General features: G+C 46.3%; 2 protein-coding genes across 2 annotated transcripts; both read right to left on the bottom strand.

The window, feature by feature from the left end:
* Positions 1 to 12987: 12987 nt before the first annotated feature.
* Positions 12988 to 75953, bottom strand: VPS4B (vacuolar protein sorting 4 homolog B). The gene is made up of 11 exons (XM_073550173.1): positions 75679 to 75953; positions 52434 to 52545; positions 41621 to 41774; positions 39547 to 39611; positions 24393 to 24512; positions 23251 to 23407; positions 20568 to 20716; positions 20382 to 20463; positions 18728 to 18947; positions 16874 to 17014; positions 12988 to 14501 (listed from the first exon to the last, which is right to left on the bottom strand). The coding sequence occupies exons 1-11, from the start codon at positions 75700 to 75702 to the stop codon at positions 14400 to 14402; spliced, it is 1326 nt and encodes a 441-aa protein (XP_073406274.1). The 5' UTR covers positions 75703 to 75953; the 3' UTR covers positions 12988 to 14399.
* On the bottom strand, positions 67838 to 75371 carry LOC141052861 (uncharacterized). The gene is made up of 2 exons (XM_073550174.1): positions 70583 to 75371; positions 67838 to 69881 (listed from the first exon to the last, which is right to left on the bottom strand). The coding sequence occupies exons 1-2, from the start codon at positions 71084 to 71086 to the stop codon at positions 69243 to 69245; spliced, it is 1143 nt and encodes a 380-aa protein (XP_073406275.1). The 5' UTR covers positions 71087 to 75371; the 3' UTR covers positions 67838 to 69242.
* Positions 75954 to 123332: the final 47379 nt, after the last annotated feature.

Raw genomic sequence — 123332 nt, 5'->3', positions numbered from 1 at the left:
GACAAAGGACCCTCGGAGCGGACACAGGTGCTGGAAAATTGGGACTGATCACCCCCCACGACAACCACGGTAAGTTGGCAGTTATACTGTTCAGACTGGCCGTTGGTGTGGTTTTCCTGTGCTTGTTGCTGCAAAGAGGATCTGAGGTTTGTCCCCTGGTGGGGTGATTCATGGGTGGAATCATATAGAGGTGTAGTCCCGTTGGGGGCCCAGTGCTCGAACCTTACCTCATAAGGGACGGACACCCCGGATTGACCAGTGATTGTGACTCTCTTTATAGTCAAAATATCCTGAAATTCCCAATCATTATTAGTAATTTGGCATGGTCATGTGATCGAAGATGGGTAGGATACGTAACTCAGGTATATATAGATAGATATATATAACCAGAGGTGTCCGGAGGGATAGTCTGAGACGCCCTCCTCCTTTCACTGATTACCGCGAATTTTGGGCTTCCCAGAGGGGGTTGACCCTGTGGAACAAACGGAGACGGCTGCTCCAGTATTGTGCACAATTTGTCAGGATATTTAGCTCTAAAGGAGAGAATTATGTTTCTGTGGAAGAAAAAGGAAAGTTTGGAATTGTGTGAAGGATCAGATACTGTTAGTCTTATGATTCAAAGACGAGGAAATAAGTGTCTGGAATGCACGAAAAATATTTTCGATTCTGGGATTTCCTAAGGGCGGGAGGTTGCAGCCTTCGCTATGGGATGAAGGAGTTAAAAGGTTGACTGATGATGGATTACTTGAAGGCGCTGAGGTATTCCGTGGCTTGGCACATGAATTGTATAATTAAGGTTATGTGGAAATTGAACAGCAAGTGAATTCTGATTGTTTGTTACTGCTATGTTGAAGAAGGAAAAATTGTCTTATGACAGGGACGGGATGATTTATGGTTCAAGAAAGTGACTGTGGTATGAGAATGTGATTGATTAAAGAAGGAACTAAGTTTGATATTAATGTGTCAGGGAAATAGTTAAAAGTGATGATTTGAAAGAAGAGGTCTCCCTGCTAGATGACAATTGTACAAGGAGACCGAGAGTCGCAGCCCCCACCTTTGCTGAAGACTTTAACCTGCTCTTTTCAGGAGCGAGAGAGAGAAAAAAAAAGCAAGCTAGTAGCTGCAGCTGCTTCAGTACCCCCTCCCATCTTAGCCCACACCATATCCCCCTTCGCCCCCACCGCATCTGCGAGCACCCAGCAAACTCTGCCCCCTCTCAAACTTCAGCTAGTGGGAACTCTGCTCCTCAGCCCCTCCCTGCTAATTCTCGTTACTGCTCAGCTTGTAATCTCTCCCACATGTCCTGTAAATTTACTAGAGGTAGATTCATTATCACAGTTCCGCTCCGGAATACAATTCCAAGATGATGGTGTAGATGGGTTTTTTTTGTTATATAATCCCTATGTAGATGAAGACAGTGAGGAAATCTGTATTTTGCATGCCCTTCCTACAGTTATGATGGCCCTGATAGGCTCAGATCCACCCCCAATATTGCCTGAGGATCAGTGACTCACCCCAAATCTTTCAGAGATACTATCTAAACTCCTGTCAAAAGGGTCAAATGATATAGGGAAAATGCCTGTAGAACCAGTAAAAGTGTTTCTCAAACCTGGTGCCTAATCCACATACTCTTTTGTCCCAAATACCCCAGGATGCTGCTTGGTTTACAGTTATTGATCTTACCAATGCCTTCTTTAGCATTCCGTTACACAATGACTGCCAGTTTCTATTTGCATTCACTCATCAGGGACGACAGTTAACATGGACAGTTATGCCACAAGGGGCCCAAAACAGTCCCAACCAGTTTGCAAAAAAAATATGAGCAGGTGTCTTTTGCCATTGTTAGCCTCCTTAAAGCATCTGGCAGCACTGAACTGTCGGGTTTCGGCCTCGGGACTTCAGTTCTGCCTTGGTCAAGTGATATTCTTGGGTCACTGTCTCCTTCAGGGTGCCAGACACCTCGCAGAAGAATAATAGCTGTCAGCTCCCTTCCTTTCCCAAAAGATGAAACTGAACTCCAGTGTTTTCTTATGCACTTATTGTTGTCAGTGGATACCGGATGCATCCCGCATAATGCAACCCCTTTACAACGCTTTGAAAGACGGTATAATGAACTATAAGGAAAGATGGCAGTGATGAGGATTACCTCCAACATGATTGTTCCCAATTTCTGACTGAAGAAACAGCTACTCCACCAAATGTCAGTGAGAATCCACTCCCAAATCCTGATCTGGTGTTATACACGGATGGTTCAAGATATGCTGACGAGTTTGGTAGATTCCACACTGGATACGCTGTTACCACAGAGGACACTGTAGTGCACGCAGCTGCGCTCCCGCCCTTACAGTCAGCACAAGAAGCAGAACTCCAGGCTCTGTCTACTGCATGTACTTTGGCCAAGAACAGACGGGCTAATATATACACGGACTCACGGTATGCATTTGGCATTGCTCACGATTTTGGGGCTCTATGGGCCAATCGAGGGTTTATTACTACTGCCGGAACCCCAGTGAAAAATGCTGAAGCTGTTAAAACCCTCATGACTCGATCAAATTACCTACTCAGGTGGCTATTATCAAAGTTAAGGCGCACGGTCCTAGGACCAGACCACAGACTGTTGGCAACACATTTGCGGATATGCAAGCAAAAGCCGCCGCTCTCTTATCCGTTGAACCAACCATACCAACTATGGTGACCACACGCTCTCAGCGTAAACAGTTACAAGAAGCACTGACCCTACAAGAACCTGAGGATCTACAACAGACTGAAGTTTTCTGTCGGACCCCGCTTAATGACAATGCAGTGAATGTCTCCAAAGGAAGAGGTGAAGCAATGGAAGACTGATGGGGCACAAATGGATAATGGTCTCTGGAAAAAGGACCAACTCGTGTGTCTCCCTAAGCGGATGTACCCTGCTATTGCCACATGGGCCTACACATCGAGGAAAAAATCAGGCACTGGTGCAAAAATTCTACTGGGCCCCGGTTCTCCATTTGGCCGGAAGCATTCCCTGTTACCAACATGACTGTAAAGACCACATCGAAGAAACTGGTGATGGAAGTTATATGCAGATATGGGGTTCTAGAAGTTGTTGAAAGTGATCAAGGTCCGACCTTTTCTTCTCATGTGTACTAAGAACTTCTGACAATGCTTGGATCAACTGTAGCCCTACATACTCCGTACCACGCACAATCCAGTGGGGAAGTTGAGAGGTTGAATTGCACACTGAAGGGGACAATTGACCAAAATGATGCAGGAGACTACGGCTCCATGGCCAGAGCTCCTACCCATTGTACTATACCATATCCGTACTACCCCTATTGCAAAACATGGCCTGTCCCCATATGACATATTGTTTGGTGCTAGGCCCCCAGTTGCAAATTTCCAGCCTCAGCAGTTATCAGAAGAAACTGACCGTGCTGTTCAATGTGTTATTCAGCTTAGTAAAAATCTTACTAACACCTATGTTCTAGTTTTCTCTTCTTTTCCACATTCAGCAGAAACTGACACCTGTCATAACCTGAAGCCTGGTGATTTGGTAGTCGTGAAGAGGCATGTCAGAAAGCACGGACTAGAACCCTTGTATGACGGTCCCTATCAAGTTCTCCTCATCACCCAACAAGCCAATAGCAAATAAAGGGGCATGATGTTTTGGTTTTTCGCATTTTCCATATTATTATTGGTAGAAGTTAAAGTTAGAAGATATTCAAAGACTCAGAGATCAATATGATAAAGACAATGATCGTACTAAGGACAGTTGGTGGTCAGACACCTTCTCCTTTCTCATTCCAGCCAATTGGTTTAAGGGAATTGGGGGCTGGATAGCTGGGATCTTACAAAGCTTGTTGCACATTGCTGCCTGTATCCTTGTTGTATATGTTCTTTGGAGTATTTCTGTATGTATTAGGAAATTCTGCACTAAGCCAGCTAATGATGATACCAAAGGTGTCGTTGCCCCTGCTCTTCTCTGCACCGATCTCAAAAGGCTACTTGATGAAGATGTTGAAGCCAAGCACATGGCTACCTACAAAAGTTCCCCACCACAGTCATCAAAAATTGTTATTCGTGAACTGCAGTATACATGGGGGACGGGTGCGCCGCGACAGCCATGACTGGTAACACGGCATCAGTCATGTGAAGACCAGTACCCCTCAAGCTGTTAGCTTGGGATAGCACCTCTGATGCTGCATATGTGTTAAAAAAATTTATCTAGGGGGGAATGTGAGGGGTTAATACTAAAATCAGAGCTTAATTTTCACTTCTCCATTTCTTTGTAAGGTTTCGTTTCTCCGTTTTTGTTGTTGTAAGATAAATTTTTATAATTGGCATGGGCTGTCATGAAACCAGACTGTTCCCATCTGTGTAAGATAAGGGAGGTGGGAATGTTAAACTCTGAAGAATATGCCATTATACTACTTTCTATTTGGATACGGACTTATATGTAGTTTCCGGTTTTCTTGCAATATTATTGGCTTATAAAGTGAAATGATGCTATTGGTACTTGAGAACCTTGCATAGTTTAGCAAAAGATTATAAAAGATGTCACTAAAATAAAGGGGCTTCGTGATCTGCCTCGATCCTCCCGTACAGAGACCCCAGTCTCCGTGTGGTCATTTGAGTTGCTAGCAACACTGGAATAATTTGGAAATCACTGGATCAACCGTGAAGGGTTAATTTAGCCCTCCCAAAATAGCTACCTCGACAATACTGTATGGAGGACTCTGGGGAGTGTATTATACTATATGAATGACTATGACGTGCATTATACTGTATGGAGGACTATGGGGAGTGCATTATACTATATGGATGACTGAGGTGCATTATACTGTATGGCATACTATGGGGATCGCATTATACTATATGGATGACTGAAGTGCATTATACTATATAGAGAACTATCGAGAGTGAATTATACTATATGGAGGGCTATGGGGTACATTCTACTGTATGGAGGACTATGTAGAGTGCATTATTCTATAAGGAGGATTATGGGGAGTACATTATACCGAATGGTGGACTTTGGGGTGCAGTATACTATATGGATGATTATGTGGTGCAGTATACTATATGAAGGACTATGGGACCCATTATACCATATTGAGGGCTACGTGAGAGCTATTATATATAATACTAGCTGAAGAGCCCGGCATTGCCTGGGCATAGTAATCAACTGTGGTTAGTTATAACAAATTAACAGTTTTTTTTTTTGGTTGCTGCAAAAATGCAATAACGGGCAATTAAAAGAACATATCTGCACCAGAATGGTATCAATAAAAACATCAGATCGGCACGCCAAAAATAATACCTCACTCAGCCCCAGATCCTGAAAAATGGAGACGCTACGGGTCTCGGAAATGGCAACTTTTTTTTTTTTTTTTTGTTAACAAAAATGTGGAAATTTTTTTCACCACTTAGATAAAAAAAGAACCTAGACATGTTTGGTGTCTATGTACTCGTAATGACCTGGATAATCATACAAACAAAATAGGAAGCACACTGTAGCGCGCCATAGCATGCAATCATGAAATCTGAAAAATGAATTGCATTACTGCATTAAAAATATGAGAAATTGAGAAGGCTTAGTGCATAAAATGGCCAATTTATGTATACCTGGAAGCCACGATAAGGCGTTTCTCGCTTTCCAGGACCCTAACCTTGCCAATCCTCACTTAGACTAGTCTTCATCTGTATGGGAACCTATGTAAATCCTCTCCTTTGATTGAAATCTCTCTCTGTGGAGCGGTGGTGGCCCTGCTGTGATTAAAAACTCCTGCGGCTAAGAGGTGGAGTGCTCAGTCAGAAGGTTAATGAATTCAAATTTAAAAAAAAAAAAAAACTGTCACATCCAAGCATGAACTAAGGGCCCCGTCACACATAGTGACTCACCAGCGATCCCGACAACGATATCAACTTGTCAGGATCGCTGGTGAGTCGCTACATGATCGCTGGTGAGCTGTCAGACAGCTTCACCAGCGATGCCGAGCACTTTAGTTACCAGCACGCTGATGCAGGGAGCTGGTAACTAAGGTACACATCGGGTTTCTAAAGGGCGTGCGTCACGTAGAAACCCGATGTCTACCTTGGTTACCAGCTCCCTGCATCAGCGCGCTGGTAACTATGGTACACATCGGGTTTCTAAGCACCGCCCGATGCTTAGAAACCCTGCGTTTACCTTAGTTACCAGCACGTTGATCGCTGGTCTCCCGCCTGTCACACGCAGCGATGCGTGATGGCTAGCGGGAGACCAGCGATCAAAAAAATGTCCTGGCTATTCCAGGACGATCAGCGATAACCGGCAGGGGGGCTGGTCAGTGTCACACACAGCGATCTCGCTGGTGAGATCGCTGTTGCGTCACAAAACTTGTGACTCAGCAGCGATCTCGCTATGTGTGACGGGGCTTAAGTGTGAACAGGTGCTTAACCTAGTCACCAACTCAAACAAAATAGGAAGCACACTGTAGCGCCATAGCATGCAAATATGAAAAATGAATTTCATTACTGCATTAGAAATATGAAAAATTGAGAAAGCTTAGTGCATAAAATGGGAAATTTATGTGTACCTGGAAGCCTTATATGAGTTGCTGACTCTAGGTTAAGCACCTGTTCACACTTAGATTATGATTGGATGTGACGGTCAGTTTTTTGAAATTTGTATTCATTAACCTTCTGACTGAGCACTCCACCTCTTAGCCGCAGGCGTTTTTATTCACAGCAGGGCCACCACCCCTCCACAGAGATATAGATTTCTGTCTAAGGAGAGGATTTGCATAGGTTCCCATACAGATGAAGACTTTAGCCTAAGTGAGGATTGGCAATAATAATAAATTTTATTTCTGTAGCGCCGACATATTCCGCTGCACTTTACATTTCAGAGGGGATTTGTACAGACAATAGACATTACAGCATAACAATAATCACATAGATTATAACAAATACCAAGAGGAATGAGGGCCCTGCTCGCAAGCTTACAATCTATGAGGAAAGAGGTAGACACGAAAGGTGGGTGGTAACAGTTGCCCTGATTGTATGGACCAACCATAATGTTAAGTGTGTAACAGTACAGGCACAGAGGGCTGATGAATGCATAAAGCATGTGGGAACATGATGCGGGGAACCTGGTTATGGTAAAACTTTTGGCTCTGCCACACAGGGATAGATTAGGTTAATGTGTTGAGGCGATAGGCCAGTCTGAATAAATGCGTTTTCAGGGTTTTTTAAAATTGTGGGGATTGGGGACTAATCGTATTGACCTGGGAAGTGCATTCCAAAGAATTGGCGCAGCACGTATAAAGTCTTGGAGACGGGAGTGGGAGGTTCTGATTATTGAGGATGCTAACCTCAGGTCATCAGCAGAACGGAGGGCGCGGGTAGGGTGGTATACTGAAACACGGGAGGACATGTAGGGTGGTGCTGAGCCATGGAGGGCTTTGTGGGTGAGGGTAATAAGTTTATACTGAATTCTGGCGTGGATGGGTAGCCAGTGTAATGACTGACACAAGGTAGAGGCATCGGTGAGGAATATGATCCTGGCTGCAGCATTCAAGACAGATTGGAGTGGGGAGAGTTTGGTAAGAGGGAGACCGATTAGAAGAGAGTTACAGTAGTCGAGACGAGAATGAATAAGAGAAACAGTAAGAGTTTTTGCAGAGTCAAAAGTAAGAAAAGGTCGAATTCTAGAAATGTTTTTGAGGTGCAGATGACAAGAGCGAGCCAGTGATCGAATGTGGGGGGCAAAGGAAAGCTCGGAGTCAAGTATGACCCCAAGACAGTGGGCATGTTGCTGGGGAGTAATAGTGGAACCACACACAGAAATGGCAATGTCGGGTATAGGTACATTAGTAGAGGGAGGAAACACAAGGAGTTCAGTCTTTGACAGGTTCAGTTTCAGATATAGTGAGGACATGATGTTAGACACAGCGTTTAGACAATCGCTGGTGTTTTCTAGAAAGGCTGGCGTGATGTCAGGAGAAGTGTATAATTGGGTGTCATCAGCATAGAGATGGTACGGGAAACCAAATCTACTGATTGTTTGACCAATAGGTGCAGTGTACAAGGAGAAGAGGAGGGGGCCTAGAACCGATCCTTGAGGAACCCCAACAGAAAGGGGAAGGTGAGAGGAGGAGGAATCGGCAAAAGATACAGTAAAGGAGCGGTCAGAGAGATAGGAGAACCAGGAGAGAACGGTGTCCTTGAGGCCAAAGGAACGGAGCATAGTGAGGAGGAGCTGATGATCCACAGTGTCGAATGCTGCAGAGAGATCTAAGAGAATTAGCTTGGAGTAATGACCATTTGATTTAGCTGTTAGTAGATCACTAGAGACTTTAGTGAGGGCAGTTTCAGTAGAGTGTAAAGAGCGGAAACCGGATTGGAGAAGGTCAAGAAGAGAGTTTTCTGAGAGATAGCGGATAAGACGGGAGTGGACCAGGCATTCCAGGAGTTTAGAGATGAAGGGAAGATTAGAGACAGGTCTATAGTTAGCGGCACAGTTTTGTTCGAGGGATAGTTTTTTAAGTAGTGGATGTATGATGGCATGCTTAAATGAGGAGGGAAAGATACCAGAAGAGAGAGGTTAAATATTTTAGTTAGGTGAGGAGTGACAGCAGGGAAAAGGGACTGGAGGAGATGTGACAGAAATGGGTCACTGGTGCAAGTGGTTGGGCGAGAAGATGCAAGGAGCCGGCTTAGGCTAGTTTCACACTAGCGTTTATGAGCGCGACGGCCTGCGCATGGCCGCCGCTAAGCCCCACCCCCGCCGGTAGCTCCGCCCAACGGCGCATGACGCTGCATGCGCCCTGCGTCCCCTATCTTTATCACTGGGGGCGCAGGCCGTGCGCAGTATGCGTTTGGCGGCACATGCGTCCTTTTGACGGTGCGCCGACCTGCGCCAAACGCAACCTGCTGCAGTTTGGTTGCGTCGGCGCACCGTCAAAAAGGCGCATGCGCCGCCAAACGCATACTGCGCACGGCCTGCGCCCCGTGATAAAGATAGGGGACGCAGGGCGCATGCAGCGTCATGCGCCGGTGGGCGGAGCTACCGGCAGAGGCGCGGCAGGGGGCGGGGCTTAGCGGCGGCCGTGCGCAGGCCGTCGCTGCGCTCATAAACGCTAGTGTGAAACTAGCCTTACTTCTTCCTCTGTGACCGATTCAAAATCAGAGAGTGAGCTAGATGCAGTGGGGGAGGGAGGACAGTGCATGGTATGAGGTGATTGGGAGATAATTTCCTGTCGGATCTGGTCAATTTTTTCTTTGAAGTAATTGGCCAGATAGTCATCTTGGAGCTCCGTGGTTGGGGCCTGTACTCTTGGGTTGAGTAGAGAATGAAAAGTGTCAAAGAGACGTTTTGGGTTATTGGACAGTGAGGTGATGAGGGTGTTGAAATAGGTTTGTTTGGAGAGGTGAAGGGTAGTGTTGTATGTTTGAAGCATAAACTTATAGTGGATGAAATCTTTGTGTAGATTGGATTTTCTCCACAGACGTTCGGCGCACCTGGAGCACCGCTGCAGGAAACGCGTTTGCAGGGTGTGCCAGGGTTGTCGCCGTCTGTGTTGTGGTGTTCTATTTATAGGGGGTGCAAATTCATCCAGGGCACTTTGAAGTGTTTCATTGTAATGCTTCAATGCAGAATCAGGACATGAGAGGGAGGAGATAGGGGCCAAAGAAGACTGCAAGTTCTTCATAAGTTTCTGGGTGTTAATGGCCTGTATGTTTCTATAAGTATGGACAGTGGGGGTGACCTGAGCAGCCTGGCAGCTCTTGATAGAGAATGAAAGAAAAGAAGATTGTGGTCAGAGAGCGGGAGAGGGGAGTTTGCAAAATCATCTACTGCACAAAGCCGAGAGAAGACTGAGCACAAAGCCGAGAAGAAAAGACTGAGTCCAGGGAGTTTCCGTCTTCATGCGTTGGAGAATTAGTAAGCTGTGAAAGGCCAAACGAGGAGGTTAGGCTAGTTTCACACTAGCGTTTATGAGCGCAGCGACGGCCTGCGCACGGCCGCCGCTAAACCACGCCCCCTGCCGCGCCTCCGCCCACCGGCGCTGCATGCGCCCTGCGTCCCCTATCTTTATCACTGGGGGCGCAGGCCGTGCGCAGTATGCATTTGGCGGCGCATGCGTCCTTTTGATGGTGCGCCGACCTGCGCCAAACGCAACCTGCTGCAGTTTGGTTGCGTCGGCGCACCGTCAAAAAGGCGCATGCGCCGCCAAACGCATACTGCGCACGTCCTGCGCCCCCTGTGATAAAGATAGGGGACGCAGGGCGCATGCAGCGTCATGCACCGGTGGGCGGAGCTACCGGCGGAGGCGCGGCAGGGGGCGCGGCTTAGCGGCGGCCGTGCGCAGGCCGTCGCTGCGCTCATAAACGCTAGTGTGAAACTAGCCTTAGAGATAAAAGGTGAGTAGCAGACGGGGAGAGGGGAAGAGCAATGGGGATGTTTAAATCTCCCATGATGAGGGTAGGGATGTCACAGGAGAGAAAATGTGGAAGCCAAGTGGCAAAATGATCCAGGAACTGATGAGAGAGGCCGGGAGGACGATACACCACCGCCACTTGCATGGAGAAGGGGGTGTAGAGAGTCTGACAGCATGGACCTCAAAAGAAGGGAAGACTAGTGAGGGTAGTTGAGGGAAACCTGAAAGGTACATTTGGGTGATAGGAGCAGACCAACGCCTCCACCTGCTCTATTGTCTGATCTTGGGGTATGAGAGAAGTGTAGTCAAGGAGTTTGTATGTTCTCCCCGTATTTGCGTGGGTTTCCTCCGGGCACTCCGGTTTCCTCCCACATTCTAAAGACATACTAATAGGGAATTTAGATTGTGAGCCTCATCGGGGACAGTGATGATGTGTGCAAACTGTAAAGTGCTGCGGAATATGTTAGCGCTATATAAAAATAAAGATTATTATTCTATTATTAGTCCCCCCGTATGAAAGAGCAGCAGCAGCGGTAGTTGACTGCTGGATCCAGGTTTCAGTAAAAGCAAGGAGGTTAAGAGGTTAGGGTCGTGGAAAACGAGAAACACCTTACCGTGGCTTCCAGGTACACATAAATAGGCCATTTTATGCGCTAAGCCTTCTCAATTTTTCATATTTCTAATGCAGTAATGCAATTCATTTTTCATATTTCATGTTTGCATGCTATGGCTCTACAGTGTGCTTCCTATTTTGTTGGAGTGTATACGAGTTGGTGTCTCTAGGTTAAGCACCTGTTCACACTTAGTATATGCTTGGATGTGACGGTCAGTTTTTTGAAATCTGGAGAATGATAATGGTAGGTCAGTTTTAGCATTTAGTGAACCTAGTAAAAAAGCCAAAACAAAACACAGTGTGGTATTGCACACTTGTTTTGCAATTTCACCGCACTTGGAATTTTTTTCCCGTTTTCTACTACATGACATGGTAAAACCAATGGTGTCGTTTAAAAGTACAACTCGTCCCGAAAAAAACCAGCCCTCACATAGCCATTTTGACCAAAAACTAAAAAGTTATGGCTCTGGGAAGAAGGGGAGCAAAAAATGAAAATGCAAAACCAAAAATACCCCTGGTTGTTAAGGGGTTAACAGAAAGTGCACGCTACCCCGCCCTGCGCACCTGGATGACGTCACCAGAAATGCACCACTGGGCATGGTTCACATAAACCGGATTCCTTGGCATGCCGGAGGCAGGCTGCACAGCCAAGAGACCCCACAGGTGGGAAGCGGTTCGTGGACCAGGAGCACCGCTTGAATTGGTTAGGGCTGAGGAATCCTCCTTCATGTTGCATCGGCCACAAACCGCTTGACAGGGGGAAGGAGAAGCTGCGCCCCCTGTGGCAACCTCCGAAGGTAACTCTGAGTCTTCCTCTCGTGCATATCCTCACAGGAACAGGAAATATACTAAAGGGTGAGGATGGGTAGAGCTTTTTAAACTTTCGTGTTTCCTGTCCCTGAAAGGATAAGAACGACCTCCATGGTAGCGTCAGGAGGGATGTCTTGGAAATATTTTTTTTTTTATTTTCACGGCTCTACATTACAAACGTCTTTGAAGCACCTGGGGGTTAGAGGTGTGCCCCACAAATCTAGATAAATTCTTTGAGGGGTCCAATTTCCAAAATGGGGTCATGTGTGGGGGTGTTAACACTCCACTGTTTAGATAAGTCAGAGGCTCTCCAAATGCAACATGGCATTCCGCTCGTTTCCAGTCATTTTTGTGTTTCAAAAGTCAAACCATGCTACTTCCCTTCCTAGCCCTGCCATGCACCCAAACATGAGTTTTCCTCCACATTGGGTATCGGCCTACTCAGGAGAAATTGCACAAGTTTCGGGGTCCATTTTCTCCTGTTAACCTTGTGAAAATAAATAATTTGGGGCTAAAGTGAAGTTTTAGTGAAAAAAAATAAAATGTTAGTTCTTCCCTTCCATATTGCTTTAGTTCCTGTGAAGCACCTGAAGGGTTAGTAAACTTCTTGAATGCGGTTTTGAGTACTGTGGAGGTGTGTAGTTTTTAGAATAGTGTTACTTTTGGGTGTTTTCTGTCATATAGGCCCCCAAAGTCACTTCAAATGTGATGTGGTACCTTAAAAAAAAAAAAATAAAATAAAAATAGATTTTGTTGGAAAAATGAGAAATTTCTAATCAACTTTTAACCCTTTTAACTTCCTAACAAAAAAAATAAAAAATGTGTTTCGAAAATGATGCAGAGGTAAAGTAGACATGTGGTAAATGAACGATAATTTATAATCTATTTTGTGTAACATAACTCTGGTTTAAAAGCATAAGAATTGAAAATTGCAAAGTTTTCAAAAATTTGCGATATATTTACAAATATACTCAAGTCATATGGAACAAATGTTACCACTATTATGAAGTACAGTGTGTGACCAAAAAACACATTTCAGAATCACTGGGATCCGTTGAAGCGTACCACATAGAGTGACTGGTCAGATTTCAAAAATTTAGCCTGGTCGTTAAGGGGTTAACAGCAATTCTGTATACAAATGCAAAATAAATACACATGTCCAGAAAAGAATAGAGTTTTATTGAGTGCACAAGAAGACTCAGCAGCCATATGATTCCACATAAAAGAATGGACACAAAGATAAACAAAAAAAAAAAAAAAAAATCCCACTGCCATGAGTGCCACAAAAGAAAAACACATTAAAAAACGAAAAACAGGAAACATCCATTTGTTAACATGCTTGTTGATAATAGTATTGCAAGAGGAGACTGCTGAAATAAGACAAAGTCAAGGAACGAGCGCTTTGTAATAAATTTGTTTAACCCTTTTACTTACAAGGCACAATGTCATTTAATATTACAAAACTGCCGAATACAGTCATGTTGCAGAATTCATAAGTTTACTGTGTTCTTATTCGTTTTATGTTGAGTATTTAAGCAAGGCATCTACAGTATAGAAAATAGGAATCCCTTTCACCCAACAAAATCCCATCAAGTACCACTATAGGAATTGCAAATAAAAAATTAGACCAGTGCCATTCATTTCCAAATTGGGAAATGAGCGGCACTGATGACATGTCTACAGATATCTACATGTTTATATGCACATGTACCACTCTGATGAGTAGGACAGGTGCAAGATACCTCACGATAGACACCCTTAAATTAACGGGAATGTTCTTATGTCCTGAAATTTTATATGGGGGTGGGGAAGACAATTGTAAAATACATTTTGTAATTAGACAGTGAAACCACAGTAATTATGGCATGTGATTGACTTGAGTATATACTTGGAAATGTAAAAAAAATATATATATACACACACAAACTGTATAACAAGCTAAGCCGCTACTTTTTCAAGACTATAAGAGTAACTTTCACAAAGTATATACATTCATATATTATTGTATTTTCAAAAAAATACAAAAAATTCTGTGATTTGGAGAACTAAAAAGCATTTTTTTTATTTGATAAATCTTAGAAAAAAAATATCCACATTCTACGGAATACTTAAATATTGCAGTTACGGTAGTTGTTAACAAATGGTACTTAAATAATGGAATGAGTGCACAAAATCAAATTTGTCTGCTTTTCAAAACAACAACAAAAAAAAATTAGTAAGTTCAGTAAAATTCAGACTTTAAAAGTGCCAATTGTCTCCACCAGCTGAACGGACAAGATCCTTATTACAGCATAATGCGTTCCAATTATACAAAAGCTGGGCTTGCTATAGAAAGCTGTAAGGTGGACCTATAGTCTGAAGACTACATACAGAAGTCCTAATGTTTGGATATTGTCTGCCATACATAGGGTATAAGATGATTCAGAAGAATACAGAGGATCGGTTCATAGAGTATCACTTGGGAGAACAGTTTTTCTGGCATATCATTCTGTAGTGCCGTAACAAATAGGGATATCTATTAATAGGGAAAGCTATTGAAGGCAACCTTGCATTTCTTTTTTTCAGTTTGCTTAACCTTCCTGTCCGAAGTCTTCTGTAAATTTCTTTAATTTCTCCAAATCCTGATCATTTACAGTCGGTTTGGTGTGAGCTTGTGACCTAAGCATGTCAGGCTGAAAATAAAAACAGGTGTATATTTAGAAAGCGTTCCCTTACCCCACCTGGCCCCAAGGCTGGATTTAGAGATCGGCAAATGTGAAATATAATTTTCTTTTGAACGACAGCAATTAAACTAATAATATTAATATAAGATTCATATTAAAAGAATGATACATTTCACTTTCTCTTATTACTAGTTATATTACATTTGATAAATGGACTAAAGAAATTCTGGTAATCATAATTATTAGATGGCAGGCCAGAAGGGAGACGTTCAGATTCTTGAGACTACATGCAGATTTTGGCGACATTTGCTCAAACTAAAAAGTGTTATTACTAAAGAGGTCAGAATATACATTAAGTAGTTGCTGATGATCGCTAAAGGTGTAGTTCGAAACTAATGTTGATTTTAATTCTAAATGGCTATTTAATATAATAATTAAATCACTTTTCTAATAAACCTTAAAGTCCCTACCATTCCCTCTCTGCCCTAACTAGGTTCATTCTATAAAAACTTCCTGTTTTAGGACATCTCGTTTGAGAACCACCAGTGCATGCTGGGATATTCAAGCAGCATCGGGAGAAGGTGCTGTGATCAGTGCTGCAGCCGCTTTCCCTACCCTGAAATGAAGCAGCAGTGATCTGTTTCAGGGGTTGGGCTAATTACTGCTCTACTGAGCATGCAGTTGTTAATTCCAGCGTATGCTCAGTACGACCTCCCTGCTCACTGTGTGATATTCCTTTTCAATGCACAGTGACCATGAGCGTCGTGACACTGCCAGCGCTAATGAGAAGTGATGAGCACATTGTCCGTGTGCATTGTAAAGGAGATATTGAGGAGACCATGGACTGCAAAGACCAGGCCCATCCCCCAAAACAGTCTGGGGGGTAGGGCTGGTCTCTGCTACTCCTGCTCTTTCCCAATGCTCTTGGCCAGTTCATCACTTATCATAAGAGCCGGTGAGGGAGCGCACCATCACTGAGCATTGAAAAAGGATTATCGCACATGGAACTATTGAGCATCTGAATTGAGAAACAAATGCAAGCTCAGTAGAGCAGAGACTAGGCACAGCCCCTGAAATCGACGTCACTGATGACGCTTTGTTTCAAGGTGGGGAAAGCAGCTGCAGCAGTAAATGTAGTTCCCTTCCCCAATGACATGTCGTTTAAGTATCCTAGCAAGTACTGTGGATTCTTAAATGAAATGCCATCACACCAGAAGTTAAAAAAAAAGAAAGCAGTTGGTGTAGCGAGTGAATGGTAGTGAGTGTTTTTAATTAAAGTATAGTAGAAAAGAAGTTAGATTATGACATTAGACATTTAGGATCAAAATTAACGTGTAGTTTTGGACTAACCCCTTCAACGCCTTGGATATGTACGGCATACATATATGGCAGAACTGTAATCGGAAGGAGGGGGCGCTCAGTAGCTCAATACAGAGTGGGTATATTGGCTTTATAATGTAGCTGGCACACAGGAGAACACGCTGCCATCACAATGGTCAACTGTGACAATGGTTAAAAAGTTGGGAATGTGTGCGGGGAGAAGGAAAAAAAAAAAAAAAAATGGGGAGTAGTTTCCAATGTGCATCCTTCCCCTCCCCCATGGCGTGATCTCTGGATGCTGATGGGTTACTATGCCAGCCAGGGGCTAATAGAGAAGTGTTAAGATATTAAAAGAAACTAAAATTAAAGTGTGAAATTACCCTCCTTTCCCCCAAAATATACATAGCAAGATTAAAAAAATAACAGGAGATAAAAAAAATTCTGGACATCAAATAGTAGCAATAAGAAAAACTACAACTTGACCCTCAAACACAACTCTTAAGCTGAAAAACAAAACAAAAAAAAAAAAAAGTTAGGCATGTCCCTCAGAATATGGTGACCGTGGCTACTTTTTCGTTGGTAGTAAAACAAAAAAAAACAAAAAAACACATTACTGTAAATATTGGACCAACATAACTTTATTCTACTTTTAGTAAGATTTTAAAAAGTTACTTTTACCACATGGTGAATATGGTAAAAACAAATCCTCAAAAACGCAGACATTTTTTTCAATTCGCCCTCACTTGGAATCTTTATCCCATTATCGGTATACTGTATATTAATATGAATAGTGTTATTCAAAACTACAATGCATCATGCAAAAAATAAGCCTTAATATGGCTAGGTCAATTGAAAAATTAGGAGAGGAAATAACTAAAGCAAAAAAATACAAAATATTCTATTGAGAGTGTCTAAAAGCAAGAGTCACTATAGAAAACATTTTGTCAGAGTTGGTTTAAAAAAAAAAAAAAAAAAAAAAATGCAAAAAAAAAATCATCAGCAGAATTTCTTCTGCTACTACTGTAGCTCTACACTTTATATAGGTGCTAAATAGAACTTACCATGCTTACAACTGGCTCCAATAACTTATTTCCAGGAACGTCCACCCATGTCATTTCAATGGCATTAGGATCTCCGGGAGAACATGGAGTAAGTAAATCATTGCAAATTACATTAGGATCGAGTGGGGATTTACCTTGAACCTGTTACGGTTGAAAATAAATAAAAATGAAATCCTACACAAACAAATGCGCACAAAACATACCTGCAGCGATACGCAGAACATGTTTCTTTATTGGACATTAGATCATACTTTGTCCAATGAATCCTTTACTACCGTATATAAGCAGAGATTTTCAGCACTTTTTTTGTGCTAAAACGCCCCTCTCAGATTTATACATGAGTCATACGCCAGAAAGCTAGCGGGGGAGCAGAAGACATCATACTCAGTCCTACTCACCCTCCTGGCGTCTGCATATTAGGCTCTGCTACATCTTAGTCCAGGCGTCTGCATCTCTCTTCCTGTGCAGTCATGTGACCTCGCTCATTAAAGTAATGAATATGGATGCGTCTCGACTCCCATAGGGGTGGAGTGCATATTCATTACTTTAATGAGCGGTGTCACATGACCACACAGGAAGACGACAGGAAGAGAGATGCAGATGCCGTGACTGAGATGTAGCAGAGCCGAATATGCAGACACCAGGAGGGTGAGTAGGACTGGGGGGAGGGTGAGCCATGCCATATTCACCTGTCCCCGTTCCACCACTGCGCTCAGTTTCCCGGGTAAAACTCTGACCCCGTGGGCCAAATCTGTCCCGCAGGGTGAGTATATTTGGTCCACGAAGACAGGCGAGTCACCTACTTGGCATCGCATTTTCCACTATATCGGCATCTTAGAGGCCGACAGAATTTAAAGCGATAATGCATTGCACCTCTGACGTCATTACAACATGCCCGCTGTAACGAGATTGCAGAACATCCGAAGACACCATGAAGAGACTGAAGCAACGAGGGTAAGGGCAGAGGGGAGTATTTATTATTTTCTGTGTGTGGCCTAGTATACTGTATGGAGAACTATGCGGGTCATTATACTGTATGGAGCACTATGTGGGGCCCATTATACTGTATGAAGCACCAAATGGGACCAATATGCTGTAGGGAAGGAAATACAGGGCCCTGATATTCTGTATGGAGAACTAGGTGGTGCCCATTATACTGGATGGGCCACATTTTGTGGCCATTACACTGCATGGAACAATGTGTGGGCTCATACTGTAAGGAAGGCAATGCAGGGCCCAGTTATACTGTATGGAGCACTACGTGCGGCCCCTTATACTGTACGGAGCACTTTTTCAGCCATTATACTATATCGAGGACTGTGCGGGGATTAAAGTTGGAGAATCATACTGTGATGAGGTCACCATTCTTTGCCGGGGGAATGGAGGGAGGGGGTACAGTAGGGTCATCATACTGTGCGTGTGGACGGTACTGTGAGGGTATTATACTGTATTTGGGGGCACTTTTGTTTGCATCATACATATATTTTATGCGATTGTTTTTTATCCTTTGTTTTTACATATTTAAAGTTAGGCCATTGGGCCATATGCTTTTTACTGCTTTTACATAACATTGTCACATAATTAGCTAGCCTAGCTAATGCCTGGAATACAGAGCTGACCAGACATTAAGCACTGTAACCCTGGTGATGGAGTGTTTAATAGGGCAGTGCAAAGATTAATGTGGCATATCTGGTGCCCAGTTGGTTAGAATTGACAGCCCACAACAGTATATACAATCATGAGAAGAAGAAAACTTAGGGAACTCCCTGGAGGGGAGGTTTACAGGGGGGGTAAAAAGCGAGAGGTAGTAATGTATAATAATAGCAATTAATTATAAAATGAACAGAAGCATACCTTTTTAAAGTGGGTAGCGGACTGAACTTTTCTGACCGGTTGCATTAAGGCATCCCGTACAATGATGCTAATGTCTGCACCAGAATACCCATTTGTTCTTTTTCCAAGATCTCTAAAGTCTGCATCCGTAAGACTGTGTGGAGTTGTTCCAAGATGGAGTTTAAACATATCTGTCCGGGCATGTGCTTCTGGTAAAGGAATATAAATTCGCTTTTCAAATCTGTAGAATGATAAACATTATTTAGCAAATTGCGCAAACATAATCAACCAAAATACTTCTTCCTGTCTTCCAATGTGCCCAGTTATTGTACAGTTATCACACTGATTCTTATGTGTTTGGTCAGGTTTAATTTAACCCATCAAGGATTGAAATACCTTTTTAAGCAAAAATTGGCTCAATCTCAGATATTTCGTTCTTAGCCATGAATTACTATGTCTATGCACCAAAAAAGATAGCCAAGCAGGCTGTCCTACAAAAGCGAGTGGAAATTATGCAAACCGCGTATACAATTTGGCTATTTTCAGAGTATCCACCTCTTGTCGCCGGCCCATAGACAAAAAGATATTTTAGTTTCAGCAGTGACTGGAGGTAGGAATAACCTTTTACGACATGGAAAATTTCAGTTTTTCTTTCTTCCTCCCATTCTTCTCAAATCATTAACATTTTTATTTTTTTGTCCATATAGATATTTAAGGGCTTGGTTTTTTTTTTTTTCTTTTTTTTGAATGACAATTTGTTTTACAACATAGTGAACTGGAAAATTGGAAAAAAATTCCAAGTGGGGAGAAACTGTGGGGAAAAAAAAAAAAAAAAAAAGTATTTCTGACATACGGCGATACCAAATACGTTGTTTTGTTTTCACCACTAAAATAATAACCGCCCCCTGAATTTTACCCCCCCCCCCCCAATGGTGGCGTTTATGCCACCACTTTCCAGGATCTGTAACATTTTCATTTTTCGGCCGATGGAACTCAGTGACTGCTTACTTTCTGCGGGGCGAGACGACGCTTTAATTTATTCCATTCCATTTTGGGATAGACATAATGTATTAGATCACTTGTTGCATCATTTTTGTGGTATTACAGTGGCCAAAAAAGTTGATTTTGGCATTCTTGAATTTTTTCCATTTACAGTGTTTGCCGATGGGGTTAATTATTTATTTTATTTTCATAGATTGGACTTTTCTGAGCAATTCCAAAAGTATATGTTTAAAAAAATTGATTTTAATGGTGGAAAAGTGGTGCAATTTGGATTTTTTTTATTTTTACTTGTCACTGTACTTGTTGGTCTCATTTTCAATTATGTGCATATGGTAGCATTTACCGTAATTAATGTGAAATAGTATTGGAGGAGTAATCTGCCATTGTTATTTTCATCTTTCGCTATTTCACTATATCAGGACAAGACGTGTGTGAGGCTACATAAAGCATAGTTTGTAAGTTTTGTAACGGATAAAATTAAATCAATTTTTCAAACAGTTATACCATTAATCATTTTGCTTAACCTTATTGACTGTGAACCTTCTTGATTGCACCCAAAAAATAAGCTCAGCCTTCCTTCCTCCATTCTGTTCTATGGATTAGTAGCTAGCACATAGGCAAACTTGTAGGTAATCAAGTTAAAAATCATTGTTAGAAACAAAAGTTAGCATACCGTCTCCTAATTGCAGAATCCAGCACCCAGGGTATATTAGTGGCTCCAAGTACTAAAATACCTTCATTGTCAACACCAACACCTAAAAAAAAAATAAAAAAAAAAAAAAATAATGAGTAATGAAAATTAGCCATAATTTTTCTCAAATTCCCACTGGAAAACTAACTCTTGATTAGCATCTCTTGCCTTGCATCTGGACCAAGAATTCAGTTTTAATCCTCCGGGCGGCCTCACTTTCATTCTCACTTCTGGAGCCACAAAGTGAATCAATTTCATCAATGAAGATGATTGAAGGCTTGTGTTCCCTGGCAAGCTGAAATAAATTCTTCACTAACCTGTAATACACATCAAGCTCAATAATCAGCAATGTTTAAAGTTTATAAATCCTTTTTAACATGTGACTCTACATTATAAGGATATATCTATACATACAGATTTAAATAAAAACAAGTGTGATTCTCCCTGACCACTCAAAAAACTTGTCAAAAGTGTGCAACTCGTAATATTCTGTGCACGCAAGAGCTGCAGTGTGTTCATGCAATTATTGCATATACAGCTCTGGCAAAAATTAAGAGACCACTGCAAAATTTTCAGTTTGTCCGATTTTTCTCTTTCTAGGTATATTTTTGAGTAAAATGTAAATTGTTCTTTTATTCTATAAACTACTGACAACAGGTCTTCGAATTTCCAAGCACTAAATTTTGCATTTATTTTCAGAAAATGAGAAATGATCAAAAGAACAAAAAAATGCAGTGCTTGCAGACCTCAAATAATGCTAAGAAAACAAGTTCATAATCATTTAGAAACAAGATACTAATGCTTTAACTCAGGAAGAATTCAGAAATCAATATTTTGTGGAAAAAACCATGATTGTTAATCACAGCTTTCATGCGTCTTGGCATGCTTTCTTCCAGTCTTTCACACTGCTTTTGGGTGACCTTATGCCACTCCTGGTACAAAAATGTAAGCAGTTTTTCTGTGTTTGATGGCTTGTGACTATCCATCATCCTCTTGATTACATTCTAGAGGTTTTCAATGGGGTTCAGGTCTGGAGATTGAGCTGGCCATGACAGGGTTTTGATGTGGTGGTCCTTCATCCACACACACTGATTGACCTAGCTGTGTGGTATGGTGCATTGTCCTGCTGGAGAACATTGCCTGAGCAGAAGGAATCAACTGTTTTTCCAGGATAACCTTGTATGCGGCTTGATTCATAAGTCCTTCGCAAAGATTAACCTGGCCAATTCCAGCCTTGCTGAAGCATCCCCAGATAAACACCGATCCTCCATAAAATTTCACGGTGGGTGCAAGACACTGTGGCTTGTATGCCTCTCCAGGTCTCCGTCTAACCATCAGACGACCAGGTGTTGGGCAAAGCTGAAAATTAGACTCAGTGAAGATTACATTACTCCAGTCTCTTTGGCAAACTTCAGCCTGGCTCTCCTTTGCTTCTCATTGATGAAAGGCTTTTTTCTAGCTTTACATGACTTGGGCCCTGCATCTAGGAGCCTGTTACGAACTGTTCTTGCCGTGCACTTCACCCCAGCTGCCATTTGCCATTCCTTTTGTAGGTCACTTGATGTCATCCTGCGGTTGCTGAGTGACATTCGAATAAGATGACGGTCATACCGGTCAGTGGAGAGTTGTTTTCACCCTCTGCCGGTCTGTAGCTTTGTTGTCCCCCAATATCTACCGCTTCACCTTGTTCTAATGGACTGCCATCTTAGATATTTTAAAAATGAAGGCAAAATGATGCTCACTTGTACCTGCTAGTGAAGCTAGAATTCAGCCCTTCTTTTCCTCACTCAAGACTTTTCTTTTCAACTCCTTGGGCATGGTTAAAAGTTATTTTTCCATTCCTGTTACTATATTACTAGCACTTGTTTTGCCATTCAACTTGTCCTATTGCAAAAGGATTGTGAACATCACGGCAGGGGTTTTTTACTTTCCTTCATTAAATAAGATTTGGGTCAGGTGATCACCTAATCAGAAGCACATTAAGTAGAATGAAGTGTACTCTGGTTGGAATTCAACTGACACTGGAATGGAATGGCTGTCACACATGTAGAGAAGCTGCTTTTTATAAAACTGTGCAGTGGTCTCTTACTTTTTTTTTTTTATATACAGCTCTGGCAAAAATTGTTAAAGAAAGTGTTGATGCACTTTAAAGGGTGTTCAGGTTTTATCATGTAATTTGAGATCAGTATAACGTAGGAACAGAGACCATGATTCCAGCGATGTGTCACTTACTAGACTGTGTGTTGTGTCTATAAAATCAGTGTTTTATCAGCAAGAGTTCATTACAGGACTAGGTGTCTTGTGTCTCCTAGTCAATTGCTCTTTGTTACCCCATACCCACCATTGATTATCAGCTTTCTATCAATGTATAGTGTACACAGAAAGCTGCCTATTAAAGGGCACAGCATTCTGATACAGATAGATCTGCAGCATAGAAAACTGATTGTATCAAAAGCAGCCCAGTAAGTGATGTATTGCTGTGATCAGTGTCTCAAGCTCTACATCATACTGCTCTCAGATTACATTGAAAAAACCTAGTGACAGATTCCCTTTAAGCAGTGCAGGTTTCCCACATCAAGGAAAAATACAATGTGTGGCTGCCGCAAATCCATTGCAAAATTTAAAAGCTGATCTTCTAGCTTATGACATGGATTTAGAATCTGAACTGCCTTGTTCAATACACATATTGCTACCCACTGACATGTCAATTAATGAATTCCCTATTTACATCAATAGCAGACAATATGTGGCCCCTTTTTATCTGGGCATACAGATGGAATATATGCTGAAATCCTCATGGAAAAGTGTTAATACATATTTGGAGTACAAGGTGATTATCAGATTTACTCACTTTTCACTTTCTCCCAGCCATTTGGAAACCAGATCTGAGGAAGATATTGAAAAGAATGTGGAGTTGTTTGCCTCTGTAGCCACAGCCTTAGCCAAGTAGGACTTCCCTGTTCCTGGTGGTCCAAAAAGAAGAATTCCTCGCCAGGGAGTTCTCTTGCCTGGAAAAGATGCAAGAACAATTTATCTAGTAGGATCTGAACCTTTTGTTCTTATCAGATGAATTTTTGGCATTTGTGAGTAATTTCAGATTTTTATGTTGCAGCATGTGAAGAATTGAGGACGCTCAATTCTGAATATTTTTCTATATTGCAGCACATAATTACACATTCATATATTGGATTACTTGCCACCCATGGGCCTGTGCACACACTGAATTGAATATTTGTTGCATTTTTAAGCAGATTGGTCACAAAACCTGAGAACCCTGAAGTGTCATGCACATGTTGCTTATTTTTGACTTGCAAACTTAAATCTGCAGCATGTCAATTCTTTCAGTGTTTTTGCTACAGATTTCACTCATACGTCAGTTGGGATACATCTACACCAAAAATGAATATTTTAGGCAGCCTTTTTTCTTCCAACAGATGTAGAAATGGTGGAGAAATTTCTGCACTAATACTTAATGTTTGCACATAGGCAAAGTTCACACGTTGCGTTTTTTTCTGCAGGCAAACCCTGCTCTCTTGGCAGTAAACAAGCTGCTTACAAAAAAAAGCAGATTTTGCATGTTGATAAAGTTTAGTGGCACCCCCAAAAAAGCATGAATTAAAATCCCTAGGTTTTTGCACTAAAACCTGATGACTGCGTTTTTGCACTTACCCATTGTTTCTTTCCCATGGGTGAAAAAAAACACCGCAAATACACTGAAAGAAATTACATGCTGTAGTTTGCAAAAACACTGCAATTTTCCAAATCTGTAAGGGAAAGAAAAAAAAAAACAAAAAAAAACAAAACCTGTGTGTACATGAGACTGCTGAAAACTCAGACTTTGTTGAAAGAACGCAATGTGTGAACATAGTCTAACACTACTAAACAAAGCATCATACATGGAGCCAGTGGGGCTCATATGTGAACCATCTTTGTCGGAGGAGTTTCAACTAAAATGTCATGAAAATGAAATAGTGCTGGCATAAATGTATTTACCTGTAAACAAATGAGGAAATTTGATTGGTAAAATTACAGCTTCTTTCAGTGCCTCTTTGGCACCTTCCAGTCCAGCAACATCATTCCACTTCACATTTGGTTTTTCCATGACAATAGCACCTGCACATAAATGGACACTCGCATTATAACAATTGTAAAATAAACCGGCGAAGGTCAAGAAAAGCAATGAATATACAAATTTTTATGTTCATAAAATTAAAAAAAATAAAAATAAAATGTCAGAAGCACAAACAATACGAATCATGGGAGCACAAGTAAAACAGGATTTTTTGGGTTGCTTACCGTAAAATCTGTTTCTGGGAGCCTTCATTGGGGGACACAGAGACCATGGGTGTATGCTGCTGCCACTAGGAGGATGACACTATGCACAAAAAAAGGTTAGCTCCTCCTCCGCAGTGTACACCCCACCGACCGGCAGGAAGTTCCTCAGTTAGTGAGAAAGCAGTAGGAGAAGTAACAGAATAGATTGAAAACAGAACAAACAACTCAACTGTAACAAACCGACAAACATAAGAACAGGAGTTGTAGAACATGGGAGGGTGCTGTGTCCCCCAATGAAGGCTCCGAGAAACAGATTTTACGGTAAGCAACCCAAAAAATCCTGTTTTCTCGTTCGCCTTATTGGGGGACACAGAGACCATGGGACGTCCCAAAGCAGTCCCTGGGGTGGGAAACAAACTTCCATCAGGCCAGTGGACTCGCCACCGCAGCCTGCAGAATCCTTCTACCTAGGCTGGCGTCCGCCGAAGCGTAGGTGTGGACCCTGTAGAATTTCACAAAGGTGTGAACCGATGACCACGTTGCAGCCTTGCAAAGCTGCAGCGCGGAAGCTCTGTGGCGCACCGCCCAGGAGGCACCCACCGCCCGGGTAGAGTGCGCTCTGATCCCTGGAGGGGCCACTCGATGCTTGACCCGGTATGCCTCCAAAATTGCCGATCTGATCCAGCGCGCAATAGTGGCCTTTGAGGCTGGGTGATGAACAGAGAGTCTGACTTCCGCAAGGAAGTCGTCCAGGCTAGATAGACTCTCAATGCCCTGACTAGGTCCAGCTTGTTCAAAGACCGCTCCCGAGGTTGAGCTGGGCTCGGGCAGAAGGATGGCAGAACAATATCCTCATTGAGGTGAAACGAAGATACCACCTTCGGAAGAAAAGAGGGCGGAGGCCGCAGAACTACCTTGTCCTGATGAAGGACCAAAAAAAGAGAGCGGCAAGAAAGTGCCGCTAATTCCGACACGCGCCGGATGGAGGTAATGGCCACCAGAAAGGCCACTTTCCAAGAAAGGAGGGAAAGGGAAACGTCCCTGAGAGGTTCAAAAGGAGGACCCTGCAGAACCTGAAGAACCAAATTAAGATCCCACGGATCCACGGGAGCTCGGTACGGAGGAACCGTGTGAGCCACACCCTGGAGGAAGGTTTTGACCCGTTTTCTGAAATAAAATGGACAGTGCCGAAACTTGACCCTTCAAGGAACTGAGAGCAAGCCCCGCATCCAGCCCTGCCTGAAGAAACGCCAGAATAGAAGGGAGCGAAAAAAACCAAGGGCGCGATGTCATTGGCCTCACACCAGGAGAAATAGGCTTTCCAAGTACGGTAATAGATCTTCGAAGAAGAAGGCTTTCTGGCGCGGATCATGGTATGAATTACCCGATCAGAGAATCCTGCCTGTCTCAAAACCTCGGTCTCAACAGCCACGCCGTTAAATTGAGCGACCGAGAATTGGGGTGGCAAATCGGGCCTTGAGACAGCAGATCTGCCTGTCGGGAAGCTTCCAGGGGGCGTCCGCGAGAAGGTTGACAATGTCTGCGAATCAAGACCTTCTGGGCCAATTCGGGGTGATGAGGATGACTGGAATCCCCTCTGCTTTGATTTTCTTCAACAACTTGGGAAGAAGAGGCAGAGGAGGGAACAGGTAGGGGAGCACGAACTGTGACCAAGGGACGGCCAGAGCGTCGGCGCCCACTGCCAGAGGGTCCCGAGAACTGGACACGAATTGTGGGACTTTCCTGTTGAGGCGAGATGCCATGAGGTCTACATCCGGGGTTCCCCACCGACGGCAGAGCAGATGAAACACCTCCGGATGTAGGGACCATTCCCCTGCCGCGAGACCCTCGCGGCTGAGGAAATCGGCGGCCCAGTTGTCCACGCCGGGAATGTGAACCTCGGAAATCGTTGGAACAAAGGTCTCTGCCCATTGAAGAATTCTGGACACTTTCGCCAGGGCTGAGACACTCCGTGTCCCCCCTTGGCGGTTGATATACGCCACCGCTGTGGCATTGTCTGTCTGAATCCTGACAGGCAGGCCCTTGAGGCGCCTTTCCCAGTGGACGAGAGCTAGATGGATCGCCCGTATCTCTAGGACATTGATCTGCAGAGCTGATTCCTGAGTCGACCATCAACCCTGAACAGTGATTGCGGAACACTGCACCCCAGCCGATGAGGCTGGCGTCCCTAGTGACAATCTGCCAGTGAACGGGAAGAAAAGACCGCCCCAAGAGAATGAGGGGAGACGTCAACCACCAGTTGAGAGACCGCCTGATCCGGCAGGAAAGGCGAACCGGACGATCCAGTGACAGAGCCGACCTGTTCCACCTGGACAAAATGGCCTGCTGGAGTGGCCTGGCGTGAAATTGGGCAAAGGGAACTGCCTCTATCGCCGCCACCATCTTCCCCAGGACCCTCATGGCTGTCCTGAGGGATGGAAATCGTGTGATCTGTAATGATCGCACGCCCTGCTGCAGGGAAAGAATCTTGTCTTGTGGGAGAAATACCCTTGACCGACGAGTGTCGAACAGAAGGCCCAGAAACACAAGGCGTTGAGTAGGGACCAGACAGGACTTTTCCCGGTTGACGATCCACCCAAAACTGGACAGGGTGTCTAGAACGATCGCCACACTTAGGCGGGCCTGTTGAAAGGAGGGAGCCTTGATCAGGATATCGTCGAGGTACGGAAAAAGAACGAGACCTCTGATCCTCAACAAGGCCATCAACGCTGCCATAATCTTCGTGAAGACTCTGGGAGCGGTGGCGAGCCCGAAAGGAAGCGCGACGAACTGGTAATGTTCGTGAAGAATCGCAAACCGCAGGAACTTCTGATGTCCGGGAAATATGGGCACATGTAGATAGGCATCTTGGATGTCTATGGAACCCATGAATTCCTGCTCCTCCATGGAAGCAATTACCGAGCGATCTGACTCCATCCGGAAGTGGCGAAGGCGAACTCTCTTGTTGAGTAACTTGAGATCCAAGATGGGTCGAACTGTCCCGTCCTTTTTCGGCACCACAAACAGGTTTGAATAAAACCCTGTGAAGCGTTCCGATTCGGGAACGGGCACAATCACCCCGGAACTGAGAAGAGAGGCGATGGCCGAACCGAACCCCGGGACCAAGGCCGGATCCCTCGGCGGACAGGATTGTAAGAAACGATCCCGTGGAAGAGAAATGAACTCTATTTTGTATCCTGTTGATACAACCTCTCTGACCCAAGCGTCCTCTACTGAGGCGAGCCAGACGTCGCTGAAGAGGAGAAGTCGACCTCCCAATTGGAAGGGACCCACGGGAGACCGATGGTAGTCATGCGGACGTAGACCGTCCAGATCTAGATCTGGACGGTCTTCCCTGGGAAGAGTGGGACCGCCAGGACGGAGTGGGCCTGAAGGAAACCTTCTTTCTTTCCTGACGTGCCTGTGGCCTTTGCTGGTTGGAAGGGTTTTCCGCCGTATTGAAACGGCGGAAAGTCCGAAAGGGACGAAACTGACGCCTTGGAGGAGGTCTGCGAGGCTTGGAGGGGAGAAGAGAACTCGTACCTCCGGTAGCGTCCTTAATAATCTGATCCAATTGTGATCCGAAGAGACGCACTCCCTGAAAAGGCAGATTGGTCAGAGACTTTTTAGAGGACAAGTCCGCCTGCCAGGCCTTGTGCCAAATTGTACGTCGGATTGCCACGATGTTACTTGACGCCTGAACTGCGCAAGATGCGGCATCCAAGGAGGCAGAAAGCAGATAATCCCCCGCATGGGAAATCTGATTGGCGAGATCGGCCAAATGCTCTGGTCGTGCCTTATCCAGAATGCCCTGCCGAAGGTCATCTGCCCAAGTGGATATGGCCTTTGCTGCCCAAGAAGAAACAAAGACTGCACATACCGCTGCTGATGCCGCTTCGAAGGCAGATTTTGCTAGAGATTCTATGATCCTATCATTAGAATCTTTTAGTGGCGCCACACCTGACAGCGGAATTACCGTATTATTAGAAAGTCTGGACAAGGGAGGGTCCACCGAGGGAGAAGCGGCCCAGTTGTCCGTGAGCTGTTTAGCAAACGGGTACAGCACGCCGAGACGCTTTCCTCTTTGAAAGCGTCTGGTCGGATCTTCTCTCTCCTTTGTAAAAATCTTTAAAAACTCAGAATGGAAGGGAAACACCCTGGATGGTGTTTCCGCCCGTCTGGACGAAACCTCCTGATCTGAGGATTTCGCAGGGGCGTCAGCGATGTCAAAGGTATGGTGAATCGCGGCAATGAGGTTTTGCACCGTAACCTTCATGTTCGCATCCTGGTCCGAATCCAGCTCTAAGACCCCTTCCGATTCCGAAAGCGCTTTGCTTGACTCGGGGGAGGAGGCCCGAGAGGGAGACTGCTGGGGACTATGGGGTGAGGTAGGACGAGGGGAGGACTCCGCCTGGAGGTCCTGCCTGGACCTCTTGCGACTGCCGCTGGCTGGCTCAGATGGGACGCCCTGAGACGTGCTGGGTCCCGCCGAAGCTCCCAAGGGCAACTTGTCCAGAACGGCTACTAGGGACTGAGACACCTTGGTGAGGTCTGCCACTGACTGTTTTTGAGAGGAGGCCCAACCCGGCATGGGGGGGGGGGGGGTCGCCCCTGGGGCTATGGATGGCTCCTGAGCGGCGTCGGGCTGGATTGGATTGCTACAGTCCAGGCAGAGGGGAGTGGACTGACCTGAGGGAAGTTTGCGATTGCAGGACGAACAGGCAAAGAACTTCACCAGAGTGCTAGGGGGGGCCGCAGAGCGGGTACGATCAGACTTAGCGTTGGACATAGTGAAAAGAGAGGCAGTGCCGGCCGGTTGGGGGAAAGAAGGCAGAGAAGGGTGTCAGTCTGCAGGTGCAGAGCTACTCACGGTCCGGTGTCCCCAAGGGCGACGCTCTCTGATCTGGCTGCAGGATGAGGCCAGGCCAATCCGGCTGAAAAAAGGCCCAGCGACCGAAATCCGGCAGGGAATGAGGTCCGGCTGGCAGGCTGAGAAGATGGCGACCACCAGGGAAAGGACGCGCTGCCAGAGGGAGAAGAAGGGTGGAGCTCGCCGCAGAGATCCCCTTAGCACCGCCCGCTGTCCAATAGCAGGCTGGTGTGAGGCAAGGGGGCTGGGAAGGCCTAGGACGGGCGGGAGAGAAGCCCGCTTAGAAGAAAGGGGCAGGGGGCGTGGCCGCGACGCAGCGGTAGGCCCGAGATGAAGCCGGGGCCTAAATTAATAGCGCCGGCCGCCTGTTAGCAGGGGGTCGGCGCGGAAGACGCGCCGCAACACCGGGCCGCAACCCCGGGCCGCGCCCCTGCTTCCCACAGCCCGACCCCTGTATACCCCTGCCGGGATGAAGAAAAAACGGGGGGGGGGGGGGGGGGGGGGCGCAGAACAAGGCCCGAAAGAACAGGGGCCTTCATGGATGCGGCGACCGTGGGGAGAAGCGGGCGCGCAGGCCCTACTGTGGTCCCCTGGCGACCGCCTTAGGATGAAAACGCCGGGGGACCGCTAGACCGCATACTCACCCAGGCCGGGGGCCACAATAAAGGTACCTGAGAATCCCACGCTGTCTGTCGTCTTTATGGAATCCACGCCTCGTTCAACCGTCAGGCTCTGGTAGGCGAGATGGTGGGAGGCGGGGGGCAAGGACCGTCCGTATAGCTGGCACGCACCTGTGCGAGGCTCCTGGTCCTGCCGCGGAGACCTATGAGGATACGGGGTGGCAATACACGCCGTACTCAGTCTCTTTGTGGGAGTACGGATGTGACTGTTCACTCCGTATCCCTCCGAAACCTGTAAAGGAACGACGCACGACGAGGTAGATAGGGGTCTAATAAAAGACCCCTGTCCACCTCCTACTGACACTAAGCTAAACTGAGGAACTTCCTGCCGGTCGGTGGGGTGTACACTGCGGAGGAGGAGCTAACCTTTTTTTGTGCATAGTGTCAGCCTCCTAGTGGCAGCAGCATACACCCATGGTCTCTGTGTCCCCCAATAAGGCGAACGAGAAATCAGGTTTAGTCAGGCGTTGTTCAAGGGCACCCATTTCATAAACTTGGTTAATTTGCTTGTTTAAAATGGAAGGATATTTTTGAATAGTATAGAAATCAACTGAGCTTTATCCATAAAATGGACGTAATATGCGGTCCATGTGCAACCCAACAAAAAAACAGGGATCGCACTCAGACCAATGCTATTCTATGGGGATGTGCGTGTCTGATTTTTTCCTCTGACCAAGAAAAAGAAAATGCATCATACCAGAGTTGGATTCAATCAGACCATGCAAGTCAATGTGTCCATAGAAAAAAAAAATTAGACTACACTTGGATGACATCCGAGTGCAGTTTGATTTTCAGGGACTGACAGAAAGGAGAAGATGGAGAATTTTTTTTACCCATCATCGCCTCATAGAATCATAGAATGTTAGAGTAGGTAGGAAACTCCAGGGTCATCACGTTCAACCCCTGTTCAATTCAGGAGTCACTAAACCATCTTAGACAGATGTCTGCCCAGCTTCTGTCTGAAGACTTCCATTGAAGGAGAACTCACCACCTCTCGTGGCAGCCTGTTTCACTCATTGATCACCCTCACTGTCAAAAAGGTTTTTTTCTAATATATAATCTGTGTCTTCTCCCTTTCAGTTTCTTTCCATTGCATCTCGTGTTTCCAGGTGCAAATGAGAATAAGGATGGTCCTTCTACACTGTGACAACCCTTCCCATTTGTAGACAGCTATTAAAGGGAACCTATCACCAGGATTGTGCTCAGTAACCTACAGACACTGTCAGATCGGCGTCGTTATACTGAATAAAATGATACCAGAGGTGATGAAATCAGTCTTATGGTTGTTTCTTAATCTTCATTTTCAGTTCCGTGTTAATGAGATTCTTGTGTCCTAAGGCGGGGTTGGTGTATGTGGTGCTCCGATTAGGTATTCATAATGTAGACTGCTGACAGGTCACTGATCCCTCACTGACCTGCCCCCTAGTTTACATAATGAATATCTGTATATAATAAAAAAAAAAAAAAAGAAAGATCCGATAGCTGCTATTGCGCAGGAGGCGTCATCTTGCTGGGGAATATAAAAAAAAAAAAAAAAAAAAATAAAAAATAAAAAAAAAAAAATAGGGAATTTTGTGTACTCACCGTAAAATCCTTTTCTCCGAGCCAATCATTGGGAGACACAGACAGTGGGTGTTAGTGTCCTCCTAGTGGAAAGCGGCATAAGTGAACACAGAAGAAAGTTAACTCCTCCCCTGCAGTATACACCCTCTCACTGGCTGAGATTTCTCGAGTTTGGTAAAAAAGCAGTAGGAGCATTAAACAAATAACAATAACCATAACTATGTCAAAACCTAAGAATGCTACAGTGAGCCAATAGGGTAAAATAGGGTGGGTGCTGTGTCCCCCAATGATTGGCTTGGAGAAAAGGATTTTACGGTGAGTACACAAAAATCCCTATTTCTCCTACGCCTCATTGGGGGACACAGACAGTGGGACGTCCTAAAGCAGTCCCTGGGTGGGGAGCATTCAACTGCTAATACCCCATGTACCACTGACTCAACACTGTGGTACTGCCGATTGCAGGATGCGTCTGCCAAGAGCTGCATCCGCAGAGGCCTGAGAATGGACTTGGTAATGTTTTGTAAAGGTATGCAGACTGGACCAAGTCGCAGCCTTGCAGACCTGTTCTGCCTAGGCCTGGTGCCGAAAGGCCCAAGAGGCGCCCACTGAGCGGGTAGCGTGCACCCTAATCCCTGCTGGGACAGGCGCGTTCCTGACATGGTTGGATTCCTGAATAGCCAAGCGAATCCACCTGGCTAGCGTTGCTTTTGAAGCGGCTAGACCCTTCCTATACCCCTCTGGAAGTATGAACAGGACAACGGAATTGTGGAAGGGAGTCCGCGAGATGTACCGTCTCAAAGCCCTAACCACATCCAGGGTGTGGAGGGCCTTCTCAATGCGATGGACTGGTGCTGGACTGAAGGAAGGTAAAACAATTTCCTCATTGTGATGGAAAGAGGATACGACTTTGGGCAGGAAAGATGGGGACGTCCTGAGAACTACCTTGTCCTGATGAAAATTCAGGAACGGAGGACGGCAGGACAGGGCTGCCAATTCCAAAACTCGTCTGATTGAGATGTAATTGCCACTGGAAAGACCACCTTCCAAGAGAGAACAGTTAGTTGTACGTCCTGCAGCGGTTCGAAAGGAGCCTCCTGTAAGGCTCCAAGAACCAAGTTAAGGTCCCATGATACCAATGGCCTCTTATAGGGAGGCACCACATGGGAAACTCCCTGAATGAACGTCTTGACCTGAAGTTTGGTGGCAATTTTGCGTTGGAATAGCACTGACAAGGCTGAAATTTGGCCCTCGAGCGAGCTAAGCGCGAGGCCTGACTTTAATCCGGACTGAAGGAATTCCAATATGGCAGGAATGGAAAACACTAGAGGGGATCGACCATGATCCTTGCACCACGAAAAGAAGGTTTTCCAGGTGCGGTGATAAATGCGCATGGACACGGGCTTCCTAGCACTAATCATGGTGGAAATCACGTCGTGAGAGAACCCAGCCTGTGCTAAAATCCAGGATTCAACGGCCACGCCATCAAAGACAGGGTCCCAAAATTCTGGTGGTAAATCGGGCCCGAGAGAGTAGATCCATGCGATCTGGAAGTCGCCAGGGGACGTCGGCGACTAGTTGTACTAGTTCTGCGTACCAAGCCCGGCACGGCCAATCTGGCGCGACTAGGATGACCAGTACTCCCTCTGTTCTGATTTTCTTGATGACCCTCAGGAGCAAGGGGGAAAAATATACACGAGCCGGAATCGGTGCCACGGCAGTACTAGGGCGTCCGCTCCGATGGCGAAAGGATCGCGCGATCAGGCAATGAATCGTGGAACTTTGTTGTTGTTTAATCTTGAGGCCATGAGATCCATATCCGGAGTCCCCCAACGGTGGCAAATCTGCTGAAAGACTTCCGGATGAAGAGACCACTCTCCTGAGGCAAGGCCTTGGCGACTGAGAAAATCTGCCGCCCAATTTTCTACGCCCGGGATGTGGATCGCTGAGATGGGCGAATGGTTGGTCTCGGCCCAATGGAGAATGCGAATCACTTCGTGCATGGCCATCCTGCTCCGAGTACCCCCCTGACGGTTGATATACGCTACAGCCGTGGCGTTGTCGGATTGGATCCTGATGGGGTGACCTGTGAGGAGATGGTGGAAACTCAGTAGGGCTAATCGATTGCTCGTATCTCCAAAATGTTGAAGGGGAGACGTGACTCCCGAATTGACCAACGATCCTGAGCTGTGTGGTGACGAAACGCCGCACCCCATCCCAGAAGACTTGCATCGGTGGTCACTACCAACCATTGTACTGGGAGAAAAGACCTTCCTTGACTCAGGGAGGATTTCAGTGTCCACCACTTGAGAGCTTGTCTGACCCGCAGGGGCAGAAGGAACTGACGGTCCAGGGAGAACGGGTTCTTGTCCCAAGTCAACAGCAAGGCTTGTTGCAAAGGGCAGAGATGGAATTGTGCGAATGGTACCGCTTCCATTGCTGCCACCATCTTTCCGAGAACTCTCATGCTGAAACTAATAGAATGAGAAACCGGACCGGGAAAGAGTCCGCGCCGCCTGTTGCAAAGCTCGGGCCTTTTCTGGAGGGAGAATGACCAACCCGTGGGAAGTGTCCAAGACCAATCCCAAAAAGGAAATCTGCTGGGCCGGTGTTGGGGAAGACTTTTCGAAGTTTATCTTCCAACCCAGGCGAGAGAGTATTTACGGTGATATCTACGGATTCCTCGCAGGATGGAAAGGATGGACTCTTGATCAGCAGACCGTCCAGATACGGGAGCACCACCACTCCCCGAGCGTGAAGAATGGCCATGACCTTGGTAAAGACCCTGGGGGCGGTGGCGAGTCCGAATGGCCAGGCAACGAACTGGAAGTATTCCTCGCGAATTGCAAAGCGCAGGAACTGCTGGTGGGATGGGCAAATCGGGATGTGAAGGCAAGAATCTTTGATGTCGATGAATGCTAGGAACTCTCCTTTTTCCATGGAGGCGACAACTGATTGGAGGGATTCCATTCGAAATCGCCGTACCCTGCCAAGCTGATTTAACAGCTTGAGGTCCACTATGGGCCGCATCGTTCCGTCCTTCTTTGGAACCACAAAAAGGTTTGAATAAAAACCCCTGAACCTTTCGTCTTGAGGGACCGGAATGATGACTCCGTCCCTTTGCAGCGCATGTACGGCCCGAAGGAAGGCTGTTGTCTTTTCCTTGGGGGGAGAGGACCGGAAGAAACGTGTTGGAGGGAGAGAAACAAACTATTTTTTATCCGGAGGACACCAGCTCCCTGACCCACTCGTCGTGAACGACCGCGAGCCAGGTCTGAGTGAATGAAAGTAGACGACCGCCTACTTTGTGGCTGTCCGCCGGATACCGCAACAAGTCATTGTGTAGAGGATCTATGGGATCTGGCTCCTCTAGATCCAGATGCCCTTGGCTTCCAAAATCGGTTAGGTCTGTATGAGACCTGGTGTCCTCTGTCTCCACACGGGGTCCGACTTGGTCCGGAAGAGAAGGTTGAGGAGGACCAACTGGAATTGTTGCGAAAAGGTTAAACACGAGTCGGCTGTTGATTCCGAAACAGCCGGACAGCCTTTTGTTGGAGAAGGAATTTACTTTTTCTCCCGGTAGAGTCTGAAATAAGCTGGTCCAGTTTCTCTCCAAATAAACACGCTTGATAGGGCAGGGAAGTCAATGATTTTTTGGAAGTGGAGTCTGCCCGCCAGTCGCGGAACCATAAGGCTCTTCTAATGGAGACTGCGTTAGCTGCTGCCTGAGCAGCGCAATTGGCGGCATCTAAAGAAGCGTCCACCACAAAGTCCCCTGCGTGAATTATCTGCCTGGCGACACTGGTTGCCTCCAGAGGAAGATTACTACCCTGGAAGGCAGTAAAGACTTCTGACCAATCGGCCATTGCCTCAGCCTTCCAAGTCGCCGCGAAGGATGGAAAAAGTGCCGCTCCTGAAGCTTCAAAAACTGAGCGAGCGAGGTAGTCAATTTGACGATCGGAGGGGTTTCTGACAGAAGAGCCCTCAGAAACGGATAGCAGCGTTTTAGAAGCAAGACGCGAAACAGGAGCATCCACCGAGGGGGACTGTAACCAATCCTTCATTAGATCTGGAGCAAAAGGGCATTTAGCCTCGGTAGGCTTTTGACCTGTAATCCACTTTTGTGGTCGGTCCCTATGTCTTTGGACAATGTCCTTAAACATTAGCTGGCAACCTGCGCACGTTTAGTCCTCTTAAAGGAGATGGTGTGTTCCGGAGCGGGAATATTTTCCTCATCCTACTTCAGAATCCTGTTGACTGACTCTATAAGAGAATCAAGCGACTCTTGCTCATTTGGAGGATTCTGAGGGACTGACGTGTCAGACTCGAATTCAGAGTCATGTTCGCTGCGAACGTCAGGAGAGGGAGAGCGAGAGACAGAACTCGCCGATGCTTAAACACAAGCGTGACTAGGGGACGCGTCATGGGTCCGCTTTCTAGAGACCTGATCATCCCTTGTACGAGTACGGCCCCTGCTGGTGGACGGTTTCCGGCTGTCGCCAGAGCCCTGCTCGGGCGGTAAAGACGCGTTCTGACTTAAAGAGAATTCCCAGAGGGAGTCTATAGCCTTGGTCAGGGATTCCACAGACCGTGACAAGGACGCAGCCCACTCAGGGGGACTAAACGCAAGGAGCTCTGTCGCAGCAGCGGCGGGTGGCGTTTGAGCACTAGCTGGGTCACAATCCGTGAAAAACGGATTAGTCTGGGCACAGGGTAAGGCAGCCTTGCAAGTGGTACAGGCGGTAAAGAATGCAGTGTGCTTCTTAGGCTAGTTTCAGACTAGCGTTCTTGGGCGCAGTGCAGGGCCGCCGCTAAGCCCTGCACATCCAAGTGAGTTCCTCCTCTGATCACGAGGCTGCATGCGATCAGCGTATCCTATTTTTAGCGTTTGATACGCTGATCGTGCGCTGGTCTGAATTTGCTGGCTCTGCGCGCTTTTGGCGCTGCGCCCAGAGCACAAAAATGCAACACAGCACGTTTTTGTGCGCTGGACGCAGCGCCAAAGGGGCGCAGCACCAGCAAAATCAGACCAGCGCACGGTCAGCGCACAATCAGCGTATCCAACGCTAAATATAGGATACGCTGATCGCATGCAGCCTCATGCGATCAGAGGAGGAACTGACCGGAGGGGGCACTAGCCTTAGTAGCCCTTTTAGCTTCCTTAGATTGAGACATAGCGCCCCTGAAAGAGTTAAAGGCAGGGCCTAGGCTGCAGCTGCAGGGAATGTGCAGAGAAGGGGTTAAGCTTTAATCTTAGGGCAGATGCATCTTACCCACGGTCCTGTACTGTGTCCCCGGGAGGAATAACGATGGCCCTGTGTGACACCAGGTGCTGTCCGTCAGTGTGCGCGCTTTGCAGCAGTCCCAGATCAGGCGGAGGTAAAAACATGGCCCCCGAGACTAGCAGGGCACCTCTCGCACAGAAAGAGAAGCGCCTGGGAAGTGCGCGGCGCTATGCAAATTCCGGCCTAGTAGGCCTAAAAGCCGGGGACAAAACTTCTGGCCTCCCCGCAGTAACCACCGGGCGGGGGTCCACGACCGGGCGCCAGTGTACCGCTGCTGGCACAAGGACCCGACTCCATACCTCCACTCCAGTGCTCAGGCAGGCCGCGGTGTCCGTGGCCTTCCAGCTGCAGGTCTCTCATCCTCCGGGCGATGTAGCAGACCTGGAGGAGTTCTAAAGGGGTATCGCTCAATCGATCCTCCCTATGGGCAGGGGATAGAGAGCTCTGGGGCTGATTCAGGGCATCGAAAGAGCACTTCTGAAATCTTCTCCGTGCGCTCGCCCTCATATCCGTGTGGGGAGACCGAACCATAAAAGGAACCATCGCCCAGAAGAATCAGGTATGCCCCGTCGTCGCAGGAAAGTGTACGGGGAGATATACTCAGTGTGCTCGCCTGTTGGTGGTTCGGGGGAGAGCGGGCCGTTGAAAGGAACAGTCACCCCCTTCACTCCGTTAATTAAAAAATAAAAATTTACAGAAAATTCAAAATGAAAATAAAAAACGGTGGGGTCTGAAGCCAGACCCAAGTGCCTCCTACAGACACTAAGCAAGAACTGGAGAAATCTCAGCCAGTGAGACGGTGTATACTGCAGGGGAGGAGTTAACCTTTTTCTGTGTTCATTTAGTGTCCTCCTAGTGGCAAGCAGTATAACACCGACTGTCTGTGTCCCCCCAATGAGGCGTAGGAGAAGAGTTCTCCAAGATGGCGCCGCCACCCTTGTGCAGCAGCAGCTCTCGGAGATCACAGATAGCTGCTATTACGCAGGCGCCATCTTGGAGGAGAAATCTTTTTTTTTTTTTTTTCCATCCACGGCAAGATCGTGCTGCCGGCACCTGTGCAATAGCAGCAATCGGATCTCTATATTTTTTTTCTCCAAGCTGAATAACATGAATAAAATGTATTCCTGTCACAGTAAACATGCAATTATGCTGCACAGCGGGTGTCATGGCTGGCAACTGCCCGCAGAAGCGTTTTTATTTTTTATTTTAATTATATACAGATATTCTTTATGCAAAACTAGGGGGCAGGTCGCTGAGGGATCAATGACCTGTCAGCAGGCTGTTGTATGAATACCAATCAGAGCACCACAACCAGCCCCGCATTAGGGCACGAGAATCTCATTAACACAAAACTGAAAATAAAGATTAAGAAAACAACCACAAGACGGGTTTCATCAACCAAGGTATCATTTTATTCAGTACAATGGTGCCGATCTGAAAACGTGTGTAGGTTACTATGCACAATCCTGCTGACCGGTTCCCTTTAAGTCTCCTCAACCCTCTTTTTTGCAGACTAAACATTCCCAGATCCTTTATCCATTCCTCATAGGACTTAATTTGCAGTTCTCTCACCCATCCTGGTAGCTCTTCTCTAAACTTGCTCCAGTTTTTCATTTTCTATTTTTTTTTTAAAGTGTGGTACCCAGAACTGGACACAGTATTCCAGATGACGCCTGACCAATGAGTAGTAGAAGGGAATAATTACTTTGTGTGATCTAGACTCTATGCTTCTCCTAATACATCTTAGAACGGTGTTTGCCTTTTTTGCTGCTGCATCACATTGTTGTACACAATCTGTGATCTATTAGTATACCAAAGTCTTTCACACATGCTGTTGCTTTGTTCTATTCCTCCCATTCTGTAGATGTAATTTTTGTTTTTCTTACCAAGATGTAGAATCTTGCATATCTCCCTGTTAAATACCATTCTATTAGTCGCTGCCCATTGTTCAAGCTTATCTAGATCCTTCTGAATCTTTCTCTGTCTCCTCTAGTGCTATCCCTCCTAGCTTTCCATCTCCTGCAAACTTGATTAGTTTACCTTCAGTTCCCTTATCTAGATCATTTATAAAAATGTTGAACAACACTGGGGCCATTTGAGAAAATCAAACTAATTTGTTTATTTTAAATAATTTATTTATTTTACTCATTTATACAGTGCCATTAATTCCATAGCACTTTACAGACATTATTGGCACGGTTTCCGATGGGGCTAACAATCTAGATTCACTATTAGTTTCTTTTTGGAGTGTGGGAGCAAACTACAGAACCTGGAGGAAACCCATGCAAACACGGGGAGAATATACCAATTCCTTGCATATGAGGTCCATGGTGGGATTCAAACCCAGAACCCCAGTGATTTAAAGCTGCAGTGCTAACCACTGTGCTGCCCTATAATCAGACCGATTCTCTCAGATGAGATAAAATGCAGTACTTTAATCCAAGCCTACGTCTGACAATGAAAGAGCCTATACTTACCTTGGAGTTGGCTCTGCATTTTCTTTTTTTCTGGGTCCTCTGAATCTCCATCATCACTTTCATTTCTAAATAAATGAGACATGTATAATATAATTAAACTGTAAATACCGTATATTACTATAAGATACATTTTTTCCAACAAAAAAACTCATGTTAAAAAGTTTGTGCATCTTACAGTCCAGAGGCAGCTTCATGTGATGGAGAAAATTGCTGACACAGCGTCCTTCCAGATCACAGAAAGAACTGCCCTCTCTCCTCCTGTATGACAGGGAGTAATGTAATCGGTGCAGAACAGGAGAGGAGGCTACCAAGGAACTGAATGGAGGCTCCAAAAGCTGAGCAACTGAAGGAACTTCCCAACACGAGCAATTGGATCTTGCAGGTCCCGATCAAAAACTTTAAGAAGCGGTAGTGAGTGCGTGTAAATGTTTATTTAGCAGAGCGGCGTGTGTGTCTATAATGTTGAGAAGGGAAGGAGGGAATAGGTATGTGAATAAAATAGAATTTTTATTATGTATAAAATGAATATTTGTGTTAACTTTTTTTCGCTTACAATTATTAAAATTAATATTAAGGCACCATAAACTCAGTACATAGACTGGATGTATATTGGATTACTCTTGCACGCTGATCAATTTTATTATAGTGCTTTGAAGAAAGCACTATCATGTAATCCGAACGCTGCTAACTTATTATTTGCTATGCAACTGTGAGCCACTGAAGTCCCAGTGAATAGGTAACAGGGTATTAAATAGCTCATGTAAACTCTAGCCAAGGTCCCTTATATCATAATTGGCCAGAGGTAGGGGATATTATTATTGACTGCTGTAATAGACAGGCAGTAGTTGCTGTAGTGAACGTCATTAGACAGCGCTGATTATCTTGATCATACACTGTAACCCGCTCACTGTATAACTCGCTGAAAAGAGACAATAATGGATTTATTACCTCCCTATTCTACCCTAGTACATTAAAATGAGTAATAATGACCACTCCACTTTACAGCAACAGGAAGTTTCCATCAATAGAATTTTCTGTTGACTAAACCTGAGGTGTGTCTTATGTTAAGGTGCATCTTTTAGTCCAAAAATACATACTATGACACTGGCAACAATCAGACCTAAGGAGCCAATAAATGTTATTTTAATGTTTTATGTGGTTCCATTTTATTTAGATTCATGCAAATTTTTAGTAATGCTGCAGTTTTTAGCAGTACTTTTCAATGAAGAAGACACAGCACACCCATGGCTTATGTACTAAGCTTTATACAGCATAAGGTTTCCACAACATTTGGATGGGTCACCGAACCCTTATCTTTCCCAACATCATTTGTGCTCTAAAAGATAACCTGCTCTCCAACCTGTATGGGAGCTACTTTCTCCGCTCTTCTTGATGAAAACACATGAGCCATATATATGGGAAGATTGGGAGAGAGATGCTGTCAGTTAAACAAGCATTTGAATGACAGATGTCATATGTATGGCTATCAATGGAATGTAGCACTAACGTATTGAAAACAGAGGAATACGATACAGTATATCAGACCAATGTCACAGGTAATATAGACATTGGAAAAAAGCACGCAGATGGGACATGCCACCTTACCACTAGTTCTTCATATCTATCTACTATAAGGAGGAAGACCCTAATAGCGCACCACTGACTTGGAGTGCCAATATCTACTTGCAAGTAAACATTCTGATATCAGACCCTGCCAATCATACAGACATATATGTGGCTACAAAAGACACTGCTCAGTTCCTCCAGGGGAGATCCTTGTCCTGTAACAACCACTAATATTCTGTACATAGTGCTTCTTCTCTAAAGTTGTTCTCCAGAAACTGCAGTATTCAACACAGTTCTGGGTCATTGTTGCTACAAATATAAATACATGCTACAGACTTTTTATGGATAGACAGGAACTTCACATCAATCAATAGCGGATAAAAAGCTCTCATTCATAAATGGTGGCATTCAAAACTACAACTAAGCTAAAAAAAAATATAACTACTAGCAACATCTGTGTTCTAATGTCAAATTGTAGACATCTTAAGGAAATATTTAAAACACAAACCCTTTCTCTTCAGCTCGAGGAGCTCCTTCCTTTACCGGTTTTGGGGGTGCCTTCTCATTTTTCTTCAGGTAGGCTTTCAACTGTTCTGCTCGGTCAAGATATTCTATGCACTTTGACCTGATGCTCTGTTTTGCCTTTTCACCTTGTGATTCATCTAGAAAACAGTTATTAGTCACACACAAAAATATTAAAAATTCCTCTACGCAAGGTAAAACAATGTATCTCAATCAAATTTACAATCAAGCCGTCATTCTGTAGGACAAAGAAAATTAGAATTACGGTAGATCTAGGCAATGTACAAGAAAACTTACACAGGCAGAATGGAAGGATATACCGTATATATTTAACACACTTAGCTGTTTTTTTTTATTATAACTTTAGAATATCATAGGAAACAATGTACATGGATGTTATATACAGGAAATTGGGAAGTCTCCCTAACATCCAAATTAAGAACAGCACAAACATTTTATTGGGTACCCTTTCAAGTGGAATGTAACATTTTACTGCATGTAATGGTACTGCCAGCTTCACCAGCCTGTACCATCATATATAAATACTGCTGATTAATATCTACCTTTAAGAGAAAGAGGGAAGGCGATAACTAACAGGAGGGCCCCTCTGTTATCCTACTGGGATAACACCTTTAGTTTTCATGTTGTAACCTGGAGTGGGAAACTGCAAGTTGGACTGGTTGCTAATAGATTCACCTGTTAATCCGTTTGTTCCATTGCATTTTTTTTTTTTTTTTTTTAACAATTAGTCCTATGGTACTTTACGTCATAGTTCATCAAAATACTATTCGTACTAGATTACCATATATGCATTATAAGTCATGTCTAATGGGACATAATTTTATTGTTCATGCTTACTGCCCCTATCAGCTCAAAACTTTAGAGGGGTGCATTTTAGGTTATGTGCACACCACATTTTGCTATAAAGCTGAGGTATACACTCGTTGCCTATAAAAGTTTGATCTCTGCCACCGGCTACTATAGTCACACACACTCCCTTTGAAAAAGCACATCCACAAAACGCGCGTTGGGGACTTTGTGGTACTGTGGACGGGCTTATACTGAAATATGGGTAGGTCTTGATCTCATTAACTATATGGTAGTCCTGTATGGCTTTAATATTCTGCGCTACATGCACTTTATTTTTTAGCCTGGCACTTTTTGTCTTCAGGATAGGAATGTTTGGTATATTTATTACATACCCATAGCCTGGGTATTCCACTCCACCACTCTTATCTTGCTTATTTTTCTCTCCCTTAGGCCTGTTTCAGGCTATGTGCCCACGTTGCGTGTTAAAACGCACACTGAAAACCGGACTCCTTCCCAGAAATCGCGCGTTTTTTCAGCGCGATTTCACCGCGATTCTGTTCGCGATTTTCTCAAGCACTTTCCAAGCGATTTGAAGCATCGCTTGGAAAGTGATTGACAGGTTGGTCACACTCGTCAAACATAGTGTTTGACAAGTGTGAGCAGCTTTTTACTATTGAAGCCGCCTATGCGGCATCAATAGTAAAAGATAAAATGTTAAAAATGATAAAAAAATTAAAAAAAAAATTAAAAAAAAAAATCGGGGTATATTTACCTTCCGACGTCCCGCGCTGCCATCCCGGGCCTCAGCATTCCCAGTGATGACGTTGGTCTCGCGTTACTATAGTGATCTCGCGAGACTGCTAGAGTCACGCGAGACTATGTCATCACAGGACCTTGCCGCAAGGCATTACTGGGAACGCTTAGGCCGGGAATGCAGAGCGGGATGTCGGAAGGTAAATATACCCCGATTTTTTATTCTTTTTTTTACAGGGGTATGGTACCCAGGGCTTGGAGGACAGTCTCCTCTCCTCCACACCGTGGGTACCAACCGCACATGAGACGCTTAACTTCCCGCATGGTGGCCATAGTCACATGCGGGAAGTAAGCGATTCTCATGCATTCCTATGGGTGCGGAATTGCGGCAATTCTTTGCGATTCCGCACAAAAGAATGATCATGCTGCGATTTTTTCTGCGATGCGATTCCGCCACAGAAAAGAGCGCAGCATTAGCACAGCATGTGCGGAATGCCATAGGAATGCATGGGGTGCGTTCTGTACACGATTTTTAAACGTTTTCGAGCAGCAAAAACGAAAAAAAAAAAAAAAAAAAAAAAAAAAAAAAAAAATCGCATCGTGGGCACACAACCTCACACTTCCATTTTTGACCATCAGTCAAAATCCGCCGTTTTTGCAAAAAAAATGGATCCGCCATTTTTTTTGGCGGGTCCGATTTTTTCCCCATTGACTTGCATTACCGGCGGATCTTGACAGATGGCCAGCCGCTGGATCCGTTTCTTTGTGGATCCGTCAATTTTTTTGCGTCCGCCAAGATGCCTAGACGGACCATGTAACGTTTTTTCTACTGCAGGATCCGTATTTTTCTACAGCGCATGCCTGGAGGAATGAAATCAGGAGGAAATTTAACCCTGAAATCATCTCTCTCCCTCTCTTCCCGGGCAGCGGTTCCTTTAAAATTTTTCATTCGGCGGATCCGTCAAAAAAACGGATCCGGTGGCATCCGTTCACATCAGTTAGGAAAGGATCCGCTTCTCCGCCTTTTTGGCGGATTTTAACTGACACAAAAAACTGAAGTGTGAAACAGGCCTTACATGTTACATATTACTTTTGATTCATATTTTATTATGTGTACTAAAAATATTGTTTTATATAAAATTACAATTTTTTAATACACCATACCTCTCTTCAGTGGTGTGTTTGGATACTTTGTATCCATTTTATAGGCTGCATGTATTTCTAATGCACCCAATTTTCTTACTGTAATGGGATTAAAAAATTTTTTTACCTGAAGATCCCTGTATATACTTGATATGTTTATGGACTTTTTTGTAGTTACAGTTAAATAACAATAGAAAAACAAAAATCCAACAAAACAGCACTTGTTTGGATTCAGTTTTTGACCAAATACAATAATTCTGGATGGACGGTACATTTTCTATCTTTTTTTTACCCCTTAATAGAATTAAATGTTAACAGGATCCAATTGGTAGCAGTATACGCTCTTTTTCAATTAGCTGTAGAAACCATGCTTTGTTTTTCTGTGTGCATTGCTCTTTGTAATTAAAAGTAGAATAGAACCGAAAAGGGAAGAGAACCAGAGTATTCGACCATACTTCCCAGTCTTTGTTGGGAATGATGCAGCTAATAAACCTCAACCAAGGCAAAAACCTGCTCTCTTGGCCGTAATGAAGCTGCTTACAAAAAGCAGGTTTTGCAGCATTTTTCTCAGATACATTTGTCTCTTGGGCATGCTGCTAAAGTTTAGTGTCCCAGAAAGAACATGAAGCAATTTCCGGAGTTTTTTTGCACCTGATACCTGTGTTTTTTTTTTAACTTCCCCATTCCTTTCTATGGGTGAAAATAAACACTGCAAAAATGCTAATAGGGAGATTCTGTAGTTTTAAAAAAAAAAAAAAAATGCAGCAATTTTACAATTTAGTAAGAAAAAAAAAATTGCATGAGATTTCTGAAATCCCATAGCTTTTGCTGGTACTGTAAAATATCGCTTAATTTGCATAAAAAAAATGCAGCAAAAACTAATGTAGCCTAAGGCTACCTTGGCAGACACTTCGTCAGCTTTTCACCCAAAAACGTTAAAAACTTGCAGGTTTTTTTTTCTTCTATTAAGTCATGTGCATATTAAGCACTAAATTATTTTATGCGTTTAACCCCTTAGGGACAGCCAATTTGGTACTTAATGACCAAGCCAATTATTACAATTCTGACCACTTTCAAGTTATGAGGTTATAGCTCTGGAACGCTTCAACATATCCCCTTGATTCGGTGTGTGTTTTTTCGTGACATATTGTACTTCATGTTAGTGGCAAAATTTCGCCGATATAACTTGCGTTTATTTATGAAAAAAAACCGAAATTTGGCAAAAAATTTGAAAATTTTGCAATTTTAAAACTTTTAATTTTGTACACTTAAAGGGGTTGTCCACTACTTTTTATTAATCCCCCCATTGTATCCCCCCGGGGCCCCGAATGATTTCTGTAGCTACCTTGCTCTGCCAATTCTGCCTCTGACCGGCGCTATGCCGGCGGCTGAGTCCGGGTCACGTGACCCCCAGGCTGCAGCCGCCACTAACATCCGCTGATGTCACGCCAATTTCCTGACTCTGGATACTGACGTGACGTCGTCAGCAGGCGTGCTCTAGCATCTGCACACTGCTGTCACTCATCCTGAGTGACCGGGCAGTGGGCGGTGCTACACCGCACGTCACAGCCCCGTCGCTCTGCAGCATGTCTCTTCTCCCATCAAGAGTGACGGGTCTGTGCGTGCTGTCTGTGGATGTGTGAGGGGGATGGGGTCTGTGCGTGTGTGTGTCTGTATGCAGGCATTGTCCGATGGGACTACAAGTCCCATCGGGCTATGCCTGCTACACAGTGAGTGACACATTAGCCAATGATGGGACAGTAGTAGTCCAATCATCTGGCTAATGTGTCGAATGTAAAAAAAAATAAATAAAAACATACAGAACATACAGCATACAGAACATACAGCACAACATAGAGTGGGTACTCACCGCACACACACCTAATTCCCCGAAGCCATCAATCACCTGTGATAAAAATAAAATAAACCAACCTATACTTACCTTTCCGCCGTAGTCCAATTAATAACCAGGATCCCATGACGATCTCCCGTGGAAAGCTGCCACATCAGCTGATGTGACCGCTCTCTAGAGGCTCCAGCAATGAAATGATAGGCAGAGGATTAGCTGTGCATCCCTCCGCCGCTGTGAAAGAGGTTCTGTAACCCTAAGGCTGCTTTCACACATCCGGCTTTTTGAATCCGGCACGATGCGGCGAAAAGTGTGAAAACCGGATCCGGAATTGGATCCGGTTTTGGCACATAGAATTTAATGATCGCCGCATCGTGTTGGAAGGACATGCGGCGCCTCCGTTTTAAGCCGGAAACGGCAAACCTGCGCCGTCCAGCGTCAGCAAAAACGTTGCCTGCAACTTTTTTTGCAGCGCCGGAACGGCTTTTTCTACAGAGCATGTGCGGACACTGAGGTTTAACCCACAAGTGCCCGGCGCGCGCGTATCTCTCCCTCCCCCCACATACCGCCGCCTCTCTCGTCCCCGGTGTGGCTCCTTTAAATGCTTTCCAAGCCGGATCAGGCGCCGCATCTGCATCCGGTGTCACCGCTGCAGGCCTGATCCGGCGGTCCGGCTTTCCACCGCACGCTGCCGGAACAAAACCAACGGATGTGTGAAAGCAGCCTTACCCTAATTCTCACGCAGCAGTGCTGTAAAGTGAGACTCTGAACTCAGGTAATCTCGGTGATGGACTGCAGGAGGCATTGTCTCCAGTCAGTTCATCACTGGGAGGCTATAGAGCAGTGACATCACCCGATGTCACTGTTGTATAGAGGAAATCGTTGTGGGACCCTCGTTATTAATTGGATTGCGTCGGACAGGGAGTATACGGTTGGTTTATAATTTAACTTTTTATTCTAGGAGACCGAGGGCGTCGTTTAGATCTGGGCGAGCAATAAAATATGAAAACTGTCGTGTTTTATTTCATTAAAAAACTTTATTCTGTGTTTTTTTGTTTTTTTTTTAACCCTTTCAAAAGATTAATAATGGATCAGTGTCTTATTGACACCTCTCCATTATTAACCGGGCTTAATGTCACCTTCCAATAGCAAGGTGACATTAACCCCTTATTACCCCATATCCCACCGCTACACGGGAGTGGGAAGAGAGGGGCTAAGTGCCAGAATTGGAACATCTTATAGATGCGCCATTTCTGGGGCGGCTGTGGGCTGGTATTTGTAGCCGGGGGGGGGGGCAATATCCGTGGCCCCTTCCTAGGCTATGAATATCAGCCTGCAGTTGTCTGCGTAGCCTTTCTGGCTATAAAATATAGGGGGACCCCACGTCATTTCTTTTTTGGGGTCCCCCTATTTTAATAGCCAGTAAAGGCTATGCAGACAGCTGCAGGCTGATAGTCATAGCCTGGGAAGGGGCCATAGGTATTACCCCCTTCCAGGCTACAAATATTGGCCCCCCCGGCTTTCCCCCCTCTGGCGCAGAAAATTGCACGGGAGCCCTCACCATTTTTTTTTTTTTTTTTTTTTTAATATATATGGCCATATATCTATGGAAATAGCTATGGACATATCTATAGGTCAGACGAGTTTGCTGGCCAATCAAGCACAGTGACAGGTACCAAGTCCTGCTGGAGAATTAAACTTCCACCTCCAAAAAGCTTGTCGGCAGAGGGAAGCATGAAGTGCTGTAAAATTCCCTGTTAGACGGCTGTGCTGACTTTGGTCTTGATAAAACACAGTGAACCTACACCAGCAGATGACATGGCCCCCCAAACCATCACTGATTGTGGAAACTTCACACTAGACCTCAAGCGCTTTGGATTGTGGGCCTCTCCACTCTTCCTCCAGACTCTGGGACCTGGATTTCCAAATGAAATGCAAAAATTACTTTTATCTGAAAACAACACCTTGGACTACTGAGCAATAGTCCAGTTCTTTTTATCCTTGGCCCAGGTAAGATGTCTCTGGAGTTGTCTATTGGTCATGAGTGGCTTGACACAAGGAATGCAACACTTGTAGCCAGGGCTGTGGAGTCGGTAAGCCACAGTTGCGACTCCGACTCCTGGATTTTATCAGGCTCCGGCTCCTTCATAAATGGCCAATTCATAACAACAAATTTACTGTTGTAAAATATTAAACATCGTGCTTATTCAGTTTCTCACCATCATATAAGTAATCAGACCACTTAGAGCAAAAACTACATTTATTAGAATACAATTAGAATATAGCAAATAACTTTTATAAACTTTTCTAAACTGTAAGTAAATATGCAATAAACACTTATGCAGTTAATAAGAAGAAATCTATAAATTTGTCCTCAGAAAAAGTATTGCCTCTGTCAGATCCTCCTTCATGGATGCCCTCAAATCTGATCTAATTATTTTGAGAGCAGAGAACAACCTCTCTACACCAACTTGTGTTGGTGGCAAAGCAGTAACCACTCGGGCAACATCTCTGACAATGTCAGGATACAGAGGAATCGCTTGTTGCACTGTTATTTTTGATGAACGGTCAAATTTCTCAATTTCTTTTAGTGCACATGAAAAATTCTGCTGAAATGTACTGGCTGTGTTCCTTGATGGGGATGACTCTTCTTCTATGCGCGAACGCTTTGCACGGTCCTTGTGATCCAAATATTTTTCGAAATTAAATTATTCATCAGTTGATGATGAGGGTGAAGATGTGGCAGGACGACCAAATTCTTCTTGTTCCTCCTGACTGTTCTGCAACCCTTTCATCCTTACTGCTATTTCAAACAGAGCTTCTTTTCCTTTACTTAGCTGTTGATCATCTAGAAGAATCCGATGCATTGGGTCTACATAAACAGCTGCCAAAAGAATGTTATTTTGTAATACTAGCTCCTCTCTCCGTTTCATTGATGTAGCAATGCCACTTGCAATTAACCCTCCTCTTTGGGACAGGCGAAACATCAGGTTCTTCCACTCCTTTAAGAAAATACCTGGAGTTAAGTCCTCTGCTTGTAATTTTTTAGTCACTGTAAATGGGTGCTGTAGCAATTTTTCCAGCTCAGTCACCTGATTCCACTGACTTTTATTTAGCGTCAGTTGAGGGTTAGCCATGTCTACAAGAAAGGTTTTCAGTTCAACCAAGCGCTGAATCATTAAGTAAGTACTGCCCCATCGTGTGGCTTGATCAATAATTGCCCCTTTTCCAGCACGTCTCTTCAAAATTGAGTCAACTTTAGGGGTTCTGGCAACAGTAGCCAATTTTCTCACCTTGCCAATCAGTGCAGCAGCATGTCCTTCTTGCAGACTGTCTTATAGCCAGCTGTAGCGTATGCACAACACAGCGCATGTGATGAATGAAAGAACATATTGACACAGTTTCAAGAAGATCATCTAAACTATCATGTTGCTGTTCATCTGAAGCAACTTCTGTTTGCTCCTCAGTTACAATACTGTGTTCCTCTATTTCAAACATTTCTGTGTCTGTGGACCCAGAATGTTCTTCTAGATGCTGGTCACCATCATTACTCTCATTCATTAGCTTAATAGTACTTATCATATTTGAAGCATTGTCAGTTACGACAGAAAGAACTTGCTCTTTTTTAAGTTCATAGTCTTGCAGAACCTTTTCCACCAAGACCTGGAGAAACTCACTGGTGTGATGAGCTTTGGTGTCTTTTACTGCCAATGTCTTGGTAACTATTTCATTTTTGTCACAAACAAATCGGACATTGATGGCAAAATAGTTCACTCTGTGACGTGTGCAGGCATCCATTTTAAGAAACAGAAAGCGTCCCTTGAGAGTTTTTTTAAGTTCTTCCTTTTGTTTAAAAGCTTCTTCGATTACTAATTTTCTAATACTCTCTCTCTCCAGAGAAACACCAAGCTTGCGGGCCATTTCCCCATTCAGACACATAAAAGCTGGTCGTGAAAATAATGAAATAGGCACACTATCCTTTACAACAAGCTCTATGATCTGTTTTTTAAATGTATCTACTGTCATTGTCACAGTAACTTTGTCACTGACAAAATATCTTGCAACTGATGGCTGCAAAGTTCTCTGCTCCTTTGTTTGGCTGGAAGAGCTGGGCACTGGTTCATTGGTTTGGATGCAGTCTTTCTCATCCACTGCTTTCAGTACTTCTGGATGAAAGCGCTGTAAATGTCTCTTTAGATTAGAAGCTCTGGTAGGAGCATTTTTATCTTTGCCTGAATATGCACTCATCTTGGCTTCACAGCATTTGTTTTCGTCTGGATCATTTGTCATACACTGACAGACATAATGTTTTCTATCTTGAGTGATGGTGAAATGTTCAAATACAGCTGATTTAATGTGATGCTTCTTTGACATTCTCAGGTTTTTAATTCTGCATTCACAATCCAAATGACAATTGTTTTTCCTAAAAACAATTGTACAAAATTATTGCCAGGTCGTACAACTGATATAGTGGTCAGTAATACTGTTATTATTCCTCATGTACTCACAGTTAACTGATGCAAAGTTTGTTGAAAGGATAATACTTCTTACAGTCTTCCTCTTCTGAGTAGCAGGCAGCTGTGAGATGCTTGGAAGACGCACACCTAGTATGATCTAGTCTAGAGGAGGAGCTTTACTACTAAGAATTTGCAACACATTTTCACTTTCAGTTTCATACATTGTAAGTAGGGGGGTTGGGGCAGCATGAGGTTAACCAAGTATAAGATTAGATAAGGGCAGTGGAGAACAGTGACACACAAGAAGTAAGAAATGTCTATCTCCAGCAGAACTGCTTATCACTGTTGTTCATAGTTTGATAGAACATATATACTTGAGTAACATTTATAAAATTCATATGAAAGTTCAATTATGAAATATTAATACATTTTTTTTTTTTTAAAGCTGGAGTCGGAACATTTCTACCGACTCCAACCAAAACTAACTCCGACTCCACAGCCCTGCTTGTAGCCCATGTCCTGGATATGTCTGTGTGTGGTGGCTTTTGAAGCAATCACTCCAGCAGCAGTCCATTCCTTGTAAATCTCCCCCAAATTTTTGAATGGACTTTTCTTAATCATTTCAAGGCTGCAGTTATCCCAGTTGCTTGTGCACTTTTTTCTACCACAATTTTTCCTTCCACTCAACTTTCCATTAATATGCTTGGATACATCACTCTGAACAGCCAGCCTCTTTAGCCATGACCTTTTGTAGCTTATCCTCCTTGTGGAGTGTGTCAATGACTGCCTTCTGGACATCTGTCCAGTCAGCAGTCTTCCCCATGATTGAAGTGCATACTGAAACAGACTAAGGAACCTTTTTAAACAATTAGGAAGCCTTTGCAAATTTTTTTGTTAATAATTCTAATTTACTGAGATAATGACTTTTGGGTTTTGGCTATAAGCCATAATCATCAACATTAACAGAAATAAACACATGAAATAGATCACTCTGTAATGACTCGATATAACATGAGATTCATTCCCTATCCTTCTTTAACTTCACCACTTGCTTTTCTCCCCCCCCCCCCACTTCCCTTTGATGAAACCTTGTTAGAATCCCTGTGCATGGTCACTGCTGTAGCCTCTGCCCCTCCGCTGAAACAAGCGTCATCAATGATGCTCACTTTAGGGGCTGGGCTTGCCCCTGCGTGATGTGCACAATGACCGTGCCCTCTCTGTTGCCGACTCAGATCACTAGTAATGAGCCGGCAACACAGCACATTGTCAGAATTCCTGGTGAGCAGAGACCAGCGATATCACTTGCGGGGGCGGTGCTCTCTGTATGCCAGGTACTTTGACAATTGTTGTCAGCTGTTACTGCTGATCTGAGTTGGCAAGAGAGCGTGCTATCATTGTGCAAATCGTGCTGGGACTAGCCCAGCCCCTGAAACAAGCATCACTAATGACACTGATTCAGGGAGGGGGCAGATGCTGCGGCAGTGACTAGCAAGCACTGGGACCCTCAAGCAAAGCATCATAAAAAAGGTACTGGGGGGCGCGAAGCAGTTACATAGTGTAGTTAGGGAACGATAGAGAATTTTTAGTTCAATATTACAAAATTGTTTAGGTTATGGCGCTAAATAGTAGGGATTTAGTATGAAAATTTGAACTTTGGACCACCCCTTTAACACTTTAGGCATTTAATGGTTATAGTCACAAATTAAATAGCAGCACTTTGCTATGCCAAAAGAATAGAGAACAGAAAACAGTGTAAAACATACATTACAACTCTTCCATACACTTACATTTTACCACATGAAGAAAATACTGGACAGCAGCTTGATATAATCGAAGAGCTTCCTCGTAGTTTCCTGCTTTGTCTTCCTGAGAAGCTTTGCTTGCCAGATCAATAGCTTTCTGTTATAAAAAGAGATAAAATAAATTGTAAAATGATAAACCAATAGTATAATTCTATAGGGCTCTATAGTTCATTTTCGGCTCCAATTACTAACGAAGACGTAATGTATCTCCTTGTGGAGAGTGACGAGCCGGCATAAGGAGACTTATATGCCATGCAATGCAGCATGCAAGTGGTCTCTTCAGAGGGGAAGAGGTCTTGAATTGAATTCTAGTGCAACCTATTGGGGGAAGCAACCATAAAATTCAATTCTGGCCTTTTAAACAAAACCTTGCCACGTGACTTGGGATAAAAGTAAATCCAGACACTATAATAATAATAATAATAATAATAAATTTTATTTTTATAGCGCCGACATATTCCGCAGCACTTTACATTTCAGAGGGGATTTGTACAGACAATAGACATTACAGCATAACAATAATCACATACAGTAGATTATAACAAATACCAAGAGGAGTGAGGGCCCTGCTCGCAAGCTTACAGTCTATGAGGAAAGAGGTAGACACGAAAGGTGGGTGGTAACAGTTGCCCTGATTGTATGGACCAGCCATAATGTTAAGTGTGTAACAGTACAGACACAGAGGGCTAATGGATGCATAAAGCATGTGGGAACATGATGCTGGGAACCTGGTTATGGTAAAATTTTTGGCTCTGCCACACAGGGATAGGTTAGGTTAATGTGTTGAGGCGATAGGCCAGTCTGAATAAATGCGTTTTCAGGACACGCTTAAAATTGTGGGGACTGGGGACTAATCGTATTGACCTGGGAAGTGCATTCCAAAGAATTGGCGCGGCACGTGTAAAGTCTTGGAGACGGGAGTGGGAGGTTCTGACTATTGAGGATACTAACCTCAGGTCATCAGCAGAACGGAGGGCGCGGGTAGGGTGGTATACTGAAACAAGGGAGGAGATGTAGGGTGGTGCTGAGCCATGGAGGGCTTTGTGGGTGAGGGTAATAAGTTTATACTGAATTCTGGAGTGGATGGGTAGCCAGTGTAATGACTGGCACAAGGTAGAGGCATCGGTGTAACGATTGGTGAGGAATATGATCCTGGCTGCAGCATTCAAGACAGATTGGAGAGGGGAGAGTTTTGTAAGAGGGAGACCGATTAGAAGAGAGTTACAATAGTCGAGACGAGAATGAATAAGAGAAACAGTAAGAGTTTTTGCAGAGTCAAAAGTAAGAAAAGGTCGAATTCTAGAAATGTTTTTGAGGTGCAGATGACAAGAGCGAGCCAGTGATCGAATGTGGGGGGCAAAGGAAAGTTCGGAATCAAGTATGACCCCAAGACAGCGGGCATGTTGCTGGGGAGTAATAGTGGAACCACAGACGGAAATGGCAATGTCGGGTGTAGGTACATTAGTAGCGGGAGGAAACACAAGGAGTTCAGTCTTTGATAGGTTCAGTTTCAGATATAGTGAGGACATGATATTAGACACAGCGTTTAGACAATCGCCAGTGTTTTCTAGAAAGGCTGGCGTGATGTCAGGAGAAGAAGCGTATAATTGGGTGTCATCAGCATAGAGATGGTACTGGAAACCAAATCTACTGATTGTTTGACCAATAGGGGCAGTGTACAAGGAGAAGAGGAGGGGGCCTAGAACCGATCCTTGAGGAACCCCAACAGTAAGAGGAAGGTGAGAGGAGGAGGAACCGGCAAAAGAAACAGTAAAGGAGCGGTCGGAGAGATAGGAGGAGAACCAGGAGAGAACGGTGTCCTTGAGGCCAATGGAACGGAGCATAGTGAGGAGGAGCTGATGATCCACAGTGTCGAATGCTGCAGAGAGATCCAAGAGAATTAGCATGGAGTAATGACCATTTGATTTAGCTGTTAGCAGATCATTAGAGACTTTAGTGAGGGCAGTTTCAGTGGAGTGTAAAGAGCGGAAACCGGATTGGAGAGGGTCGAGAACAGAGTTTTCTGAGAGATAGCGGATAAGACGGGAGTGGACCAGGCGTTCCAGGAGTTTAGAGATGAAGGGAAGATTAGAGACAGGTCTATAGTTAGCGGCACAATTTTGGTCGAGGGATGGTTTTTTAAGTAGTGGATGTATGATGGCATGCTTAAATGAGGAGGGAAAAATACCAGAAGAGAGAGAGAGGTTAAATATTTTAGTTAGGTGAGGGGTGACAGCAGGGGAAAGGGACTGGAGGAGATGTGACGGAAATGGGTCACTGGTGCAAGTAGTTGGGCGAGAAGATGCAAGGAGCCTGCTTACTTCTTCTTCTGTGACTGGTTCAAAATCAGAGAGTGAGTTAGATGCAGTGGGGGAGGGAGGACAGTGCATGGTATGAGGGGATTACACTATTTGCAGTCTTAGGTTTCAGGGTTTTTGCATCTCCTAAATGTAAAGCAAGAGGTTGGACATGGCTGTATGAGAGGCCTCTGACAGGGATTTAAGGGGTAACATCTCTCCTTGTGGAGAGTGCCAAGCCAGCGTAAGGAGACTTACAGGCCATGCAATGTTCCTCTGGGAAATTTGATATACAAATTAGATAAATAAGACTCAAAGAGTTGAAATTTACTATTAGGATTGCTCAAATTAGTAACGCCACAAGAACACTAAACATTGCTGATGAGAGATCTGACTTTCAGGACTTTCCCAAACAATGCCTTGCTGCACATCTCATCACAGAGGTGGTAGAAGTACCCAATGGCACTTGGGTCCTTTCTACTTCCTAACTTCCGCAGAGAAATTCTCATATACATGGACCTTATCATTCTAAAGTGATTATATGAATGCAAGTCGCATCAGAGGCATGTATAATGCAGAATAGGGATGGTGTCAGCCATAAAGTGCTTAATTTGCCATTTCCTGCTACTCCATCAATTACTGTATACAATGGTTAGTTCCATGTCATTATAACCTGAAACCAGATACATAGTGAACATTTAGCACCAGCACAACTGACGTGAATGCACTGGTTGGCTATTTAGTAGCGACTCTCTACAGTGAACTGCGCATCCTATACTACACTTATTCTGGAATGACTTGCTCCTTTGGACACCATATGAAGGAGGTTCAACGTTATTTTTCTGGTACATTGTGTGCACCTTACAGGACTGGTAAAGAACCATCAACTCAGAAAATTACTTCCAGCAGCTATTTCTGACTTTATATGGAAGGACTTGGTTTATCAATACTAGGCACTTGCTTATTTCTGTTTAATTGTCATTACTTTAAATTTACAAAAACAACAACACTGTACGAAGAGGAATTTCTGTATCTACGACATTCACAGTACTAAGTCCTATGTCTCTAGGTAAAGTGCTGTAAAAACATGTGAATGCCTGTTGTACAAGTCACTGTTTATGAAACACCTGTAGTCACGAGGAAAGCATTAATAATGATGCAAGAGATGACTAAGCGAACAGAAGAATCAATACACATACCTCAACAACCACAGAAACCTTACTGGAATATCTCAGTGTGTCCAGGTGCAGGCAGTCCATGGGATACAAACTAGATGTGTTCTAGAACTTTATTCCCAAATACTCACCTCTCGTATCCACGCTGCTCACCGCCCTCAGTTCAGTCTTCTTTCCACCATGCCATGCAGTCTCTTGATTACAGACCAGGACTTTCAGCCCCATCCCAGCCTCGGCGGTTACAGCATTTCGCAACCTTACGAAGCAAAGTGACCTGGACATGGTCACAAATCTTTTACCCAAGAGTACAGGCCCCTACCACGTAGCTTCAAGCTGACGATTTGGCCAATTACTTCAAAGAAAAAATTGACCAGATCCGACAGGAAATTATCTCCCAATCACCTCATACCATGCACTGTCCTACCTCCCCCACTGCATCTAGCTCACTCTCTGACTTTGAACCAGTCACAGAAGAAGAAGTAAGCAGGCACCTTGCATCTTCCCGCCCAACCACTTGCACCAGTGACCCATTTCCGTCACATCTACTCCAGACCCTTTCCCCTGCTGTCACCCCTCACCTAACTAAAATATTTAACCTCTCTCTTCTGGTATCTTTCCCTCCTCATTTAAGCATGCCATCATACATCCACTACTTAAAAAACCATCCCTCGACCAAAACTGTGCCGCTAACTATAGACCTGTCTCTAATCTTCCCTTCATCTCTAAACTCCTGGAACGCCTGGTCCATTCCCGTCTTATCCGCTAGCTCTCAGAAAACTATCTTCTCGACCGTCTCCAATCCGGTTTCCGCTCTTTACATTCTACTGAAACTGCCCTCACTAAAGTCTCTAATGATCTACTAACAGCCAAATCAAATGGTCATTACTCCATTCTAATTCTCTTAGATCTCTCTGCAGCATTCGACACTGTGGATCATCAGCTCCTCCTCACTATGCTCCGTTCCATTGGCCTCAAGGACACCATTCTCTCCTGGTTCTCCTCCTATCTCTCTGACCGCTCCTTTACTGTATCTTTTGCCGGTTCCTCCTCCTCCTCTCACCTTCCCCTTTCTGTTGGGGTTCCTCAAGGATCGGTTCTAGGCCCCCTCCTCTTCTCCTTGTACACTGCCCCTACTGGTCAAACAATCAGTAGATTTGGTTTCCAGTACCATCTCTATGCTGACGACACCCAATTATACGCTTCTTCTCCTGACATCACGCCAGCCTTTCTAGAAAACACCAGCGATTGTCTAAACGCTGTGTCTAACATCATGTCCTCACTATATCTGAAACTGAACCTGTCAAAGACTGAACTCCTTGTGTTTCCTCCCGCTACTAATGTACCTATACCCGACATTGCCATTTCCGTGTGTGGTTCTACTATTACTCCCCAGCAACATGCCCGCTGTCTTGGGGGTCATACTTGACTGAGCTTTCCTTTGTCCCCCACATCCAATCATTGGCTCGCACTTGTTATCTGCACCTCAAAAACATTTCTAGAATTCAACCTTTTCTTACTTTTGATTTTGCAAAAACTCTGACGGTTTCTCTTATTCATTCTCATCTCGACTATTGTAACTCCCTTCTAATCGGTCTCCCTCTTACCAAACTCTCCCCCCTCCAATCTGTCTTTAATGCAGCTGCCAGGATCATATTCCTTGCCAATCGTTACACCGATGCCTCTACCTTGTGCCAGTCATTACACTGGCTACCCATCCACTCCAGAATCCAGTACAAACTTATTACCCTCACCCACAAAGCTCTTCATTGCTCAGCACCACCCTACATCTCCTCCCTTGTTTCAGTATACCATCCTACCCGCACCCTCAGTTCTGCTGATGACCTGAGGTTAGCATCCTCAATAATCAGAACCTCCCACTCCCGTCTTCAAGACTACACACGTGCTGTGCCAATTCTTTGGAATGCACTTCCCAGGTCAATACGATTAGTCCCCAATCCCCACAATTTTAAGCGTGCCCTGAAAACGCATTTATTCAGACTGGCCTACCGCCTCAACACATTAACCTAATCTATCCCTATGTGGCACAGCCAAAAGTTTTTTACCATAACCAGGTTCCCCGCATCCCACATACTTTATGCATCCATTAGCCCTCTGCATCCGTACTGTTACATACTTAACATTATGGCTGGTCCATACAATCAGGGCAACTGTTACCACCCACCTTTCGTGTCTCCCCTTTTTTCCTCATAGATTTAAGCTTGCGAGCAGGGCCCTCATTCCTCTTTGTATTTGTTATGATCTATGTGATTATTGTTATGCTGTAATGTATATTGTCTGTACAAGTCCCCTCTGAAATGTAAAGTGCTGCGGAATATGTCAGCGCTATAGAAATAAAATTTATTATTATTATTATTATTATTATTATTATTATTATATGTGTTGCACGACAGCAGAAAGAAAAAAAGGAGGACCGGATGGAAAACATCAGTTTTTTTTTTTCTTAGCCTATACTCATCTTTACAGCTGGCCCACTGCTTTCCATCTCAGCCTTTTTCACTATAGGTCAGGACTTCAAGTAGCGTCCAACCAGAGCTCATTGCACGCCATAAGGTTGAGATGACAACACGACCTTATGATGATCAGTGAGTGATGACGTGACTAGAAGGCTTTGCCTGTAGTGAAGAGTCTGGAAATGCAGTGAGTGACAGCAGAAAGAAGAGGTCTGGATGACTGCCTGAGATTTCAGTACTGAGGTATTAGTTTTTTTTGGTACACCCAACGTTCGTAACTAGGGGTTGTACGCAAGTCTGACGTAAGTTGGGGACTGCCTATAAATTAGAGCAGACCAAATGTAATTTCTGATGGTGCCTTTTCTTTCTAGCTATAGTCTACTTAGATCTTAGCATATTCTGATTGTGAGGCCAGTCCCATTGCATCAAATGAATCAACGACCAGAACTATTCTGATACAATTGTGCAAAACTTCCGCCCAGTTTAAATGCATAGGACCTGTTGAAGCGCAGACAGCGTAAAGTGGCCGTTGTCCCATGAAGTGTCCTCTCCGTTTTCTTCCTGCAACATTTTAACCCCTTAATGTCCAATGACGGACACAGTCCGTCATTAGACATATCCCCTGCTTTGATGAGGGCTCCGGCGGTGAGCCCGCATCAAAGCCGGGTCATGTCAGCTGTTATGAGCCCGCAATAGGCGCGAGCGGAATCGCCGTCCGCCCGCGCCTATTAGCTAGTTAAATCCCGCTGTCAAAGCTGACAGCGGGCATTTAAATAGCATTACCGTCCGCCGGGCCGGAAATGACCTCATCGCCGATCCCAGTCATGTGATCGGGGGTCAGCGTCATGTTGCCTGGACAACCAGAGGTCTCTATGAGACCTCTATGGTTGTTCCAGGCATATGGCTTTCAGCGCCACCCGGTGGTCGGCGTTGAAAGCACAGGAGTAAATTTGCTACATATGGGCGATCTGCTCATCGCCTATATGTAGCAGAGCCGATCGGGTTGCGCATGCTTCTAGCCTCCTATGGAGGCTATTGAAGCATGACAAAAGTAAAAAAAAAAAAAAAAAGTTTAAAAATAAATTTTTTTTTTAAAAAAACCTAAAAGTTCAAATCACCCCCCTTTCGCCCCAATCAAAATAAAACAGTAAAAAAAATTAATCCCACATACACATATTAGGTATCGCCGCGTTCAGAATCGCCTGATCTATCAATAAAAAAAGCATTAACCCGATCGCTAAACGGCGTAGTGAAAAAAAAAATCAAAACGCCAGAATTACGTTTTTTTGGTCGCCAAGTAATTGCATTAAAATGCAATAATGGGCGATCAAAAGAACGTATCTGCACAAAAATAGTATCATTAAAAACATCAGCCCGGCACGGAAAAAATAAGCCGTCACCCGACCCCAGATCATGAAAAATGGAGACGCTACAGGTCTAGGAAAATTGCGCAATTTTTTTTTTCTTAGCAAACTTTGGAATTTTTTTTCACCACTTAGATAAAAGAGGACATAGACATGTTTGGTGTCTATGAACTCGTAATGACCTGGAGAATCATAATGGCAGGTCAGATTTAGTATCTAGTGAACCTAGCAAAAAAGCCAAGCAAAAAACAAGTGTGGGATTCCACTTTTTTTTTGCAATTTCACCACACTTGGAATTGTTTTCCTGTTTTCGAGTACACGACATGGTAAAACCAATGGTGTCATTTAAAAGTACAACTCGTCCCACAAAAAATAAGCCCTCACATGGCCATATAGACGGAAAAATAAAAAAAAAAGTTATGGCTCTGGAAAGAAGTGGAGCGAAAAACGAATGCGAAAAAGGCTCTGGTCATTAAGGGGTTAAAGAAACGAAATAAAGATATTTCATACAGATGGTAAGTGCCACCTTTTTTTTCCCTCTTTCTGGACATTTGATTAACATTTTTTCCGGTGCGCACCTGAATTCCGTTTTTTTAACTGTCTTAGGCTGGTTTCACATTCGCGCTTTTTAAGCGCACGCACGGCCGGGGGTAGCTCCGCCCCCGAGCCGGCTCTCTGCCCGGCGTGCCCGCCCCTTCCTTGTAGCGCCGCCTCCTAGCGGACAGCGGCGCCTGCGATCGGCGCACCCTATCTTTAGCATAGGGTGCGCAGATCGTGCGCTAGTTGCGCTTTAACCTGCGCTGCGCACCTTTGACGGTGCGCCGTGCGCGCCAAAATCAAACTTTTCGGATTTTGGCGCGCACGGCGCACCGTCAAAAGTGCGCAGCACAGGTCAAAGCGCAACTAGCGCACGGCCTGCGCACGATCTGCGCACCCTATGCTAAAGATAGGGTGCGCCGATCGCAGGCGCCGCTGTCCGCTAGTAGGCGGCGCTACAAGCAAGGGGCGGGCACGCCGGGCAGAGAGTCGGCTCGGGGGCGGAGCTACCCCCGGCCGTGCGCGCGCTGAAAATGCGCTAATGTGAAACCAGCCTTAGTGCTGTGTCATGGGGCATAACTAATTGACCGTGTTTGAAGCATTTGGTGCTTTTTTTTCCTCTCTCCTCTTTCATTTTCTCCATCCTACAACAAGACTGATACATCTTCCCCATTGTTTCCTGGACTGGATCCAAAGATAAAAGTAATCTGACCATCCATGAAGTAAATGATCCAAGACATGGTCACATTTACCAGGAATATGACCTTCCCATAAAGTCAGTCTACTAAAAATTAGAGACATAGCCTGTAAAAGGAAAAGTCAGTGACAATGCAGTAATATAAAATGTCCAGTAATTGTGCTACTCCATGTACACACAAAACCTTAATCTTTTATAATAAAAAAAAAAAAAAGTTCCCCACCTCTGCACTAGTCTATAAATCAAACCAGACTAGTATATGCTAAAATAAACTTTTCATTTTACCATGGACTTGGACCACCGATGAGGCCCATGTGCCACCATCCTCTGGCTAGGAAGGCTGGAAGGTTAAATGCATGTGTTAATTATTCCAGAACGGATACCCCTACATAAAACAAGATTTGTCACCTGCAGTGTGTTGGCTACAAGAATTCAGCATTTGTCAAGTGTTGATGTAAGTCGATATTATGTCTACAATTCTCAGTCAACATGGAACTACTATGACAAGTGCTCTCATGCAACTCAGCTCCCCCCCTTCCTAGTTGTAGCAGCTATACATATTACAAGGATTTTGCTGTCTAAAGCAGTACCCTGTAAGCTTTGCTCATTAATTTGTTTTCGCTGTATAGAAGTAAAGAGCTAGCTCCTTATGTTTCAGAAGTTTATGTTTAACTTAGTGTCACTCTCGGGATGATTTAACCGTTCCTGACATGAGAATATAATATACCGTAATAGATATATATATATCTATCTATCACACATGTCAGGTATGGGTGAATGAAGCACACTGAAGAATTGAGACTGCTCTATTTCAAGTAGGTGACAGTAATGTTATACAGCCAACACCTGCCTCTAATAGTCGCATTTGGTACTAGCTCTAATCAATTCTGTTTAACCATTTAAATGCCACTCAATCTCTGACAGCAACATTTAATTATTGTGACCTAGGTGGCCGTTTCAGTGCCCATGATACTGTTGTGAGCTGCCAATGGGTCATCATGGTAGCCGAACACGCAGGCTGGAATTTTAGAAATCCTCTTCATTTAAAAAACAAGTAAAAATATTAAGCCTATTTAGCATTGCCAAGTATGTAAAGGTGGGATCTATTAAAATATACAATCACTCAACCCATACCATTGATGCAAAAAAAAAAAAAAAAAACCGCCAGCCTTCTGGTCATTTAACTTCCACAACAAATGCATTTAAAAAAAAAAAAAAAAAAAAAAAAAAAGAAATATTGTAATTACATAAAAATGGCCCCAATAAATAGAACAGCTTGCCATTCAAAAACAAACCTTTACACAGGTCCGTCCATAGAAACATAAAAAGAAAACTATGAGACACAAAAAAACATTTTTTGTATCAAAGTCCAAATGGTTACAAATCATGATAACACAAAAGAACTATACAAGTCTGGTATTGCTGTAATCGTACTGGCCTCAAGGATCATGTTGTCAGGTCAATATTACGGCACACTGAATTTGTTAAAAATGAAACCTTAAAAGGGGTTGTCTTATGAATCCCCCCCAGCGTCCACAATGTCGCTGCAAAAATTTGCCAGTATCTGTGCCGTGACTGGTGGGTACATATGCATTATGCATACTCCTGGCCAGAGCCCATCTAGTGGGCACGGCCTCGCTCAATACACGTGTACGGAGCAAGGCCACGTCCACTAGACTGCTCCTGCATAACTAATACACATCACCGCTAATTCCGGCTCAAAAACAGTGAATCCTCGCAGCGCAGGGATTTACAAGTTGTTGCAAATCTATGCAGTATATAGCAAAAATTATGGACCACTATGCAGCCCAGCCGCAGGCTAGGATTAATCAGAGCACCATCATGGCAGGTAAGACCCCAGGCTGCCATAGCAACCAAGTGGCACTTACAATCATAACAAAGAGATGGGTACATAATATAGGGATCCTCGGAGCCATACACTGTAAAGGCCACTGACATGGCAACAGCATTTAGGAAGGGTAACAGCAGCAGGTGGAGCCTGCCTGCACACGCTGCTGTTAGAGGCAGGTGATGGCTGAAAAACAGTCATCAACTGCCAGAAATTGGGCATGCTCAGCCACTGCGCTCACACCGTACACCTTCTCCGAATTAGAGAGGTATTGCATTTTTGGTCCTGCATAGCTCTGGCCCCTCTTTACCTATATATAAAGGCCACTATTCAGTTTTCATCAGAATTCTTGTTTAAAGCTGTTTTATCAGTTGCAAAAGTTTTACGCAACTCATAGTTGTTAGGGCTGGCGGAACGCACCAAATAATAAAATAATGGTAAGGTGCATTCGCAGCCCGGGGTCCACCGTGCAGGGGTGGTAAACTGCTGCTTAGTAATGGCGGAAGTATAAAGCGTTATACAAGAGGTCACATGTGGGTTAACGTCACCCAGAGTGAACAGAAGCGAACTCTGTTACGACACAGAGCCGCGCCACCGCTGGACATAAATGCCGGAGCCTGTTAAAATCACAGCACTCGGCAAGAGAGCGCACAGTATGAGGTCACAGAACTTCGCCCCAAGGACACGAGGTCCGAGTCCCTCTAGACCAGGGGTCTCAAACTCGGCAGAGTAAATGGGCCGCACATAAAAATTTGAGCGGCGGGCTACATTCCTTTCAATCAAAGCCTCCTCATAGAGTATAATGTAGCCCCCTCATAGGGTATGATGCAATCACCCCTCATAAAATAAAATATAATACAGCCCCCCATAGAATATAATGTAGCTTGCTGCCATGGTGACTGTTACCAAGGAGATGTAGCTCTATAGACCTCAGTGGACCCATATGAGGCGACAGTGGGATTTTACATTGAGGGGGGGGGGGGTCTGTACTTGGCATGAAGGTCGCACATACACAGTGCCAGCAGCCTGTACCGCAGACACAGGAGTGGGCAGGCTCCATAGACTTGTCTACAGCTGCATCTGGCGCTAACTCTTGAGGTAAAACTCCCTCCACACTCAGAGCGCCGGCACATAACCGCCGCGCCCACTACATAGAGTCTACAGATAACGTGTATTATTATTTATATAGCACTATTGATTCCATGGTGCTGTACATGAGAAGGGGGTTACATACAAATTACAGATATCACTTACAGTAAGCAAACTAACAATGATAGACTGATACAGAGTGGAGAGAGGACCCTGCCCTTTCGGACTTACATGCTACAGGATGGTGGGGAAGGAGACAGTAGGTTGGTGGGTTGCAGCAGTTCCGGTGTTGGTTGAGGTGATATCACCGGTAGTGGTGAGAGAGAAGGAGGTAGCGGGGTCATTGCAGGCTTTCTTGAAGAGGTGGGTTTTCAGGTTCCGTCTGAAGGATCCAAATGTGGTTGATAGTCGGACTTGTTGGGGCAAAGAATTCCAGAGAATAGGGGCTATTCGGGAGAAGTCATGGAGGCGGTTGGGTGAGGAGCGAATAAGTGTGGAGGAGAGAAGGAGGTCTTGGGAGGACCGGAGATTACGTGAGGGAAGGTATCGGGAGATTAGTTCAGAGACATATGGGGGAGACAGGTTATAGATGGCCTTGTAGGTCAGAATTAGTAATTTGAACTGGATACGCTGAGGGAATGGGAGCCAGTGAAGAGATTTGCAGAGGGGAGAAGCGGAGGAGTAGCGAGGAGAGAGATGAATTAGTCGAGCGGCAGAGTTAAGGATGGACTGGAGAGGTGCGAGGGTGTTAGCAGGGAGACCACAGAAAAGGATGTTGCAGTAGTCGAGGCGGGAGATGATGAGGGCATGCACAAGCATTTTAGTAGATTGAGGGTTGAGGAAAGGACGGATTCTGGAAATATTTTTGATCTGGAGGCGACAGGAGGTTGAAAGAGCTTGGATGTGCGGTTTGAAGGACAGGGCAGAGGGTTACTCCGAGGCAGCGGACTTCTGGTACTGGGGAAAGTGTGATGTCATTAATTGTTGTAGCTAGGTCGGGTAAAGAAGATCTGCGAGATGGAGGAAAGATGATGAGTTCAGATTTGTCTACATTGAGTTTGAGGAAGCGAGAGGAGAAGAAGTAGGATATGGTTGATAGACACTCTGGGATTCTGGACAGCAGAGAGGTGACGTCTGGGCCAGAGAGGTAGATCTGAGCGTCATCAGCATAAAGGTGGTAGTGGAATCTGTGAGACTTTATGAGTTGCCCCAGACCAAGTGTATAGATTGAGAAGAGTAGGTGTCCTAAAACAGAGCCTTGAGGGACTCCAACAGAGAGAGTGGGATGAGGAGGTGGTGTGGGAGTGGGAGACGCTGAATGTGCGCTTGGAAAGGTATGAGGAGATCCAGGATAGGGCAAGGCCTTTGATGCCGAAGGAGGAGAGGATCTGTAGTAGGAGGCAGTGGTCAACTGTGTCAAATGCAGTGGACAGGTCTAGAAGCAGGAGTATAGAGTAATGTCCATTTGATTTGGCTGTAAGTAGGTCGTTAGTAATTTTGGTCAGGGCTGTCTCAGTGGAGTGATGGGGGCAGAAACCAGATTGTAGATTGTCAAAGAGCAAGTTAGATGATAGGTGGGAGGAAAGTTCAGCGTGGACATGCTGTTCCAGGAGTTTGGAAGCGAATGGAAGCACTAGCGTATGGCCTGGCACTACTTGTATCATGTGCGTCACCCAGTGCAGCACTGCATCCACCATCACCTGTTCCTGCAGCAGCAGCTCCAGCAACGCTGCCATTCCTTGCCTCGTGCGCCATGCACTGACGTCACGCACAGGGCGGAGTTAGGCACACGTGTATAGAGACGGGAATGGGCAGACTCAATGTGGTGCACTGGTCACATGTGGGCATGGCTTTCTGTAGAGCTTTCTCTATCTGTACTGATCAGAGCAGTTGAATGGGACGCAGGGGAGGACATGTGGTGCACCGCGGGCCGCAGATGCCTGCCTCAGGGGCCGCATGCGGCCCGCGTGTTTGAGACCTCTGCTCTAGACCTACTAAGCGCTCGGCGTCGCACCACTATAGCTGCTGACTAAGGTGGAGTGTCGAGCACGTGCACCGTGGCGTGCAGAGCCACCAGTGGACACTGATGTTAGTCTCAGACTCTGCCTCTACCTACACCTAAGCCTGGGCGCTTAACAGGCTAGGCTGCACAACACATGCGTACAAAGGGTAGGGGTTTCAAATGAGTCAGTCACCAGAGACCTTCATACTTGCATACAACACTCACTCCTCATAGTCTGGTAATGCAGTCTATACAAGCGCATGGCCGAGCGGCCATGCGAACCTTTTATAGCCGCGTCCTTCCGGGACATTCCTGACCTTTCTGATGGTCCAATCCGAGCAGGAGAAGGACCCGAGCATGTGACCTCCAATCTCCAATGAGAGATCGTCCCACGGGCATGCTCAGTGGACCGAAAGGAGGACTTAATCCCAGGAGTAGCTCGCTGCTGACCAGCATGCATTGCTATAGCTGGACCAGAGGTGGCAGCAGCAACCAAACCCACGGAGCTAATCTGGGCAGAGCGCCAGGACCAACGAGTCTGCTGAGCAACCTCCTCTGCGGCTGGAGAGGAATGAGAGACTGCTGGAAGCAAGGCTCGGGATTCCCGCTGTGCAGCGACAGGAACCCGACACCGAACAATAGTTATGCTAAAACGTTGCAACTTTTGGCATTTTTACACTTGTTCCGGGCAGCTTTGTGAAAAATGTTCAGATTTTCAGGAAGGGATGGGAACTGACGCGTACCGCCAACAAATTCATCATAATAACGTACACCATAACGATGGCGTAAATTAAAACTTTTTTGCAGTGGTACACTATAGCTGAAAGGTGCATCAAAATAAGAGACACAGGAGTTCAAATGAAAATGACGCATTTTTCTCTAGTGCATCGTTAATCAAAACTGGTATACAAAATGCCAGTCTTCATGAATCCAGGGCCATTCACACTTGGGTAAAATTAACAGAACAACACAAAGGGAAGAAGGTGCCATAACTGAGGAATGGAGAGGCGGAGAACAAAAAATACAAACATTGCCAAACTCAGGAGAACAGCTGTGACATCGGCGGCCGTGCCCGCCGATGCCCCATCAGCAGCGGCACCCGCCGCAGCCACTCCTCACCTGCGCTCCTCCATCCGCGCGCCCTCCTGCCCGGTCTTCCATCCTGCTGCGGCCACGTGCCCCGGCCTTAGGTCGCGGGCGCGCATCCGGCCACTCTCTTCATCTTGCGGCGGGCGTCACTGAAGGGCAGGGCTTGGGACGCACTTCCTGGCAGTAAGGTATTTCAGGCGTCCTCCCTATGGGGAAGACGCCTGGTGATTGTGTGGCACCACCGCGCTGTTCTGACCCGTATAGTTCATCTATAACGCTCTGATCTGGTGTCAGTCCTTGTTTCTGTTCTCTCGCCGTCCTCCCTGTCTGCCTCAGCCTCCTCCTGTCTGTACTTGCCACTCTGTGTTCTCCCTGCCTACCGTCTGGTGTACGTGTCCCCTGGTCCGTCTCCTTCCTCTCCTGGGGTTCCGGTCCTCTGCCCGTCCTTTGTTACATTTCCCCCTGGGGTTCCTCGTCTACACTCTCACCCTTCTCCTGCTGCCCCTACGGGTATTGCTGCCTGGTTCCTTCCTCCTCTGATACCCTCTGCTCTGGTACCCTTGACGCTGTCCTTTATCCCTGTCCTGCCTTTTGCCTAGCTTGTCCTTCGAGCCGTCCCTCTTGGTACCGGCTGTCGCGGTTCTGACCTCTGTGGTCTTGCCCCTAACGATCCCTGTACAGGGGTCGGTCATCACCTGGCACGCTCGGCCCAGGGGCTCCAGATCCACGACCCAGAGGGTCCACTCTCAGACGTTGCCGGCTCCTAAGCGTCACAACAGCGGCATTTACACCGGGGAAAAACCGGATTACTTACCGGTAATACTCTTTTGTAGAGTCCACGACAGCACCCACTGAGAGAGGGGATCCGCCCCCGGAACAGGAAACCTACAGAGAGATAAATGGGGCGGTCCCCCTCGCTCCCTCAGTTTGTGTTACCGAGAACAACGGAGGAACCGCCATACATGTTTTAGTCAAACTGTTTGGGCGATTCATCTATCTTACCCCTATGCAGTTTTAAGCTTACTAAGTTTAATCACCTATTTAACTTAACTCATAATCTCCACCACCAAGGAGACCCATGTGTGAAAAAATCTTTACGGGAGGGAAGTGAGCGGGTGCTGTCGTGGACTCTACAAAAGAGTATTACCGGTAAGTAATCCGGTTTTTCCTCTTCGCCACGACAGCACCCACTGAGAGATTTCCAGAGATAATCACTTGGGAGGGCACACCGTGTTAAGGACTGATCTACCAAAAGTCAAATCCTCGGTAGAGGATAAATCTAGTCTATAGTGACTATAAAAGGTAGACGGAGAAGACCAGGTTGCAGCCTTACATATTTGTTCAATTGGGACGTTCGCTCTCTCGGCCCAGGAGGATGATATGGCTCTAGTAGAGTGCGCCTTAATCCCCAGTGGAGGGTCTTCTCCCTTTGCCAAATATGCCATCGTGATCGCATCTCTTATCCACCTGGATATCGTGCCCGTTGTAACTGCAGACCCCTTTCTGCTGCCCTGGAAGGAGACAAAAAGAGACCTACTCTGCCTCCAGGGACTGGTCCTATCTAGATAGGCTAGCACAGCTCTCTTCACATCTAAGGTGTGATATTTCTCCTCGTCCTGTGTTGACGGGTTCTCATAGAATGAAGGTAGGCATATCTCCTGAGATCTATGAAATTTAGTTGCCCGTTTTGGAAGGTAGGACGGGTCTGTCTTTAAAATCAGACTGTCTCGTGTTATTGACAGGAACGGAGGGTCTACTGATAGAGCGTGAAGATCACTCACTCTTCTAGCCGATACTAAGGCTACTAGCGTAGCAGTTTTTAAAGAGAGGCACTTCATTGACGCTGAGCTTATAGGCTCAAATGGTGCCTGAGTGAAAGCATCCAAAACTAGAGTAAGGTTCCATGCTGGTAGCTGAGGAATATGCACCGGCTGTGAGCGTTGACAAGCTGAGATGAAACGGGTCACCCATCTATTTGCTGCCACGTTATAGTTAAATAGGGCTCCTAGAGCTGACACGTGGACCTTTAGAGTGCTTACCGAGATCTTTAATTCTCGGCCTCTTTGCAGAAATTCTAGAATGGCCGTAATGGGTACTTCACCAGTTAGTTTTGCTGGGTGAAAGGCCAGGAACTTTTTCCACACTTTAGCATATATTTTTGTTGTGGACTCCTTCCTACTTTGCAGCAGGGTATTGATTAGGTTCTTTGAGAAACCCTTCTGCCTCAGTAGCTCCCTTTCAAATTCCAGGCTGCTAGGTGCAGGGCTTTGGCCTGTGGATGGTAGCAGGGTCCCTGCGAGAGAAGATTCTGGTGCAGCGGCAGGATCCACGGGTCAGTTACCGACATGGCTCTTAGCCATGAAAACCACGGTCTTTTTGGCCAAAACGGGGCTATCAAGATGACCCTCGCCCTCTCCTGTCTTATTTTCCTGACTACTGTTGGTAGTAGAACCATTGGAGGGAAGGCATAGGCTAGTTGGAATGTCCAGGGTGCTTGGAGGGCATCTAGAATGTCTGGGTTGTCCGACCTGTAGAGTGAAGCAAACCTTTTTACGCGCCTGTTGGCTCTGGTCGCGAATAGGTCTATCTCTGGTCTGCCCCATTCTGACGCTATCATTTCGAAGACGTGCCTGCTGAGGACCCACTCGCCCTGGTATAGGGCTTGGCGACTGAGATAGTCTGCCCGGGAGTTGTCTACTCCTCTTATATGGAGAGCTGACAAGGAGAGAAGATGGACCTCGGCCATTTCCAGGATCTTTCCCGCGATAGACATTAGTGGCAGTGACCGCGTGCCTCCTTGCCGGTTTATATAGGCCACTGCGGTGGTATTGTCTGTCTGAATTCCCACGTGGGTGCCCCTTAACTGTGGAAGAAAGTGAGACATCGCATAGAAAATCGCTGTTAGCTCCTTTACATTAGAGGAGGTTTCTATTTCATCATAACGCCACCAGCCTTGTACCATGTGCTCCTCTAGGTGGGCTCCCCAACCTAAGGGGCTGGCATCCGTAGTGAGTATCTTGGAGGGAGTCACCCACCATTGCACTCCCTTTGATAAATTGGAAGGATTTAACCACCATTTCAGGGATCTTACCACCTCGGGCGATAGGGACATCTTCCCTTCCAGCCGCCCCTGCAGTCTGTCTCCTGCAGAATAGCCCACTGCAGTTCTCTGGAGTGGAACTGAGCCCATTGCACCGCTGGAATGCACGATATCAGAGACCCCAGCAAGGACATACCCTGTCTCAATGATATTACGGGTCTTCCTGTAGTATTCTGTATCTTATCGATTATGGCCATTACTTTGGCGTTCGGCAGAAAGCATTCCTCAGTTACGGAGTCCACTTGCAGGCCCAGAAACCTCTGACAGGTCACTGGTTCTAGTCTGGACTTCTCCCAGTTAATTAGCCAGCCCAGTTTTCGTAGGGATGAGATAATCCTAGCTATTCTCGCTTCGCACTGTGAAACAGAATTCCCCACTATGAGTAGGTCGTCTAAGTAAGGGACAACTAGGGTGTCATTCAGCCTTACATACGACATCACTTCCAGCATCAATTTTGTAAATACCCGAGGAGCCACGGATAGCCCGAATGGCATTGCCGCAAACTGGAAATGCTGAATCCGACCTTTGAACCAGACTGCTACCCGCAGGAACCTCTGGTGCCCTCGATATATGGGGAGATGGTAATAAGCGTCCTTTAGGTCCAAGACTGCCATATAACACCTGGGGAACAAAAGTTTTATTGCAGACTTAATCGACTCCATTTTAAACGACCTCAGTCTTAAGAAGGTATTAAGCTTCTTTAAATTTATTATAGTCCTGTAAGAGCCATCTGGTTTTGGGACCAAAAATAGAGGAGAATAAAAGCCAATTCCTATTTCGTGCTCTGGGACCTTTACTAGGACCTGTTTAGTTAGCAGTACTGCAATCTCCATCTCCAGCGCTTCCTGCTGTGTCTGGGACTTCATGGAAGTCAATAGGAAGGAGTTCGGTGGATACCGAACAAATTCTAATTCAGGCCTGATGACACAATATTCATGGCCCATGGATTTGATGTCACCTTCTCCCATTGGCGGCTGAATTTTAATAGCCTGCCACCTACCGGTATAATGATTTTATCGGGATCTGTCTCCCCTGAAGGGACGTTTCCCGAATAGGTTGCCCCTTTGTTTGGGGTCCTTATTTCCCCAGCGGTCCTGGGGTCTAAAGCCCTTCTTTTTACCAAACGGCGGCTTCCTGTAGGCCCTCCTGTTAAACGAACATACGGGTTAGGGAAACCCTTCTTCCTCTCCCCCGCTTTTGTCAAAATCTCATCCAGTTCCGTGCCAAACAAGTACTTTCCCTGGCAGGGTATAGTACACAGTCTAGTCTTTGTTTGTGTGTCTCCTTTCCATCCCTTCAACCATAAGGCCCGCCTGCCTGCATTGGTCAGTCCTGCCGCTCTAGCCGATAACCGGAGAGAGTCCGCGGAGGAGTCGGAGAGGAAGGCCGCTGCTCCCTTAATGAGGGGCATAGAGGAAAGGAGTCTATTCCTAGCTACTCCATTCTTAATATTGTCCTCTAAGTCATTCAGCAACACCAACATTGATCTTGCCGTACACGTGGCTGCTATTGCGGGCTTAAAGGCTGCCGTACATGCTTCCCAAGATCTTTTAAGAAATGTATCGGTTTTACGATCCAAAGAATCAGCCAAAGTTCCCGAATCCTCTAACGGCAGAGAGGATCTACGAGAGGTAGAGGCCACTGCCGCATCCACCTTGGGGGCTCTCAACCAGGCTATTAACTCCTCATCGTCAAAGGGGTACTTACGCTTTGACGTTAAGGGGAGGAAGGTTCTTTGACCTTGTTTTTCCCACTCCCTTTTAACTAGCTCTTTAACAGCTGGTACCACTGGGAATGCCCGGACCTTTCTACGGGAAATGCCTGCAAACATTATGTCCTGTGGGGTCTTGGGGTCCTTACTTTCTGGCAACCCCATGGTATTTCGGACAGACTTCACTAAATTACTGACACTGTCCGTGGAGAAACACGTTTGGTCCTCGACCTCTGAGGAAAGGTATTCCTGGGACTTGTCGGAATCTAGTTCCCCGGTTTCAGATGGCGACTTTGACGCCAGCGAGGCTCCTCCTCTTGGCGAACGTATTTCTCTCACGGAGGAGTGACCCCCTAGACTACTGGAACTGCCTAAGGCCCGTAGCTCTTCTCTTATCATTGCCCGGATATCCTCCTTCTTTCGTGAGGACTCCTCCTGTAAGGCCTCAATACATGATTGACATAATCTCTTAGGGTGGCCATCTGGGAGGGGCTGAGAACATAAGGCACACTCTCTATGTTTCGCCTTCTCCGTTCTTTTAGCCTAAAGGGGGTATGGACCAGAAAGAGACGGCCATTAATCATATATTCTGACCACAAAACACTCACCCGTGAGTTTCGTCAGTAAACTACCGGCTGCGGGGTCCGCGACCCAGGCTGAGGCGAGGCATGGGACGACTTCTTTTCTTTGCGTTTTTTCTCCAAGGGCTCATCTTGCCTGGAAGGTCCACTAGATTCCTTCCTGGAGCTGCCACTTTTCCTGGTGCTACTACTTCTCCTTGTAGCACTGCTCTGTCTACTGCCATGTGGGGATTGCACTGGCTGACCTAACGGGAGCGAAGCTGGGTCATCTAAGGACGACATGACTGCGCACCAGCGCTGCGTCTGTGGCTTCTTTTTATAGCCTCTGCTATAGCTGCTCCTCTTCCCCTTTTTTTTTTTTTTTCGTCCACCATCTTTTTTTCCTTTTTTTTTTTTTGCGCTTCTGCGCATGCGCGGGCGTTCTCCCGCGATCTCTGCCTCCTGTCCTAACCCCGGAAGTCCTCTCCACTTCCGGGTTGCCTCTGCCTCTCCTGGGGAAGCGCTCGCTCACAGCAGAGCACTGATGCGGCGGCCGTCCGGCTGTGCCTCCCGGGTATCTACACCCCGCCACCAACACACGGGGTCCTTCTCCCCTCCGCAGGTATGACCCCCGGTAGCGCTGCCCAGCACAAATGCTCGAGCCCTTTGCTGGGGGGGGGGGGGCACCATCAATCCCGGTCATTGGTATCTGTAATGCGCCCCCCGGGGGGGGGGGTATTCCACTGTCCTCCCCAGTGAGCCTTGGCACCAGTCTCACCTCCGGCCTCACCTGCATTACCAGCTCTAGGGGGGGGGGGGATATACCTCTCCGCCCGATGCTGCTTCCGGTCCTGGGGCCCCTGCTGCTCATATTCTGCACGCAGGCGGCTACCAGACCAGGTATCCTCTTCTGCGGGTTCCTTTCCAGGAACAGGAAACCAAACTGAGGGAGCGAGGGGGACCGCCCCATTTATCTCTCTGTAGGTTTCCTGTTCCGGGGGCGGATCACCTCTCTCAGAGGGTGCTGTCGTGGCGAAGAGGAAAAAAATGACTTATTTATAGCATGTGACAAGTGGTTTTTAAATGAGCATCTCAACTGTATAACTCCAGAAGTATGACTTCACATCAGCAATCCAATTTTGCTTTGTTTCTCCACGCTAGCAGACACCAGGAGCCCCTGCCAGATCTAAATCAATTATCTGGATCTCTTGGGTGTCTGCTATTTACCAGAAAAAAAAAAAAAGCCCTGCAGTGCACAGAATGTCCACACCAAACGTGAAAACGGCCTAATCTTTCTAGCAGTCAACTAATCACCCCCGTGAATTCACTGCTGAAACACTCAGCTATTTTCCCCCCAAAACACCCACTTTACAGCGGTATGTGACAAAGGAAAAAAAAAGTCTGATGTTCTTTGGATCGCTCACCAGGGCAATATTTTCGCTCAACAGTTATTGAACACTTAACTCCCTCCTCTGCCCCTAGTACTCCCAAGATGTTCCACACTCATACGTTCCTCACCTAATTGCCTCAAGGACTTTTTCCATGTGTCTCGACCTCTGGAATTCTGTGCCGCAACACATCCAATTATCCACCATATTCGGAATTTTGAGATGGATCTTGAAAATGCATCTCTTCAAGAAAGCTTACAGCTTGCAATGACCTACCTTACCATCACCGGAGCATTATCTTCTAGACTGTAAGCCCATAAGTGCAGGACCATCTCTCCTCTGTACCAGTCTATCATTGTTTGTTCACTGTAATTTATATTTTGTATGTAACCCCTTCCTCATGTACAGCACCGTGGAATCAATGGTGCTCTAAACAGCAGTCTGGATCATTATTAATAATATTTTTTTTTCTATAGTGCCAACATACTCCGCAGCACTTTACATTATAGAGGGGACTTGTACAGATAATAGACATTACAGCATAACAATAATCACATAGATCAAAACAGATACCAATAGGAATGAGGGCCCTGCTCGCAAGCTTACAATCTATGAGGGAAAAGGGGAGACACGAAAGGTGGATGGTAACAATTGCTTTTGTTTGGACCAGCCACAGTGTAAGAATCGGGTGTTCCTGTAATGAACCAGTTAACAGTCTAAATGTGTAACAGTACAGACACAGAGGGCTATTAAATGCATAAAGCAAGTGAGAACATGATGTGAGGAACCTGAATATGGTAAAAAAAAAAAAAATTTTGAATGGGCAACACAGGGATAGTTAGGTTAATGTGTTGAGGCGGTAGGCCAGTCTGAACAAATGCGTTTTTAGGGCACGCTTAAAACTGTGGGGATTGTGGATTAATCGTATTAACCTGGGTAGTGCATTCCAAAAAATTGGCGCAGCACGTGAAAAGTCTTGGAGACGGGAGTGGGAGGTTCTGATTATTGAGGATGTTAACCTCAGGTCATTAGCAGAACGGAGGGTACGGGTAGGGTGGTAGAATGAGACGAGGGAGGCGATGTAGGGTGGTGCTGAGCCATGGAGAGCTTTGTGGGTGAAGGTAATAAGTTTGTACTGGATTCTGGAGAGGATGGGTAACCAGTGTAATGACTGGCACAAGGTAGAGGCGTCGGTGAAACGATTGGCGAGGAATATGATCCTAGCTGCAGCATTCAAGATGGTAATGATGGGGGTCTGACCCCACTTTCCCTATCCAAATTACTCTAATAGGGAAGTACATGACACAGTCTGTCAGCCATTGTGATAACCTCAGGTGCCCAGCTGGAACACAATGAAAACCCTGTAAAATGCTAAATCATTGTTATGTCCAGTGGGCACGGTTGTGGCAACCACTTTGGAAGGGGGTGATGTGATGAGAAACATTGTGCTCACTGACGTATCACATATGCGAATAGGGATGCATTGGAGGTTGCAAAAGCGTGAGCAAGTTTTATCATAACATCACCCCCTTCCAAAGAACTGTGCCCACCGGACATAATGATTTAACATTTTACAGTTTTTTCATTGCGTTCCAGCTGGGCACCTGAAGAGATCACAATGGCTGACAGACTGTGTCATGTACTTCCCTATTAGAGTAATACGGAGAGGGCATGTGGGGTCAGACCCCATCATTGCCATAAGGAGCCGGAGCTCTGGGCCAGGTCAGTCGCAGACCACCCATCAGATGTATAGGAACAGGCCATAAATGTGAACAGAGCCTGGTCACATCTCCCCACCCACTACCTGTGACAGCCCACCATTCACAACCCCCACCTCCAGGAGCAGGCCAGGTACATGGGAAGGCTCTCACGTCCCTCGCCAGGCGCAGTGAGAGGATTACCTGTAAAGTACCGTTGGCAGCCATGTCCACTCAGCCCCTCGCCGGGTGGCTCGCGAGTATCAGTGCCAACTTGGTCTGCACCGCATCCACTTACAGGCACCGACTTCCGGGTGTGTATAAACACCCTCGGGTTTTCTTCGACTTCCGTGTGGAGCGCGATACCTCTGGACTACGTCACTGCAGTATCAGCCAATCACCTGACTCAGGGAGTTCCAGCACATGACACGATGACGACAGCTATGAGGTTAGGAAGCCGCACCCGCGCAGGGGAACGCCCCTTACAGAGGTGGAGCGATAGGTTGATCGAAAGGGCTCCTGTACTTTTACTTCCGCTCTGAGGAAAGCACGTGACGCTGTCATGTGAGGTGACGAGCGCCAGTGTGTGACACTGTCCTGCATAATAGCCGCCATAGCCACGCCCTGGTAGTCAATAAATAGCATGTGCGGCCTAGCCCAGTGTCCTAGACGCATGGCGGTGATAAACAGCGCCCCTAGTGGTGCACTGAGGCTAAAATTGCCCACATAGTGGTGACTACAGCCGCAGCGTGCAGTGTGAGGAGTCAGGATAAGGACAGGGAGGATTGTGGTCTCTTGTATCCAATAGTTGGGAAATCTGATAATCCGGCAGTTATTAATGAGCCGGAACATGTCGGTATACCCGCGACGTGTAGGTGCACATTCACACTAGCCGCCTACTAAACCTAAGAGAAAATCAAAATGAGCACATACCCTGCTGTAAATAGTAGTAATACATGGAAGTAACAGGGTAATTAGCTAACACTATTCTATAAACCGTAACAGCCATCCCACCGCGACAATGGCTTCCCAATCGGGACGGTCCTCGCTCGAAACCTCACGACCTCCGTGTAGATGGGGCCGGACCCCGACCCCACTGTTCACACCCCGGCCCGTGGGAAGCCAGAGGCGCTCTTCTGTCTGTCAGGTGGCAGCAGTGTGAACATGCACCGACCAACATAGGTTGTGGCCCATTTCTTTGGTTTTGTTTCAGTTTTCTTTTGTTCCCCCTTTTTGGGCTGGACGTTTTGTCCACTTTTGTTTCTTCCGTTTTTGAGTTCTCGGTTTTCGCTCCCCTTCTTTCCAAGCCGTAACTTTTATCTTTTCCGTCAATATGGCCACGTGAGGGCTTGTTTTTTGCAGGATGAGTTGTACTTTTGAACGACACTGTTGGTTTTACCGTATAGTGTACTGGAAAGCGAGAAAATAATTCAAAGTGTGGTTAAATTGCAAAAAAAGGAGCAATTCCACAATTATGTGGTTTTTTTTAATACCATGTTCACTAAATGCTAAAACTGACCTGCCTTTATGGTTCTCCAGGGCATTACGGGTTTGTAAATAGCAAACATGTCTAGGTTCTTTGTTATTTAATATATAAAGCTCAAAGTGTGTGTGTGTGTATGTATGTATGTATGTGTGTGTGTATGTCCGGGATGGGCATCCGCACCGTCGCAGCTACAGCCACAAAATTTGGCACAGTCACACGTCTGGACCCCGAGAGCGTCCTAGGCTATGTTGTGAGGTGAAATTTTAACCCCGTGCGTTCCAATTCACCAAACAATTTTGCCCCTATCTACATAATGGGGAAAAAGTGTGTGCGCGTCAAACCCCGCCCCTCATGATGTCATAATGCCCCTATTTGCATACTGGGGAAACTGTGTGTGCGTATCAAGCCCCGCCCCTCATTATGATGTCACAATGATTGCCATGGCGATGCTGATGTCATCATAGGTTGCAAGCCCTGCCGCCGCTCATTATGATGTCATAATGGTTGACTATGGGATGGAGGATGTGTGATGGGTATATGGGCACTGGACTATGGGATGGAGGATATGTATGACGGGTATATGGGCACGGGACTATGAGATGGCGGATATGTATATGGGCACGGGACTATGGGATGGCGTATATGTATATGGGCAAGGGACTATGGGATGGAGGATGTGTGATGGGTATATGGGCATGGGACTATGGGAGGGCGGATATGTATGATGGGTATACGGGCATGGGACTATGAGATGGAGGATATGTATGACGGGTGTTGTGAGTTCATTTTCCCCTTCACCGTCGATGTTTGATGAACTCCTGTTGTGAATTCATTTTCCCCTTCATTACTGAGGCCCGAGGAACTCCCTCTTCTGGTAAAGAAAGGTAGTGAGCCTGATTATCAAACACCTGAGGCTGATGACTGTGACTGGCTGAGTGGAGTTACGGACTGGATATAAGGCTGCCGACGCCCTTCTGCCCTGCAGGTGATTTCTCTGTGGGATCCTTGGAGACCAGTCTGAATTCCTGCTCCTCTAAAGCTAAGCTTGCTGCTCGGCCTTTTGCTTTTGTGCTTTGACTTTGTTTTGCTTTATTTTTCTGGATTTCTGCCATTCCCTGCTGGGGTGTGCTGAATTCATTTAGCTCTGTCTTCTGAAAATACCTGAGTGCTGATTTAGTTTTTGAAGCCTAGCTGCTTCAGGGCCTTTTTCATATCAGCTTGTTGGCTTATGTCTTTGATAGGGTTTTGGCAGATTGCAGACAGCAGCCTTCCTGTCCTTTCCTATCTAGATAGTTGCGGGCCCCGTCTTTGCTCAGTGTATCTTTCTGTCTGTGTTAGTATTTTCATCTTGCTTCACCGTCATTATATGTTGGGGGCTGCCTATTGCTTTGGGGTCTGCTCTGGGGCAGTTTAGATTTCCCCTTTCTTTCTTTAGGCCTATGTAATTCTCCGGCTGTGATCGAGGGGTCTAGGGCTTCGTAGGAACCCCCCACGGCTACTGCTAGTTGTGTTGTTAGGTTCAGGGGTCTGCAATCTGATAGTTGCCAACTTCTCTGGTTTTCTGGACTTAGCTTGTATTTCTGCTTTTGCCTCCTACGGTGACTCATTCATAACAGAATCACCCGCCATACCGCAGATTCTAGGGTACTCAATAGCAGGAAAGAATTGTGTAAAAAAAAAAAAAAAGTGTATATTTTTTCCTCTATATCTCTGAGGCCGTAGGGGGAATTTTTTTTTTCTCTCAATGGAGATAAAGCAATTGTCTGATCGTGTGGAGCAGCTCGCTGCGGAAGTGCGGGGAATTTCCGCCTACCTTGCTCATTCACATGCTGCTGAACCAAAGATTCCTACACCTGATGTATTTTTTGGGGATCGGTCTAAATTTTTGAATTTCAAAAATAATTGTAAATTATTTTTTGCCTTGAAGCCTAACTCGTCAGGGAGCTCCATGCAGCAGGTTAACATTGTCATCTCTTTGCTGCGTGGCGATCCCCAGGATTGGGCGTTTTCTTTGAAACCAGATGATCCTATTCTGACTAATGTGAATGCATTCTTTCAAGCTTTGGGGTTGTTGTATGACGAACCTAATGCCATTGATCAGGCTGAAAAGACCCTGCTGGTATTGAGCCAGGGTCGTGATTCTGCTGAATTGTACTGTCAAAAATTCCGAAAGTGGGCAGTACTTACTACCTGGAATAATGGTGCCTTGGCAGCTCTCTTTCGGAATGGTTTGTCAGAAACCGTAAAAGATACTATGGTGGGATTTCCTGTTCCCTCTGGTCTTGACAATTCTATGTCACTAGCCATTCAGGTTGATCGGCGTTTGCGCGAACGCAAAGCTGCACGAAAGGTGTTGCCACCTGTTGAACAAATGTCTGAACCTATGCAATGTGATAGAGTTTTTTCCAGAGAGCAACGTCAGGAGTTCAGAAGGCGTAATAAGCTTTGTTTCTTCTGTGGTAATGCCTCGCATATTATTTCTGTCTGCCCTAAACGAGAGAAACGTTTTGCACACACATTTGCTGTGGGTGGTGTTCAACCTAAATTTCTTCTGGCTATTACTCTGATCTGCTCCCTGTCCACATTTTCCGCCAAGGCTTCTGTGGATTCGGGAGCAGCCCTAAACCTAATGGACTTGGATTTTGCTAAACGTTGTGGATTTCCGATGACACCTCTGCAGACGCCTATCCCTTTGAGGGGGATTGATGCTACTCCTTTGGCTAAAAATAAACCCCAGTTTTGGACCCAGGTGGTAATGCGGGTCGCCCCAGACCATCAAGAAAATTGCAGATTTTTGGTGTTGCATAATTTGCATGATACCATTGTTCTGGGGTTTCCCTGGTTACAGATTCATAATCCAGTTTTGGATTGGAAATCTGTGTCTGTGGTGAGTTGGGGTTGTCGGTGTGCCTTTAGTGAGGCTCCGGTGTTTTCCACCTCTCCTCAGTCGCATGATGTTCCTGATTATTTGGCGGACTTTTATGATGTATTTAGTGAGAATGAGTCTGCGTCTCTGCCTCCTCATAGGAGTTATGACTGTGCAATTGAACTGAGCCCGGGGTGTAAATTTCCCAAGGGTCGGCTCTTCAATTTATCTGTACCCGAGCACGAGGCTATGCGATCCTATATTAAGGAGGCGTTGGAGAAGGGTCATATTAGACCATCCTCGTCACCCTTAGGTGCCGGGTTTTTTTTTGTAGCCAAAAAGGATGGATCATTAAGACCTTGTATTGATTATCGTGCCCTCAACAAAATTACTGTTAAATATCAGTATCCGTTACCCCTGATTTCTGATCTATTCTCCAGAGTTAAAGGTGCTTGCTGGTTTACAAAGCTTGACCTCAGGGGGCGTATAATCTTATTCGCATTAAGCATGGGGATGAATGGAAGACGGCGTTTAATACTCCGGAGGGACATTTTGAGTACCTGGTGATGCCTTTTGGGCTCACTAATTCCCCTTCTGTCTTCCAGTGCTTCATGAATGATATTTTCCGAGACTTGGTGGATAAAGTTTTGATCATCTATCTGGATGATATTTTGATCTTTTCCAAGGATTGGGACTCTCATGTGGAACATGTTCGGACTGTGTTCCGGATTTTGAGGGAGAATTCCCTGTATGTCAAGGGATCGAAATGCCTTTTTGGTGTACAGAGGATTTCATTTTTGGGATTTATTTTGTCTCCATCAACTATTGAAATGGACCCGGCCAAGGTACAGGCCATTTATGATTGGGTTCAGCCCACTTCTTTGAAGGCCCTCCAGAAATTTTTGGATTTTGCTAATTTTTATCGTAAATTTAAAGCTACTTTTTCTGGTATTGCCAAACCATTGACTGATTTGACCAAGAAGGGTGCTGATGTGCTGAATTGGTCTCCGGAGGCTGTTTCTTCCTTTCAGGAGCTGAAGCGAAGGTTCACTTCTGCTCCGGTTTTGCGGCAACCTGATGTCTCACTCCCGTTTCAGGTAGAGGTGGATGCTTCTGAGATTGGTGCAGGAGCTGTTTTGTCCCAAAAAGTTCCTGTAACATCTAAAATGAATCCCTGTGCTTTCTTTTCCCGAAAGTTCTCCCCATCCGAACATAACTATGATGTGGGGAATCGGGAACTGTTAGCCATGAAATGGGCATTTGAGGAGTGGAGACATTGGTTGGAGGGAGCTAAACATCAAGTCGTGGTCCTTACTGACCACAAGAATTTGATTTACCTGGAGTCGGCCAAATGCTGAATCCTAGACAGGCTAGGTGGGCCTTGTTTTTCACATGTTTTGATTTTGTGGTCTCTCTTCTTCTGGGCACTAAGAATTTCAAGGCAGACTCCCTCTCTAGGAGTTTCTTTGCTGATTCTCCTGTTGTGACCAAGCCTGCTACCATCTTAGGTGAGGGGGTAGTTCTTTCTGCCATCTCGCCCGATTTGAGACATGCTCTGGAAGAGTTTCAGGAGGACAAACCTGAGCGTTGTCCCATTGGAAAATTGTATGTTCCTGACCAGTGGAGGAAGAGAGTGATGTCTGAAGTTCATTGCTCTGCATTGGCTGGTCATCCAGGTATTTTTGGTACTAGAGATTTGGTGAGTCGGTCTTTTTGGTGGCCCGCCTTGTCTCGTGATGTCAGGAATTTTGTGCAGTCCTGTGGGACTTGCTCTCGGTCTAAACCTTGTTTTCGCTCTAGTGGGTTGTTGATGCCTTTGCCGGTGCCCAGGAGGCCATGGACCCATATTTCAATGGATTTTATCTCTGATATGCCTGTCTCTCAGAGAATGACTGTTATTTGGGTGATTTGTGATAGATTCTCTAAGATGGTCCATCTTGTACCACTCCCTAAGTTGCCATCTTCCTCAGAGTTGATGCCCTTGTTTTTACAACAGGTGGTTCGCTTGCACGGGATTCCTGAGAACATTGTATCTGACAGAGGAGTTCAGTTTGTGTCTAGATTTTGGAGGACTTTCTGTTCCAAGCTGGGAATTCAGTTGTCCTTCTCCTCTGTGTTTCACCCTCAGACCAATGGGCAGACGGAGAGAACAAACCAGACTTTGGAGTCGTATTTGAGATGTTTTATTTCTGCTGATCAGGATGATTGGGTTTCATTTTTGCCCTTGGCCGAATTTGCTTTAAATAATAGAGCTAGTTCTGCCACTTTGATGTCACCTTTTTTTTGTAACTTTGGGTTTCATCCTCGATTCTCTTCAGGGCAGGTGGAGCCTTCTGCCTGCCCGGGTGTTGACACTGTGGTGGAGAGAATGCACCAGATCTGGGACCAAGTGGTGGATAAGTTGTCTCTCTCCCAGGAAAAGGCTCAGCGGTTTTCCAACCGGCATAGGACCATTGGTCCCCAGTTTAAGGTGGGTGATATGGTTTGGTTGTCATCAAAGAATATCGCTATGAAGGTGGCTTCTCCAAAGTTTAAACCTAGATTTATTGGACCATACAAGGTTTTGGAGATTCTTAATTCAGTCTCTTTTCGATTGGCTCTTCCTGTTAGATTTAAGATCCATAACGTGTTTCATAAGTCTCTGTTAAAGAGGTTTGTTGAGCCAGTAGTTCCTGTGGTGGCACCTCCTGACCCGGTATTGGTTGAAGGTAATGTGGAATATGAGGTTGAGAAGATACTGGATTCTCGCCTGGCTAGACGGAGACTCCAGTATTTGGTTAAATGGAAGGGTTATGGCCAGGAGGATAATTCTTGGGTCCCTGCATCTGATATTCATGCCGAAAGATTGGTTCGTGCCTTTCATCGGGCCCATCCTGATCGCCCTGGTGGCGTGGATGAGGGTTCGGTGACCCCTCCTTAAGGGGGAGGTACTGTTGTGAGTTCATTTTCCCCTTCACCGTCGATGTCTGATGAACTTCCTCTTCTGGTGAAGGAAGGTAGTGAGGCTGATTACCAAACACCTGATCTGGTAGATGATGACTGGGTAACAGGAAATTCTGACTGGATATAAGGCAGCCGATGCCCTTCTGAGTCGCTGGTGATTTCTCTGCTGGATTCTTGGAGACCAGTCTGATTCCTGCTTCCCAAAGATAAGTTTTTGCTCTGCTAGTGAACTTATTAGTTTTGTTTTGTTTACCTTGTTTTTTGGAGTTCAGCCATCCCCGGTCGGGGGTGTGCTGAGTTCCATTTTTGTCTCTGATCAGTTTGTCTCTTTGCTCTGTCTTCAGAATTTACCTGAGTGCTGATATAGTCTTTTTGAAGTCCTAGCGACTTCAGGGCCTGTTTTTCCTATCAGACGGTTGGGACATTTTTTGGTAGGGTTTTTTACGGATTGCAGACAGCAGCTTTTCTATCCTGTCCTTTTTAGTTAGCTTGGGCCCCATCGTTTGCTCAACCTATCTTTCTATCTGTGTTAGTGCTTTCATCTTGCTTCACCGTCATTATATGTTGGGGGCTGCCTATTGCTTTGGGGTCTGTTCTGGGGCAGTTTAGATTTCTCCTTTCTTTCTTTAGGCCTATTTAGTTCTCCGGTTGTGATCGAGGGGTCTAGGGCATCGTAGGAACCCCCCACGGCTACTGTTAGTTGTTGTGGATAGGATCAGGGGTCTGCAATCCGATAGCTACCAACCTCTCCGGTTTTCTGGACTTAGCTTGTATTTTTGTTTTTTCCTCCTTCGGTGACTCATTCATAACAGACGGGTATATGGGCACGGGACTATGGGATGGAGGATATGTATGATGGGTATATGGGCATGGGACTATGGGATGGAGAATATGTATGATGGGTATATGGGCATGGGACTATGGGATGAAGAATATGTATGATGGGTATATGGGCATGGGACTATGGGATGGTGGATATGTATGATGGGTATATGGGCACGGGACTATGGGATGGAGGATATGTATGACGGGTATATGGGCACGGGACTATGGGATGGCGGATATGTATATGGGCACGGGACTATGGGATGGAGGATGTGTGATGGGTATATGGGCACCTGACTATGGGATGGAGGATATGTTTGACAGGTATATGGGCACGAGACTATGGGATGGCGGATATGTATATGGGCACGGGACTATGGGATGGAGGATGTGTGATGGGTATATGGGCACTGGACTATGGGATGGAGGATATGTACGACAGGTATATGGGCACGGAACTATGAGATGGCGGATGTGTGATGGGTATATGGGCACTGGACTACGGGATGGAGGATGTGTATGATGGGAACATGGGCACGGGACTATGGGATGGCGGATATGTATGATGGGTATATGGGCATGGGACTATGGGATGGAGGATATGTATGATGGGTATATGGGCATGGAACTATGGGTTGGAGGATATGTATGACGGGTACATGGGCACGGGACTATGGGATGGAGGATGTGTGATGGGTATATGGGCATGGGACTATGGGATGGAGGATGTGTGATGGGTATATGGGCACTCGACTATGGGATGGAGGATATGTATGATGGGTATATGGGCACGGGCCTATGGGATCGTGGATATGTATGATGGGTATATGGGCACGGGACTATCGGATTGAGGATAATTATAATTTGCTATAACTAACCACAGTTAGTTACTATGCCCGGGCAGCGCCGGGCTCTTCAGCTAGTTTAGATATATAACACATCATCCAGATTCAATGAAATTCCGAAAAAAGGAGTTATACTTGAAAAATCACAATATTTTTATGCAAAAATTACCAAAACATGTGAAAAGATAATTAAAAATCAGGAGCCTCATGACAACAAGAGACGCAGCGGAAATAATTACGGTACGCAAGTGTGAACTTAGCCTTACACGGACACTGACATCTCTGGTACCGGAAATATCAGGACTTGTGAAAGAGGCGTTATGGCAGGTTTTTATGTTTGGCTGCTGTCACACACTAAGACGCTTTTTATTGCAAAGATTATTTTTGCATCACCATATTTTGAGAGTTATAATTTTTCCATACTTTGGCCCACAGAGTCATGTGGGGTCTTCTTTTTTGTGGGACGAGTTGACATTTTTATTGGTACAATTTTCGGGCACATGATATATTTTGATCGCTTTTCATTCTGATTTTTGGCAGGTAGAGTTAACAAAAAACAGCAATTCATGAAATTTCTTTTTTTGGGGGGAGGCGTTTATATCATTCCATGTGTGGTAAAATTGATAAAGCAGTTTTATTCTTCTTGTTAGTATGATTATGTGGCGCCCCTGAGACTCAGTCACCACAGAGGTACTGCACCTTCTCCTAAGGTGTGGTGCCCCACTATCCAGGTAAGTTGGGGCTCCTGACCACGCTCCAACACTCGCACCCCACACAATAGAGTAGTTCAGCAAAACCACATTTCGGCTCCTTAGAGAGAAGCAGAGCACCTTTGGTGGTTCCCTGCTTGGAACACTAAACGTGCTGGGAGGTGGGTGGAGTTGAGAATACGTAAAAGAGCGGGATGGTGTTTAGGATTACAGGTCAGTCAGTCAGTCGGTCAGTAGGAAAGTCTGAGAGAGGAAGTCACTCAGAGAGGAGTGGTGATCCCTGGAAGAGGGATGGAGGAAGGAGTGCTGCAGCTGCCTCAGTAATCTGAGCCAGCTGGCACGGGAAAGGAAAGAAGGAGAAAGACTTTGAACTGAAGCCTGAGCTTCCACAGGAGGGAAAGACAAGTACGGAACGAAGGAGTGAAAGGGAACACCGAGGAAGAACCCTGCCTAGAAGTTCTAAGTGCAAGGCCGGGGCCCGGTCCCCGAGGTTGTATGGACACTAATGGTTCTGCAGCAGACACCGGTGGAGTAGTGGGCTGTAAATGCACTACTCCCATCTAAGACTTGAGGGCACAACAGCAACAGGGATAGAGAGCCGGGACTTAGGAGTAGAGAGTCCCCGAAGCAGGCTACAGCTGTCTGCCGTACAAGTAGAGTTCTTGGGAACATCTGTCAGGAGGAACTCCAGTGTAACTCAGTACTAGGAGATCTTCACACTTAAAGGCGCTATAGAGGAGATGTTCAGAAAAGGCACATAAGTTGGCGGAACGTGGAAGGGAGCATTCCATCTTGCCTGGAGGTTGACTGAGTCCCTGACCCAGAGGAAACGGCACAGAAGGGGGCACTACAGACTGTGAGTAAAGCTTTGGAACTACATGCCCTGGTGTCCTCCATTCCTTCCTGCGTTCGTCCGCCCGGCACTGCTACTCCCCTGCGCCGGACACTACACCATCTAAGTGTCTCTTCACCTATCCTGCCCTGGGACAACAGCCCTGCCTGTGGAGGGCTATAACATCATTGCTGCACCACACCATCTGTCCCAGAGGATCTGTCTGCAGCGTCGGCTTAACACCTCCCTTGCTGAACACCACAGGTGGCGTCACGAACTATTCCATTAACTACATTCCACCATTCACATCTTCCTATTACTTGGGCGCCCAGGGCCACGGTCCGGGTCACCGCTGCTGTGACACATCCCACTGATACCGGCCCGGTACAGAGTACCCCACAGCCCTGGGAGGGCAACCCAACTACAGCGATACCTCATTTATATAATTTTTTCTGGCACAGAGCCAGATAATGGTCAGCTTCTCCTTGTATTGCCCTGTACTTAAAGTATGATAAGCAGATACATTGCAAGTTTGCATTTTGGATGATAGTATGTTTTCCGCATGTTAAATGGGCATGCTGTTGTATTTTGATATGCATCAGTGCTTTTTATATGTCTGAAAGACCTTTATATGTATATGTATGCACTGAATCCCTTTAATTAGGCCATTCATTTTAAAAAAAAAGGCACTGAGCCAAATAATTTTACATATTTATGGTCTGCTCTTTTTTGTCACTGCCCTATATATTTAAAAGCTTTTTTATTTGAGAAATGTGTTTCTTTATCCTGAGTTTTCTATTACAATGAAATAATTTCATGGATAAAATATTATTTCCGCTGCGTCTCTTGTCATGAGGCACCTGTTTTTTAATTATTTTTTCACATGTTTTGGTAATTTTTGAATAAAAATATTGTGATTTTTCAAGTATAACTCCTTTTTTCGGAATTTTCTTGAATCTGGATTATGCGTTATGTACATTGATGCGGAGTTTGTGGCTGTGTGATCGAACAGGTTATGGACTAATATGTATGATTTTTTTATTTAAGTAGTGAAAAAAATTCCAAAATTTGTGAAAGAAAAAAAACTCTCAATTTTATTCTGTCTCCATGACAGCACCACGAGAGAGGGGATCCGCCCTTCAGGGACAGGAAAGCTACAGACATAAAAGGGCGGCACCTCTCTCCCACATCAGTTGGTTTCCTGTCCCTGACAAGCGAACCTATTCAGATATACCCTTGGAAGAAGGTAGAAGATAGAAGATGTGCCCAGGCCCGGCAGGTTGACTCAGGCAGCAGGGGTCCCCTGCCTCGGCCTGTCCGATGTGCTGGAAGCGCCACACGGTAGGGGAACTACAGGTGTAGGCGTCAGCAGAGGACGCAGCCTCCAGGAAGGAGAGCGAGCTTGATGATAGTCCATCGCCGCAGGTGCAGGGTGAGTATGAGCTGTGGAGGGGTCTGGCTCCTGGGGCTGCACCGGTGTTCCCTGGGTACCTGGTCTATGGTCTGCGGTAAGCGGTAGTGCATCCATGGCCTTGGCAGATGCGGGACATCCGGCGCGGTCTGTTGACGCGGCCGGGTCACAGACAAGGTGACGTGGCCGGGGGGCGGCGTGACCCAGTGACGCAGTTGGGGGCATGCGCAGTGGGTGCCGTGGGCGGGCCTTGATGATGCGGCAGGGCGTGCCCCTGTGTCGTGCCGGAGGTCGCCAGAAAAGATGGCGGCTTACGGAGGAGAGTGGGGTAGCGTGGTCCGGAGCTGTGGGTGGTGCATAAAACTGGGGGCCGCGGTGATGCTGAGGTTACATGACTGGGCCAGATGGGTCGCCGCATGTGGGCCTGGGGGCGCAGTCTTGGGGGGGCGCCCAGCAGCCACATGGTGGCACCGGGCAGGCTATCCGGAGATCCTGCTGGCCCCGACCAGGGGTGTACAAAAAGGGAGTGTGGCAAGTACTATTTAAGTGTCATGGTCCAGTCCGGAGTTTATCTTCTGCTGTCTTCACTCCGGACTGGTCATGCGGGGGTTAATCTCCTCAGCCTCGTTCTGGAGCTGGCTGGGCTATTTCACTCTCTCACAGCCTGCTGACCAGTGTTAGTGATAGCTCAAGCTTCTAGTTTAGAGCCTCTGACCCTTGTACCTTTGGTGATCCTCCTGCCTTTGACTGATATTCACGTGTATGACCCGGACTGATCTGTGACCCCGTCTCTTGGTATTCGTCTCTGCTGTTACGTTCCCTCTCTGGCATCTGACCCCCCGGCTTGTACCCTGACCACGTATTTCATCTCACATTTTGGACCCCGTGCTCATGTTCTGGCTTTATGACTCTCGGCTTGGTATTTTGACTACGTGTATTGCTGCTCCTTCTGGTACGTCTGCTCCTGCTAGTTTCTGACTCGGTTCTTCTGACTATTCTCTCTCGTTACCTGTGGCACCTGTGCTGTTGCTCAGGGTTGCTGCTCTTAGTGTGTAACCTCGCTTCCCTCACCAGCTCCCCCTGGTGGACGTTTCACTACATTATCACTAACCTATACATTTAAACGGGATTTTGCACTTTTTTTTTTCTTTGGTCATGGATCTGCTGCATAACTTGGCAGATCAAGTGTCCAGTTTGACGCAGATGGCGCAGGACTTTTCTGTGAATCATCAGTCCCTTGTCATGTCTCATACCCACTTACAGAAAAAACTGACTGAGACTATTAAGACCATGCAGAGAAACACCTCTCATATTGTTTGTCCACCAGGTGACTCTGTAGATGTTATTTTGCACTCTCCTGAACCCTCAGTTAAACTTCCTGACACATTTTCTGGCAATAAGGAAAAATTTCACATATTCAAGGAGAGTTGTAAATTATGGTTTTCTCTTAGACCCAGATCGTCTGGGGATGAGACTCAGCGAGTGGGGATTGTTATCTCCTTACTTAGGGAGGGTCCCCAATCCTGGGCTTTCTCGTTGCCCCCTACTGCCCCTGAACGGATGTCGGTAGATAAGTCCTAGGGCCTCAAAGAACCTATCTATGATGAACCGGACCGTGTTAGGGTGGCAGAGGACACTTATGGGTCTGGGGCAAGGGAAGCACTTAGCCGAATGGTACAGCTCCGAATTCCGTCGATGGTCCACTGAGGTGTCCTGGGACGACTCCGCACTGAGATGTCTGTTCAGGAAGGGACTGTCGGATTGCTTGAAGGACGCTCTGGCTCTCCATCCACCTCCCAGCTCATTGGAGTAGGCTATGACTCAGGCTATCCGTTTGGATCGTAGACTGCGGGAGAGAGGTGTTACTCAGCGAGGGTTTCCGTTTTTCCCTGCTAACCCTGATGTTTTGCTTCCATCTGAACCTATGGAGGTGGGAGCCACCAACCCCCAGGACAAGGAGAGGAAACGGCGACGTGATGGAAAGTTGTGTTTTTACTGCGGAGATCCCGGACATTGGAAAAAAGACTGCCCCTCCTGTCCTCCGACTAACAAGCGGCTGAGTCTGGGTGATAATTGTGGAGGTCACCCAGACTCTCGCGTACCTTCATTTTTCTTCATTTTCAAAGATACTGCTAAAGGTGGAACTTGGTGTTGAGAACGGCTTTTTCCATACGTCGGCTTTTCTAGACTGTGGGTCATCCCTGAACCTGATTGACTCTAAGCTGGTGGCTCGCTGTAGATTAGGGACAGTTAGGTTGGGGACTCCCTTAAAAAGATGGAGACCACTAAGGATGGTCTCCATTTCATTTCTAAAGAATTCACCCTCAGGGTGGGGGCCCTACACCAGGAGCGCATGCCATGCTTTGTTTTGGATAACCTCCCTGCTGGCCTGGTGTTAGGGTTTTCTTGGTTGCAACGGCATAACCCGGTTATTGACTGGGGGTCCCGGGATATTGTTAAATGGGGACCTGGTTGTTCTGAAAATTGTCTTGCTACTGTGTCTATGTCATCCGTCAGTCTGGAGGGTATTCCGGTGTACCTGAAGGATTTTGAGGATGTGTTCTCCAAAAAGGAGGCTGAGGTTCTACCACCACACTGCCCATTCGATTATGTCGTGGATCTTGTTCCCGGAGGCAAATTGCCCAAAGCCCGGCTGTACAATCTCTCCGGCCCTGAGCGGTCTGCTATGAAGGAGTATATCTCTGACAGCCTCCATAAAGGGCATATATGGCCATCTGTCTCTCCCGTGGCAGCGGGGTTCTTTTTTGTAAAAAAGAAGGATGGTGGTTTACGCCCATGCCTCGATTTTCGAGAACTGAATAAAATAACCATAAGAAACACTTATCCTCTCCCACTGATACCTGATTTGTACAATCAATTGTCGGGGGCCAGTTGGTTCTCTAAGTTGGACCTCAGGGGAGCGTACAATCTCATCCGTGTGCGGGAGGGGGATGAATGGAAAACTGCGTTTCTCACCTCTGAGGGTCTGTTTGAAAATTTGGTTATGCCCTTCGGCTTGACTAACGCACCAGCGGTATTCCAGAATTTCATTAACCATGTTTTTTCTGATTTTATTGGATGCTTTGTAGTTGTTTATCTTGACGATATACTCATATATTCTTCTGATAGACAAAGTCATATGGGTCATCTTCATGCGGTTCTCCAGAGGCTCAGGGATAACTCGCTCTTTGCCAAATTGGAGAAATGTACATTTTTTACTCAAGAATTGTCCTTTCTAGGGGTCATCCTGTCCGCTGAGAGGTTTCGTATGGACCCTAGGCAGGTACAGGCCATTGTGGATTGTGTGCAACCCAGAGATCTCAAGGGTCTTCAGCGATTTCTGGGTTTCACCAATTATTATAGAAAATTCATCAAGGGGTTCTCTCAAGTGGTCAAACCCCTCACTGATCTCACCCAAAAGGGGGCGGATCTCAAAACCTGGTCAGCTCCAGCTGTGGCGGAGTTTTCTTTGTTAAAAGAACGTTTCATGACTGCTCCGGTACTGGTTCAACCTGACTTGTCTAAACCATTCATCATAGAAGTGGATGCCTCTGAGGTGGAAGTGGGGACTGTGTTGTCCCAGGGCCCCACCACATTAACTAACTTAAGACCCTGTGCCTTTTCTAAAAAATTTTCCTCTGCTGAAAGAAATTATGATGTGGGTAACCGAGAGTTGTTGGCCATTAAATTGGCTTTTGAAGAATGGAGGCATTTTTTGGAGGGGGCTGTCCATTGTATAACTGTCATTACAGATCACAAGAACCTGTCTTACATCGAATCCGCCAAACGTCTGACTCCGAGACAGGCAAGGTGGTCACTTTTTTTTTTCCCGATTTCAGTTTTCCATCACTTTCAGACCAGATTCCAAGAATGTGAACGCGGATGCCGTGTCTCACAGCCTAGATCCGGTATCGCCTCCTGAGCCTCCTTCCTCCATTCTTCAGCGAGGGGTGGTGGTGGCTGTGGTGTCCCCGAGATTGGAACAGGAGATTCGTGAGGCCCAATCTCTTGCTCCTCCGTGCATACCTGAAAATAAGCTCTTTGGGCCTGTCCAGTGTCGGTTAAGGGTGCTTCGGGAGTTCCACGACTCAGCTCTGAGTGGGCATCCTGGAATCTCGGCCACTCGTAAAGCCATCACTAGGCTGTTCTGGTGGCCCTCGTTGACTTCTGGCGTCACTGGTTTTGTGTCCTCCTGTGAAATTTGTGCCCGCACTAAAGCCTCCCACAACCGGCCGGCCGGGGAATTGGTGCCACTGCCAATTCCGGATAGACCGTGGACTCACCTCTCCATGGATTTCATCACCAATCTCCCACCCTCTAATGGCAAAACCGTGATCTGGGTAGTTGTGGATAGGTTCAGTAAACAAGCACATTTTGTACCCTTAATGGGCCTTCCTAATGCTGAGACTCTATCTAAGCTATTCATTGAGCATGTGATTCGGTTGCATGGTGTGCCTGTCAGTGTTGTGTCTGATAGAGGGGTGCAATTCGTGGCAAAATTCTGGAGAGCTTTTTGTAAAAGGCTGGGCATCAGTCTGACCTTTTCATCGGCCTAGCATCCCGAGACCAATGGTCAGACTGAAAGGACCAATCAGTCTTTGGAGCAGATCCTGCGGTGTCTTGTCACATCCAGACAGGATGATTGGTGCTCTGTGATACCTATAGCGGAATTCGCCTTCAATAATCGTGTCAATCAGTCTACTGGTACTTCTCCTTTCTTCTGCAACTATGGGTTTCACCCTCATTTTGGTGAATTCTCCAGACTAGATTCGGAGTGTCCAGGGGATGATTCGGCCTTTTTGCGGTTGGAGGAGGTTTGGAGGGAGGTTCAGAGAAACATTGGGGAGGCTCAGGGCAAATATAATTTTTTTTGCGGATAAACGACGCTCGGTGGGGCCGACTTATCAGGGGATAGGATATGATTATCCACCAAAAACATAAGGCTGAGAATTCCCTCTGCTAAGTTGGGTCCCAAGTTTATAGGTCCGTTTGAGATTTTAGAGGTGATTAATCCTGTGGCCTTTCGCCTGCGTTTGCCTCCGTCATTATGGATTCCTAATGTGTTCCATAAAGCGCTTCTGAAGCCGTCGGTGCCTTCCTCTGATGAGTCTCCCTCGCACCCGCCACCTGTTATGGTAGATGGTCAGACCGAGTACGAGGTGGAACAGGTGGTGGATTCTCGCATGCTCCGTCGTTCACTTCAGTACTTGGTCCATTGGAAAGGATACGGTCCTGAGGATCGGTCATGGGTGCCGGCGTGTTCGGTCCATGCGGATCGGTTGGTCCGGGCCTTTCTCGCTCGTCATCCAGGGAAGCCTGGGGTTCCAGTGGCCCCCATTGAGAGGGGGGTACTGTCATGGTGCAGTCCGGAGTTTATCTTCTGCTGTCTTCACTCCGGACTGGTCATGCGGGGGTTAATCTTCTCAGCCTCGTTCTGGAGCTGGCTGGGCTATTTCAGTCTCTCACAGCCTGCTGACCAGTGTTAATGATAGCTCAAGCTTCCAGTTTAGAGCCTCTGACCCTTGTTCCTTGGTGATCCTCCTGCCTTTGACTGATATTCACGTGTATGACCCGGACTGATCTCTGACCCCGTCTCTTGGTATTCGTCTCTGCTGTTACGTTCCCTCTCTGGCATCTGACCCCCCCCGGCTTGTACCCCGACCACGTATTTTGTGTCACGTTTTGGACCCCGTGCTCATGTTCTGGCTTTCTGACTGTCGGCTTGGTATTTTGACTACGTGTATTGCTGCTCCTTCTGGTATGTCTGCTCCTGCTAGTTTCTGACTCGGTTCGTCTGACTATTCTCTCTCGTTACCTTTGGCACCTGTGCTGTTGCTCAGGGTTGCTGCTCTTAGTCTGTAACCTTGCTTCCCTCACCAGCTCCCCCTGGTGGAGGTTTCACTACATTAAGGAGGCTGTGGGGAATGCCAGGTGCTTCTACGCCCATATCCCTAGTATGGAGTCACCTAAAGAGCAGATGCAGCAGCAGTCACCAGAGCAGCTGCATCAGCAGCACCAGATGGAGAAGCCCCACATAAAGGTCACCCAGAAACGATCACATAGTGTCACAGCTCGTGGTCATAGTGGTGGCATGAGAACCAGTCAGAAGAGTGAATTAGATGAGTCTCCAGCCAATAAGGTCAACCCTTCGGCTGAGAGAGGCCCCCTGAGGATTACGGTACCATTCAGTTACAAGTCACTGGTAAGTGATCTTCTTTAAAGTTCGCTTGGTGATGTAGCTCTCCATATTTTAATAGGGAAAGAAGTGTACCTCTAAGGACAAACACAAGGAGTGTGCTGTTTGCGGAGTTCCGCTACCAATCCACTATATGAAAAAACTATACCAGCCTTGCATCCAGCAGATGGTGGTTGAGGAGACTCCAGACTTTGCCTCCACATTGAGGGAGATGGTTAGAGCAGATGTCAGGGGTTCAGTGAGATTCCATTCCCAAGAGATGCCCCTTAAAGAAAGAAGGCCCAGGCCTACGGGGACTAGGTCTGAGAGTGACTCTGGAGAGATTGTTTCAGATTCTTCATCTTAATCCTCCTCATTGTCAGAGGCCCGGTCAGGCCGTTCCTGCCTTCCGCTTGACCAAGTGGATCGGCTAGTAAAAGTGGTTAATAACACAATGGGTATTGTTGAGCCCTGGATGGAGAAATCCATGCAGAACGTAATGTTCAGGGGTCTGGATCGGAGGGATCGCAGGTCCTTCACACTTAATGATAAGATCAGTGCGCTGATTGCCTGTGAATGGAAGAAGCAGGAGAGGAAAGGGTCGCTGCTTCCGGCCTTCAAGAGGAGGTACCCGTTTGAGGAGTCAGCCTCATCCTCATGGAATAAAGCCCCGAAGCTGGACACAGCGATTGATAAAGCTTCCAGGAAGCATTCACTGCCGTTTGAAGACATGGGAAGTTTAAAGCACCCGTTGCACAGAAAGGCAGAGGTCTTTCTAAAGGGCGCCTGGGAAACATCAGCAGGGTCCCATAGACCAGCAGTGGCAGCCACCTGTACAGCTAGATCATTAATGGACTGGTTAGACCGGTTGGAGGATCAACTTAGGGAAAAAGCTACGAGAGACAGTATCATATCTTCTCTTCCCATGATTCAGGCAGCGGCTGCTTTTCTATCGGACGCTTCGGCAGACTCAGGCTAGCAGCGAGAACGGCGGTCCTTTCTAATGCTGCACGCAGGGCCCTATGGCTAAAGTGCTGGCCGGGGGATATTCAGGTCTGGTCTAAATTGTGCAGTATCCCTTGTGAAGGAGGACACTTATTTGGGCCAGTATTGTTTTGCTTTAAACATCTTTTTATTGGTTTAACATAAAAAAAAAGAAATAACATTACATATGACAAGTATGTTCCATCGTTATTAGTTTCTTAAATTTCCAGTCTAATCTTACTAAGCATAAATGTACACGTTAGTCATACAAGTTACAAACCTTTAACTAAGTAGAGAGAAAAACAATTAGAGAGAGAAATACAGTATAGAAGGAGAAATATTTAAGGGTGGGAAGGGGTAGAAATTCTAGTCAGAGGGGGGTGATGTCCAGTCAGCAGGGAATTTTTCCCTATTATCTGATTAGTAAACCGATGTTACTCCAAGTTTAGTTTGTCTTAGAGCCCTTTAATATATTTTACTGAGGGTTTAGTAGTTCTAAGTATTCATCCGTTTCTCTAAAGAGTGTCCACAGCGCCCATGTCAAACTGAATTTACCTATCTTAAAGGTCGTGCTAGCTATTATTTCTTCTATGTGGTATAGTTGGTTTACCTTGTTCAACCATTCTGTCAGGGTAGGGCAGTTCTGTGACAACCAATGTAAGGGGATAAGCATTTTAGCTGCTGCTAACAAATACATAAGAAGTTTTTTGTGTCTGTATTGTGCAACATCACTTGACCAGTTTAGAAAAATCAATTTCAAGGATGGAGGGCTCGGAAGTTGACAAAGGTTTGTTATAAATTTCAGCACCATTTTCCAAAATGGTTGAATATTGTCGCATTGCCACCAAATGTGCAAATAAGATCCCCTTTCCTTGAGACATCTCCAACAATTAGAGGGTGCATTAGGCTGCCACATCCCTCTGGTGTCAGGGGTAGTGTACGACCTAGTAAGGACCTTGTAGGAATTTTCTTGGACCCTTACACAACCAGAAGGACCATGCAAGTTTTTATATATCTTTTCCACTTCCCATTCTTGCAATTCAACCTCCAGGTCTCTTTCCCATTTCAGTATAAACGCTCGTTTAACAGAAGATGAGTGGGCCAGTAATATCTGATAGAGTTTGCCCAGCATGCCGCTTGGCTTATTCCTCTGAGTCAGCAACTTTTCAAACCCAGTCAACTCTATACGGAAGCTCAGATTGTAAATGCGACCTGATCGAGTTTTTGAGCCTATTGTAATGGAGAAAGTTAATATGGTAATGTGGGAATTTCATTTGTAGATCCTGCAGAGGGAGGATCACACCATCCTCCATGAAAGCCTCTAAACTTTCGTTTATCCTATGTAAAGAGTCTGTGTCCTTCAGAAAATGGCAATCTAAATAAAGGCCAGGTAGGTCCCTTACCCTTATCAGGGGTGATGGAAGTGGCATTAGTGAGGATGAGAACCTTTAACCCCAGAAATGCCAGTCATCAGCACTGGTTCCAGACATTAACCCCAAGTGTGCGAGTCAAACCCGCACTGAGATCATGACACATAGTTTGTGATTATTATCCCTGGCTCAATCGAGTAATAGCGACAAAGTTGCTGCTGCGTGATATTTTTGTGGGTCCGGTAATCCGATACCCCCTTTTTGTTTAGGAAGGGAGAGTGTATTATAATTTATTCTAGGTCTTAAGCCCCCCCATATATATTTCCCAAAAAGAGATCAGACCTTCTGGATAAACGTGTCTGGGACTTTAATTGGTAATATTCTGGATATGTAACTGTACTTGGGTAAAATGAACCCTTTGATTAGATTTTTTCTTCCTATCCAGGAAATATAGGGTGCTCTCCACGACTTAATTGCTTCTAGAGTATCCTCGAGAAGGGTTACAAAGTTGAGTGAGAAAAGGGAGTTCCAATGTGGGCTTAGTTTAATGCCTAAATACTTAATATATTTAGAATTCCATTTTATTGGGAATTTAGCTTTCAGATTTTGGATTGTTGTATGTCGAATATTTATGCCCATCGCCTCAGATTTCTCTAAATTAATCCTATAGTTCGACAACTCTCCAAATGCCTCAAACCTTTCCAACACTGCCGGAATCTCTTTTTCAGGGTCTGAAAGGAGCAAGAGAAGGTCATCTGCAAATGCCGCCACCACATGTGAGGAGCCTGAGATCTCAATGCCCCCTATTGCTGGGTGCTGTCTAATGCTCTGAATTAACGTCTCAATGGTTAGGACAAATAAAGCTGGTGAAAGGGGACAGCCCTGGCGTGTGCCGTTTTTAATTTCAAAGGGTGGGGAAAAATCTCTGTTTACCCTTACTTTTGCAGACGGTGTCTTATACATTTGAAATATGGCATCTACAACTGTGGAAGGAAAGCCAAACCTCGCAAGGGTCTCACGCATGAATGTCCAGTCCACCCTGTCAAACGCTTTTTCTGCGTCGGTGCCCATTAAGACCAAGGGTCTGTGGTGGCTATGTGCGTACTGCATCAGATACTGTACTCTCAGGGAGTTGTCTCTCCCCTCTCTCCCCCTGACAAAACCTACTTGCTCTGGTGAAATGAGTGTGTCAAGGATCAGGCCTATCCTTGTGGCTAACATCTTTGCAAATATTTTAAGGTCATTATTTAATAGTGAGATAGGCCTGTAAATACTGCAAAGTTCGGGATCTCTTCCTTCTTTGTGTATTAAAGATATGTGCGCTTCCAGTGACTGTTTTGCGAAGGCCGCACCACCCAGCACTTCATTGCACAGCTTCAATAGAAACGGGTTCAATGTGTCATGAAAAGCCTTGTAATAGGGTGCCGGGAGGCCATCTGGACCTGGGCTCTTGCCCATAGGGAAATCCGACAGGGTGGACTGGAGTTCCCCGATCGTAAAAGGAGCTGTCAGCTCCTGTTGTTGTGTTTCAGATAAGGTAGGAAGGTTTATAGTTTGTAGGAATTCCTTTATATTCATTCGTCTTTTTTCTAACTGTTCCTTATTCTCTCCTGGTCGTAGATCATAAAGGGTGGAGTAATACTCCCTGAAAGCGGAAGCTATCCCATCTGGGTTTGTAATTTTGGTTCCGTTCAACCCCCTTTACTGTATATATAAGAGACCTAGCCTTACGTTTTTTAATCATGGATGTCATAAATTTATTCATTTTATCTCCATGAGCAAATACCCTGTGTTTCCATCTAGAATAAATTTTTATCGAGTCTTTGTTTAGTAAGTCTCTAAGAGACTGTCTCTAATGTGCGAGGAGGGTCAAGGCATTAGGGTCAAGTGACAATCTATGATCTCGTTCTAGTATTTGGATCTCTTTATAAAGGGTGTCAGTTTTTTCTTTTCTGCTTTTGTTTTTATGCGAGGCCATGGAAATCAATTCGCCTCTTATTACGGCCTTGTGAGCCTCCCAAATAGTTGAAAATTGAATATTTTCACTCAAGTTGATCTCAAAGTACTCCTGAATTTTCTTTTTTATTTTATTTCTGGAGGGTTCGTCTGCAATTAAAGTTTCATTCAACTTCCAAGGGTTATTTTTTGGTCTATGGCCTATCATAAGTTTATTTATTAAGATGGAGTGGTCGGAATGAACACTCGGAATTATTTGTGAGTCTTTCAGAAGTGAAGACATCTGGAATGGGATAAAAAAGTAGTAAATTCTACCATAAGATGACTGCACTTGTGAGAAATGTGAGAAGTCTCGTACAGTAGGGTGAAGAAATCTCCAAGTATCAATCAGCTGATATAAATGTAGGGTTGTTCGGATGCGCGTTAATGTATTCTTGGGAACACTAGATTTCCCAGTAGAGGAATCTATTGAGGGCTCAAGAGGTACATTCAGGTCCCCTCCCAGGATCAAAGTACCTTCTACAAATTGATTTGCCTCTCTCATAATTCTGGAGAACCAGGTGTCTTGTTTTGTGTTGGGGGCATATACACTCACTGGCCACTTTATTAGGTACACCTGTCCAACTGTGTGTTAAGACTTAATTTCTAATCAGCCAATCACATGGCGGCAACTCAGTGCATTTAGGCATGTAGACATGGTCAAGACAATCTCCTGCAGTTCAAACCGAGCATCAGTATGGGGAAGAAAGGTGATTTGAGTGCCTTTGAACGTGGCATGATTGTTGGTGCCAGAAGGGCTGGTCTGAGAATTTCAGAAACTGCTGATCTACTGGGATTTTCACGCACAACCATCTCTAGGGTTTACAGAGAATGGTCCGAAAAAGAAAAAAAATCCAGTGAGCGGCAGTTCTGTGGCCGGAAATGCCATGTTGATGCCAGAGGTCAGAGGAGAATGGGCAGACTGGTTCGAGCTGATAGAAAGGCAACAGTGACTCAAATTGCCACCCGTTACAACCAAGGTAGGCAGAAGAGCATCTCTGAACGCACAGTGCGTCGAACTTTGAGGCAGATGGGCTACAGCAGCAGAAGACCACACTGGGTACCACTCCTCTCAGCTAAGAACAGGAAACTGAGGCTACAATTTGCACAAGCTCATCGAAATTGGACAGTAGAAGATTGGAAAAACTTTGCCTTGTCTGATGAGTCTCGATTTCTGCTGCGACATTCGGATGGTAGGGTCAGAATTTGGCGTAAACAACATGAAAGCATGGATCCATCCTGCCTTGTATCAACGGTTCAGGCTGGTGGTGGTGGTGTCATGGTGTGGGGAATTTTTTCTGGGCACTCTTTGGGCCCCTTGGTACCAATTGAGCATCGTTGCAACGCCACAGCCTACCTGAGTATTGTTGCTGACCATGTCCATCCCTTTATGACCACAATGTACCCAACATCTGATGGCTACTTTCAGCAGGATAATGCGCCATGTCATAAAGCTCGAATCATCTCAGATTGGTTTCTTGAACATGACAATGAGTTTACTGTACTCAAATGGCCTCCTCAGTCACCAGATCTCAATCCAATAGAGCATCTTTGGGATGTGGTGGAACGGGAGATTCGCATCAGGGATGTGCAGCCGACAAATCTGCGCCAACTGTGTGATGCCATCATGTCAATATGGTCCAAAATCTCTGAGGAATGCTTCCAGCACCTTGTTGAATCTCTGCCACGAAGAATTGAGGCAGTTCTGAAGGCAAAAGGGGTCCAACCCCTTACTAGCATGGTATACCTAATAAAGTGGCCAGTGAGTGTATACACCCTATTGTGACCAATTTGTGTGCCAACTTCCCCTTTATGAAAATATATCTACCATCTCTGTCATGCAGCATGTCCAGATACTGAAATGGTGTGTTTTTTGAAAAAGCGATTGCCACTCCCCTCCCCTTCTTGGAAGAGGAAAACGAATGGAACCATGTATTGTAATAATGTTTCTCAAAACTCTGGGTTTTTTCCTGTATAAAGTGAGTCTCCTGCAGGAGTGCGATGTCAGTCCCTAATTTCTTAATATGTGCCAGTACCTGAGCTCTTTTAATTGGCGCGTTCAGTCCTCTTACGTTGTATGATGCTATTGTCGTTTCTTGCATTCGGTCAGCCATGTCGGGTCAGTGGGCACCGGGGCTCAGAACGAGATGAAGGATGGTTCGCCGATGGACATGGGAAAGGTTGGGAAGGGGAAGAGAGAAAGGCAAAAGACATAAACATTAACAAATATTCAACAATAAGGGCTTGTTGCCCTAAACCGCGTTCTTTGTAATAAGCAGAATTACAAATACCACTGTAGTACCCATCAGGGAGGGTGACAGAAGATAACATAACCACTTTTCACTTTGTTCCATATGTTAGTTTGGCAGTCATTGTGGATCAGCTTAAAGGATTCCTGTGAAGATGATTAGGAGACAGGGGACCCTTATTCATTCGCTGGAGGGATGCTGCTTCCCTTCTTGTCTTTTTCTGTTTCTTTGTTCTTTAGACTTACCCACTCTTCTCCAGGGCTCTTGCAATGACAGATCAGGAAGGTTGAAATTAGTGCGGGCGAGACGAAGATCAGGTAACGAGTCGAGTTGAATATCCAGCTCCGTACACACTCTGGTGATGTCAGAAGATGACTTAACCATAAATCTCTTCCCGTCTGCTGTGATGAAGAGGCCAAATGGAAAAAGCCAGCGGAAAAGGAACGGTCTCTGCTTTAGGGCATCCGTAAAGGGTTTCAATAAGAATCTCTTAGCCAAAGTTGACGGTGCCAAATCCTGGAAAACATGAATTTTAGAGCTTTTATATTCCACAGAGCTTAGTGTCCTTGTCTTCTTGAGAATTTGCTCTTTCATGCGGAAGTCCAGAATTCTGCAAATTATATCTCTAGGGAATTCTGGTTGTTTAGGCTTGGGTTTTAACGCCCTATGTGCTCTTTCAAGAATTAACATTTTTTCCTTCATCAGGGTCCAGCATAGGCCTAAAGAGTTCATAAAGAATGGCTGGTACATCTTCTCGGTCGGTCGCTTCAGGCACTCCCCGGACCCTGAGATTGTTTCTTCTGTTCCTGTTTTCAATATCCTCCATTGCTGTATAGAGGGAATTGATATGATCCTCCTGTTGCTGAAAGCCTGATTTTAGTTCCCCCGTGAAGGCGGATAGCTTTGACTGCGCCTCCTCCAGCTCCTCCACTCTGCCGCCAATCTGCTGAATGTCCTTTTTAATTGTTGATAAATCTTTCGCTAGAGGGGCCAAGGCTGAAGACAGAATACTTTTAATGAAGCTTCTAGAAATAGGTTTATCTGAGTCCGCAAAATCAAAAGGATTCTCGCACGATTCATCCAATTCTGGTTATCCCCTGAGTCCTTGTGCTCCAGTGGCCCTTGTTTAGGTCCACTTTGTTTTGTGATAAATTTTTACATTTTTTTGGTTGTTTGTGACCCACTATTAGCATTTGCGTCAGCTGATCTACCAATCTTAACCATGGTCCGTCTCTGCTGATAAAAACTGATGATGTAATGCGTTTCACCACTAGGAACCGTGGGCAGGTATCCGGACTGTTAAATATAATATCTCACGGCAGAAGTGAGATGGGAATTCAGAGATTTCTCAGCTGGCACTCCCAAAATGCACCACTAGATGGGGATCACTACTTGTTTTCCCATAAGCTTTTCAGTGGCCCAGCCAATAGTGCATCTTGCAGCATAGAAATAAGAAAAAAAAAAAAAAAGAAAATTGTTTAGCATCTGCTTGGCGGTTTATAACACAGTGAGCATTATTTTATAAATGAGAAAGTAGATTCTTTGTGATTCATGGGAGATCCAGATCTCTCAGCCTCCATGGAACTTTATTATATATATCTCCCCGGTGGGCACAGTGTCAGTTCTTTAAATCATGACAGGAACAGAAAGACTGAGCGGTTGTTCAGAAAAATTATGCTTAACCAAGCAGAGACAAGTATCATGCATAGCGCTGCCTCCAGTAAATATTGAGAGTGAGGCTTTTATTTAGAGCCTCTAGCTGTGATCAGTGCTGCACATATCATCCTTTAGGGGAGGGGGAAAGCGGTTGCCACCGTGGTGAATGGGCTTTATGTTGCACCGTGTAGATGCAAGCCACTGTGGCGTCAGGGCCTATTGATGGGTCTATTAGTGGACCTTAGCGGCGCTGACTCCCTCTCCCCTTCCTAGGGCAGATTATTGCTTCCCTGTTCCACTCGTCACCCACCTCCTAGAAGCGTCGTCTGTTCAGTCTCTCCAGGATCGATAAGGCGATGAAGTAGTGAGCAGCTTCTGTTATTGTGTACGTAAGTGGAGCATGCAGCTGTGAGGAGAGATGAACGCCAGGCCTCATGGAGGGAAACTCCCGACTCGTGCCTCCTGTCTGCTGCCTTCTGAAGTGCGTCCGGCCCTCCGCGCTCCCGGGTCTTCTTGCTCAGGTACCTAATTCTACTGCTACTGTGCGGTGTTGTCTCCACTCCTCACCTCTCCTCTCTCTACAGCCCCCCTGCAGTGAGCGGTCAGCCGTGGGGAGATCCAACTCTCTGGGCCCTGCGTCTACTCCACGCTTCACCACCTCCTGCGTGTGTCAGAGAAAAACTCCTCCGATAGTGGGCAGATGGGCTCTGGTCTTAAAATGAGGTAGCCTCTAATAAGGCTAGATGGTCTTAGTAGCCTCTGGAACCTTTAAACTCCGGTTCCGAGGCTGGATGTGGAGAATTGCTTCAGATGAAGCAGGAGCTCAACTGAACGCGTCCTGCTCCCTCGGCGGCCATCTTGGATCTCTTGGGCCAGTATTGGATGAACTCTTAGGGCAGGGAACAGCAAAAAGAGGTTTCCTAGCCTAGCAGGTCCTTCATACAGACGTGACTTTGGTAGGAGGTGGTCCAGCCATAGGAGATCATCTAGAGATAAGACTAGATGGGACAGCAAAAAGAAAGGTAGAGGCTATATGTTCAGCTCCTCCCGAGATCGCAGGAAACCACCCCAATGACTGCTGGCCTAGGTGGGGGGGAGGCTTCCGGCTTTCTACCCGGCCTGGTCAAAAATTTCGACAGTGCATGGATACAGGGTGTCATCAGCACAGATCTTAAAATTTGAGTCCCTGAGAATACCTCACAACAGATTTATGTTGACTCCCACTCGTTCTTCACCAGCAGAACAGCAGGCATTGGAGTCGGAGGTCCAGGAACTAGGACAGAAAGCAGTCCTGATAGATGTTCCTGCGTCAGAGAGAAGTAAGGGGTTCCCCCACCCTCTTCCTAACTAAGAAGCCAGACGTTTTTTTTCGGACCATTATTAACCTGAGGGGTCTGAATAGGTTCTTATTGGTCCAATCTTTTAAAATGGAGTCAGTGAGGTCCGCAATGAAGCTGCTCTTTAAAGACTGCTTCATGGTAGTATTGGATCTTAAAGACGCCTACTATCACATTCCGATACATGCAGAGTTCCAGCAGTATCTTAGAGTGGCAGTATCCCTGGGAGGTGTTATAAATAATTTCTAGTTTAGAGCCCTTCCGTTCGGCCTTGCCATTGCTCCTCGGGTATTTGCTAAAGTAGTCACAGAAGTGATAGCACATCTCCATGAACAGGACATAGTGGTAGTCCCCTATCTGGATGACTTTCTGATCATTGGCCACTCACTCCAACACTGCAATACTCAATTGAAGAAAGTAATGTGTAACAACCCTGCTGGCGTCACTGCATGGCCTCCCATCCCCCGCACATCACCTCACTGCTCCGGGTCTTGCTGTGAATTCTGTCTGTTGCCAGTCCTGTGCTCTTTGCCTCTGCTCTCCTGTATGTTTCCTGGCTATCTGTGTATAGGGGGGTGGCGCCAGAACTCTCTGGTTCTTATGCAGTCAGGGTGCACCTGTCTAATCTGTCCCTGACCAATCACCTAGAGCCCTTGACTATTTAGCTCTGCCACACCCACTGAAACATTGCCTGTGCAATGTCTAATCTCAGTTAGTATCTTGCTGCTGAGGAAGCCAGGCCCTGTCCTCTGTATTTCCTCCTTCTCTGGAAGAATACGTCTTGCCTTGTACCTAGTCTGCCTGCCAGGAGGCTGAATATCCTGGCCCTTGAGTCTTGGTTCCAGTACCTTGTCTGTACTCTGTCCTACCTTAGTCTCCCCTTCTCCTTGTCCGTGGCTTCCTTCCCTGCTGTGTCTTTCCTTGTGTCCTCTCTGTCTGTGCATCTGCACCCTTGCAGCTCTGTCTGTGCATCTGCACCCTTGCAGCTCTGTCTGTGCATCTGCACCCTTGCAGCTCTGTCTGTGCATCTGCACCCTTGCAGCTCTATATCTGCATCTGCACCCTTGCAGCTCTATATGTGCATCTGCACCCTTGCAGCTGTCTGTGCATCTGTACCCTTGCAGCTCTATATGTGCATCTGCACCCTTGCAGCTCTGTCTGTGCATCTGCACCCTTGCAGCTCTATCTGTGCATCTGCACCCTTGCAGCTCTGTCTGTGCATCTGCACCCTTGCAGCTCTGTCTGTGCATTTGCACCCTTGCAGTTCTGCCTGCCCGGCTCCCTAGCCGCTCTGCCTGCCCGGCTCTTTTGCCGCCCAGCCTACTCCACACTCCTGCGGCTCTGCCTACTCCACACTCCTGCCTATATCCATACCTGCACCTCCTGTGTGAACAGGTCCAAATCCTGTTCCAACATACACCACTCCCTCCTGCCTACACCTGCTGTGTGAACAGGTCCCTACCTGCCCCTTCTCATACCACACCAGTCTGTCCTGTGTCTCAAGCCGTGCCCGCCTGTCCTGTGTCTCAAGCCATGCAGCCTGTCCTGTGTCTCCAAGCCGTGCCCACCTGCCCAGTGTCTCCTAGCCACGCCTGCTTGCCCAGTGTCTCAGCCGTGCCTGTTGTGTCTACCTGCCTGCCTGTCTATAGCTTCTATCAAAGTGACTTGTCCCCGAGTGGGACCAGCAGCCACAGCCAGACACCACCCTGGAGTGGCACCCGACAGCTATCTGCCGCACAAGCCTGACCTCACCATCAGAGGCTCCAGTGAAGACTGAGGTAGCTGTTGTAGTCACACCCCTTCCAGGGTAGTCTGGTTTGTGGCGCAGTGGGGCCACAAACCCCCGGATCGCGCCATTCAGCCAAGGCGTGAGCGTGACAGTTTGCACAGGCCATGGTCCCCGCTGAGTCCCATGTCATTTCGCTCTCAGAACAAGATGAGCTTTTTTGCCAGTATGGGCAACCAAATAAATTTACCCGGTCTGAAGCCCAATCCTTCACTGCTCCACCCACCATTGTGGTCTCCAATAGACTGTTTGCTCAACTAGAGGCTGGCATACCTAAAGTTGAACCTCCCTCGGACCCACCAAGATATGATGGGGACCCTAAGCAGTGTCGTGCCTTTATGGAGCAGTGCCTACGCCATTTTCAATGGCATGCTCCCTACTTTGCCAGTGATCGGGTAAAGGTAGGATTACTAATGTCCTACCTAACAGGAGATGCATTGCAGTGGCTTAACCCCCTTTGGGAAGCGGGGGATCCCATCACCTTGAGCTTACCGGCCTTCCTGGTGGCCTTCTGCAAAGCCTTTGACAAGCCAAGTACAGTGTCTCCTGAAGAGTCTTCCCACCCTAAGCGTCCAGGAACGGACCAGACGAAAGAAGCCTTGGGCCAATTCATCTTCTCCGTCGGTGACCGTCCATGACCCATCTGTTCCTCAGCCTGCCAGAGCAGCTCCCTATGCAAGATCCAAGAGGTCTAAGAAAAAGGGGCTGGCTAGGTTGTTGCCAGAGGCCAGTCCTGAGAAGGAACAACCTGACGGTCTCTGCCCTGTGAAGCCAAAGCTCCAGGACCTTGGGTCAGTAGGAGAGACTGCCGTTGGTGAGAGTACCTCCTCTCCACTAAAGTCTGTGACTGTTCCAGTGCCTTGTGGGAGTTTCGGCCCTGCAGATGTATGTAAGCTGCAAGCCAGACAGAGTCTGTGTGTGGTTCCTGCTCCACAGTTCCAGAATCCTTTGAGGGTGTTTGGTGATGGCCGAGCCCTGCTTGTGAACAGTCCAGTACTGAGTGGTCAACTACAACTCCTAATCGGAGTGTTATACACAAAGAAATTTGTTTTCCACCTGCTGTCCAGTTTGCCCACTGGTCGTTCGGAGCCGGGTACTCTACTGCCCCTTCCGGTCCAAAGACCCAGCGTTGTGCTGCATTTGGAACTGCCTAGCCAACAGAGGTTCCTAGTTCCACTACTGCAAGGCCAGTCTTCTGTATCGACACCTTCTCCACCTGATCTGCCGGTTATTAAGTCATGGTGTGCTGACGTCACTGAAGAAAAGAAAGCAGTGGCGCCCTCTCCGCACACCTCCGGTGACCAGTCCCCAGGAACATCCCTTGATTGTCTTCCCCAGGAGAGTGGACTGAAGACGGATCCTGAGTGGATGCCCTCGACTCCTCTATGGCCAGTGGGTGAAGGTCCCAGGATTAAGCAGTACTTGTGACGACTCCTGGAGTGGACCCTCTGGGTCGTGACACCAACCCTCCCAGGGCGAGCTGACCTAGTGAAGACCACCCCCTATACAGGGAGTGTCAGGGGCAAGCCCCAGGGGGTGAGGCACCACGACTGCTGGCACCAGGCGGCCGGCTCACAGGAGACACGAGTGGGTGAGTGTGTCTGCAGGAACGTGTAAAGCGTGGACACGGGAACACGTGGTATACAGAGACTTCGTTCGTCTGGGTGTGAGTGAAGCAGGATGCATGCAAGGAGCACGTCAGAGCACTGAGTCAGGCAGCAGGTGTGCAAGGAGGTGTAACAGAGTACAGGAGCAGGGTGTGTGCCAGAGAGCACAACTAAGCATAAGACAGAGCGCAGGATTGGTACGTGTGCCAGGAGGCACAACAGAGTAAGAGACTGAGTACAGGATCAGAGCATGTGCCAGGAGGCACAACTGAGTATGAGACAAAGCACAGGGTCCGAGTGTTTGCCAGGAGGCACAACTGAGTATAAGACAGAGCACGGAATCAGAGTGTGTGCCAGGAGGCACAACTGAGGATGACACAGAGTACAGGGTAAGAGCGTGTGCCAGGAGGCACAACCGAGTATGAGACAGAGTACAGGGTCAGAGCATGTGCCAGGAGGCACAACTGAGTACGAGACAGAGCACAGGGTCAGAGCGTGTGCCAGGAGGCACAATCAAGTACAAGGCAGAGTGCAGATTCAGAGCGTGTGCCAAGAGGCACAACAGAGTGCAAGGCAGGGGACCTGAATACAGCGCTCAGCCAGGCAGGGACACGGCAGACCAAGCCAGGAAGCACAGCAATAATCAGGCACCTCCCCTAGGGGGAGGTCGTCTGATATAGCACATGACTACTACTGGTTCCGGGTCAGTACCTAGCCAGAAAGCACATGACCACCACAGGTTCCGGGTCAGGTCCTCCATTACCATAGAGAGGACCGAGCCCTATACAGCACTGACAGGAGCGAGCAAGCGCAAATGTGACATGGAGAAGGAGACCCGGGGACGAGATCTGCGCGTGCGCACCCGACGGGACCCCCGGAGTGACCGCGGCTCCGGAAGAGATGAAGTCGGGACCGAGGTCCCGCCCCAAGGTGAGCGCGGCGTGACAGTACTCCTTCGCCAACTTGAAAGAAGTGGCCCAGTCTTTTCCGGGTAACAGGCGGAAGTGGCTCCCCGTATGTATGCCTCCAACTTCCTTGTGGCAGGTGGATGAAGACGTGACAACAGTGGCCTATGTATCTCCGTTTTTTACCCATCTGGAGGAGGAGGTCCAATTTTCTTGGGATAATGGCCAAAAAATTGACTCTGTGCAGGTGTCTTCAGTTTCTAGCTGGCCGGCTGATGTAGGAGCGAAGTTTGAAGCTGCCAGGGCCCCGCTTTTTGACAATCTGGAGGAAGAAGTCCTTGCACCCTCTGTGTTGGAAGCTGTTGGGCACCAAGAAACTTGGCACTCTGGGACTCCTGATGGCACACATATTCCACCCTACCTGAAGGATGTCGTGTCAACCTGGACTGTGTGTGGTCCCATACTCCTTCTTCAGGTCATTCTGGCAGGCTTGAGGAAGAGGGGCCGTAAAGGGGGGGTACTGTAACAACCCTGCTGGCGTCACTGCATGGCCTCCCATCCCCCGCACATCACCTTACTCACTGCTCCGGGTCATGCTGTAAATTCTGTCTGTTGCCAGTCCTGTGCTTTTTGCCTCTGCTCTCCTGTATGTTTTCTGGCTATGTGTGTATAGGGGGGCGGCGCCAGAACTCTCTGGTTCTTATGCAGTCAGGGTGCACCTGTCTAATCTGTGCCTGACCAATCACCTAGAGCCCTTGACTATTTAGCTCTGCCACACCCACTGAAACATTGCCTGTGCAATGTCTAATCTCAGTTAGTATCTTGCTGCTGAGGAAGCCAGACCCTGTCCTCTGTATTTCCTCCTTCTCTGGAGGAATACATCTTGCCTTGTACCTAGTCTGCCTGCCAGGAGGCTGAATATCCTGGCCCTTGAGTCTTGGTTCCAGTACCTTGTCTGTACTCTGTCCTACCTTAGTCTCCCCTTCTCCTTGTCTGTGGCTTCCTTCCCTGCTGTGTCTTTCCTTGTGTCCTCTCTGTCTGTGCATCTGCACCCTTGCAGTTCTATCTGTGCATCTGCACCCTTGCAGCTCTGTCTGTGTATCTGCACCCTTGCAGCTCTGTCTGTGCATCTGCACCCTTGCAGTTCTGCCTGCTCAGCTCCCTAGCCGCTCTGCCTGGCCGGCTCTTTTGCCGCCCAGCCTACTCCGCACTCCTGCCTATATCCATACCTGCACCTCCTGTGTGAACAGGTCCAAATCCTGTTCCAACATACACCACTCCCTCCTGCCTACACCTGCTGTGTGAACAGGTCCCTTCCTGCCCCTTCTCATACCACACCAGTCTGTCCTGTGTCTCAAGCCGTGCCCGCCTGTCCTGTGTCTCAAGCCGTGCCCGCCTATCCTGTGTCTCCAAGCCGTGCCCACCTGCCCTGTGTCTCCTAGCCACACCTGCTTGCCCAGTGTCTCAGCCGTGCCTGTCGTGTCTACCTGCCTGCCTGTCTATAGCTTCTGTCAAAGTGACTTGTCCCCGAGTGGGACCAGCAGCCACAGCCAGACACCACCCTGGAGTGGCACCCGACAGCTATCTGCTCCACAAGCCTGACCTCACCATCAGAGGCTCCAGTGAAGACTGAGGTAGCTGTTGTAGTCACGCCCCCTCCAGGGTAGTCTGGTTTGTGGCACAGTGGGGCCACAAACCCCCGGCTCGCGCCATTCAGCCAAGGCTCGAGCGTGACATAATGTCTATTCTAGGAAAACTGGGGTGGCTTATTAATTTAAAAAAATCACGGTTACAGCCCCTAAGGGTGCAGGAATTTCTGGGTCTCGTCCTGGACTCCGGGGTTCAGGAGTGTCGTCTACCAGAGTCAAAGGTATTCGGTATTCGGCGTCAGATGTAGAGAGCTGTAGATAATTCTTCTATGTTCCTTAAGAGGGTAATGTCACTTCTAGGCTGACTTGCGTTCTGCATTCCGGCTGTATGCTGGGCCAAATTCCATACTAGGGCCTTGCAGTGGAACGTATTACATAATGATGGTCAGCTGGAAGGCCTAGAAAGGAAATTTTGTTTGTCCCCCTCTACCATACAGTCCCTACATTGGTGGTTACACATGTCAAACCTTTGTAAAGGGGTCCTCTGGATAAACAAGATCTCCTGGATTGTCACTATGGATGCTAGCCCCAGAGGTTGTGGGGCGCATATAGGGGAGGTGTGGTTCCAGGGAGTTTGGGCGCATTTTGAGCAGGATGCATCATCTAACCTGAAAGAACTGTTAGCCGTGGAGCGGGCATTAAGAGAGCTCCTTATATCCCTGCAGGGTCGGCATGTCAGAGTATTCTCAGACAATCGGGTAACTGTGGCCTATATCAACCACCAGGCGGGAACTCGATCCTGGTCTTTGATGGAGGCGACGGATTGTATTTTTCAGATGGACGAAACTCATCTCCTGTCGTTAACATCTCTGCACATAAAAGGAAAGAAGATTGCCAGAGCCGATTTTTTTTTTTTTTTTGCCGCTCCGAGCTCAGGCAGGGGGAATAGGTGTTAAATCAGGCTATCTTCAACCAGATTGTACAGATGTGGGGGTCCCCAGACATAGATCTGTTTGCCAACAAGTGGAACAGGAAGGTGTGGCGGTTTTGTTCTTTAAACCCCAGGGAAGATCCACATGCGGTGGATGCCCTCCTGATCCCATGAGACTTCAGGCTAGCATTTGCCTTCCACCCGATAGCCCTGATTCTGTTAGTTCTAAGGAAGATATGGGAAGACAGGGCATCTGTGATTCTGATAGCTCCATTCTGGACCAAAAGACCGTGGTTTCCCTGGCTAAGAAAGATGTCTGTCACCAACCCATGTGACCTCCCGAAGCTTCCATATCTCCTCTCACTGGGACTGATCTTCCATCCACAAGTATCCAACCTACATCTGACGGCGTGGAGTTTTAGAGGGCACAGCTGAGAGAGAAGGGATTTTCTCAGGGCTTGGTAGATACTTTATTAAAAAGTAGAAGAGTATACACAACTAGGATTTACGCCAGAACCTGGAGAAAGTTCCTGTCAGTCTCAGGGGCAGAGATTGGGGGAAAAGTCAAAATAAGCCAGGTGTTAGAGTTCCTACAGAGGGGCTTGGAGATGGGTCTGGCCACGAGCATCCTTAAAATCCAGGTGTCAGCATTAGCAGCCCTCTATAATTGTGATCTAGCAGGCAATTATTGAGTGTCCATATTTATTAGCGCAGCTGCTAGGTCTAGGCCCATCCTTAAGCAGAGCTTGGTACCGTGGGACTTGAACCTAGTGCTGACGGCATTGACAGAGACCCCCCTTCGAACCTATTGAAGTAGCCCTGATAAAGATTCTCTCTCAAGACAGCCCTTCTAGTTGCGCTGACATTGGCCCGGAGGGTTAGTGATATGCAGGCCCTATCTAGGCAGCCTCCATATAGCTAGTTTAGGGACGATAGGGTTGTTTAAAGACCGGATCCCCTGTATCGGCCAAAAGTCAAATCCAATATCCACAGACTGCAGGAGATAGTCTTCCTTCCTTTTGCGATAACCCTGCCAATCAAAAAGAAAGGAAACACCACTCATTAGATGTTAGGAGATGTCTCCTTACTTACAGTGGGGAAAAAAAGTATTTAGTCAGTCAGCAATAGTGCAAGTTCCACCACTTAAAAAGATGAGAGGCGTCTGTAATTTACATCATAGGTAGACCTCAACTATGGGAGACAAACTGAGAAAAAAAAATCCAGAAAATCACATTGTTGTTTTTTTTTTTCATTTTATTTGCATATTATGGTGGAAAATAAGTATTTGGTCAGAAACAAAATTTCATCTCAATACTTTGTGATATATCCTTTGTTGGCAATGCCAGAGGTCAAACGTTTTCTGTAAGTCTTCACAAGGTTGCCACACACTGTTGTTGGTATGTTGGCCCATTCCTCCATGCAGATCTCCTCTAGAGCAGTGATGTTTTTGGCTTTTCGCTTGGCAACACGGACTTTCAACTCCCTCCAAAGGTTTTCTATAGGGTTGAGATCTGGAGACTGGCTAGGCCACTCCAGGACCTTGAAATGCTTCTTACGAAGCCACTCCTTCGTTGCCCTGGCGGTGTGCTTTGGATCATTGTCATGTTGAAAGACCCAGCCACGTTTCATCTTCAATGCCCTTGCTGATGGAAGGAGGTTTGCACTCAAGATCTCACGATACATGGCCCCATTCATTCTTTCATGTACCCGGATCAGTCGTCCTGGCCCCTTTGCAGAGAAACAGCCCCAAAGCATGATGTTTCCACCACCATGCTTTACAGTAGGTATGGTGTTTGATGGATGCAACTCAGTATTCTTTTTCCTCCAAACACGACAAGTTGTGTTTCTACCAAACAGTTCCAGTTTGGTTCCATCAGACCATAGGACATTCTCCCAAAACTCCTCTGGATCATCGAAATGCTCTCTAGCAAACTTCAGACGGGCCCGGACATGTACAGGCTTAAGCAGTGGGACACGTCTGGCACTGCAGGATCTGAGTCCATGGTGGCGTAGTGTGTTACTTATGGTAGGCCTTGTTACATTGGTCCCAGCTCTCTGCAGTTCATTCACTAGGTCCCCCCGCGTGGTTCTGGGATTTTTGCTCACCGTTCTTGTGATCATTCTGACCCCACGGGGTGGGATTTTGCGTGGAGCACCAGATCGAGGGAGATTATCATTGGTCTTGTATGTCTTCCATTTTCTAATTATTGCTCCCACAGTTGATTTCTTCACTCCAAGCTGGTTGGTTATTGCAGATTCAGTCTTCCCAACCTGGTGCAGGGCTACAATTTTGTTTCTGGTGTCCTTTGACAGCTCTTTGGTCTTCACCATAGTGGAGTTTGGAGTCAGACTGTTTGAGGGTGTGCACAGGTGTCTTTTTATACTGATAACAAGTTAAACAGGTGCCATTACTACAGGTAATGAGTGGAGGAAAGAGGAGACTCTTAAAGAAGAAGTTACAGGTCTGTGAGAGCCAGAAATCTTGATTGCTTGTTTCTGACCAAATACTTATTTTCCACCATAATATGCAAATAAAATGAAAAAAAAACAGACAATGTGATTTTCTGGATTTTTTTTTCTCAGTTTGTCTCCCATAGTTGAGGTCTACCTATGATGTAAATTACAGACGCCTCTCATCTTTTTAAGTGGTGGAACTTGCACTATTGCTGACTGACTAAATACTTTTTTTCCCCACTGTATATTTCAGTAACCGACCCGTGTAAGAAGGAAAACATCTTATTGGTGTCCTTTCAGGGGGTTGGGAATGGGCTTAGAGTCTCCAAAGGTACCTTAGCCAGGTGGATAAGGGAGGCAATTTCTTTGGCATATGCAGCAAGTGGCACTGCAGTTCCGAAGGGCTTAAAGGCGCACTCCACCCGAGTCATGGCGACATCCTGGCGGAGAGGTCAGAAGTGTCGATTGAGGACATATGTAAGGTGGCTACGTGGTCTTCTCCAGCCACGTTCTTCAAACATTACAGACTGTCTTTGGGTGGCTCTTCTGATCTCACATTTGGGACAAGGTTGCTTGAGGCAATAGTCCCTCCCTACATTCTTTACATCTCTGTAAGGGTATGTGTACACATTGCGGATTGCTGTGCGAAATTTTCCGCGCGGAATCTGCATCTTTTGGCAGAATCTGCATGTCAAAATCCACGCATTTTTTATGCAAATTTCCTGGGAATTTGGCATGCGTTTTTACACCTGTGGTATCAGGATCCTGACAGCGCCGAAGTACAGCCTCCGCTGAGCAGGGACTCACCCGCACTGTAGGGACCCCTGGGGATCAGGACAACCAGAAAGTATAGGTGCACAGGACCTGAGTGATGAAGTTTAGCAAGCCGGCACGGGACCTACGGTCACGTGACTGCAAGGGGGCGGGGCTTAGCGTCCTGCTTTCAGAGAAGACAGAAAACTCAGAGTCAGGCAAAACAGAGTTCATACACAGTACGGACAGCGAGGTACAGGAGGGATAAACAGACGGGAGGTCAGACAAAGCCAAAGGTCATACACAAGAGGGCGACGTGGTACCAAGGGGACGAGCAGAGAGAAGTCGGGTCACAAGCAGAGAGTCATACACGAGAGGTAGCGCAGTATAAGAGGGACAGGCAGAACTCGTAACAGGGATAGAACCGGATCAAAACGAAACAAGCAAGCAAGATATCAGGCACAAGGCACACGTATGCACAAGGTCAACTAACTCAGCCGAGGGCAGGAGTATAACTGACACCGGACCTAGGTCCAGTGAGCATTAAATAGCCGCCCTCTGCCAGGGAGAGGCGGAACAATTAACCCCCAGTCAGACCAGGACGGGCCAAAGCGAAACCCCGTCCTGGATCATGACAGTTCCCTCCTCTCAATGGGGGGCCACTGGACCCCCCGGTCTCTCAGGGTACTTGGCGTGAAAGGCCCGGACCAACCGATCCGCATGAACCGATCGAGCAGGAACCCACGAGCGTTCTTCAGGACCGTAGCCTTTCCAATGTACCAGATATTGAAGGGCATGACGGACCAACCTGGAGTCGACAATTTGTTCCATCTCGTACTCCGACTGCCCGTCTACCAAAACCGGTGTTGGGGAAGCTGATGATCCCTCCCCAGCGGACCTCACAGGTTTCAAAAGGGCCTTATGAAAAACATTTGGGATCCGCAGAGATGGCGGGAGACGCAACCGCAAAGCCACCGGGTTAACTGCCTCGGTAATTTCATAAGGACCGATAAACTTGGGTCCAAGCTTCGCAGAGGGGACCTTGAGTTTTATATTCTTGGTGGACAACCATACCTTATCCCCAATCTGAAACACCGGTCCCGCGGATCGTTTTTTGTCCGCAAAAAATTTAAATTTGTCCTGGGCCTTCCTAATGTTACTCTGGACCTCTCGCCATACCTCCCCCAACCGCTGGATCGTCTCATCCGCCCCAGGACACCCAGAATTCAAACGGGAAAATTCTCCAAAATGAGGATGAAACCCATAATTGTAGAAAAAGGGAGATGTACCCGTAGACTGGTTAACGCAGTTGTTAAATGCAAACTTAGCCACCGGTAACACAGAACACCAATCATCTTGTCGGTCTGAAGTCAAGTAACGCAGAATTTGCTCCAGCGACTGATTGGTCCGCTCGGCCTGCCCATTAGTCTCTGGATGATAAGCGAATGAAAAGGACAGACCAATACCCAACCTTTTACAAAAAGCCCTCCAAAATCTGGAAACAAATTGCACTCCTCTATCAGACACCACATTCAAGGGTACCCCATGCAACCGCACCAATATCAACATGGATTTACGAGGGACTGTTCCTGTCAGACTAATCTGATAAGCTTTTATGAAGAGGTAAGTTCCGGACTGGACCAAGGGAATGCAGTGGACGTGGTGTACATGGACTTTTCAAAAGCTTTTGATACGGTGCCACACAAAAGGTTGATACATGAAATGAGAACAATGGCGATAGGGGAAAATATGTGCAGGTGGGTTAAGATCTGGCTCAGGGATAGGAAACAAAGGGTGGTTATTAATGGAGCACACTCGGACTGGGTCACGGTTAGCAGTGGGGTACCACAGGGGTCAGTTTTGGGCCCGCTTCTTTTTAACATATTTATTAATGACCTTATAGGGGGCACAGAGAGTAGAATTTCAATATTTGCAGATGACACTAAACTCTTCAGGGTAATCAATACAGAGGAGGACAATTTTATATTACAGGAGGATTTATGTAAATCCTCCTAGAAGCTTGGGCTGATAAATGGCAAATGAGCTTTAATGGTGATAAATGTAAGGATATGCACTTGGGTAGAACAAACAAGATGTATAATTATGTGCTTAATTGTAAAACACTGGGCAAAGCAGTCACTGAAAAAGACCTGGGTGTATGGGTGGACAACAAACTCACATTTAGCGGCCAGTGTCAGGCAGCTGCTGCAAAGGCAAATAAAATAATGGGATGCATTAAAAGAGGCATAGATGCTCATGAGGAGAACATAATTTTACCTCTATATAAGTCACTAGTGCGACCACACTTAGAATACTGTGTACAGTTCTGGTCTCCGGTGTATAAGAAAGACATAGCTGAACTGGAGCGGGTGCAGAGAAGAGCGACCAAGGTTATTAGGGAACTAGGGGGTCTGCAATACCAAGACAGGTTATTACACTTGGGGTTATTTAGTTTGGAGAATCGAAGGCTTAGGGGTGATCTTATTACAATGCATAAATATATGCGGGGACAATACCAAGACCTTTCTAATGATCTTTTTACTCTTAGAACTGTGACGGGGACAAGGGGGCATCCTCTACGTCTGGAGGAAAGAAGTTTTAAGCATACTCACAGACGACGATTCTTTACTGTAAGAGCAGTGAGACTATGGAACTCTCTGCCATATGATGTTGTAATGAGTGATTCCCTGCTAAAATTTAAGAAGGGGCTGGATGCCTTTCTTGAAAAGTATAATATTACAGGGTATATACACTAGTTTTCTTAATATTGCGTTGATCCAGGGAGCTAGTCTGATTGCCGTATGTGGAGCCGGGAAGGAATTTTTTTCCCCAATGTGAAGCTTACTGTTTGCCACATGGGTTTTTTTTGCCTTCCTCTGAACCAACATGTTAGGGCAAGTTAGGATAGGATATGGGTTGAACTAGATGGACTTAAAGTCTCCCTTCAACCTTAATAACTATGTTACTATGTTACTATGTTACTATGTTACATGCTCAACAAACAATCTGGACATTGTTTCCGCATTAGGTAGAGCTGCCAAAGGTACAAAATGTGCCTGCTTACTAAACATGTCCACCACAACCCAGACGACGGTATTACCCTTGGAGGGGGGAAGGTTGGTGATGAAATCCATGGACAAATGCGTCCATGGTCTCTCAGGAATTGGCAGTGGTACCAATTCCCCGGCCGGCCGGTTATGGGGGGTTTTTGCACAGGCACAAACATCACAAGCAGACACATATTCCCCAACATCAGAGGCTAAAGCAGACCACCAGAATACTCTAGCAATGGCCTTCCGGGCAGCCGAGATCCCTGGATGTCCACCCAGAACTGAGTCATGGAACTCCCGGAGGACCTTAAGGTGAAGCTGAGCTGGCACAAAAAGTTTGTCCACCGGCTTAGCCGGCGGTGCAAGAGACTGGGCTTCCCGAATTTCTCGTTCCAACATATTCGAATTACCTGCCACCACCACCCCAGGCTGAAGAATGGAGGATGGAGGTTTCGGGGGGGAACACCGGATCTAAACTGCGTGACAAAGCATCCGCTCTGACATTTTTGGACCCTGGCCGAAAAGTGATCGAGAAGTTGAATCGGGAAAAAAAAAGTGACCATCTAGCCTGTCTAGGAGTCAACCTCTTAGCTGACTCAATATAAGCTAGGTTTTTGTGGTTCGTAATTACGGTTATAGGATGGACAGCCCCCTCCAAAAAATGCCTCCATTCTTCAAAGGCCAACTTAACGGCCAGAAGTTCTCGATTTCCCACATCATAGTTTCTCTCCGCAGGAGAGAATTTCTTTGAGGAAAAGGTGCAAGGTCTTAAATTGGTCAAAGAGGCGGGTCCCTGGGACAATACCGCCCCCACCCCCACCTCTGAGGCATCTACCTCAACAATAAATGGTTCCGACGGGTCCGGTTGAACAAGAACCGGGGCCAACATGAAACATGTTTTCAAAAACTGAAATGCCGCTACCTCTGCGGTTGACCGATTCTTGATATCGGCCCCCTTTTGAGTCATGTCTGTGAGGGGTTTAACCACCTGTGAGAACCCCTTTCTAAATTTGCGATAGTAATTGGCGAATCCTAGGAAACACTGCAGAGCCTTCAAATCACAAGGTTGAACCCACTCGACAATGGCCTGCACCTTATTAGGATCCATGCGATACCCTTCAGCAGACACGATGAATCCGAGAAACGACAGTTCCTGAACAAAAAACAAACATGTTTCCAGTTTAGCAAAGAGACAGTTCTCCCGGAGTCTTTGGAGAACTGCCCGAACATGACCAATGTGAGTCTGTTTATCAGGAGAATAGATCAATATGTCATCCAAATATACCACCAAAAAATGTCCAATAAAATCATAACACGTGATTTATGAAGTTTTGGAAGACCGCTGGAGCATTGGTCAAGCCGAAAGGCATGACCAGATTTTCAAACAACCCTTCAGTAGTGAGAAAAGCGCTTTTCCATTCATCTCCGTCTCGGACTCGGATAACGTTATACGCTCCCTGTAGATCTAATTTTGAAAACCACTTAGGCTGGTTTCACATTTGCGTTTTTTAGCGCTGGAAAAAAACGCATATGTGCGCATGCGTTTTTTCCCCTATATTTAACATGGGTGCGCATACCTGCGCGCTTGTAAGCGCATGTATGCGATTTTCATGCGCTGCGTTTTTTTGGGGTGTGCGTTTGTATTTTCCAGACGCAGCATGTTGCATTTTTTGGCCCTGCAAAAAAGCGCATGCGCACATATGCGCACGTTTTGCGCTAAAAATGGCCATTATAGCCTATGGATGCGCATATGTGCGCACTGGCATGCTCATGTATGCGTTTTTTTGCATATGCGTTTTTTTTTTTAACCATGGAATTTAGGGGTTTGGGTTAGAGTTAGGGTTAGTTAAGGGGGTTTAGGGTTAGGGTTAGGGTCAGGGTCAGGGTTAGGGTTGGGGTTTGGGTCAGGGTTAGGGTTAAGTATGGTTTGGTTAAGGGTTAGGGTCAGGGTTAGGGTCAGGATTAGGGTTAAGTATGGTTTTGTTAAGGGTTAGGGTCAGGGTTAGGGTTAGGGTTAGGGTTAGGGTCAGGGTTAAGTATGGTTTTGTTAAGGATTAGGGTCAGGGTTAGGGTCAGGATTAGGGTTAAGTATGGTTTGGTTAAGGGTTAGGGTCAGGGTTAGGGTTAGGGTTAGGGTCAGGGTTAGGGTTAGGGTCAGGGTTAGGGTTAGGGTCAGGGTTAGGGTTAGGGTCAGGGTTAGGGTTAGGGTTAGGGTCAGGGTCAAGTATGGTTTTGTTAAGGGTTAGGGTCAGGGTTAGGGTCAGGATTAGGGTTAAGTATGGTTTTGTTAAGGGTTAGGGTCAGGGTTAGGGTTAGGGTTAGGGTCAGGGTTAGGGTCAGGATTAGGGTTAAGTATGGTTTGGTTAAGGGTTAGGGTCAGGGTTAGGGTTAGGGTTAGGGTCAGGGTTAGGGTTAAGTATGGTTTTGTTAAGGGTTAGGGTCAGGGTTAGGGTTAGGGTTAGGGTCAGGGTTAGGGTTAGGGTTAGGGTTAGGGTCAGGGTTAGGGTCAGGGTTAGGGTTAGGGTTAGGGTTAGTTAGGGTTTAGGGTTTGGGTTAGGGTTAAGTATGATTTTTTTAAGGGTTAGGGTCAGGGTTAGGGTTAGGGTCAGGGTTAAGGTTAGGGTTAGGGTCAGGGTTAGGGTTAGTAAAGTCATGGTTTGGGTAGTGTGAGGGGCCACCTAAAAATGTTGGAAAAAAACGCAAACGCGGTAAAAACGCACTAAAAACGCATACAAACGCATAAAAACGCTGCGTTTTTTTCATGCATGCTCATAAAAATGCTTGAAAAAAACGCAGCAGTTGTATGCTTTTGTATGCGTTTTTTCAATGCGTTTTTTTGCGGGAAAAACGCGCTGCAAAAAAAAGCAAGTGTGAAACTAGCCTTAGCTCCGGACAATTGGTTGTATAAATCAGGAATAAGTGGAAGGGGATACGTATTCCTCACAGTTATCTTATTTAACTCACGAAAATCGAGGCATGGGCGTAAACCACTGTCTTTTTTCTTTACAAAAAAGAACCCCGCTGCCACAGGAGAAACAGAAGGACGAATGTGTCCCTTACGGAGGCTCTCGGAAATATACTCCTTCATCGCAGCCCGTTCAGGACCCGAAAGGTTATACAAGCGGGCCTTGGGCAATTTAGCATCTGGAACCAGGTCAATGGCACAATCAAATGGGCGGTGTGGTGGTAAAACCTCAGCCTCCCTTTCGGAGAAAACGTTCGTATAGTTTATCAGGCACTCTGAAATACCTTCCAGACCCACGGACGACACAGACACAGTATCAAGACATTTCTCAGAACAATAGGGACCACATTTAACAATGTCCCGACATTCTCAATTAATTACAGGATTATGCAATTGTAACCAGGGGAACCCCAACACCAGTCCCGCTGGCAGGTTGTCCATCACAAAACATGAAATACGTTCCTGGTGCAAGGAACTCACTTTATGGAGAAACTCTTCAGTACGAAACATAATGTCATTCTTTACCAGTGGTGTTTTGTCAATGGCCACAATGTGAATAGGAGTCTCCAACCTAACTGTCCCTAACTTACACCTGGATACCAAATCAGAGTCAATAAAGTTCAATGCTGATCCGCAATCCATGAAGGCAGAAGTGGATGTGGAGACACTCCCACAACAAAGTTCCACTTGCAACAACATTTTAGAGAAGGCAGAAAAAGGTACCTGAGAGCCTGGGAGACCTCCACGACAATCACCCGGGCTCAGTCGCTTGGTTAGTGGAGGGGAGGGGCAACCCTTTCTCCAATGTCCAGAATCACCACAGTGAAAACAGCCTTTTCCCACGCGCCGTTGTCTCCTTTCATTTTCTTTGAAGTTGATGGTTCCCATCTCCGTGATCCCCAATATAGGACTGTCTCCCCTTCCTTGGGAGAATAACCGTCTTTCACTTGGCATCACTCCCCTCGCCCGTAGCCGGCGATCCATTCGGACGGCCTGTGTCATAGCCTCCTCCAGGGAATCAGGCAGAGGGTGGAGAGCCAAGGCATCTTTCAGATATTCAGACAGGCCTCTACGGAACAAACCCAGGAGGGCGGCATCTTTCCATCAGACTTCAGCAGCCCAGCATCTGAATTCTGAACAAAACCACTCGGCTGAGTGCTTTCCCTGGCACACACTCATCACCATGTCCTCAGCCATACGCATTGATCAGGCTCATCATAAATATGCCCCAGGGCCTCAAAAAATGCATCTACCATCGTACGCTCAGGGGCCGTGGTCGGAAGGGAGAAAGCCCAAGCTTGGGGGGCTCCCCTTAACAGAGACATAATGACCCCCACTCTCTGACTTTCATCCCCAGAAGAGTGTGGTCTTAAGGAAATAAAAAAAGCTTACAGCCCTCCTTGAAAACTCTGAACTCTTTTTTATCTCCAGAAAAGGTATCCGGTAACTTCACTGGAGATTCAGGGGAACTAATGTAATATCCCGAGCCCCCTGATGAAAAAAAAACCCTGCACAGTGTCAGCGATCAGCTGCTGAGACTGAGCCAGGACTCGTTCTCCAAGGAGTTTCTGAGACATCTGGGTTAGGTGTTTAACCTGCTCAGAAAGAGCGTGCATAGGATCCATCACATACACAGAAGAAGGGGAGCAGAGAAAAAAAATGGTATCGGTCAGTTATAATATCAGGATCCTGACAGCGCCGACGTACAGCCTCCGCTGAGCAGGGACTCACCCGCACTGTAGGGACCCCTGGGGATCAGGACAGCCAGAAAGTATAGGTGCACAGGACCTGAGTGATGAAGTTTAGCAAGCCGGCACGGGACCTACGGTCACGCGACTGCAAGGGGGCGGGGCTTAGCGTCCTGCTTTCAGAGAAGACAGAAGACTCAGAGTCAGGCGGAGTTCATACACAGTACGGACAGCGAGGTACAAGAGGGATAAACAGACAGGAGGTCAGACAAAGCCAAAGGTCATACACAAGAGGGCGACGTGGTACCAAGGGGACGAGCAGAGAGAAGTCGGGTCACAAGCAGAGAGTCATTCACGAGAGGTAGCGCAGTACAAGAGGGACAGGCAGAACTCGTAACAGGGACAGAATCGGATCAAAACCAAACAAGCAAGCAAGATATCAGGCACAAGGCACACATACGCACAAGGTCAACTAACGCAGCCGAGGGCAGGAGTATAACTGACACTGGACCTAGGTCCAGTGAGCATTAAATAGCCGCCCTCTGCCAGGGAGAGGCGGAACAATTAACCCCCAGTCAGACCAGGACGGGCCAAAGCGAAACCCCGTCCTGGATCATGACATGTGGATTCCTATTATGGAATGGGTGTAAAAATGCTGCGGAATCCGCACAAAGAATTAACATGCTGCGGAAGAAAAGTTCAGCGTTTCTGCGCTGATTTTTCTGCAGCATGTGCACAGCGGGGTTTTTTCCCTATAGAGTAACATTGTACTGTAAATCACTTGCGGATCTGCAGCGGATCCGCAGGGGCAAATCTGCTGCGGATCCACAACCTGTGCATATACCCTAATTCTCTTGTTGTGCTGTCATGGGAGACCGAATAACTGCTTAGATACTTACTGGTAGTGGTGTTTTATGGTGGTGTTTTAATTGTATTTAGCCCTTTTAAAACATAACTTTTATTGGGTAAGTAAAAAAACAACTCGCCAAAAATTGAAAGTGCTATAGTGCAAAAACCCTATTAGACTAAAGGAAATACCACAATGGTAGGAAATATTGATAATCTGCCCTTACCATTTTATACTGGGATAACCAGAAAAATCTATATAGCCTCAAAAATCTTATGGCTGATGAAGCCTATATTATTTTCTATTAAGCTTAATTCCTCATAGAAAGGGGACTTTGCACAATACCTCAAAAAATAGTAAATTCAAGGAAAAACCCCTGAAGGATGATGGTAGAATGCTAAAAAGTGATCCTGTCATGATCCAGGTTGGATGATGACAGATTTTGCACAAGTAACCTTTTTTTTTCTTTAAGCTGTTTGCTTAAAGTTAGTTTTACCCCCGGTGGCCATTAGGATCATTACACTGTGGTTGTTTTAGTTCCAGTTTTGCCCCCGGTGGCCATTAGGGTCATTACACTGTAACATAGTAACATAGTAATTAAGGTTGAAGGGAGACTTTAAGTCCATCTAGTTCAACCCATCCTATCCTAACTTGCCCTAACATGTTGATCCAGAGGAAGGCAAAAAAACCCCATGTGGCAAACAGTAAGCTTCACATTGGGGAAAAAAATTCCTTCCCGACTCCACATACGGCAATCAGACTAGCTCCCTGGATCAACGCAACACTAAGGAAACTAGTGTATATACCCTGTAATATTATACTTTTCAAGAAAGGCATCCATTCCCTTCTTAAATTTTAGTAGGGAATCACTCATTACAACATCATATGGCAGAGAGTTCCATAGTCTCACTGCTCTTACAGTAAAGAATCCGCGTCTGTTAGTATGCTTAAACCTTCTTTCCTCCAGACGTAGAGGATGCCCCCTTGTCCCAGTCACAGGTTTAAGAGTAAAAAGATCATGTTACACCCACAGGGCGTGAAGATGTATAGTGGACCCACTAGACCACTGATGGTGCAGTGGTAGCTGTATACCCGATACACAAGAGACAGGAGAAGAGCATCAAATAAACTAAAGATGTTTATTAAATAAAGCAAACAAATGGACAAGGTGCCTGAGGGAAGAACCCTCTGGACCACGACACAGAACCACGTAGTGGAGCACCGGGCAAGGTGTACCCCTATACAGGGGCTCCCCCGTCGCAACACCAGATGACCTTAATGCCGCGATGCCCGGACCAGAGGGACGACCCATACAGACCGTATAGAGGAGGTGGTGAGAGACCTGGAAGGTCTGAGTAATCACAGAAAGGCTGATCTAGCCTGCGATGGTCACTGGATGATTCCAAGAGGAAAGCCTTGGTCAGTCTGGGGTAGGAACCGTAGTGTCCAGAGGGATCCAGGAGCGGGAACTGCCAGCAGAGGATTCTGAGGAGACAAAGATATTAGAATATTGCAATGGCATTCAGAACGCAGAGCAAAGCAGAGTGTGGCCTGAGTGGGAGGCAGCAATCCCACAGAATGAACACATTGTTCAGGCAA

Source organism: Dendrobates tinctorius, unplaced genomic scaffold (genome assembly GCF_039654945.1).
Source record: "Dendrobates tinctorius isolate UK_male_01 unplaced genomic scaffold, ASM3965494v1 ptg000163l, whole genome shotgun sequence".
Classification (NCBI taxonomy): domain Eukaryota; kingdom Metazoa; phylum Chordata; class Amphibia; order Anura; family Dendrobatidae; genus Dendrobates; species Dendrobates tinctorius.
This window is presented reverse-complemented; position numbering and strand designations above follow the sequence as displayed.

Excerpts from the sequence above, each read along its gene's own strand:
- VPS4B (XM_073550173.1), bottom strand. The coding sequence starts at position 75,702 with ATGGCTGCCAACGGTACTTTACAG. Across the intron at positions 41,775-52,433 it reads TTTTCTTCATGTGGTAAAAT|ATGAATCACAAGGTGAAAAG; the intron begins GTAAGTGTATGG and ends ACTGTTTTCTAG. Across the intron at positions 17,015-18,727 it reads CCGCTACCCACTTTAAAAAG|GTTCAAGGTAAATCCCCACT; the intron begins GTATGCTTCTGT and ends CAACCGTAACAG.
- LOC141052861 (XM_073550174.1), bottom strand. The coding sequence starts at position 71,086 with ATGGGAGAAGGTGACATCAAATCCATGGGCCATGAATATTGTGTCATC. Across the intron at positions 69,882-70,582 it reads GGCTATCCGTGGCTCCTCGG|TTAAGGGGCACCCACGTGGG; the intron begins GTATTTACAAAA and ends TTTCTTCCACAG.